The 143,331-nt window shown below is 42.6% G+C and overlaps 7 protein-coding genes across 25 annotated transcripts in view; 5 read left to right on the forward strand and 2 right to left on the reverse strand.

Annotated features, from left to right (window-relative positions):
• Positions 1-2,622: 2,622 nt before the first annotated feature.
• On the forward strand, positions 2,623-23,400 carry LOC135235521 (carotenoid-cleaving dioxygenase, mitochondrial-like). Of its 2 annotated transcripts, XM_064301058.1 has the most exons (13): positions 2,623-3,199; positions 4,013-4,178; positions 15,933-16,107; positions 16,578-16,789; positions 17,417-17,529; positions 18,830-18,932; positions 19,397-19,525; positions 19,932-20,092; positions 20,565-20,732; positions 20,941-21,078; positions 21,184-21,366; positions 21,556-21,666; positions 22,370-23,400. In XM_064301058.1, exons 1-13 carry the CDS (start codon positions 3,197-3,199, stop codon positions 22,484-22,486), a joined length of 1,779 nt encoding a protein of 592 aa, XP_064157128.1. In that variant the 5' UTR covers positions 2,623-3,196; the 3' UTR covers positions 22,487-23,400. The 2 variants fall into 2 exon arrangements, with proteins under 2 accessions (XP_064157128.1, XP_064157129.1); XM_064301059.1 differs by lacking the exons at positions 2,623-3,199; positions 4,013-4,178 and adding an exon at positions 13,975-14,165.
• Positions 23,401-23,443: 43 nt separating this feature from the next.
• Positions 23,444-27,388, reverse strand: LOC135235524 (testis-expressed protein 12-like). Of its 2 annotated transcripts, none has more exons than XM_064301067.1 (5): positions 27,295-27,388; positions 26,482-26,595; positions 26,122-26,233; positions 25,864-25,915; positions 23,444-24,540 (listed from the first exon to the last, which is right to left on the reverse strand). In XM_064301067.1, the coding sequence occupies exons 2-5, from the start codon at positions 26,557-26,559 to the stop codon at positions 24,399-24,401; spliced, it is 384 nt and encodes a 127-aa protein (XP_064157137.1). In that variant the 5' UTR covers positions 26,560-26,595; positions 27,295-27,388; the 3' UTR covers positions 23,444-24,398. The 2 variants fall into 2 exon arrangements, with proteins under 2 accessions (XP_064157137.1, XP_064157136.1); XM_064301066.1 differs by lacking the exon at positions 27,295-27,388 and adding an exon at positions 27,120-27,215.
• A 35-nt stretch (positions 27,389-27,423) lies between these two features.
• LOC135236772 (phospholipid transfer protein C2CD2L-like) lies at positions 27,424-37,406 on the reverse strand. Its single transcript, XM_064303304.1, has 14 exons — positions 36,188-37,406; positions 33,417-33,512; positions 33,162-33,281; positions 32,822-32,932; positions 32,569-32,679; positions 32,247-32,439; positions 32,030-32,165; positions 31,809-31,873; positions 31,452-31,573; positions 31,027-31,198; positions 30,658-30,753; positions 30,327-30,442; positions 29,499-29,733; positions 27,424-28,779 (listed from the first exon to the last, which is right to left on the reverse strand). The coding sequence occupies exons 1-14, from the start codon at positions 36,542-36,544 to the stop codon at positions 28,547-28,549; spliced, it is 2,163 nt and encodes a 720-aa protein (XP_064159374.1). The 5' UTR covers positions 36,545-37,406; the 3' UTR covers positions 27,424-28,546.
• A 3,043-nt stretch (positions 37,407-40,449) lies between these two features.
• On the forward strand, positions 40,450-51,752 carry LOC135236700 (POU domain, class 2, transcription factor 3-like). The gene is made up of 13 exons (XM_064303192.1): positions 40,450-40,629; positions 41,258-41,314; positions 43,545-43,576; positions 44,681-44,773; positions 45,055-45,160; positions 46,233-46,306; positions 46,641-46,850; positions 48,176-48,317; positions 49,082-49,215; positions 49,591-49,746; positions 49,957-49,999; positions 50,709-50,823; positions 51,098-51,752. The coding sequence occupies exons 1-13, from the start codon at positions 40,596-40,598 to the stop codon at positions 51,138-51,140; spliced, it is 1,239 nt and encodes a 412-aa protein (XP_064159262.1). The 5' UTR covers positions 40,450-40,595; the 3' UTR covers positions 51,141-51,752.
• A 540-nt stretch (positions 51,753-52,292) lies between these two features.
• Positions 52,293-58,803, forward strand: tlcd5a (TLC domain containing 5a). 2 transcript variants are annotated; one of them, XM_064302541.1, is made up of 3 exons: positions 52,293-52,697; positions 55,446-55,648; positions 56,053-58,802. In XM_064302541.1, exons 2-3 carry the CDS (start codon positions 55,453-55,455, stop codon positions 56,577-56,579), a joined length of 723 nt encoding a protein of 240 aa, XP_064158611.1. In that variant the 5' UTR covers positions 52,293-52,697; positions 55,446-55,452; the 3' UTR covers positions 56,580-58,802. The 2 variants fall into 2 exon arrangements, with proteins under 2 accessions (XP_064158611.1, XP_064158613.1); XM_064302543.1 differs by lacking the exon at positions 52,293-52,697 and adding an exon at positions 52,748-54,067 and having other exon boundaries at positions 56,053-58,803.
• A 2,569-nt stretch (positions 58,804-61,372) lies between these two features.
• Positions 61,373-106,396, forward strand: arhgef12a (Rho guanine nucleotide exchange factor (GEF) 12a). Of its 5 annotated transcripts, none has more exons than XM_064303655.1 (39): positions 61,373-62,910; positions 83,055-83,122; positions 86,500-86,598; positions 87,166-87,215; positions 87,492-87,549; positions 88,250-88,407; positions 88,514-88,591; positions 89,271-89,390; positions 90,514-90,630; positions 91,101-91,217; positions 91,298-91,402; positions 91,491-91,601; positions 91,774-91,872; positions 93,726-93,768; positions 93,922-94,027; positions 94,159-94,296; positions 94,398-94,430; positions 94,691-94,805; positions 94,902-95,019; positions 95,415-95,624; positions 96,234-96,384; positions 96,656-96,691; positions 97,085-97,236; positions 97,973-98,119; positions 98,483-98,565; positions 99,226-99,351; positions 99,714-99,828; positions 100,600-100,700; positions 101,116-101,193; positions 101,462-101,537; positions 101,701-101,868; positions 102,163-102,250; positions 102,664-102,741; positions 102,843-102,937; positions 103,118-103,345; positions 103,815-104,039; positions 104,190-104,389; positions 104,573-104,645; positions 104,744-106,396. In XM_064303655.1, exons 1-39 carry the CDS (start codon positions 62,879-62,881, stop codon positions 104,752-104,754), a joined length of 4,206 nt encoding a protein of 1,401 aa, XP_064159725.1. In that variant the 5' UTR covers positions 61,373-62,878; the 3' UTR covers positions 104,755-106,396. The 5 variants fall into 5 exon arrangements, with proteins under 5 accessions (XP_064159725.1, XP_064159726.1, XP_064159724.1 ...); XM_064303656.1 differs by having other exon boundaries at positions 83,061-83,122; positions 104,187-104,389; XM_064303654.1 differs by having other exon boundaries at positions 61,374-62,910; positions 104,187-104,389.
• Positions 106,397-121,578: 15,182 nt separating this feature from the next.
• Positions 121,579-143,331, forward strand: part of grik4 (glutamate receptor, ionotropic, kainate 4) — a 201,893-nt gene continuing 180,140 nt past the window's right edge. For 3 of the 12 annotated variants that reach the window (XM_064301387.1, XM_064301388.1, XM_064301389.1), the window contains exon 1: positions 121,580-122,475. The gene's annotated coding sequence lies outside the window, so the exon portion shown is untranslated. Of the gene's footprint in view, positions 122,476-126,987; positions 127,109-139,299; positions 139,408-143,331 lie in introns of all 12 variants that reach the window. The other 9 variants (XM_064301383.1, XM_064301384.1, XM_064301393.1 and 6 more) reach the window with 6 other exon arrangements.

Below are 143,331 nucleotides of genomic sequence, written 5' to 3' on the forward strand. Positions count from 1 at the left end.
TGGTTATTTTCCTGTGTGGAGAATGAGTCACCTAAGTAGTTTATTATCAATATCTTAGTACCTGTTTCTGATGACAAGATGCTGCTGCGATGGCCCACCCTTATGGGGTATGTTACAAATCCATGATCATGTTTAATTTACATTTTATTTTATAGACGGTTTTATCCAAAGTGACATACAGTAAGTGCATACCATAGGCCTTTGGAACAACTACAGAACACAAGTCTGATATGGTAGAGTTCTGGTTAAGTATCAGTTGTCCATAGCCATGGACATCAAGTCTAGTTCACACAGTAAGCATAGGCAGTAAAGTTATGGCAAGTCAAACTAGAAGTGAAGCATGCTTATAAAAGATATGATGAAGAGCTACAACATCAAGAGTTTGGTACAAGTGCATGTCTTCTCTTACTCTTTACAGGTTTGCAATGGTAACTCTGGAGGCTTCACCTCTACCTCCTGTGAGTGTCTCCATGGGAAATACAAGAGCATCCATTCAGCTGCTTTAACTATCTGGGCCATCTATAATATCAGCTCCACAGATGTTGAGTGCCCGTGAAAGAAGCCCAAACCTGTGCCATTGCAGAAGGCCAGTTCGGTTCAGCAACTATTTCCTCCAGTCAGAGATTACAAACCTCTGGCTAGAAAAGTAACCCCAGATGACGGTAAGTGGCTTAAGAGTCAGTTTCAGGGTAGATTCACTGGAATTTCTTGGCTTCTGTCTCCTGAACCTGAAACTCAGCCTGAACCTCTGTTGCAGCTGTCTATTGAATGTCTCATAACCAACCATAAGCACCTAGGCAAAGATGGCATCCTTGTGGCTATGAAGATGTCAGTGGAGCAGAGAACTGCCATACAGTTTGCTACGGTGGGGCAGAGGGATAATCCACTCTGGCATGCACTGAGGAAAGGTCAGTTGACTGCAAGCAATTTTGGGTATGTGCTAATGGCGAAGTGTGTCAACTCCTCTCTCATATTCAAGGTCTGTGGATATCAGGACATCAACAGAGTAATGGCTGTACAGTGGGGCATAGCCAATAAGCAGGAAGGGATCAGTACCTTTGAGGAAGCCACAGACATGGAGGTCAGAAGGTCTGGTTTGTGGCTGGCTGACTCCAGGATCCTGGGCACCTCCACTGATGGTTTGGTAGGGGAGAATGACATCACTGAGGTGAAGTCCCCATACCAGTGGGGTGACCTCACCGTTCAGGAAGCATTCCTTCCTATTGTCATCAGGAAGATGGCGCCTACTGCCTCAAAGATGACCACCACTACTGGCACTAGGTACTGGGGCAGCTTCACATCTCAGGAAAGCACATCTGCTACTTCACCATCTGGACATCCAGGCAGTGTGTCATCATGCCCATCCTCTGTGATGACTGTTGGCAGCCTAACTTGGGCATCCTGTAGTTGTTCTACAACGAGCACATGCTTCCACAGCTTTTGTAGGACTCATTGGCCTAAAACACTATCATTTTTCAAATAACAAATAATTTGTATATTTTGCCCTGAGGCTTGTCAGTATATGGTTACAGGGAAGCTAATGATCCAAAACAATCAACAAAGGAAATCAAAGCACAATGGTTGCTTTATTGAAATACTAAAAAGTAATGGAATGTGTTAAAGAGCAAGTAAACTATGTCTTAGGAAGGGATGAATTAATTTTTCTAACAACTTTACAAGCCACATGTAAGATAAAAAAGTTTTTTTTTTTTTTAATGTAGCTTTTATTGAACCAAGTGGTGCACATGAAGATTAGAAATGTATTTTATCTTTTTAAATGAGAAGTGGCCTAGAGGCAACAAATAATGGGTCACAGATACTCAAACAATGATTTAAATATCTAGGAGCACATGCTTCCACAGCTTTTGTAGGACTCATTGGCCTAAAACATTATCATTTTTCAAATAACAAATAATTTGTATATTTTGCCCTGAGGCTTGTCAGTATATGGTTACTGGGAAGCTAATGATCCAAAACAATCAACAAAGGAAATCAAAGCACAATGGTTGCTTTATTGAAATACTAAAAAGTAATGGAATGTGTTAAAGAGCAAGTAAACTATGTCTTAGGAAGGGATGAATTAATTTTTCTAACAACTTTACAAGCCACATGTAAGATAAAAAAGATTTTATTTTTTTTAAATGTAGCCTTTATTGAACCAAGTGGTGCACATGAAGATTAGAAATGTATTTTATCTTTTTAAATGAGAAGTGGCCTAGAGGCAACAAATAATGGGTCACAGATACTCAAACAATGATTTCAATATCTAGGATATACAGTTCGTGACGATTCACTTTGACAATTTGATAAGTTAAAACAAGTACAAGTTTCTAGCTGTTGTAGCATAACTGAATGCTGGTTTGTTTAACTCTGTGTAGTTTTGTGCCAGTTTGAAAAGTAAGGTAGGTGCTGAAGTATGAGGGTAATAATAAAGAAAGAACCTTTATAAAAAAAACTATATCTGGGGCTCAGGTTTTGTACAACTTTTGTAAAGTCAGTTCTTTTTTTCAGAACTTCACCTTGTGGAACAGGTGCAGTTCATCATTTCTACATCTCTTGACATCTCATGATATCAAGAATACCAATTTTTAAGTAGTTCAAATGTAATTCTTGATATCAAAAATTCTTATTTTAAGTAGTTCAAATTGAATTTTTGATATCAAAAATAAGTTGAATAAAAGCTTAAATGGCTGCACATGAAAGCAGAGTGAGATTCAAAGGAGTCTGTTCTGTAAAATGCCATGTGACTGAAGGTCATAATCAGTGATGATCAGTCTACCTTAAGACAGGTGGGGGGTTGGCTTAAGGTTGTTGAATGACACCTGCCTAATCCAAACTCTACTCACCGTTTTCCATATACTAAGCCTGATCTCTGTTTTCGTCCGAGGTCCATCATGTCCAACAACAGGGCTTCTCATTCCACCTCTGTGCACCAGTACAATTATTTGAATGTTTTCCCATCCGGTGGGCGTGGTTTTCAGAGTATCTATAGCAGTGGAATGTGCCATTGTGGTACAACTGGAGGAGCTGCAGCTAAAGGTGGATCTGACTGTACAGTCATTAGTGGTGCTACGGGGGAGGGACATAATGCCACCTTAACTAAACCTGGACTCAACTGAACCACATACCTGTGCACACGACAGAGAAGTTGGATGCTTCGAATGTGAAGCTGACAGAGCCAAACTTCAAAAGACAGATGGTAGGTTACTACTGTTGCTATATTCTGTGATCTTTTATTACACTTATTGTGTTTTAATTGTGTTTGTAATCTCGGCTACATTGAAAATGAGGGCCTGGCCCTCAATTGTACCTCCGAGAATTTAAATAAAGGTTCTGACTGAGGTTCAACCTGATAGACACACTGTCTATTGATATGATATGAACAGGATGATGAACAAAGGGCTAGGTATTGCACAGTTAAATTTGAAGATATGGACGCTGTGAATTTCCGGGGGCCTTGGTCATTTCAACTGCGTAATGCCTGGGAGTTCATTATCTTGTTTCTGCAACAGCTTTCCAATGAAAGAGATAACTGATAAATTAAAGTATAATACCTCTATTGCACATATTTGCTTCGAAAAGCTTAGGCTGCAATTTGTTACAAGAATTATAACATTTCCCTGGCAACACAAATTGTTTATTTGTAGCTTCACATGTATTTACTATCTGGAAAACAATCAGTCATACGGATTAGATGCAATGGTACTGGTACTTATACTCCAGCAATTTGGTCAGTCTAGCAAGTGGTAACTTTTAAAATCCCTTCAGACAAATAACACTACACTAGCCCTTTTAACTCTATAGCTATTTAAAGCTATTTAGTTATTTAAAGTTAAAAAAAAAAAACTCACATAGGGCATGACATACATAAGGTAGCCAATTCTATTCCAAATTGGTTTCACCCATCAATTTTGAAAGAACAATTGATCACTAAGCTGATGTCCGGGTTATACACACACTCACACACACAGAAAATACATACTGGAGCTGTCTGTTTCACTCAATATTTCAGATTGCGCAGCTCGGCTTGACAGGTGAATTAACAATGAGAAAAAACGTCTGGCGAGTTTGTGGCCGAGTTTTCACAAAAGACTTGGCAAGCCACCTCAACTGGTGCGGCAGAAGTGACTTAAACAAGATGGTCATCAAGAACACAAATGCGAGGGCACTGACTACTGGTAAGTTTAGGAGTAGCATCCACACCCACTAGTGCTTAATGATATTTACTGATTCAACCTCAGGCCTGTGAACATAGATCTGAGAGATTCTTCATTGAATCCTGGGGAAACAGGTGGGTGCCACGCTTGAGAACTTTGTGCTGACAGAACAATTTACAATCTCTTTAATCTTTGTATCGCTCATAAACTTTGCTCTCTCGCCTTGTTACCAATGTTCTGTCAAAGCCAGATTTGGTCAACTGCCAGCTGGATCAGAGGTTAAAGTTAGGTTAGGGCTAAGCATGTTGTGGTTCTGATTAAGGTTAGGATAAGGGGTTAGAGAATGAAAGTCAATGGCATGTTCCTACAAGGTAGGAAAATATGGCATGACCTATCCACAGGTACTCTCAGCAAATCTCATGTCATTCTCAACAATATACAAGTAGACATAATGTCACCATTAACTGGTTGTTGAGCACTAACATTAATTGAATCTCGGTTGAGATCTACATGTTATGCTGCTGCAAAACATTTTAAAGTCTAGATAAGTACCTGTTAATAATGTTACTTGAGGTTGATAATTGGTAAGTGATAATCCGTACAGCCGTGTTGAGTTTCTGTTATTCATTTCTTGATAATTATCAGTACAGCCATGTTGGGTTTCAGATTCAACTGATGTGCAGTTGACTTTAGTGAAAAATGGATGCAGCTGAGAGCCACTTGATATTTGACAGCTATTGACAGTAGTTGATAATACTTGCTGGCCAGTTGCTACATTGCAACATTGAGCGTCAGCGTTGGACAGTCCTAAAAAGTGTCAGTAAAGTGGGATCGTGTTTAATTTTGTAACTTCCTGCTTCCCACCCTAAAAGTGGTGTCTCCGAAGGGGAATCTGAAGCTGCTACAGAGACTGAAATAGCACCACTCTCAATTTGTTTCTGCCGCACATGTACAGTCATTTTGATAAATATCACACCTTTTAGAGGATCAATCCTGCGCCATTTAATATTTCTCTGTCATCATTGTGAGTTGGCTTCTGTCTGTCAAGTTGGTACACTCGTGGTGGAATTTCCCTTTAATCACCCACACTAGATACTAGAGAGATGCATAATACCTGCGTACTAGCAACCTGTCACAGATTGCAGGGACTTGCTTTGCACATAGTTCTGCTTTGAAATGGCACTGACCAATATGTCAGAGAAAGTGATGGCAGTTGCACTATATTTCTGTCACTTATCGTTTGAAAATCAAACTAGCATTTGGAATCTAGCGAAATGAGTGTTCAAACTGCCATGATGTGTTCCAATTCAAAATTGAAGTGCAGTTTTCTGTCTCTCAAGGGTGATATATTGAAGGCCAAGTCACCCAATAGGAAATGGGCGTATGGAACATTCTCAAATAGTGCTCATGGATTGACAAATTTTAACTGTGCATGTGTTGTGCCCCAATTTCTTAGCAGGATATGACAACAGTGACATCTCCATTTAGCTTCCTTGCTCTCTCTTGCTTGCAGACTATCCAAACCAAATCGATTACATTAAAATTGTGCTAAGAGGGATCAGCAAGAGCACATTTATAATAGAGGATTCTGACCGCATAAACGTTCTTATTATTTACTTATACCACTTACATTTACACCACCCTTGTTAGCATTCTTCTTCTTCTTCTTCTTCTTCTTCTTCTTCTTCTTCTTCTTCTTCTTCTTCTTCTTCTTCTTCTTCTTCTTCTTCTTCTTCTTCTTCTTCTTCTTCTTCTTCTTCTTCTTCTTCTTCTTCTTCTTCTTCTTCTTCTTCTTCTTCTTGCCTTATTATTGTGGTTGGCATCCAGCTTAAGTTTGCATTGCCGCCACCTGCTGCTCCGGAGTGTGGATCAAAGCCTCTATAACAGTGGTGTCAAACTCGTTGCCATGGAGGGCCGTGTGTATGCAGGTTTTCATTCCAGCCTCAGATCTTGATTATATAATTAGTTAAATTATTTGCTGAATTAGGGATGCAGGTTTGTGCACAATGGTGACCCGACGTCTATGGTGACCCGCATTGTCTTTTAAATAAATTTTCTTATATTCTGTGCTTCAATGCAGTTAAACGCATATGGCTGAATGAGTAATTGGACTCAATTAAGGCAGCATTAATTGGTTGGAAAGAAAACCTGCATACACACGGCCCTCCATGGCAACAAGTTTGACACCACTGCTCTATAACCTTTCCCCTAATCCTGTGACTTATTATCATTACGTGACAGCTATTTTGACTGATATTTTCCACAATTTTCACAAAGCTAATCCCTCATTTGCGCTTCCCGTACCTTAGCTAACATTACCTCCTTTACCTGTGAAACCATCCCTCAGTGCATCATGACATATTCTGCAGTTTCTTCAACCTGACATAAATCACATAGCCCTATTGCATGCATTACAATCATCTTTAATGTTTCATTTAACAGACTGTGCCCTAGCCTTAACCATGTAATAATGATTTACTTTCACCTGTTTGACCCAACCTGTCTAGTTATATTGACTCTTTTCTGAATCTGATATGTGTCTATCTTTTACATTATTATCCCAGTGAGTTTGCCATATTTCTATTTCCCTAGTTTGAGTTATGCATTTTGCCTCTGCCTTACTGATTTTAATTGGGGCTTCTCTTTACTCTTTCCCCAAAGTACTCTTGGTGAGAACATCAACAGACTTGTTTCCCCTTGCCCCAAAATGAGGTGGAACCCATATAAAATTTACTGTAATGCCCTTCTGGACTATTTTATTATGTATTTGTAGATTGTCAAATAATATGTTCTCCCTACTAGAATTAAATGACTTTGATATCGCTGAAACCAAACTTGAATCTGTGCATATGAGGACTTTCTTAGGTTTAGCTTTGATAACCCATTGTAGTGCATCTCCACTGAACAGACACTAAGAAATTTTGTGGTGTGTTTAAGTACTTCCACTTTCTAAGCTGGACAGAGCCCTGGTCTCACTGCAGTTAGAATAGATAATGTGTTACCAGTTATTGTAATCACCTACAGTTGCGGTTGCATGCCAGCTAAACCACTCTGTCTCCGCCTGCAGATGGCGCCCTAATCCCACCACCATTCCACACAACAACTGACTGACGAGTTTCTAAAGAAAGCTGTTTCTTTTTGACCATTTTTTAAACCAAAACTGATACTAGATGATGTAGCAACTGAAAGAAAGATATTTTTAGCTTAATTAAACAGCACAATTGCTTTCAGCTGCATTTGATATAATGGGCTCTAGTACCAAATAAGTACATTAGCATGGATACTTAAAGATGAGGTAACACTGTGTACTGTCAGTACACTGGAGTAATGGCTTCTGAAAATGTGGCTTTGCAACGATATGCAAAGATTTAATTTAAAACAACAACAACAAAAAAAAAAAAAAACAGTTATTTCGAACAGTAATAGTAATTTGTAACATTATCTGTCATGGTTCTGTTTCTGTCTCTGTTTTTTCCTGTTGGGCCGCCAGATGGCGGCACTTCTGTTTTGTGTCCTGCACGTTCCCCTGTTGGTTAATTGTATTATTGCTTTCAATTATTTTATTGTCTCGTTATTTAATCATCGTCCCCACCTGCCTCTCGTTTCCCCTTCCCTCTGGTTTGATTGTTCTTTGAGTTCACCTGTGTCTTGTTACCCCTGTCTATTTAACTTTGTCCCCTTGATTCGGGAGCTGGTTCCTTGTGTTTGTTCCCGACTTGTGTTTGTTCTGACCGTATGTTCCTGCCTGTGGTTTTAACCTGCTTGTGCTTCTGCCGTTTGATTTCTGTTCTTGTGAAGTTCAGTTTTTTTATATTCTTTCCGTTTTTGTTATATGCCCCTCGTAGCTCTTTGTTTGTTCTGTTTTTTGTTAGTACAGTCTTATTTGTATCTACATTTTTGAGTTTCGTGTTTGTTCCCACTCTGCGCTTGGGTCCTAGCCCCCGTATCGTGACAATTATCAATGTCTTGGCTGTATTTTAAAAATAATCTAATGCTACCTTGGTGAATGAAAGTATCAGTTTCTTTCAAAAACATAATTTCTCAGTGATTCCAAACATTTGAATAGTAGTGTGTGTATATATATATATATATATATATATATATATACAACCAATTAAAAATTAAAGGAAAAACCTGAATAAATGAGTGAAGAAACATATTGAAGGCAGAAGACTGCTCAACTGGGTTGTGTTTCAATAGGAAAAGTGACTAAAGTGGCAGCTGCATTTAGATCTATGGGAAAGATATCAGTAAATAGGCTGGTACTTAAGATGTGAAGTGACAAAATAAATGGTTTTTTTAACGTATTTTTTCAAATATGTATGTTAGACCCAGCCTCATTCCTGCAATGGTCCGATCATGACAGTGTTTTTGTCCTACAGCACAGTGGGGAACATTGTGCTGATACAATATGGGCACTTATCTCAAAAGATATGAGACCTGGATAGATATTTGCCACTTCAGATTCTGAATACCCTCTGAATGACCTGAGTCATGGAACAAATCCCTGCAGTTAAATCCCTTTTTATTTATCTGTGAATTATCTATTTCTAAATTTTTTATTTATTTATTTATTTATTATTTATTTATTTATTTATTTATTTATTTATTAATTTACTGTTAATAAAGTGTAGATATATATAATATTAATAATATATTTAATATTATGTTACGCAAAACACAAATCAAGATGTGCTAATTGGTCTGTTATCATCTCCAATTATTTTAATATTCTAATGCCATAAATATTGATATTTTCTTATCTCCAGTGCTTATAGTTATCTTCTTATATTTATTTATATGAACTTACATTTCTGTATTCATATTTGAATACATTATGAGATTAGGTATTGTACCCACCAGTAGACAAAGCTTTTAGCATTATATCAAATCAAACTTATTTGATGATGTCATTATTTTTGACTGTGATGAACCAGGAGAATGACTGTTCCTTGGATGCCTGCAGCCTGAAGCAGGGCTATCCTGACTGGTAGCTCAGTCAGCCTATGATCCACCATGTCGTTCATCTCTGAAATTGATTACTGAGACTCCTAAGGCTAATTAGGAAAATCCCTGACTTCAAAGTTGTTTTTGCCAATTTATTTTCATACATGCAAAGACTGCAATAGTGTTTTGAGAGGCTATGGGAATTTCCCCATCCCCTCCCAAATCGAGCAAGCAGATCATAAAAAAATAGTTCATTGTTTCTTCTAGAAAAACTGCAGATTGAAGTAAATAGTCTGCTGAAATAGTGAACTAACTGTCTGGACAATTCATTGATTGTTGTATGAGTATAAAACAGTCCAAAATTATCATTTGCAGACGTGTAAGTCATCCTATTGGTTCATGGCATTTGAAAAGGGAGCTTTAAAGAAACCACCCAGTTGAACTTTACCACTTAAGTGCCTTATATTACATTACATTTCATCATATTGCACTCTATTTAGCAGATGATCTTAGGACATATGAGAAGCATGAAGTTGATTTCACATGATTAAAATGAGCAATAGTGTTAACAACATTCCAAGACCAGTAATGATGCAATATCACTAAAATGCTAGTGCAAGTTGCATCTTGACAGAGAACCCATATAAAAATTGTCAATATATGCATAAGAGAAACATGAAACCATAAAAATACCATAACCTGAATTTGTACAAAAGGAGGGAGGGAGTGCTATGGGATGTGGATGGGAGAGCAACCAAGATAAAGTCTGAAGAACTGGATCTTCAGTCTGCATCAGAAAATGGCCAATGATTCCGCTATCTTGACCACTTTGGAAGTTTATTTGACCGCTGTTTTAGGTGCAGCACAAGCAGGCATTTTGACTGGGTGAAGTGGCCGTGCAGAGAGGGGAGAGCCACTTACCTCAAGGTTGTGCAAAAGAAAGATCCTGGCTGAGTTATAGGGTTTGAAGATTTATTGAAAGCACAGTGGAGTGGTTGCATTTACTGCCCTGTATGCTAGTACCAATGTTTTAAAGTTGATATGAGCTGCAAGAGTTTGGCAGTGAGGTGAGATGACAAGTGTTACATTTACTAAAGGCTAAATGTGAAATTCAAGGACAGTTGTGAATCCTATATTTTTTTTACCAATCAGCAGAAAAAAACTTCAGAAAAAGCCAACATCATCTGCTCTTTCCTTCCTGCTACAGTAATTTCATCCTGCCTTAATCACTGGCCTTGTTTATGGCCTGCTTTATGGCCTGTGATTGCTGTCATTCACCGGTCACCAAAAGCGTTTTCTTAGAAAATTCCTCCTCCAGCCTTTTATGATTACAGCCTGAGGTTAAGACCGCGTTTACAAAAGACAGACAGAAGAAGACCAACCCATTTACAACAGTATTGAAACCTTGGCATTCTGTTGCCTCAAAATGGCAACAGAATGTACGGCTGTGTAATAGGTAAGGAATCTGAATCTGTAACCTGAAGGTCGCAGGTTCGATTCCCAGGTTGGACACTGTTGTTGTACCTTTGAGGTACTTAACCTGCATATATCTAGCTGTATAAATGGATGCAATGTGAGTTGTTCTGGAGTGTTGGCTAAATGCCTGTAATGTAATGTAATGCCTCAGTAGTTTAACATGCGCTATGAATCCTTACATTATAAATTGCCAGGCCGTCCTGCTCCCACTGACTGTGCTCCTGTTCAGTAGGTTTAGATAGAGCAGATGAAGATTTAGTGGCCAGTGTCAATTTTTTTATTTAAACATAGGCCTAGTATGGAATCGTAATTTCCCTCATCTGTGTTCATAGTCAGCCTGTGTGTGGAACAAGGATAAGTGACGGCATCTTTTTTGTTCTACAGAATGCAGCATTATTGTTTTAGATCTGCCTGATCTAATGAGAGACACCTAGAAGTGAAGGGAAGCTGTGAAATTGTGAGCTGTAAATATGGGACATTGAATCAAAGTAGTTTCTCTGATGTATTCATTCTTGGTGTTTGCAACAAGGGGTTTTGGACAACATAAGCTAAGTGCACAGCATTTTAACAACAGATTCGGATTGCTGATGAAAATCGGTGCGATTTTGTGAGGTTTTCCACAAGCTATTATTCAAGCTACAAACTTTTATTCAAGACAAAATGTTTAGCTTTATGATAAGTATTTTTGCGATAAAATATAAACATGATAAAGCATATCAATAAAGAAATCGCTACTTATTTCAGAATTTATATACACAAATGGTGTCTTACTCATGACTGAACCAAAATACAAACGTTTAACAAATGTGGCCTTTGGGAAAAGCCAATGGAGAAGAGCAAGCAAGATGAAGCAAACAGAGCCGGTGTAGACGCCACAAGTAACATGCTGTGCTGCGTTCTGCATACCTGTGGCTACTGTGCGTGTAGTAGAGATCAGCCCTAATCTGTGAAGATAGCAACTACAATGTGAATGCTAGTTATACCGCATACAGATAACAATGTGTGTCCGGGTATCACAGCAGTCATAAAGCAGTTCACAGGCAGGTGAAACAGAAAACACCTGTTATCTAGCTGAAACAAGCCTATTTTCAGACACTGCATAGCCTACTGCAGACCAAATAACAAATATGCCAAGAGCATTAATACAGTAAATAAAATGATTTGTGTGAGTTATTTGGAACTGTGAGTTTGTAGACTCTCCTAAGTAACTTCACTGGGTTTACTTTGCCTGAAACCATTTCTCTGGCGATAGGATTTATTGTGCGCATACATCATATACATATAATTGTAGAAAGTTATACAGTGTCATGAAAAAATAGTTGCACCCTTCGTTATTTCCTCTATTATTGCATATTTTATCACTTTGAATGGTTTCAGATCTTTTGACGAAATGTAATATTAGGCAAAGGGAACTTGAGTAAACACAGAACACATTTAAATTGTAATTTCATTAATTAATGAAAAGTTATTAAACACCCACATGACCAAGTAATTTCCCCATTAAACTTAATGAATGGTTGCACCACCTTTAGCAGCAATAAAACAACAAGTGTGCTTGTAGAAACATTGTGGTGACTACTTCACTAAGGTTCAATATCAGTGAGGTTTAGATTTAACACGGCTGGCTGTAATCATGTAATCATCAGTCAGAATTTAATTTTGGTTTAATTGAGTAACTGAGGGGGCAATTATAATTTCACATGAGTGATAGGGGTGCTTGATAACTTTTTTCATAAATGTACATGTATCATTAACACAGATGACTAACGCAGACAGATATATAATAAGCACCAGTAGTTTTCCTGGTTTCTCCCTGTGACTCATCTTGGAGACCCAGTTTTACTGCACGTCAGTACTGATAGACTGATTGACTGTAACCGGATAACTGCCAGTTCAAGGGCAGGTGAGTGTTGGAAAACATGGGAGCCACAGTTTACCCCCCCCCCCCCCCCCCACCCACCCCGAGGTGTCTCATCTTGTAGTGGGCCAGTTACAGACAATCTTGCTTGTCTACCACCAAATACAGTTAAATTCACTTTGTGTGGTATCTTCTACCCTCTACTTCAGTCCAATTTCCCCACACCTTGTTTCTTCCCCCCAATGTCTGCTTACATCTCCCTGTGATGTGTATTCATTTAAGGTAATGACCATTTGGCCCTTTGTTTCCTTTATGGAACAGGGTATAATAATTCACTGTCATTCTCCGTCATTTGTTGGTTGTTTGTTTATCTGTACTTGGGTAACAGACCCACTAGTTCCTTAAACTACCTATTTGAAAACAAAGAAATGCCTGAATTTATCTTTCTACTTACAAAAGTACGGCAGAATAAACTGAACTCTTAAAAATTCCACAGTGAGGGGTTAGCAAAAGGGTAACAGGTACTGTTAAAGGGTATGTACTGCTTTGGGGACACATGTACAGGAAGACTCACCAACAGACACTCAAGTGCACTGGCGAGCCGGAGACACAGCCACGCACACACTCTCTCTCACACAAACACACACAGACAGATATGCTTACATGCACACACACAGGACACAAACACACTCTGCGCAGGCCCCATGGCATTTATGAGTTGTGTGCTTCACACTGTTTAGCAGGTGATAAGAAGAATCACTCCCCACTGAATGCATTTATCTCAGTATACATTTATTTATTTAGTGACTTATATCACCACCTGGGGGAGTTACTACATGCTTTAATGTAAAATAAATAAGAAATTGTATTGATTATGATATTATATATGATTCAGTTAATTGGAAGCTTTGAAATATTGTGAATGGGTAGAGGGCCAATATTGCAGTTTTGGGGGATTTCCAACTGCTTTTCTTTTGCAGGAACTGGTGATTGATTAGTGATAGACACGGAGCAGATTTTCCATTCACCCATGACCTGATGACCACATAGGAAAGTACTCAAAAATATTATTTTGGACGAGGCACATTTATACATTTTTTATGGTTTGCTCTCAAAACTGTCCCAGATTCATGTTGAAGGGGACAAGGAAAGATCTGTATAATTTAGTAGTCATTGCCATACCATATAAAAAAACCAGAGTATTGTTTTGATTGCATGAACTGCGCATGACGTCTACCCCTTAAATACAATTACAGCACATTTCAACTAATGGTGGCTGGCAGCATGTGGTTTAAAAGAAAGTATCTATGTGTCTGTGCCCTTCTGAATTGAGCGAGGACACTGCAGGCATGAGACCGACTGAATACAATAGAGTATTAAGCCATATAAAGTAGCATAACAGACTGGGAAACATTGGTGCTTCAATTTGGTAAAAACGTTGTGTACAAGGTCTAGAAATGTGATGACTCTGTGCAAGTGGCACAATAAAAAGAGATCTGGATGTTCTCGGTATACACTGACCAAGTACCCACAGTACTCAAAAGAGAATCGGAGGAGCTCAAAGAAGCATCTTATTGTATAAAAGGATTGCATAAGAGCAGCATATGACCCTGGTGGGGAGGGAGACGCCCGGGCTCTATATAAACTGTGTTTCCAGCTCACAGGTTCACAACCGTCTTCAGATCTGTCATTCTTGATCTCAGCTATGGCTTCTGTCAATGCGAAAGGTAAGCCATGATTTCCAGGGTTATGGATGGGCTTTGCTACTGGCTTCTAATTTTAGTCCTTTCTTATTTCAATAAGACTGTGGATGTGTGTAATTGGCACAAATTTGTGCAGAAAAATTCAGCCCAAACAGTCCTGTGATTCAGTCCACTTGTTAATATTTTGTTTTCATGCTAGAGCTAAATAGGACTGAGCCACCCTGCTTCATGGCAATAATGCCATACTTGAAATATGTGTACATAAAATATCCATAAAAATGTTTTTTTTTTTGTTTTTTTTACAACTACAAAAAATTTTTGCAGAAGAATTTCATTAACGATTAATTAGGTGTACTTTTTCAAATGTTCCAAAATGGTGTGTTCTATCTAGAGTGTAACAGACCAAAATTTTGCCAGTATAGATAGAACACAGGCCTTGCACGTTGACTGCATAGTCACTACGTTATTTCCTAGAGAGAATGAAAAGACATTTGAAAGATGGCAGAGACGGAGTGACAGCAAACAAGCGAGTCATCGCCTGCTTTTCAACCAGTGTCAATCACAAATTAAGCGCGTTTACCTTCGGTACTTCAGTTTTGTTTAGAATAATTTTGTGGTTGAATTGCATGATGGCACCACAAAACCGGTGGGTTTTTTAAAGAGAGCCAGCCTTAGCTCAGAGCTTGTGGACATGCTAACATTTCTGCATTGCAATGCTGTGGAACCACTCTACCTTCATGGTTGGACTCCTGTTGAAACCAATTGATGTGTTGAACCCATTCGATATACAGTAACAAAGTAGCAAACACTTTGTGTTTTATGTTTTAATAATAGCTGTGTGTAATATCACACATGCTGTTTGCGGATTTGTCGTCGCTTTTGGTACAATCCGGCTTGTTGACAATTCATTTATCCAGTAGGTGATAATATAAGCTTTCTAGCAATGTATAACATGTCTAATTTTACTTTTGGAATAGCTTTCATTTTTATAAACATTTTAGTTTTAAAGTCCAGAATAACTAATAGTTTTGTCTCATCATCACCACCTTACACATTCACTTTGTGATAGCAGTAAAAGACACTGCACCTGCGAAACGTTATCACTGAGTTCTGTCATTTTATAATTACATATTACTATTCTTGAGAACATCTGAGTATAGCTAACCCATATGTTTGCTGATAGACCTAGCTGATGTTGTTTTCTGGATTAAGTTCATTAATATTTTTTTTTTTTTAAAGAGGAATTATATGGTTCTTTTCTTAGATATAACTGTAGAGTAATAGGCTCTTGATTCTAATTTTACAGGAAATTGTATAAATGTGAGGTCACATGCACAGCTGTATGAAGGCAGTATGAAGTATTCACTCTCATGGTGCCCTCCCACTACCATGTGTATTTCATTGCCTCTGTGTGCACGGAAGCAGTCTTTCCTCGTGAGGTTACGATCCATATGTTGACAAGATAGTGGAATGTGTTTGTCAATAGTTAATTATGTGAACAATATAGTTGATTCTAGCACTCGTCGTTTGCAGTTACGGGCTGAAAAGAATATTTGCTATTCTTCTGTAGGTGCGGCTGTTCTTATAAAACTATCAACGGCATTACGAATTCTTTTTGCATGTTGTCCTCTAAATGCATTTGTAATGTTACTATAGGAGGTACCAGGTTGAGAGGTAACTGTTCTTGTGCGGAGCGCAAAGCCATGGGGAAACAAAGAGTTCTTGCGTGGGGTGCAGAGTTATAGGGTAAGAGTGTTCCTACATTAGGTACAGACTGTGTCCTTCTTGCAGGTGCGAAGGGTTACTTCACAAATGAGCACGGCCTGCCCTGCATAGAGAAGCTGGTGCGCTCGGCGGATGAGGTCCCAGACCCCATTGGCACCACTGTCGGTGGCCACATCCCAGCCTGGATCAGTGGCAGCTTCCTACGCAATGGACCTGGCAAGTTTGAGTTTGGCAACAAGAGGTGAGCGGGGGCATAAGTCCGAAAAGGGAAAACGTAAGACCCATAAAGAGGTGGGGTTAATGAAAGTGGGATGGCAGACAATATTTATATCAAGTCGGTCATCCTCAGGTGTACAACTGTAAGCCCAGAGTAGTGACCACAGGTGTTATGAAGGCAGACATCAGTATACCAGGTATATTTGTACAGCACAGGTTAATAGAGGGTTAACATGGCTAACACGGTAGGCTGCTTTTGTAGACCTGCATTCAAATGCAAAACTTAGAAAGCTGATGATAAGAACAGTCTAGTCCGCCCATTTGTGGTCGGCTCAACATTTACCATTTAATACATTTTACTTTTGGTTAAATTGAGCATGGAATATGAGCCTCACGATGTGCCATTGTGATATCCTGTACCCCCCATGGGGGAGCTGTAATGCCATATATAATATTCATGGCTGCAGCAAGCTCTAAGCACCTTTCTCTCGGCAGCTTTAACCACTGGTTTGACGGGATGGCGCTCATGCACCAGTTCAGGATCGAGGGTGGTCAGGTGACCTACAGGAGTCGCTTTCTGCGCAGCCACTCGTACCGGGCCAACAGTGAGCATGACCGCATTGTGGTGTCCGAGTTCGGCACCACCTCTGTGCCGGACCCCTGCAAGAACTTTTTCCAGCGCTTCCTGTCGCGTTTTGAAATGCTGCGTGAGTCACAGCCCGTCCTGAATTACAGTGCCAGTTGCCTGAACTTGGATCTCATGAATCTTTCAGTGAGGAGGAAGTTCTGAGGTTTGGTGATGTTCCAGCACTCTACCCACTAAACACGATGACAGAAATGTCTCTCATACTGAAGAAAATAAATTAATTTCAATCACTTTTTTTTTTTACAAGAACCAATAATGTACGGTCATTCTGTACACAATGACGGCAAATTTTTCATTCACATGAACCCATGACAGTAATTTATAGGACAGGTTGTCTTTGGAAATACTCTGCTATACTTTGTCTCAACCAGGGACTAAACTGCAAAAGAGTGTCATTACATACTATAACCAATGAGAAGTAGGACATTTATTTCACCAGTGTCATGACATTTTATGTGAACATGTGGGTGCTCCTGAACAAAGTACACAAACGGCACATTAGATTCTGCAAAGTCAGACTGAACCCAGAGCCTTTTCAGTGACTGCTTTCAATACATTTTCAAACTTTGTTCATTCCATTTTGCACTGACATATTCATTGTAGAGACCCATGATGTGTTCAGTGTAAAGGTTCATTGTAAATGAGCATTACCTCCCAGTGAACTCTCTGTGAACTGTTTCCCTTGCAGAAACAGATAATGCTAATGTCAGCTTCACCAAATACAAGGGAGACTTCTATGTCAGCACAGAGACCAACTTCATGCACAAGATAAACCCTGAGACCCTGGAAACAAATGAAAAGGTACGCCCCGCCCAGTGACACCTGTGCAGAAGAGATCTCCTCACTTTATCTGATCTCATCAACTGCTGTAGTTAAGTATTAGTTAGACTCACTTACAGAGCTGTCAATTTAACACTGGTCTTGGATATATTTACATTTCATTCAACTAAAACTCTTTTTGGAAATAAATTTGAACTATTTGGGCTAATGCAGAAATGTGTTTATTTTGTAAATTTTGTTAATACTTTATCCACGCTTTAAAGGAAATTCAGACACAGCTGTTTTAAATGATTCAATGATTAAAGGTCCAGGCAACTGGATTCAAATTGTGGTTATACTCCCCAGAAGTGACAATTGATTGTCTTCTTAATATTTCTTTCGGGTTTTTAACCCAATTATAGCCATTAAATTGTCATAAACACTATTAGATTATTGTGACCTTTTCAGCAGATAAGGACAGGGTGCCTGTGTATCCTGCTTTCATTAACATTCATATCTGTAAGACACGTCATATGCAAACCATTCCTCATCGCTAGCTAGGTTAGAGTCGGTTAGAGCAGTAACCTTACACTACCATATAAAAAGGAAAGAACATAAACAAGGCTTTACCATCGTATAGTTAAACCTGAAGATCATTCAATGTGTAATAATGTTGGAACGCTGAACTACTGTACACTAACATTAGACTGTATAGCAATCTCAAACTCCGGACATTACACCCAAATAAAGAACGTCTTTGATTCAGCATGACTAAGCTTGAAAGCTATTTAATTGTCGTTACTTAATGGTAGGCCTACTTCTGATCCACCGTGTTCTGTGTCTATTTCCAGGCAAGAATGGGCACTGCAAATACTGTATGCGTTATTGAAATATAGTGCCCATGGTCTCCAGAAATAAAACTCATTTCCTGTAGGTCTCTTTATTTTTGTGAAAAGAAAAAAAGCATATTGCTTTCTCTGAATCCAGAAAAGGGGCAATGCTTTGGCAGTTTCGAGTGAGCTTGCCTTACCCGCACAAAAGTGGCAAGCGAGTCATTTACATATCACATGCAGAAACGATTTCACTGGACTTAAGGTTTTTGTTCCGTAGCCAACACCCAGTTAACCCAGCCCACTTAAAACCAACAATTAAATGATTTGCAAAAATCATTTAAAAATATTTCTCGGCCATTTAGCATTAGAACAACACATCAACAAAGAATTTCCAGATTTCAGTTTCGTGGACCTTTAAGTGAATGTGGAAGTATTTGGGCCACATGCAATTCCAGAGGTATGTTCTTTTAAAATGGTAGATACTGGTATTGAGGTCTTGTGCTCAACAGGTAGACTGGAGCAAGTTCATTGCGGTAAATGGGGCAACAGCTCACCCACACAATGACCCTGATGGCACCACGTATAACATGGGCAACTCCTACACCAAAAAAGGTCAGTGGCATCCTGGCTTTATACCAGCCACTGACCACACAAGTCAGGGGATTACTGCGTGGTGGCCATTAAACTGAAATTGGTTATGTTATATTTAATACTGTGTCAGTTACATTGAAACCGGTTATGAATGTGTCTGCTGTACTGTGTGCTTTACCATGAAACAGGTTTGAATGTATGTACGGTGCAATGTGAATTAGAGTGAAACTGGTTATACATGCAGTTGGGATACTGTGTGGAATACTGAAATGGATTACTGTAAAAATAGTACAAAAAAACCCCTCAATTTCCAAAGTTCACATCCAACCCTGTCTTATTTGAATTACATTAGTTTAGATGGGTCCAATTGGAACATGTACACTGAAAATTAATTTAACAGCTAATTGTGTAGCTATCACACCAAACTGTGTCTCTGCTTTCACACCAAACCAGAGGAAACCGTCCTAAATCACGTTTTCTCTCAGGTGCATTTTACAACATCATCCGTGTACCCCCGGAGAAGGCCAGTCCAGAAGACACCCTAGAGGGAGCCAAGGTGATCTGTAACATCCGATCAGTGGAGAAGGGGAAACCTTCCTACTACCACAGCTTTGGTGAGCCCCAGAGTCACTCATAAGCACATCACATATTATTTACCAATTTCTGAAGTATAGAAACGTTTGGGTATTTACTTGCATGCATGTTTCAGAATGTAGTGTAAAAATATATACATTCGCACATTCTCTTATTGTGCATTTCATATTTAATGTTACTTTTACATGAAATCTCTCTTTGCACAAATCCTCCTCATTGACATGTCATTGCTTGATTAGTCATAAGGAGGACTCAATTTCACAGCAAAGTGCTTCAAAACTCCTCCTAAACCAGGAGACAATAGCAAACATTACAATAAAATGTGGTCAGACGTGAATGCTTGTTTTGTGTTGAGGGAACGGTCAGGTCTGGACAGAACACCTATTGAAGAGCATAACTGTTCATCTCTTGGTTGTGTCATTTCAGCAATGTCAGAGAACTATATAGTGTTCATCGAACAGCCAATAAAAATGGACCTGAAGAAAATCATAATGGGAAAACTGTGGGGAAGAGAGATAAGCAAAGCAGTGTACTGGGACCCCAAGCAGGACACCGTGTTCCATGTAATCAACAAGCACACCGGCAAGGTGTGTCCTGGCATTGCAGTCACTGCCCCGTGGCTATGCTAATGCTGTCTTCACTGTCCCACATATCTTAATATAGTTACTATAGAAACAGATGTTCAGTGTGTATTTAATGCATGCACAGGTCATCAGTATGCACAGTTAGGAAATGTTGTATTGACAATTTTAGAGCTGGAATAAGCGATGGGGCTTAGCAGAAGTGTGGACTTGGAAGGCTCCAAGACTTCACTTTGAAGTCCAGGATAATGAAACAACGGTACTACTAGAGAACTGTGTACCCACTGGCTGCAGAATGCTGGTAAACCAAGATTAGGGATGATGGTAGAGACCTACTTCACTGGTATTATCCCCCATCAGTGGTCTACAGTGCAGACTATAGTGCTAGCCCGGTGTATTCTTTGTATTCTTTGATGATGCAGGGCTGACAGATCAATTAAATTGCGGTGAATGACTGCTTGCTCCTGTTCTGTTGCAGGTGAGCGCAGTCACGTACTACACCAACCCCCTGTCCACCTTCCACCAAATTAATGCGTTTGAGGAGGACGGTTTCCTGGTGATGGACATGTGCGCCACTGATGATGGAAAAGCCATCAACAATTACAACATCCAGAACCTGCGTCAGTCAGGCGACGCTCTGGACGAGGTGTGTCACATAAACCCACGCTGTCACACTGAATACTGAACACATATAAAGATACACATAGATACTCTCGCATACGCTTGTTTCATGCATTCAGGTATAAATTCACCTACACACACAAACTGGCCAGAGAGCATGATTCTGATCGTGCTTGTGGTCTCGCCCTATGTGACTGGCTGGTTGAGGTTGAAGCTTGGCATTTCTGTTGAAGGTGTACAACACCCTATGCAAAGTCTTCCCCCGTCGATTCGTCCTGCCTCTCAATGTAAATGCTGACACCCCACTGGGCGAGAATCTCAACACCCGCAGCAACAGCTCTGCCACCGCAATTTGCATAGCCAAGAATAAGGTGAGCTGGGATCAAGTGCGCGTTTGTGTTTCAGTTTGAAGTGGGAACGATGTGACATTAACAAGGAGCAGTGCTGTTCAGCAGTGTAACGAGTCTTATCTGCAGGTGTGCTGTGTCCATGAAGATCTCCATGGTGATGACCTCAAAGACCTCGGCGGGTTGGAGTTTCCGCAGATCAATTACACCAAGTACAACACCCGGCCGTACCGCTACTTTTACGGCTGCGGCTTCAATCACCTGGTGGGCGACTCCCTAATCAAGATGGACCTGCAGGACAAAACGCTGAAGGTCAGGTTCCCTCTGACAGTCCTCAATAGCCTTCCACTAAGGCAAATACACAACTTTTCACACCCCATGCTATCCTTCCACTCTCACACTCTCCGCCTTTTTTCATATTCTGTCTGGATGTGATGATGGGATGTAAGAGAATAAATGCAATGCCACCAGCTCATGTTCTCTCTTTCTTTCTGGTATCAGTTGTGGAAGCATGCAGGGCTGTACCCATCAGAACCAGTCTTTGTCCCATCACCTGACGCCGTGGAGGAAGATGATGGCGTCATTATGTCTGTAGTCATCACTCCCACAGTGGTAAGAGCAAAACTGTCCTGGAGGCACATGCCTGCAAGTCACCAAACCACAGACAGACTTGTCTGGCACATATTCACCGCTGAACTCCAGACTAGCCTAACACATGTACACATACCTTTGCACCACTGAACAGAAAATGGGTCTCTTTACCATGACATAGCCGAAATCTCAGATGCATGAGACAGTCAGTCACAGTCACCACACATCAGAGTATGGTTATGATGACATGCCACTGCATTTTTACATTTGTCGAAACCCAAAACTTTAGAACCCACTGAATAGTTTAATAGGGTGTATGCCTATGGAATTCAAACACAGCGGACTGTTTATGAGCAGTTCAAATAGAGGGTTTTATTCCATGTCACAATATCAAGCTGCCCCCTCCAATCTTGCTGTAAATTCTGCAGATAAAGACCTTTCACTCTTTTTTTTGTTTTGACTACTTAATGTATTTTACCTGTTATTTAAGTGCTTTCAGATAAATTGGTGTTTGTAATGACTTAAAACAATGTTTTTTTGAAGATGTGAATAATTACTTTTAAATGGTGCAATTATTTATTTATTAAAATCTAATGTTAAGTACAGTTTCACAGTGACAAAATAAAAGACAATAATAGGTTTCATAATCTGGCCTGTGAGTAATGGTTCTAAAAGGGAGTCTGATGGTGACCCAGGCTGATTAACAAGTTATAATTTTTCCTAGGAAAAGAGCACCTTCCTTCTAGTTCTGGATGCCAGGACATTTGAGGAGTTGGGCAGAGCTGAGGTGCCAATCAACATCCCTTACGGCTTCCATGGCACGTTCAACTCCACAGCATAGGCCAGCCTCCGACCCAGGGCTGAAGAACTGTATTCACCGGCAGCAATGTACAGAGAACAGCAGGGCACGCTGTGCCTACAGAGTGGTGCACAGCACAGCTGGCACAAAGCCACTGCACTATCCTGCAGCACAGCTACTCAGCGATATAAACCTAATGCCTAACAGAGCTGCAACACCACACTCCACACCAGACCTGGGTCAAATGCCTATTTGTTTTGGATTCAAATACTTTTCTGTGCTCTATTGATCTTGCCTGGTGTAACTGAGCCTGCCAATATGACCAGAATGCGAGGTTTGCAATTTCGAGAGTATTTAATTAGTTCCAATACACTAGACAAGACTATGAATCCAAAACAAATATGTATTTTACCCAGGTCTGCTCCACACACATTAATGACACAGACTCGTGTTTTACCATGGGTCCATTGGATTTGGCGTTTCAAACCAAACCGTTGCCATTCAACATTCATGGGTTGCACTAATTTATGTCTATATAAATCCATCTTGTGCCTTTCAACAACAAGCAAATTATGTGGAAATGATGGTTAGGATATGTGAATAATTGTGAAGCATTAGGCCCAGTATGTGCATGACTTTACAGCCTAGTCTTTTTCTTTTGAAATATGGCAGAACTACTACTTGTACAAACTGAACTTTTCTGTTTTCTTTTGATCCTTGTACTGTTCAATTTGTATATCATTTCACTTATGATTTGTTTTGAATTATGACTATTGTTGTCTTATTTTATCCACAAGATCAAGTAACATGATGATCACATTTTTGAGAAAATGAATGAACTGAATGAACTGAAATGAAATGAAATATACATTTGCTCATGCTCATTCATACATTTGAGCACATAATCATGTGCAACCATGAAACATCTCTAATATTAAAAAACAAAAATTGTAAAATTATGGTGTGCTCATTTGTTTTTATCAGTTGGTCACAAATAAAACATACGTCATTTTTACTGAAATCTCAAATCTTTTTGAGGGATCCTCCAATCTGGACACTCAAATCCATATCTGGCCCTGACTGTTCTACTCGGGAGCCTTGTCTTTCCAGTACTTAACTCTGTATCAAAAACACTGGTAAAATATACTATATTCAATCCTTTTTTGATGAGAAGAGTGAACACTAAAATGCTGGATGCACATATCAAATTCGTGTCAAAGTGCAATTTACTTAAGAATAAGTATACCACACCTCAGTTACAGAAAGGAATTCATGCATTCAAAATTCAAGTTCAACAATAAATAAAAACATTCCATCTACATAGTACATTTAGTCAGACTGGGCAGACAGAGAAAATGAGTTTACACTTTGAACTTCTTTAGAACAGCAGAAACCAACTTGTTAACATTTTAAAGTTACAAACATGCCTTAAAGATCCCACATGCTGACTTCTTGCTTGCGCGTAGGATAGTGAGAAGACAGTGATGTTTATCCCTGGCTGTGCGTATGTAAGGTAATGACAGGACAGTGGTGTCTATCTCTGGCTGTGTGTGTGTAGGGTAGTGACAGGACAGTGGTGTCTATCTCTGGCTGTGTGTGTGTAGGGTAGTGACAGGACAGTGGTGTCTATCACTGGCTCTGTGTGTGTAGGGTAGTGACAGGACAGTGGTGTCTATCTCTGGCTGTGTGTGTGTAGGGTAGTGACAGGACAGTGGTGTCTATCTCTGGCTGTGTGTGTGTAGGGTAGTGACAGGACAGTGGTGTCTATCCCTGGCTCTGTGTGTGTAGGGTAGTGACAGGACAGTGGTGTCTATCACTGGCTCTGTGTGTGTGTGTAGGGTAGTGACAGGACAGTGGTGTCTATCCCTGGCTGTGTGTGTGTGTAGGGTAGTGACAGGACAGTGGAGTCTCTCTCTGGCTGTGTGGTGGGGCAGTGTGAGAATGGGAGGATCTATCACAGCAGTTTGTCAGAAATGACAGCCAGTGAACGCCTCAGCTGCTCCTTCCTCTCCATAAGATGGGACTCCAGTCCCTTCACCTCTTTCACTATGTCCTCCAGTTCTCTGACTTGCGAACCATCTACGGCTGCCCTCTCACTGCAAGAAGGATAATAATGGGATCAGTAAGAGCAATACTGGACTGAACTGACAGTATACAGTGCCTTCCATGGATCTCTTAAGTGCTTTACAGATATTGGGGAATGGATGGCACCATTGCTAACGTATGGTCCCCACCTGAGTAAAAAAATGGAAGCCATTTTGTGCCAGAATGCTCACCATCACCACGTCAACATAAGATGAGGTGCAAATGAATGGCTCAGTAGCGAATAATACTGAGATATTATTAGAGAGCCAGGTCTAAAGAGCTAGATTAGGAATATGGACGTGACACTGGGGAAACCCCTTCTCTGAGCAATTTGTGCTATTGGTATCACTAATGACCACAGTATGTCATGATCTTCATGTGATAATGGTGCCATCAGTCAACAACCTTGAAAGCATGTAAATATGAGGTTTTGGAGATTACAATTTGATAACACATTGGTGAAAACAATTTCATACATGTCTAAAAACATCAAGTTCTGGTATATTTAAGCTGTCTTTAATGTGATGAACTTTATGCATTAAACATTAAAGATAAAACTGTATATGAATAAGGAGTGTCAAGCCAAAGAATTTGTAATGAGAATATCAATCACTTCTGTTTTATATATTTTGTACCGTAAGAGGGCAGACAGGAACAAGTACAGAATAAGTGGCACTATGAAGCTCTACCCTAAAAAACTTGCATATAAATTTATAACAAGAAAATATTAAGACTCATTTTCAAAGTCTTTAGAGATATTTGAGAAATATAGGTATTTTATTTTTTAATGTATTTACAAAGTGTGGTTTTGTCAAATAAAGCTTTAAGTTTATATATTTTATATCTGATTAATTTATGCTTGACATAGATTGGGCATTTGCTTAACTACAATGTTCCGCTGAAATTTGCTACTTATTACTCATTTGCATGCTCAGTCAATCAGGATTAGGTAATTGCAGTGCTTGTGTCTTGGCCTTAAAAATCCTGTAGAGAGGGGAAACTAAGACCTGTCAGCATATATGCTAATATTTATTTATTCATTCATTGGACAATGAAATTCAGTTCATTACAAAGTCTTTACAGAGTAATGGCTTTTAAGGTGGGTTTTATTCTGATTTCATACACCTAGCCCCATTGGGTCCCATTTAATTGTGGACCTCACACACTAGTTCATCTGCTGCCCTCTAGCCATAGCTATAATATACGGCAAGTAACAGAATGAGGCCGTGAGTCAGCCTACAGTCTAATTTTAAACAACATTGAATGACCCTGTAACTGGCATTATATGCTGAGAAAGACAAAAATATATATATTTTAAAATAGACAACACCTACCTCATAACTTCTGCAAACATTGAAAATAAGACATTGACGTCTCTATTAGCATCTGTAAAAAGGAGAGGGGAAAAACTGAAATGTTTCTATAAAACTCCATGCAACAAAATACGCATTCTTCTGCTGCAATCTTAAAACTATGTGGAATTTGTTTCACAAAAGCCTGGAAAGTATCAATGGAACATTGGGTGAGTATAAGGTTTATTGTTCTGAGATTATATTTTAGTTCCATAAAATGAAATGAATACAGGAACTCACCTGTCGCTGCAGCCTGAAAAACATTCAAGCTGTTTAAAGCAGGAGATTTGTCACACAGAGGTCGTTTCTTTTTCATGGGAGAACTTTCACAATACATGGGTGCTTCCTCAACCTGTCAAACATATACCACTGAATTTATTTGTTTATTAAATTCATATTGTGCAAAACAAATATTATTCCACCCGCCAGCCATCACACCAACAAAACCAGGGGTAGGGGTTGGCTGTCCACAGGATCATACATTTATCTTTCTTGTAACTTTTTTGGTGACTATTACCATTACTGTTACTTACTATTACTACTGGTGACTATAACTATTTAGTGCACTAATAAGAACATAATCCAAACATATTTTCTGACCTCTTTTGTCATTTTAGACTTTGGTCCCATTTTAGCGTCCACTCCTCTTCCGGTCACTGTCTTGCCTCTTCCTGTCATTTCAACCTAATGTATCAATTTACTTTTGTTGTTAACCTGCGGGTTTTGGAACAGAAATGTTACGTTTGTCTGTCTACAAATAGCAATTTTAGATAGCTACTTTGGTAACGTTATAGATGGATGATTTGTACTCCCCATATATCACTGCGCTAACGTTTAAGTCACAGAGGTTGGTGGGTTAGCTACAACAGCAACTCAGTTTTAAATTAATATTGTCTACGAAGAGTAAGATACAGAATATAAGCACCACGCTGTGAAAAAATGTATAACGTGATAGTTGTAAGAAAGAAAAAAAATGACTCAGTTAACATGTAGCTAGTCTAGCTAGCAAAGTATCATCGCGACGCTGTAGTCTACTTAGCTAGGCTACACTCCAAAGTTTGCTTGCTAGCAAACGTTACGAGGAAGCTCGGTTAAAATATTTAAATAGCCACAAGACTTCTACAAGTAATAATTTGTTAAATGTAATTACGATAAGATAACTTTCTTCTATAACCAGCTGAGTATATTTATTTCTTATTTCATACTGACGTGCGGACAAAAGAGTAGGTGTAGACTACCTAGCTAGTTTCAAGCTCGCGCATCTTCCTGGCGCTCGAGGGGAAAAAACGAATCTTTCGCGTGTCATACAGTGAACTAGTGATGTTGACAACGATAAACCTAGAAATGTCGTCTTGTGTCGGTTATATACTGTATGTTTGCATGTAGTTTGGAGAATGTTCGGGATTGTCCGACCTGAGTCAATGGAATAGCGTGTGAAGTAGCGCTTTTTTGCTGTGGTGTTGGTGACATACAAGCTATAATCTTTGCACCTTTCCTTGAGGGGAAAAAAGATGTCAATTCATACACACTACACATCTAATATACTTTGATGTTTGTTTTTATTTTTCAATAATAAAGAAAACTAGAGGAAACAACCACTGGGATTTAACAACAAAGACTTGGGGGCTTTAGCCACACTAGTTTAAAAGAAAAGCTTAAAGTGTGTGCCGGAATTACCATGTGAATTTTATAAATTGCTTTGGCTAAACATGTCTGCTTAACAACTAAATTGTAACTTTTGATTAACTCAAGGAGCTACATGACATTTCAAGAAAAAATTCTTGTTATTATGAAGTGCTGTACCAAAGAGAAAAGACTTTTTCACAAAAAGCCACACCATTTGACTATAAATGAATAGATAAATAAATAAATACATAAATAAATAAATATCAGGCAATCAAGTTTTAAAAAGATGAGATTATTACTCCTGTACAAGGGGTGTAGTCCTCTCTAGTCTACAGGAATATTCTAGCATGTCACACTACCCCATCCCCTCAGGAGACAGCCATCCGACTCTGGGGCTCAGTGGCCTGCTGTGGGTCAGGCCCTCTCTATGAGGACGGCGGGTCAGAGTTAGAGTAGTGTAATGGGTCTAGGAGGACAGTGAGAAACAACACTGATCTGTGTCAAAGGCAGGCATGCCTAAGCCCTTATTGGCTGTAGTAGGGGGAATGAGAAGGAAATGAAAAAGAAAGAAAACTATTTTTATGACTTACATACATTTGCAATATACACCCGTCAATATGGATATAGGAGCTTTAAAACTACATTACACATATTACAGCACAAATGCAGGCTCCTGCACTGGACATTAAAACATTTGTTCTTCTGTTTGTGCTTTCCCTGCTGCCCTCTCCCTTTCCTGCCCCCTTCCCTTATTGGCATCTGTGCAAGTAACTGCATGTCCTTCCCTTGAATCGGAGGGAAAGTGCCTTGTCTGGTGCTTGCTGTAAATGAAAGCAGGTGCTCTCAACATGGGTGAGAGGCACGATGCTTGATCAGATCCGGTTTCATAGTAACAGTCAGTCTTTGGAAACCTGCTCCAGCAGTTATTTTCACTCTAAAACTGACTTCATTTCATCCTTCAGTTCACAAAGCTACTGGCCTGAGGCTCAGGATCTTTGCATTGGAGGGCGCAGGAGGACACCGCCCCCCCACCCACTTCTTAGTCATCAGTGGTGGCTGTTGCTCCATTAACGTTAGCGCTGGCCTTGTTCTTTGATCTGGAGTGGAAGGAAAAGCGTTTGATGAGGCGTCGGGAGAAGCTTCCAGACTTCTTGCGCGTGACGGAGTTCTGGCCCAGGTTGGAGACGTCCTCGTGGGACCGGCTGAGGCTCGGGTCCTTCTGTTGTGCTCTTCTCCGAAACAGGAACTTTGTGCCACTGCGCAGGAAACCCACTGCAACACCACAGGAAGTTTGAGCTCACTATACAGGAAGTAAATTGTTACAACAGAGGAAGTCATAGAACATTCAAAGGATGATAATATCAAAGATTTCTGAAATGCATTCTGTTGTGCTCTCCTCCGAAACAGGGACTTTGTGCCACTGCGCAGGAAACCCACTGCAACACCACAGGAGGTTTGAGCTCACTATACAGGAAGTAAACTGTCACAACAGAGGAAGTCATAGAACACTTCAAATGGTGATAATATCAAAGATTTCTGAAATGCATTAGTAGTTTACAAACACAAATACTAATCACCAGTTGTACAGATTGTTTCATCAGAGCTTGTACAAGAGCCATATGGTTTACATATGACGTGTCTTATGGATATGAATGTTAATGAGTGCAGGATACACGTCCAACCTGTCCTTATCTGCTGAACAAGTCACAATAGTTTAATATTGTTTTTTTATTTATTTAATGGTTATAATTGGGTTACAAATTTAAATAAATATTCATGGTCACTTCTGGGGAATATAACCACAATTTGAATCCAGTTTCCTGGACCTTGAAGTAGAATATTAATGCATATTTGAAATGTATTGTTTTATTATATTGTTTAATTGTAAATCACCTTGATCAGCTGTCCTGAAAAGCTCCAGATGTAAAGTTTATTATTAGATAACAATGGCACACTAATGTGTATTATATATTAATATGGAGGTGTGTCACCTTTGTGGTCCTTGAGACTGCGTGTCTCCAGGGCCCCGTTGGAGCCCGTCTCAGACTCCAGGTCATCAGCGGAGTGACGCTCAGAGTTACTGGAGCGAGCCGCCTCATCACAGCTCTGCCACACGACCCTCTGAGAGCTGGACCTGTCGCTGTTATTTCCCAGCAGGGAGTGCTCCCCCTGCAGGCCAGTGTCTGCTATTGAAGTGCAGCCAGATCCTCCTGCTGCCATGGGGTCCTGAAGCACCAAAACACTCTTTACCCACAGCACCAGAGCCATGTAAAGAGTTACAGTTGACCTCCTCGACTTGACACAGTATACGTGGGTACACCTTACCAAACTGCTTATTATCATTGATACACAAGGTGAGTATACAGCCTGATTTATACTTCTGCGTTGAATCTACGTAGAGCCTACGCCGTAGCCTACGCAAGTGGCCTACGCCGTTGTGAGCATTTTTAATTGTGCGTGGTCTGTCTGTGTCGCTCTGCAATACACCGCCAAAACGCTAGTTGGAAATGCGTAGGAGGAAATGCGATGCTACCAAGCGGACCAATCACAGTTGTTGTGGTCTACGTCGCCGCGACGTGTAGTTACATTTCTGGGGAGGTGCACGTCAGGCCACGGCGTAGGGAACGCGGCTACGCCGTACCTATGGCGTAGATTAAACGCAGAAGTATAAATCAGGCTTAACACATAAAGTCACAGTAATGAAGAGCTAGAACAGCATTGAACAATTAGCAAATTCTATATTGCTTTCATAACCTCATGTATATTAGGTTGAGTATAAATGCTGAGCTCATGAATATTGACAGGGTACTGAATCTGACCTTTGACCCCGCAGTGATGATAGTGGCACCCCTTTTTGATGATGCCTGCTTCATAATTAGGTGTCTAATGGCAGTGTCATCTACGGGGTCTAGGCCATTAGAGAGGAGAGCCTTCACTGTGGACAAACACAGCAAAAAACGCAAGCATCACAGCAAGTGCAAGCAATATATTGGCTACATTTACACATTTTTACTCTTCGAGCAGGCGTACAATATCCCTCCCCAAAAAATGTAAGCCATTTAAACTCTCCTGAGGTCTGTCCCTAACTGGACCAATCACCGCACATCTGTTATAACAGCTGAACCAATCAGAGCATGCATCTGAACTCACAGCTGCTGGTGGGACTGGAGTTTCCACAGGGCTCTCTGAGTACTGCTATTTCTGCCTGCTTCACTCTGTGAGGAGAACAGGAAGGAGAACCAGTACCTGCAGAGAAAGAAAGAGGAAGAGAGAGAGAGTCTTTCCAATGATCTACCCAACATCACAATATCGGCCTGTTCACACCAAATAATATCAGTAGTCATACAACTCCCTGACTTCCTGTACAAATACTGTGGGAAAATTCCAATTCATTTCTAGCATGTCAAATAAATTGTAGTTCTAGACAGATTCTTAATCATTGTGTACATTATGAGTAACATTCTGGAAGATCTTCCAACTCTCCCGCCAGCAGGAACAGGGATACAGAATGATTCTGACCTGGTTTGCAGGCCAGAAACTGTTGTGTCTGAACAGTAGGAGCCATGCTGACCATCTTGCAGTCGGGAATTGGGCTGTTGTCTGTTTCCACCTCCTGCGTAGGGTTTGGCAGTACACAGAGCTGAGTGTCACGGTGACAGTTCTGGGCATCGCCTGCCTCCAGGAACACCAGCTGCAGGGGGAAGTGGACTTTTAACACAGTTGGAGCAGTTTTATTTTTATTTATTTACTTTTGATAGAACACCACTAGGTGTCCAAGAGAGGAAAAAGACTGAACCTACTATACTATACCATCCTATGACAGCAGTCATAACTAATGGGAAAATTAAGGGGGGAAATGATGGACTTCTGATTAATATATTTGTGAGATCTTTTATTTGGCTACTTGAGCACAGACATGAGACATTCAAAAGTCAATCACTTGCCTTCAGGATGACAGTGGCTGTGGGCGGGAGCCCGGGGCCTGTGCTGACTGACAGAACCTGTCGTCCAGTGGGAGTTCTCCGTGAGAAATTCAGGGGTATGGACGCTTGGCCTGGCAGGAACTCTGTCAAAAAAAAACAAAAAACACCAAGCTTTGCTTATGCAAGTCCTGAGATCAGCAGAACTTACAACAGCTTCCATACAAGATGTGTGGATTGCAAAAAAGCCTTGTGTGCAGATTCTGTTCACATGAAAATATTTTTACCACCTACATAAGCATCCTGCAGTGCGCACCTGTATAATGATAAGCTCTCATCATCTTTTCTCATCAGTGACTTTTATACTGAAAGGAATCTTACTTTCCCCCATGCTGTTCCTCTCCACCAGCCGTATCCTCAGCCCCTTGGTGTCTGCATCCAGGTCGCTGTGAAACCAGTAGTAATTCAGAGCTGAGCCCACAGACAAATTCACCGAGTAGTGTTTTAGTGTGCAATTCAGAATCACTAAAGTAGTGTTTTAGAGACATTCTAGCAGCTTCTAGCATTGCTAAATTAGGGACAGCCACAGGCCAGGTTCTTACAAAGCCACATCCTCGTTCCACTCCAGCTCCGCCCCTGGTCTGACAGGGGCAGGCAGGAAGTCACTCCTCGCCTCCTGGGTTGGTGGGTCCAAATCAAATGCACAGCAGAGCTCCCGCAGCTGGAATAACTGGCCCCCTGAGGACACAAACTACCACCGTCACTGTCGTTGCTCCGTGTGAACTAAAACCTTTCCCCCTCCCCCTGTTAAAGCCTTACCCCTTCCTCCTGTTGAAGCCTTGGCTCCATCTCCTATGGCTTCTCCTCCAGCTAAAACGTGACCTCCCTCCCCTCCTACAGCCTTACCCCCTCCTGTGAGGCCAGTCACTCTGAGGTGATGGACTGCAACCCGTTGCACAGGGGTGCCTGGTGAAGGAGAGCTCCGCCCCAGAGTCTGCCTCTTCGCTGGAGACTGATGAAAGAAAAATACAGGTGAGGTCACCCTTCCGTGCTCAGTCCACAGTGAAAACCAGCAGATGGCAGGGAGGAGAGATGTTTACGTGTGTGAAGGAGTGCAGAGAGGAAGGGGTAGGTGACTCACTGCTGGGCCTTCACAGGCTTTCAGGTTAACCATCATGGCAGGGTGAGTGCTGACAATGGCATTCTCCACCAGATCCTCGATCATGTTGACATCCACCATTTCCTCACATCCCTGAACAAAGCACAGCACCCAGATGTCGCTTAGACAGCAGATCACATTCCTCATTAACTGACCCAGTTCAGTCTATCTGACCTCGCTGAGTTTTATACCGCGTGTGGATGGAGTAGACTGGCCCAAGATCAGTCTGTATCACCTCTTGATGCGCTCGGCAGGGGGACACGGCCAGAGACAGCAGAGGCTGCTGGGAAAAAGACCAGGACACCAGAAGACCCTCTTCATCCACTTCCTCCAGAGACACCACCAGCTGGAGAGGGAGAGTAGAAAGATGGTTCTAGTGTTTATGTGTTTTGAGAGCAAGAAAGGTATAGTGATATCTCAGTCAGAATGCTTCAATACAAGACAATGAACAGATAAAGGGGCAGAATGGTATTTCAGTTCTGAAATATGTTTCTATTTATTTGTCTTTATTTTGAAAGTTAGTAATAGATGCTATCTCACCATTCACCAATACAAATTGCACAAACTGGTATTACCTGAAACTGTGCTGGTGCTATAGTGACTTGGTATGTATCCACGGACACCGCTGCTGGTGATTGCTGAGTGACAGTCACTGGGAACGTTAATGTGCCAACTTTACAATCGCACTGCAACACCTGGAGCAGACAGACAAAGAGAAAGAGAGGGGGAAGCAGTTATGGATAACAGACAACAGACCATAAAATAATGGTAACTAAATGAACCTGCATTTAGAGAAGTATTTATTTACAGTTTAAATGATCCAAACTCACCATAGTGGATGCTGATTGGTCCATGCAGGTCACCTGACCGATGGAGGCAGATGGGGGGAGCTGCAGATTGTCCTCAAAAGTGATCTGTATTGAGCACTGCAGAGGGAGAGGAGCACCATGGCCTGGTTAGAGTATTCTCAAAAGGTTCTTCCAGCCTATGAACCTTCTTAAACAGCAGATAAAAGGCAGATGACAACTTGGATACGCTTCTGTTCACAGCTTCACCAACATGCTGGAATATCGTGAGGAGAGATGATATTGGTGGCTTCCATCATAAATCCCTTTTTAATAATAATCTTATTAAACTAATTTCTAAAATATGACAACAGCCTTCACCAATCTGAAATCATTTCTAAATTACATAAAGAGCCTTCAACTCCCTCCCATAATCCAGCAGTAACCCTCACTCACTGTATGCACCCCAACGGACCACTGACCTCACCACAAATAGCCTCTCTGCTCTAGATCATTCCTGACCCAGAGCCTTTCTCTCTGGTCCCCAGAGCCTCTCTCACTACTCCCCAGAGCCTCTCTCTCTGCTCCCCAGAGCCTTTCTCTCTGCTCCCTAGTCTCCCTCACTGCTCGCCACAGCCTCCCTCTCTGCTCCCACAGCCTTCCTCTCTGCACCCCACAGCCTCTCTCACTACTCCCCACAGCCTCTCTCTCTGCTCCCCAGTCTCCCTCACTGCTCCCCACAGCCTCTCTCTCTGCTCCCCACAGCCTCCTCTCTGCCCCCACAGCTCTCCCTACTCCCACAGCCTCTCTGCTCCCCAGTCTCCTCCTGCTCCCCACAGCCTCTCCTGCTCCCCAGCCTCCTCTCTCCCCACAGCTTCTCCTCTCCTGCTCCCACAGCCTCCTCCTGCTCCCACAGCCTCCCTCTCTGCTCCCCACAGCCTCTCTCTCTGCTCCCCACAGCCTCTCTCTCTGCTCCCCACAGCCTCTCTCTCTGCTCCCCACAGCCTCTCTCTCTGCTCCCCGCAGTCTCCCTCTCTGCCCCCCACAGCCTCCCTCTCTGCTTCCCACAGCTTTTCCCTGCTCAGAGGATCCAGGTAAGCCATCTGCTAAGGCTGCTGTTTCTCACAAAAGGCCACATTTTTACCTAAATCTGGTTGGCAAACCCAGGACACTCACAGATGCCAGGGTAAGTGTCATCTGACCAAGCCACAGCCTGTGACAACCGCATTACAGTTGCAACAACAGAGCCTTCAACAAACTGCAACATACTGTGCTCTTTACATGTCTACATACCGATATGCATGTTTCACTGAGCACATGCTCCATCCTGTGACCTTCATATACATGAATGTACACTTTATGGCATTGTGACAGTGGCATAACCACATATTGCATGAATACATACACCATGTTAACTGTGCACTTAGCCAGATCATTGCTCTCCAAAACAGAAGGGGGTGGTATTCTGAGTGCACCCGTAAAACACAAACTTTCAAACAGATACAATCAGTGTCAACAAGTCTGCCACTGCAGCAGTGTCACAGAAGTGGCACAAATTGTTTCACAATTTGAGAGGAACATAGTAAACTGCACTCTTTCCCTTATCACAGATTATCATTAGTGACTTTCATTCATGTTTGTTCAGCTATCAACAATGCAGAAAAATGCATTATATCACACTAAATCATTAGTTCCATTGACAACTGTATTATCATATCACAAGGCCTTCTTTTCTCTCCATATCCCCAGCAAATTACTAACACATACAGCAGTTAATCACCCTGCCTTCCCATGTCAGAATCTATAAAAAGCAATAAACCAGATAGAGACAGTGCCACCTCTGACTAGCTTCAAGAAAGAATTCACCCAGCACTGGTCTCACAATGTGAAAGCACCTGAAGCAGGCAGTTACATAAGGAACCCTTCCAGCTCTTGATAATAATGCACTTCAACTCCCACACCTCCCCTTTCCAGAGCCTCGGTCCAGATCCTTCAATCCCCTAGCATTGTGTGCCCTAGAACTCCCTCTCATCTCACTTCACATGTTCTCTCTCACAATCTTTTATTCCATCAATGTCTCACTCTTCTCTCTCAGCCTGCTTTACTGCCATGACAATAACCATAACTTCACATGAAAATCACAAAAATGTACAATGCACTGCACAGATGACAAATCTCCACGTTAAACAAGCATACAGACACGGAATGTGAAAGTGCTTACTTGTACACATTGTAAATCGAGATGCAAGAGTGTAATTAGTGTTAGTCCTATATGAACCAACGGCTCTCTGGACCATTTAAAATCCAAAGGCACCCAATCAGGACACTGCTGTAGGTGATACCTTCTTTCAGCTGGGATATTTAACCTACGTCCTGATTCAACACACTCATTAAAGGTCTCACTGTCCTATCAAAGAAGAACATGTCCACATTTCCAATCCATGTTATTAGCCTGAAACATGAATTACAGGTGGTAAAATTTAGTTGTTGAACTATATCAAATTGTGTTACTTCCTATGTGTTCACTGAAATCCTTTTTTATTTTTATTTTTTTTTTTAAGTGAATACTTCATTTCCCCCGTATACTAACATGACGAAATACAGTAGTCTCTGCACACAGTAAAATGTTCAATGTTAAATCAACTTTTACAGAGTACACACGGTCCCAGTTGGACTCATAAACTCTGCTAGAGTTTAATTAACAGTGGACATTTTACTGTGCCTGTACAGCGCAAAAAGTTCTATTTCTACATTAGGACTCAGCAAAATTACAAGACTCGATACTACTGAGTCTGACTCGGCCCAGTCCGACTCACCCCGTGTCGACACGCTTGCTCGTTGAGCGCTGTAATCCAGGCCCGCTGACAATTTTCTCTGAAAGACCTGAAGGAGAAAAAAGAGGACAGCAAGCTCTTGGCTCCAGCTGCGCACACCCCCTCGTCTCCGGCTCCCGCATCCCTTCTGATCCACAGTTTACGTAAGGAGCTCCACACGCAACGCGCCAGGACCTGGGGTTTCAGGTTCCCTGGCAGAGCCCACGAGGCAGCATCAGCAGTCCGCCCCCCAACATTGTGCTGTACCAGCCACAAGAGCACTGTCAAGACGGAGACAAGGAAAACAGCGACCAACAGCATCCAGCCGACGTCCTCAAACATCGTCACAGCCGTATTCATTAGACGGTATCACAACGCCCTAGAACGCTCAGTGATGGCATGTTGATGCTAAGGGAAAGTTTCGGCAGACCAGATTGTGGAGGGTTAATTATCAGCTAGGCAGCCCAATGCTGCTACATCGTAGCCATATTTCATGCGCACATTTCTTTCCTATCAATTCCAGCCAAAATACTAGATTTGCATTGCACAGTTGCTTTAATTGCTCCCGTCGAATCCTTACTTATTGGCTAGTAGGCTAATTATCAAGAAATATATTTGCCATAATTACATAGCAATCCATTAATGTTCTCTGTTAATCAAATCGAATGTCTAGGTCCTGGCCGGATAATTACAAAACCAACTACGCTTTCTCTCATTGCTCTTCCTTAATTTATGTGGAAAATGCTTTATTTGAATAATTTTTAAAACAATTACGATTGGGTATATGGAAAATAACGACACGAATCCGCTGTCAAACGTGAAAATGTTGCTGCTAACATCGTTTTAAATTAAGATATAAATACCGCCAAGGAGCCCTTGAGGTCAAAGTCGCCTATGTCAAACTAGCCTTGCAATGATCCGAGATGTCCAGCTCACGCTCTTCTACCCCATGTCCTCATTGATTTGTGACGCTCACGCAGTTACTCAAGCATGCTAACGGGTGATCACGTATGTCTTAGCTAACGTGTTAGAAATTTAGCAAGCTAGCTAACGTCAGTCATAAAAATGCTCTAGTTTAATATCTTCGTTTAACTGTAGAAGTGCATTGTTGTTGTTTCAGATAATTCACCGAAGTCAACGGTAGTCCGAGAATAGCTACTGATGTCCTCCCTTTTGAAGCATCACAGGAGCTGCATGCGCAAGAGCAGGAATGTCAAATCCATAGTTACACAGCGCCAGCGCTACACATATTTAAAGGGCGCGCACGTGTGTATCCACCAAAGGGGTTTTACGGTAAGATGCATGCAGGGGGCGCTAATACTTTGTAAACTGAACTCAAAGTATTACATCTAACTGTAAATGCGCATGATTGTGAGCCTGACTCTTAACTCTCTTTATTGCATGGAGGACTTCAGCCTCCCGCTCGCCTCCTTTCCAACTAAAACATTAGTTGCAAATAACGATGAGAATATCTGAGTAAACTCGGGCCTACATTTTCACTGATATTTTTTCCAGCATGCATACAAAGTTTTATTTATTTAGAATATTGAGCACGCTCCATTACAATGTGCTCAAGACAGATCTCTGGAGTTGTTCACCCCGTAGTGATATCAGTACGAGAGAAAAATAGTTCTGCTTGCTTTCATACTTCTCTGTAGACATGGAGTGACTGGACTTGAATTTCTGGTCAAACACTGCATTAATTAATCAATTACTGAGGTAGAAAAGAAAACCATTGTACTACTGGCCTTCAGATTATGACTACCTAGGGCTTAGACATTGTTCTTTATAATTCAAGGGAGTATGTAGACAAAATTGCAGCTACTATTATATAGATTGTTGCTGTTTTTTGGGCAGAATATTAAATGCATGTATTTGAAATACAACAGAGCTGGAGTGATAACAACCCTTTAGTAAATGAAGTTAAAATGCACCTGTTTTAATTAGGATTGTTTATTGTAATTGTTTTTGCATTCGGGTACTGTTGATTTATTTTTAAGCAGGCTCCCATTTTGTTGGGGCAATCCAATTTCGTGTTAATGTAAACCAGCATTATCCACACTGCAACTGGCACAAAGGGTTGAAGGCCAGCTCTACTCAGATTAATCTTTGGTGGTCTGCATAGAATACTCTCAGACAAAAGCCTACATTAAGGGCACACAGACTCTGTGAATGCAGCCTTGTTGCTTAAAGAGGTCACAAGAGGAAAAAAAGTGAAACAGAGCAGGCAGTGTGTGATCTCAGAAACCTACAGTAGTGACAGACACTTTCTCCCACTTGTCTCAAATGCTTTTTAATCAGAGACACGGGCATGTCAGTCTCTAAATCCGCTCAATTCAGAATAAAATAGATTCTTGATTCAAACTAAGTTTGCGTTATTCATTTATGTATCTTTTATTTAGCCCTTTACGTACGTTAGCAACAGCCTCTCAATGCTTGAATTTGAGAGAGAGAGAATTTGAATTTGAGAGATTTACAACAGGAAAAATACACACACACACAGACACAGACACACACACACACACTTGTGATCTGGGGTCTGTACAGGCCACCGGTGTAGACTGAAGTCACTGTCATGTTTGTGGTGCCAGCTTGAGATGATGTGTTTTGTGACAGGGCGCATTATCCTGCTGTGGCAATAAAGAGATGCACATGGTCAGCAACAATGCTTAGGTATGCTGTGGCATTCAAATGATGCTCAGTTGGTATTAATGGCCTAATGTGTGCCAAAAAAACATTCCCCACACGACCACCAGCCTGCACCATGGGCACAAGGCAGGATGGATCCATGGATTTAATGCTGTTTACACCAAATTCTGGCCATACCATTTTACCAGATTTAACAGCCCAGGACACATTCAAGTTTTGGTGATCACAGGAGTAGAACCTGATGTGGTCTTCTGCTGCTGTAGCCCACCTGCTTCAAGCTCCAATTTGTTGTGTATTCAAAGATGGCCTTCTACACACCATTGTTGTAAACATTTGCTATTTGAGCATTTGTTCCCTTTCTGTTTGCTTGAACAAGTCTGCCCATTATCCATTGATCTCTCTCATATCAAGATATTTCCAGCCACAGAACTGCCAGACACTGGATTTTATTATTATTTGTTTGTTAATTTCACCATTCCCTGTAAACTAGAGACTTTAGTGCATGAAAATCCCAGGAGGGCAACTGTTTCTGAGATGCTGGAACCACCATGTCCTGGTTCCACCTGTTTGAAGGAGCAGGCTATTTGCATTAACGAGCCAAATGCTGGGAGAAACAAAGTTCAACAATGTATGCAGATTCTGGAATGCCCTGGGATCATGATTCTCGTTCTTGTCAGTTGATGTAGACATGTTTTACAGCCCCTGCTAACAGTATTGCCCAGCATTCCTTACTCCATTACGGTAACATCAGTGACCACAGGCGCTCATCAAAGACAGGTGCTCATCAACCCACCAACTGCCTGTTGATTTTTTTGAAACTTAATGCACTTGTTACAGTTTCTACAGATTGATATAATAAATTAATGTTTAAAGTAAAGATTTCTTCCACTGTTCTCGGTTTTCTGTGATTTTCAACAACTTTTCCATGACTGCTCCACAGCTTCAGTCAATATTTTCTTTGACAAACACAAAAGCCTTAGTGATTAATAATATGTAGTATTTTCCCATAAGTTTCCCATGTCCCAGAAATTATAATTTCACTGGTCTCCTGAAAAAATGTGTGCATGTCCCCAGACCCCCCTACAGGGTTGCAGTTTCTCAGGGTTTATGCATTTTTATCCCCAGCATTCAAACTAAAGTTACACCCTTGGGCAGGGCATTTCTCCTCAAGCTTTCTTAACCAACAACTTCACCGAATATCACTGCTTCTGGAATGTGTCATACACTTTTAAAACAGACTCTCAAAACACAACACATACCGTGCACACCTTCAAGTCTAGTTAAGGACACACATATTTTGTGTTAGTTTCAACGCAGTCTGTGTTAAAAGTCTCCCTCTGCAACACATCAATTGTATATTTGTAGCACAAAGTAGTAACTTTGACACCAAATGTGTTGAAATTGACAGAAGCAGAAAAAACATATTAGATATTAACACATTTTTTGAGAGTGGCGTCACTGAAGTTTCCAATTTTTGAACCTAACAAATTAATTTCATTGCTATTTGCCCATCTTAGCTCATCTTTAGCCGTTGCTCACTATGCAAATTAAGTGATTCACATGCATAATAGCTGACGCTAGCTAACGCCTGTGAAGCACACATTGGCTTACACAAGACATTTGGAGTCAACCTGCACTCTTCACGGACGGAGATTTTTACATTTCTGTTCAGAGCTTTAGAGAAGAAGACAAACAAAAAAAAAATACACACAGACTCAAGATTACTTATATTAGGCCTGTGTTTGCTAACTAAAGAGGTGCGATGGTGAGGGTAGATTCTCCACACATCTGTGCAGGTAAAGCAGCAATTTAAACTTTTTTATTTGCATACGAAGTTGTGGTCTACATACATGTGTAAAGATAGACATGATATTTGTGTTGTTATGTAACAAAAATTAATATAGAAATACTTAATTCCAAAATCTTAAGGGTTCCCAAGCAAATTCTCTCATTATCTTTCACTGAGGCCAATAAAACAATGCTGCCTTTTAAAATAGCCTCATTAATATTGCTTTGTTAATGCCATTCAGTACATTTGAATATGTCTCCATCTCTGTCGTAACTGACGGGAACAGATTTTTAAAAATAAGCAACTTAGATCTACCAGCAAATATTGTATAAAAATACTGTTTTTAAATATGATATTTTCTTTTAGGTCAAATTTCAAAAGTAATAACATATAGGAAATATGAATATGCATTCACTTTTTATATTACCTATTAGATTGCCTTAGATTTTCAATATGATTGTTTCTCTAAAGTAATCTAAAACGAGAGAGTTCTTACCAGTGACTTGGAATGTGAATATTAAAACGGTTAGTCTACTGCATAGGTGAGAAACATTTCAATGATTTAGAGGTCATTTTACTGTTTGTCATGGGCATTGGATCGTGATCAGATAAAGTTGTGTCCCTCCTGATTATAGATATTAACATGAGTGGAGAGCCTGTAGAACCCACAGATGCCCCCAATGAACAGGCGGGTAAGGATGTCCTTAGGCAATCCCTGCATTAGACAGAAGAAATTCTATCTCATTACTAAATAGCTACAGTATACTACACCTCAATTTGTGAAGAAGTTTATGTTCATGTGAAAAATTATATTTCTTTTGTGCTCTTTGCAATTATAATTAGTAATAATTATAAATACCAACATGACATTTTCTGAAAGATTTACTTTTGCCTCAAAAATGATTTTACCACTTTGAATATTAATTGTATTTATGCTATATTTATCATGCTGATGATTGTATATGCTTTTGTCACTGCATGTTAACATGTTCATAGAAAGATTAACTTTTGCCTAAAATGTTTTAAACTTTTACCCAGGGTAGTTTTCTTTGTTTCATGTTTCAAATGAACATACAGCATTACTTCTGTTGCAAAATATATTTATATAGCCTATGGTAGTCTCTTAATGATGGAAACAATTATAAATAAGTTATAACTTATAATTTATACAGTACATTACAGCTCTATATTCATTCAAAACCACATGGCAAAATCACAGAACAGAAATGTATGTACAATAATGGTTAATGTCGTCAAACACAAAAAAAAAAAAAATTCTGCAAATCCACCCTATAGCTAATGGTCCAGCTGCAGCTACAGTGATACAAAGGACCCTATGTGAAGTGTGCAAGGTGTACAAAGCTGTCAAAAAATTTACCGGAACATATCACAGCTGAGCAACATATAACAAACATATCACAAAAAGAAGCATATTGCAGCTTTCACTGTGCATAGATAGCAGAGCTATGCAGAAAATGTACAAGAGGGCCACTAAAAGGTGATATCTCCCCTGAGAGCAATAACAAGAGTGCGATTTGTTCCCTGGGTTTGATATGTGGGTCTTATCCAATCAAACCAATTATATGGCAATGCCCATGGTTTGGGACCCCAGACAGATTGGCTCCCGTTAGAAAGCTTTCTTTCTCACATATATTGAGATTTGTTATGGAACATTACATTGTAGATGTTAAGTCCTATCTTGGTGTAAAAGCTTTTGTGAATTGATTTCTGAGAGAGTAGTATCTTATGATCAGCCTCTCACTGATGAAGAGAAAAAGATGCATTCAATCTATACTTTCATAACTGAGGAGAGAACCAGGTCAAGTGGAAGTGGATGTAGCTGAGCATGAGGCCAGATGTAGATTCATATATAGATAGATATATATAGTTGCTCAGTGTCAGTGTCACTCCCACGTTCGTCTTATCTCTGGTCCTGTCAGTGAACGGGGCACCTGGGGGCCTGTAAACATTCTCCCACAATGGCCTGCACGGGTTACTATGGATACAAAGCTCTGCCATTTGCATGGGTGGCTAATTTGCATATTGGAACTTGGGATCCAGAGCAGGATGATTTCCATATGATAGGACAGCAGCACTGTGTACCTATCTTAAATTCAAATGAGGGTGATTGCTAAAGCACGAGAGGCTAACCTACATACCTGACAACACTGTAGGGGTTGTAGAGGTGAAGAGAAAGAGAGAAAGGGAGAGAGAGAGATTACATAAATATAAATATTCAACATCAGCACAAGTGGATGCAATGAGAAAAATTATCACAAATACCAAAGCAAGCTGAAAACTTTATTATTTATGAAAAAAGTTAGTACAACACCTGTGCTACATAGAACCGGAACTTGTTCGGATATGAAAAGTGCACTAATATACAAACATTCCTTATGTTCATGTAAAACCAGAATGTTTGCCAGTATAAATAAAATGTGTGATCACCTCATCGTTGAATTGAAGAGCTGACACCATAACTGGCATGAGGAGTGTGCTCTCTGCTTGTTAAAATCTGTATTCCATCAACATGAGCGTGTAAGTCCAACAGCTCCGTCCGTGAAGTGATTTATTCCATAAACTTTATTTCATGAATTTTCAGTGAACACATCGGTATGTCAGTTTCTTACTGCAACTGAAAGATTGGTTTGGTTTCAGCTGCAGTAAGAACACTTGCACTTGGTTGTTGCTGCATGCTACTGTAATGGTGTGCTTCATATGCTTAAAATCACTTCTGTTTTCTCTATGTGTTTTCATACAGAAAGTGAATAATATTGTAGTTGCTGCTCACTGAACATTTTAGGTATGGTGTAAATATTTGTATGTGATGTTTTCACAGTATCAGTACAGTACTGAGTCTGTTGAACAGTGAACTGTGTGCTGTAGTTTTCTGCACTCAGTGATATGTTTGTTTTGTTTCAGATGAGCGAAATGGGCTTGATTTTGCCAGACAGGTAAGCACAGAGAGCTAATGTGGTCCCGGCTGTATTAGACTCAAAATATGACCTCAGTTGTGTTAGACTGGAAATGTGACCACAGTGTATAAACGATAATGTACTTTGGGATTTTACATGATACTCAGAAAAGAAAAGATCCACGGCTGCTAATCACCCAAAACAAATGGGTGATTGGGTGATCTAAATGATATTTAGAAAAATCCATGGGCACTAGTCACACAACACAACAGGTTCAATTCAGGGTAGATTAAAAAGCATATTATTTAGTATTCAGGCATGCTAGTTTTGCCTTTTAAAGAATATATGAATCATGAGCATGAATAACAGGAGTACATCTAATGTCTATTTCATTTTTATACACATCTTCAATCTTCATCCATTTATGTTTTATAATATGTGTGTACCTGTATATGCATATAATGGCACATAAATTTACATAAATGCATATGCATGAATCCATGCACACATGCATGCACAGATGCTTGGAGACACACTGTTGATTGTGTTGCGTTTGTCAGTTGGTCATGTTCTGTTCAGATAATATCAGGGAGTTACATCACACACTGGTTCTGAGAGGTTTAATCTCACAGATACTAATGCTCTCTGCCTCCGGTAATGAACAGCTCAGCAAGCGCTATTCAGAGCTTTGAGGGAATTTACATGCAATTGCCCAAGGGAGAGGAGGTGTGTGTTTTTTTGAGTGTGTGTATGGGTGAGGTGGGGTTAGGGGGGTGCCAGTGTTCCAGTTCTGCATAAACATCATAGGAGCCAAGCTCAGGGGCACATCACAGGACAGTCAGACCAGAACCAGAGAACAAAAGAAATATACACTTACCATAATTATTGTTATTTGAGCTTACATTGTCTGGTGTTTGTACAACACATTTCTTAGCACTCATAAATATTTAACATGAGTTTTAATATTTTTCAGTTTCACAAGATATCTTCTCTCCACAAAAGTTATACTTTTTTAAATTTATGTTTGTAAACATAAAGATATAAAGTAACTGGGTGCTTAGAAGAGAGGCAGGAGCATTGGGTGAAAGAGCATGGTGCTTATAAAGAAGTCGAGTGAAATAAATGTTCTTGTTTGTTTTTTAGATAAAGACAGAGGATCTCAACACCTCCTCACCAGCACACAAGACATGTTTCCTTACTCAAGAATCTCCCAAGCCCAACGAGCACCTGACAGTGGTATGATCCTCTTGCTAACGCTAACTCTCCCAGTCACTGAAAAACTCCCTGTAACGTTTCCTGAATGTCCATGGCTCCATTTTCCATGGTACAGTATGACATCAGCAGACAACATTCTCCTTGCTGGGTGGTCCTAGTGTTACTCTGTCAGGAGACGCAGGGAATTTGAAAACGTATTGATTACAATTTATTTTTAGTCAAAGTATGAGATGCATGTATGAGGGCAGTTATATTGACATGTATGGGGCAGTTTTCCCCTAATATAGTGCCCTGTTCCACAGGACTTACCCCCACTGCACCCCCTTCAGCAGCTGGTGCTGGTGCCAGGGTCTCACCTCCCCTCTTCCTCACCCTTCCTCCTCTCTCAGACCCAGAATGGGCACCAAGGTAAACAGCCACCAACCGATTATACAGATCTGATTCAAATTTGAATATAAGAAATATAAACAGTTACAATTACCTTATAAAATCACAGAATAACTGCAAACACATACAGTATAGAGGAAATAACTTCTCTATACTGTTATTATAAATGATATATAAATTATTATTTATATATTCATATAAATAATAATTTGTTTATATTAATACATCAGTCCAGACAGGTGCAGGCTCTACAGAAGGAGAAGCTGTTTAATTAGTAACTTCTCACCCTCTTTCTCTTGTATTTAATGATAACTGTCATGAATTTGGTGATAAGCAGCTTGTATTTGGTGATAATATGGCTGTGTTTGGTGACAACCGGCCTGTACTTGGTGATAATACGGCTGTGTTTGGTGATAAGTGGTCTGTATTTGGTGGTAATATGATTGTGTTTTGTGATAAGTGGCCTGTATTTGGTGATAATATGACTGTATTTGGTAATAATAAGGCTGTATTTGGTAATAATATGATTGTGTTTGGTAATAATAATATGATTGTGTTTGGTGATAAGTGGCCTGTGTGTGGTAATAATATGACTGTGTTTGGTAATAATAAGGCTGTATTTGGTAATAATATGATTGTGTTTGGTAATAATAATATGATTGTGTTTGGTGATAGGTGGCCTGTATTTGGTAATAATATGATAGTGTTTGGTGATAAGTGGCCTGTGTTTGGTAATAATAAAGCTGTTTGGTGATAAGTAGCCTGTATTGGGTAATAGTACAGCTGTGTTTGGTGATAAGTGGCCTGTGTTTGATAATAATAAGGCTGTATTTGGTAACAATATGACTGTGTTTGATAATAATAAGGCTGTATTTGGTAGTAATATGATTATATTTGGTGATAAGTGGCCTGTATTTGGTAATAATATGATTATATTTGGTGATAAGTAGCCTGTATTTGGTAATAATAAGGCTGTTTGGTGATAAGTAGCCTGTATTGGGTAATAATATGATTGTGTTTGGTGATAAGTGGCCTGTGTTTGGTAATAATACGGCTGTGTTTGGTGATAACGCTCTGCTCTCTTCCCACACAGCTCTGCTATCCCTGCCCTCACAGTCCCAGTCAGGCCTGCTTCAGCACCAACCTGGCTTGGCCCTCACCCCCCAGGTACAAACCCCAGGCATCCATAACTGGAGCATAACGTCATGGTACAGCAATTAAATAAACTATAATTTTCTACAATTTCACATTCAAAAGATAGTTTCTGAAGTTTTGCAAACAGTGGTGTACTCAAACTCAGAGGTGTAGCCATCAGCTTTACATATCACCTAAGAGCTAATATGTTTTGAGGTTCACTGTCAGTAAGGGTCCTTGGAATAGTCTGAACGCTGAACCCGCTGATCCCCCAATCCCCATATGGCACCAATGCCTGAGATCACCATGTTTTGGGAGGAGACTGCCTTTTATTCACTGATATGTACGTTTCTGTCACTGAATGCAGTCAGCGAGTCGCACGGGTTCGGCAGCGGCTCCCCTGGAAGGCCACCTGGGCATGGCCCACCTGCAGGCCCCCAAACACCTGGGCATGGCCCACCTGCAGGCCCCCAAACACCTGGGCACTGCCCAGCAGGACGAAGCCACCGACCTGGAGGAGCTGGAGCACTTTGCCAAGGCTTTCAAACAAAGACGCATCAAACTGGGCTTCACTCAGGTATCGCCTCTGCCCTGGCACTTGCCCAGTGAGGTAGATGCAGGTGACCCCCCCTTTCAGGTGCACTCAGATACCACCCCTGTTTATGACCCACTCCCCTATACATGATAAGTATCAACACTGAGCCACAAAGTAAATGCATTTTTAAGTTGTTTAAACTTAGTGCAAAGTCATATAATGTGACTGAGCGATTTCAGGGGCAGAGAATAGATTTGTTTGCTTTGAATGCTGGACATTACAATTCTTCTCTCTCAGTAACTTTATGTTTCACACACCACAGCATGTACTGTATTTTCACAACAAGTTTATTTATCATCTCAGTACAAATGTCAAACCATGTATAGGTGGCTGTTATGGGCTAGTAAAATCGTCCTTTTTAGGGGTATTAGTATTCCATTCCATTTCTATTGTTTAAAATTGAAAATTGCTGTTCAAACAGACAGCAATTTATTTAAAGTCACTGTCTCCATGCAATGTGAGATTCTCCAAACTAGAAAGAGGGGAGGTAAAATACTTTCTGGGTTCTGTGAAAAATATTCAATGGAAACCATTTCAATGAAATATATAATGGTGTTTGTGAGACATTTTTATTGCTGTCAAGTTGGTTAGGTTATGACAAAATATTTTAAATTTTTTTTTAACTTTTTGTAAAAGGTATTTTGTTCTATTTGTACAAGCAAAGGAGAGCAATTTGATAAATCACCATTTCCTTGAATTACTAATTGGTGCCCCTGTTTGTTTCCTCAAAATTAGTAATTCATACCCTGACATTATACTGAATCAGTTCCCTCAGATTATACAGTAAATAATTCTTCCAAATTACACATTTCTATGCTTGTCATCATCCATTTAATGTTATCAGCACTTCACAAGAAAACACTAAATGCCTTTTACCGGCTCTGCATGCATGGAATTCTGCACAATACAGATGAGTTGCCACCATAGCCAGAAAGACAGAAATGGAAATCATTTTAAGAGAACATCAAAGTTTAAATGAAGGAATTCATTATTCATTTGAGGCCACAAATGAATCATTTGATTATTGATTTGAGGGCATTGATTATAAACTTCTGGGAACAAATTAATTTCCGGGCATGAATGACTAATTTGATAAAATACTAATTAGTTAGGAGGATACAGATTACTGATTCAAGCTTTTATCAAGCTTTTCTCCCCTGACCCCTGGGGGCTCCATGTATTTGAAATTATTTTAGTTAATCTCTACATGTGTTCATAGATGAAAAACTGAAATATATTGTGACAAATTTAAGTGATGACTCGGGGGCTGGTCCAGTTTCGTGAGCTTTTCTGGGGTCCCCTGGCAGGGAGACGTGGGCCTGGCCATAGGGAAGCTGTATGGGAACGACTTCAGCCAAACCACCATCTCCCGCTTCGAAGCCCTCAACCTCAGCTTCAAAAACATGTGCAAACTCAAGCCACTGCTGGAAAAATGGCTCAGTGATGCAGGTAAATAAATGCACGCACAGCGTGTTTCAGATTACAGTCTTTTCTCAGGCTTTTTCAAAGGTCACACGGCTGGACTTGAACTGCTGACGGCTCACAATGAACATGTGGATAGTGCCCTACGTACAGGCTAGGCTGGGAGACACCCCCATAATAAGTTCTAGATGATTAGACAATGGTTATAGCAAGATACAAATAAAGGTGCAAAAAACTTGTGCAAAATATTAGTGGCATTTTGGGAACCACACACTCAAAATAAAGATAAGAAAAGAAAAAAACCATATGACATTTAAAGCTAAGTTATATTGACAATACAAACAATGCTTTTTGCTGTTGCTTGATCAGGTATAGTCCAAATGAATATGTATGTTTCTAGTGTGGTGGATGAATACTATTGCTTCAGAACCAGGGCATGGTGCCGGTTTGGTCATATAGAAAGTATACATTCAGATTCAGGTCAGGTGTCAGTATGCTTTTGCATTTTAATCTATTTAAAATAAAAACGTAATAAAAAAATAACAGGACTCAATGCAATATATCTACATGCAAATGCCATGTATAACAGTGAATGAAGCAGATGCCCCTTTTTTGCTCATCCAGGAAAAAAGATTCTCTGAAATCAATAAACATACAAAAATATACATTCTCATTAGCTTGATGTGTTTGGGCCTCTACTTGAACTGCTTGATTATTTTTAGAAACATTCTATAACGAAATTAGGATGTTTAATTGAAAGTTCCCCTCTACACCCCCACTGCCGTCACCAGAAAACTCCCCCTCAGACAGCAAGTCCAGTAATGAAACCATGCCCCTGCTCATCGAATGCTTCGGGAGAAAGAGGAAGAAAAGAACGAGCATTGAAACCAACATTAAACTAACATTGGAGAAACACTTTGTGAATGTAAGTGAAAGGCAAACTCTCACTGCTATAATTTTAGGGTAAAATGCATTTTTTTTGGGTTTGTTTTTCATAGAATTGTTTGTCAATATTGTGACAGTAAAATACACTGAATCAAAGCCACACTTTAGTTCTTGAAGGTTGAGGTTGTTCTAGTCACTATAACCATCTGAATAAGCTGAATAAGCTAATTTTAATTCAGTTGAGTCTTGTGCTGCCATTTACTTGTATGATCCAATCAGAAAAGGTTATTCTGCATAGCAAAGCACTGTGGTTTGTTCAGATCCCCCAGGGTGCTCCAGCAGTGTTCCGCAGGTCTTTGTGTTGTGTGTGTTGATTGGAACCCAGACCCGAGTTTGTGCTGTCTGTGTTGCCCAGAACCCAAAGCCCTGCTCAGAGGAGATTGTCATAATCTCAGATCAACTGGCCATGAAGAAGGAGGTGGTCAGGGTCTGGTTCTGTAACCGGCGACAGAAACAAAAGCGGATCTGCAGCCTGTCGCCTATGAAATCCCCCAACTACAGCTCTCAGCTGGTGAGGCCTCTCACATTCCCCAACACTGGCACTGTCCCCACGTCTTACCCCATCGCACAATCTTTCCCTCTGTCTCCACCTTTTTCCCTCTCTCTGCATTTTATCCATCTCTTTCAAGTGTCTGTTGTATAATGTAATTCAAATCCGTGCAGTATTTGGACCATCGATTTGGACAGGTTCAGAGTGATGTTTTTCTACTTCCTGTGACAGGCTCCTACTTCCAGGTCATTCTGTCCTCTCAATGAAAGTGGAGGTGAGTCCAGTGAAATTATGCTAACAATAACATTGTAACTGAAAACATATGAAAAGTCCTGTCTTGGTATTTTAAATGAAAGTGTGTGCTGGTTAATTTAAAGTTACAATATTTAATTTAACTCATAAATATGCTATTTATAATAGATTTCCCTGCACTCTGATAGGACAGAATTTCATTGGTATTTCAAAACAGAACTGAGATTTTTTAATCAAATGAAAAAATCTTTTGAAACACTCTGAAGCTGATGTACCCAAGCCCTTAAATTGGTGGCTTGCTTCGTTATGCTGTATTAAAATGCAATTCACTATAAGGCTTCTCCAAATCAATCCAGCTCTATATGGACTCTATTACCACTGCAATAAAAATAAATAACATATGCGTTTAATAAAATATGGCGAGTTTTTTCCTGTAAATGCTGATTGACATGGAGGTGATTTTGTAAAAAGAGAAGACTGAAGCCACGGTGATTTTCTTTAAGACTGATACTGAGATGATTGTGTATAACTGAAGAATGACACTGAGGTGATTCTACTTATGTAAATCCTGACACTCGGTGGATTTTGTTTAATTGAACTTTTGTTGGAATGGGCACTGATGCTGGGGTGGTTTCTTTTTAAGCGACGATTTACACGGTGATTTCACTTAACTGAAGACTGATGCTAAGATGTTTCACTAATGCTGACAATAGGATGACTTTGTTCTCCAGTATCGTCTGGCTCCTCCTCCAGTAGTCCCAGCCGTGGGCCGTCCCCCGGCGCTGTCCCCTCTGGCATTAACACTCTGACTGCGCAGGGCAGCAGCCAGTCCCTTAACACTACAGGGTGAGTGAAACACAGCTACATCCAAAAACACTGACACCCGTTCAGTAACTACAACCTAAGATTTGGGCAGAGAGTTGTATCACAGAAACAGACAGGAAACAAACCATTACAAAAAGCAATTTCTCTTGGGATTTAAAAAAAAGTTATTTTTATTTAATTGAACTTACACCACAATGATAAAAGGTCAGTTTAAACTAAAAAACAATGAATGTAGCTATTCATTGACGTTATTACCACCGGTTGAGGACTAACAGAAATTTTACGCCATTTTCAGATCCTGGTATCGAGCATGGAACCACTTGTCCTATCTCCATTGAGAGCGCCATGTACAGAAACACATGCGGAAAACCTGCCAAACGTGCTAAAACTAGCCAAACAAACACTGAAACCGACCACACACAACCATGCTAAACCAGAGGAAAGACTCTCAAGACCAGTAGCCCTGGGAAACAGCCATTTTGTGAAACCTTACTCTGGTATAATTACAATAATTCAGAGAAAGTTGGAATTGATGTAAATATATGAACGGTTTTTATTTTTTTAGACAAATGAAATAACTTCAAACCATCCTTTCCACTTGTTCTTGTGTAAATTTGACTGCAGCAAGTAACAGAGGATTGAAATCAAGAAGCATTTTGTGTGCTGGAGATTGTGATTCGTCTATCCTTATGAGGCTATGTGGGTACACTGGGAAAGACTCGCACTTAATTCAGGCTGTTTACAGCATCAATCATTTTAAAAACCGAAACCATGATTGCATCGTGAATCTTGACTCATGGTGTAAAATGCTAAACCTATGAAGGTGTACATAATCACTGTTTAGAATTTTACTGCAAATTATACCACATTCCACAGTTAGGCCTAATAATGGAGTCACTTTCTTTATATTTGTATTTTTCTACCATTTTTTATGTATCTCTAAGAATAAAGTGACAAATAAAATGTGATAAAAAAAAACTATTAGAAAAAGTATCGAGTATGTTTTGTTTCCATGCATATCTGAGATTTATATCAGAATTATCTGACAAAAATACCAAAGGCTGCAGGTAATATATTATGGCATGCATTATTGATGTAACACGTTAACTCCACAGTCTGCGAAAGTATTCCATAAAGCAATCAAGGCAAGTGTTAATTTGAGGGAATAATGTGTAATGTGTGAATCATGTGTTTATATTGTGCCAAAACCGTTTTTCTTTTTTTGAACATAGACTGAGTGTCGCAGCTAGCCTACATTATTTGCACCAGAGCATTTTGTATTAAAATCACATACGAAGTTGGTTCACTTAATTGACCCCCAATAGTGGTTTAGGCTACTGATCGCCAGTTTGTCCATGAACTCCAAATTGTTACAAATGAGGTTAAAATAATACAACCGCTCTATTGAGTTTGGAAATATCGATTTCCGAGATGACTGCATTGTGGTACATTGCTCCATCCAGTAGATGTCGCCCGCACCCAAACCGGTGAAAACCTCCAAAGAGCCGTCTTTCCTGACGTTGTTGTTGACAACCGGTCCAGTGCCAGCTACGAACAGCTTCAACGTTATTTCGCTCCTTTGCCTGCACCACAGCGTTGTCTCTAGATCAGTATTTATTTATTTACTTATTTTTGTATTAAGTAAGGCGCTCGGTTCGTTGAGTGCCGTTATTCTGACTTGCTGTGTGATCAGACTGCCGAGGGCGCGGGTCTGCTGCAGGTAGAGGTGGTGAGGGGAGGCCGGGTCGTGCCTTTTTACCTGAGGGGTCCTTGCGCACTAGAGCTACAGAAGATGCGGGGGCGAACCCTTGGATTTCCAGCCTGAACTATGGTCGCAAAAATACAGCAGACAGAACTACCGGCTCACAGATGGAACCATAACAAGTGCAATACAGGTAGCTAGCTGTTTGTCGTCTATTTTATGCGTGATAGATTGTTATTTCAGCCCTGGTGCACAGGTGCAGAACGCAAACTAAATGCTAGCTTATCTAAATTAATCGAATGGTTGCTTGCTGTGAATGTGCAATAAATGTGCTCGTAGAGGATTTCAAATATAAGCTAAATAATATACGCTGTAATAATAGATCGGAAGAAGGCTCTGTCTAGACAGATAACAAGGATTAATTTCTGGGGTCAGCAGAATGTAACATGGAGTCCGGAGATGTTGGTGATATAGTACGAATGTGAGTAATAACGGTATGCAACGACGCCCCATAGTAGACACAATAATGATGCTGGTTTATTTTGAAATTTTGACAATTTATTCGTGATAACTGGATAATATATCCTAGGCGTATAGTGAAACAACCGCCCACCACTTCACTACAGCCTATCCTTAGGCAACTAAGGCCACATTACCAAGTGTCGTGCAAGTGCACAATTGTCACCTCCTTACAAAGGGCATTGTTTTTGTTTAGATGGGAGAAAGCAGTGAGGGTTACGGCTAGAGATGGGTTCACAGGCTGGGCGTCGAGCCCCCGACTTCTGGGTGAATTGGGAGTCGGTGGTATGACTGTATGAGGAGCAGTCATTTTACTCGCACGTGTCCGTATTTGCACTTACATTCGTACACAGAACGCTGTAGCATTCTTGTGAAAGTCTGTTGAAACTCATATTATGCCCTCCTGAATATCGGACACTCCCAAACAGAGCAGCACGTGACGCCAGTAATGTTAAGTTTCGAAATTCAATCAGTTTATCAGCTTACTTACCCATGCCACTGGGTCAAACCCAGTGCGGTGTTGCGCCTTTGTCAATCGCTTTGGCGAAATGTTTTGGTTAAACAGATCATGTTAGTACCCCTTACAGTTTTGAATATCGGTGCCAGTCATGTAAGACTACAGGAAAACACTTTGCCTGAGTTTTATTTTTTCCTCAGACTAAATGAGAACATAAAAAAAACATTTAAGAGGGTTGCTGTTGAGCATTGTTATGAAGGTAACAGCTGCAAGGACTTTTGAACCAGTTTTGAAACAACCTGCTGTGTGCCAGCATTTATGTTGAACAGAGAGGGTTGTTTGCTGCTTCTCCAGACAGGATCATTTCTCAATCCCAGAATGTCAGACCCCCCCACCCTACCCCCCTCTCCTGACCCCTGTGGATGCTGGTCAGCACAATATTTGTGTGGAGAAAGGTGGTGAAGCACACATTGGTCAGCACAGTGTCAGGAAAGAACAGGTTGGTTTGTGTGGTGTAAATTCATCTGGAAAACCATGGCTTGGTAGTGCTGACTTGGAATTTCTCCAGAGTGAATTTGGAATAAAGCGTAAGTAATCTCTTTAAGAAACCAATGCTGTTAGAGAGATGGGGGACCAGGACACTTGGGGGTAATTGACTGGGTGGAGGCACTCTCTCACACACCATATTAGAGGAAATATTTTTGCAACAAGTATTTGATTCCTAAAGTGAATGAAGACCAATGGTGGATAGCTGTCAATGTTTATATATGAAAGGTGTTGTTAGGAATGTGAGAAGAGGTAAATGTAAAATGTCTAGCTGCGTGTTTATAGTTGAAAAAATAGTTATCTTCTAAACTGACAGTTTCTAACTCGCCTGACATCAGACGTAGATGACACGAAGAATACAAAGCAGGACTGTAACTGCACAGAGCTCTCTGCTGAAGACAATATTCTTTTAGGGTTCTTATGAACATATTCCTTATTTTAGGGTAATGTACTGTAAGAAGGATGCATAAAATCAGTTTCCTCTTAGCTGTATTACAATATTTTTGATCACTCGGTCATTTAAAAAACAGGAGAAATGTGTTACATGCTCTGTAAGTGTCTTATTTCTTCAAAATAAAGTTGTCCATTAATTCATATTTTATACTGAATCAAAATACGTTTTCAGTGACAGGATAGTCAAGATAGTTCTTGATTGTTTTTTTTTTGTTTGTTTTTGACCCATTCTTTCAGTGCTGCCTAGTCAATGGAAGTGTAATTTAATTCTGTATAAATTCATTTTACCAAGGTAAAGTTGGTAGTGCTGACTTGTTCTACTTTGATTTATTTTCTGTTATCTGTTAGGATTGTACAGTTCTTCACTGAGATCTGACAAGGATTAATATTTATTTCTGCTGTCAAATTTTGCAATGACTCTTCTTATACATTTTTTGTAATATTTTAATTTTCATATCAGATCCAAAAAAAATAATTTTACATTGACAATATCTGTTATATTGATAAGGTATTCTATACATTACATTACATTTCTTTGGCAAATGCTTTTATCCAAAGCGACATACAAAAGTGCATACCAAAGGTCTTTGAAACAACTACAAAACACAACTGTAGATACTATACATACTGCAGAATGTAAATACATGCATGTAGGCATGTATGTAAAAGTTCATATATGTTTAAGAGATTGGGTTATGCATACCTAACATATGCATTCTGTTTATTATTATTTATTTATTTTTTACAAAAGATGGAGCTTTATTGCTGCCTCAAGCTGCAATAGCAGCAGTTTCCATATTAAGTTCTTACTCAGACAGCTGCCAAGACATGCAGGTTTCTAGGGAAAATGGCGATGAGGAAACTCTCGGGCCAAAATCCACATTTGACTGTAGTCATAGAAAATTATGGAAACCCCGCTGCAGATCATATTAAATTGTGCTTGTTTTTAATTTGTTGTTTACCCAGCCAAGAGATGACATCATTATTTCTGGAGGTGTGTGCCAGCCTGATTGGCTGGATCGCTCCCTATGCTGTGCTCTGTCACCTGAATGGTCACCGTGGCTACGAGTGGAACTGCCGCCTGGTCACGCTGTTCCACGGCATCCTGGTAGTGTGTGTGACTGCGTACATAGGCTATGTGGATGGACCCTGGCCTTTCACACACCCAGGTAAGAGACCCACATCCATTCCACTTGTTTTTATGCTTTAATTCTGCTCTTTAGTGCACTACTGACCTGCATGAAGATAATGCCCGACTAGAATATTTTCTCATTTCAAGATGAGTTTTTCTTATAAAGAAATAATACAGTAGACATTCTTATATGTCTTTTCAACAGATAATTTATGTTTGAACATGCTTTCTTCCGGTGTTATTTCTAAACTAAAGAAAAATAAAATGTCTGAATTTATTCTTTAACTAACTTTAGTACTTTATCCAGCTTTAGGTGTGTTAAATGATTGGCTGATGTGTTTGTACTTGTGACTGTTATGTGCATTATTTGTGTGTGTGCATGTGGGCATGCGTGTGTGTGTGCGTGTGCATGCGTGCGTGCATGCCTGTGTGCATGTGCAGGTACGAAGAACACGCCTCTCCAAGTCACCGCACTGGTCCTCAGCCTGGGCTACTTCATCTTCGACATGTGCTGGTGCGTGTACATGGGCACGGAGGGGCCGGTGATGCTGGCGCACCACACGCTGAGCATGCTGGGAATGGTGCTGATACTGTGGCTGGGCGAGTCGGGCATCGAGTCGTGCGCCGTGCTGTTCGGCAGCGAGATCACCAACCCCCTGCTGCAGCTGCGCTGGTTCCTGCGGCGGCTGGGCCGCTACGAGGGGCTGCTGGGCGACGCCGTGGACCTGCTGTTCGTGGCGCTGTTCGTGGCCATGCGCATCCTGCTGGGCGGCTACATGCTGTACTGCGAGCTCTCCTCTGCCCGGCCCCGCCCCGTGGTCAAGGCCGGGGGCGTGGCCATGTATGCCCTGTCCTGGGTCTTCATGGTGGACATCGCCCGCTTCGCCCACCGCAAAGCCAGCACCAGGTACCGCCGCTGGCAGGAGCGCCTTAAACTGTCCAATGGACACGATGGAAAGGTGGACTGAAAAACTCCATAATTCTGATTGGAGGAAGCACCTAACCCTGCCCCTGATTATCTTAATATTAATTTCAAATTCCCTTAACCTCACTGCTCAGATTCAAGCAAGTTCTATGAAGGTTAGACCGAACAGTGCTTCTAAGTTTCTCCATTCTTCAAAGGTAATAGTCCAACTTGAAGAGATTCATGGCGAGCATTTTGTTGTCAGATGTTCGTCTGAAATATTAATGTAATATTTCAAAACATGAACATGAGAGAGAAATTTTCAGCAGTGTGCAGCAGTTCTAATTTAAACATAAGGACATGAGTCAAAAAGAATGCCTTTGTTTATATCCCCATGAAACATAATCAAGTCTGCAACACATCGGATGATTTGAGGTATTTTACAAACTTATTGTTGAGATTTGTCTCTTAGCAATGGTACCATCCCCATCACTCTTTGACCAGTGTGCTGTGGTCCATTTTTGGGTAGGGTGCAAGCCTACTTAACGTTTAGAGAAAGTAAAGGCATCCATCCCATCTGAGTTAACTTGGGAGGATTGGGGAAAAAGTCTGCTGTACTGCGAACAGTTGATTATAATTTTCTCAGATTGTATTTTCTGCTAGCGGGATACCTTTTGCTCATGTTGACATTTCTTGCAGACCTTTTTATTACAATTTTTTCTATTGGTGAAACAATATTTTTACATTCTTGGTGCAATAGTCTCAACTCTTATTAAAAAACACAGACGTGTGTTTTTAAACTGAAATATTTCCAAAACTCCACAACTCCTCTGTACATTTGTACAACTCTATAAGTAAACTTCTCAAACTTATGTATCTTGCTTGAAAATATTCACATAAATACTTCAGAATGATTTTTTCTCCATTAAGAATGTCAGCAACCTTCTAGGAAAAGCTGAGAAATGTACAACACCACTGTGAAATGGATAAGAGAAGAAGAAAGCTGACACCAGCAGAGAGCAGGTCCGGAAGCATATTCTGGACCAGGCTGTGACGTTAGTTGTGACTGTTGTGACTTAAGTTGTGGTTGCACACTACGGCCTGCTGTGGTACAATATATGGCAATATTAGACTTTTAATTGAAATTATCTGTTGTTGTCTTCATTAAGTGTACTCAAAATGTTGAGAGTAGGCCTTGTGTTGGCTTAAAGTAAGTATCAATTGACTATAATTTTAACCAACTGACCAAATGTTTTGAGTAGGATTTTATGACTCAGTGATAGACAGCATGTGGCACTGAGCAGTGTAATAACTGTTCATGTAGACAACATTGCTCTGATGGCACTAGCTTTTCAGAAGGGCTTCTTTGCAAACAGCAGGCTTCCTTCAGTCTGGTGTACACTATGCAGTGGAGAATGGTGGCATAACATTGCAGTAGAGTACATCCCTGTATGGATATCACATTTTTGCCCCATGTTGCAGTGGAAATTGAAACAGCTGCTTGGGTATTTCACATGTTTAAAACTGTTTAATGTGAATATGATTTTTATTATTATTTTCAAATGTGTTTGTTTATTTGTTTGCTTTTCTTTTGTTTGCACTTTAACAATTGTGAAAAGGCTCCACTAAGAAAGCCACTTGAAATGCTTGTGCAATCCATAGAGGTTCCAGCATTTCTTGTAAAACTGCCATCATTTGTGAAATAGCGGTATATGGTGATGACTTCAAAATCTGTCAGCCCAATTCTTGGAGCACTGTATAATAGAAGAATAAACTGCTATGGTCTCGTTATTAACAAGCAACGTAGTGCATCTCCAACAAGACTGAAGATCATATTTTTAGATGGAAGAAATGTGTTTGTCTGTATGTATTTTCTATATTTTTCAAGTCTCGTCTGCTCACAATTTTGTATGTTTGAACAAAGCTGTGTTGTCATTATTAAAACTGTCCACTAGATGCCACTGAAGGCACATTTGTAAAATTTGATCAAAACATTCTAATCAGTCCTTGTTCCTTGTTAACACTGACATGAGGTACATCTAACTAAGCCATTCAGTAGAGCTGTTGGTTTTATTTAGTGTGCATATGCTTATTAAAGTGCTAATGTCACCTTATTAACAGTTGTTAAATGATTGACAGTTATGTGCACTTGAAACATTTTTAATGAATCCTGACTGAAAACATACGCACTGGTATGATAACTTTTACACAGCAAAAAATAAATGTTTATGTATATAAAAGTAAAATATATTGGTATTCGTGATTTTTTTTATTTTGTGAAAATGGGAGGGGTTGTCTATTCTAATTATATCTTCAGCATTTCATTACATATACAGTATGTACAACCCCAACTTGTGAAATAAGACGTTGTGACTAGAAGTGTACAGTATATACAGTCATTTGTGATGACAACCTGTATTGAATATAGCAGTTATATGCCACTTTGGTCTCGGGTGGATATGAGTTAATTTAACCAGATAATATTGATGAATAATTACAAAAACCTGATCCATATTGCAAAATAGTTGGATTGCCTCTAAATGGTTTGTTCAGTGTATTGCAGTATATTTTGTTTAATGTACTGCAGTTTATTTTCAAACATATGGCAATTCCCTTATAGTGTAAGTCCTGCAGATATTGCTTGACAATACGAGCTAATGTGGCTGGTTGCAGGGCCATGCAGTCACAGTATTGATGTAAATCTATTCTGAAATGATTCTTTGAGATATAATTTGAAGGCCGCCTTTGGGTTTTTGCTTTTAGAGAATGGAACACTATTCAGCCGAGTGAGCAGCACTATGATTAATGGTCCTGGCGTTTTTGTCTGTTAGGAGAAGCTAGGTGATGTTAGGACCCTATCTTTTGGCACAGCACAAAGGAAGAGCATTGGGCTACATAACTGTAATCAGCACTGGGGAGTGGTATCTAGAGGTGAAACTTTCGTGTGAAGCCTTTACCCCGACTGAATGGAATTGATTAGGGTTTTGTTTTAAAAAATTAATATTGATGTTCATTTATGGTTAAAAACCGTCAACCAAATATTGGGGTTAAAAGCAGTGCTCCCTGCATGAATTCTGACTGTTCTGATATGCTTTGGTTGTTAAAGGAATGGCAGTAAATATCATTCCCACGCAATGTTTTCCGGATATTTTTCAGTTTTCTGCAGCACTGTAAGTATGCTGTTGTGCTGGTAACAGTAAGACAAGTACAAGGCTGAAAAGGAGTCTTATTTCTTGTAAAAGAGTCGCTCTGCTCTGTTCTACTCCACTAGTCAAGTTGCTTGACTCCTGCACATTACAGGTGCACATTACAATCTATTCATTGTACACTTGAAACTTGATTATTTGCTAAACTGATGCCCTTATTCAGACTCCTGAACCTGCAACTTCTACTTGCAGTTCCATCAATGCAAAATCCATCCATTCAAAACCATCCATAAAACAATCCTCCAAACAAAGGCAGCCAAAATCAAACTGGTTATATTGATGTATTCTCAGACATATTGGACCAATTAAAATGGTCTTAGTAATGCCTTAAACCTCAGATTTAGACCATTGATCTAGACCACTGTACTAACAGGAATTGTTGTTCATAATGGACTGAAATCAATGTTTAATGGTATACAGTGGCCATACAGTTGGCCAAGTTTAATGCAATTTCTTGGCTCATGTACAAGAAAGCTAACAAAAGATCTAGTTATTCTGGGTGTGGCTTTTGCATTTGAAGTCTGTTACTGTTGTCTCAAATTGAGGAAAAAGTGTCAATGCCAATAAATCAGGCCATCATGAACATTTTGAAAAAAGTAATCAGAGATATAGCCAAAACCAACTGTGTCAAAATCAACTGTTTGATATTGTTAGGAAGCATGAATTCTGAATGCAAAAAGCCCCAGAATCAAACAGGAACTGAAGATGGCTGCAAGCAGCAATACAGGCCTGGCAAAGCACCACCAGGGAACATACCCAGTGTCTGGTAGGTCACAGACTAAGGTAGTCATTGAATGCAAAGGATTTGCAACCAAGTAATAAACATGACTACTTTATTTAATATTATGTAAAGGAATATAAGACTAAAGGGAAAGAGTAGAAAGTGTACTCAGCTTTTAAAAATCTCATTTCACAAAATACCGAAGGGGAGTAGACCTATACTCTTATCTGTTCTTGGGCAGACCTTATTTTCTCCTTGAAAATAATAATAAATAAAAAACTGTGTTTTGATGCGTTGCACATCACCATATCCACAATATTGGAATGAAATTAAAAGAGAATCGCATTATATACTATGTAAACTTTTAAAAATGAAAATACCGAGTAAGGTGTGCATCGAGGAAGATTTTTCAAACCACCAGACTCATAGATGTCCTAAAAATCCCCATCCTCTGCCGCATATTGCATGGCAGTTAAATATGGCAGATGAAATTGAGTGTTTTTGAAAGTCTGAGTTATTTGCAGTCGCAGACAACGTTAAAATGAAGGAAGAAAGTTTATCACCGATGTTGTGAGTTAGCCTAAACGGGCTCGGTTCAGATGGATGAATCTGAATGTCAGAGGCAAATTGGAACATCATAAATAAAATACACGGAAAATGTTTATTCCCTGTAAATAATTATAGGCCTATATTGAATAATGCCGTATATAATATTCTTTTTTAAAATATAGTTGTAGCTGTTTTCATCGTCACACGAAAAACAGTTATTTTTGTAAGGTTATATGTATTGAAACGTTTAGCCTAATTATTACACCTGTTGTTGTAAAATATATTTTTGACAACGATAATGTTGCTCAGTAGACGCTTTCACCAAGATGTCTTCTAGCTACAAGCCTTTTTCCTGTGGCGGAAGTCTACACACAGAAACGAGGGCGCAATTGGCCGGGCGGAGTGATTGGGAGACACTCTAAATTTATTGAAAGTAGTAAAATGTTTTGAGGGAAAAGACAACCGTGTAATATCATTGCGCTATCCAAGTAGGCTATTTAAATATTATCTGCATTTCGCGTCAGTTGTTCACAGACAATTTAGTTTTGTGTTTTGTTTGTACTTGCTTGTTCGCGGCACAAAAATATTAACTTGGCAGAACGGGAATTCCGCTAAGAGCACAGAAAAATGACTGGATTCTAAAAACATGGAGACAAGAGGAGTCGCGATCTGAAAGCAAGTTCTGTAAATTTTGTGCCTCGAGTGATAACATCGGCAGAACGCTGGAGATCGACTGGATTTTAACATGCATTGGACAACTAAATCTCCTCGCGTTGTATTTTTTTGTTGCGAAGAATTTATTCGAGACTTGACAAATGAACAAAAATAGAATTTGGAGTAAAGCAAAGCAAAGTTTTAGGCAACGTCTGTTTTTTGTGAATATTTTGGAATTTTGTCAAAGGAAAAATATATTGCATAAGAGGCTATCTTTTAATCCACGGACATGAGACCGGTAAAGTTTGGTTAATGGCAATAAACGGAAAATATTGGAGAACATACTGGTTTTTAGGTAAAAGCCCTTGCTACCCATAGTAACAAGGCTGGCAAACTGAGAGAGGCCTGCTCGAGACGGCTCTTTTTAAATTAATGGTAGCCCACAGACAAACGTTCACAGCTACTGGTATAACATTAATCTTTTGCTGGAATACTTTTTGACGGATTCATTTCTTCTTCTGCATAAGCTTATGGAATCTGAAAGACAGGAAAGCGACTGGTCCCGGAATATTTTGTTGGCTAAAAGGGAATGCTAACAACCTCTGACGGGAAACCGAAAATATGATCTAAAAACCACACCAAGTTAGCTTGGTATTTTATACCAAAATTAAAACGAGGTCGAACAGGAATGTGGAGACATTCGTGTTGAACGACAGAGGGTTGTTTGAGTGTCGAAGAGGTAAAGTCTTCAGTGCAGTTATTTTGTGAGGAATTGCATTAACAATGGGAATCGCACTTCTCTGGCGGAATTGACAAAGACGACCGCCAGACAGCGAGAAGGAAGCGTGCCGTGGAATAGCTAACAGTAGCCTGTTACACAGGACACAGTCGTGAAATGATCATCGCCCACAAGATAGACATATTTTAATAAATTGTTCACTCCTCGATACAGGTATATGCGTTTGATGACGATTTTCTGTAAGCCTGTAGTTTTTTTTTTTAATCAGCGAGGGAGAAAAATAGCCTACAAAGGCTAGTCTACACTGGACTTGGCAACGGCGATCAATCGTTGATGTGGCGTAATGGCAGTTAAGATGAATAACTGATCGCTGAGAAAAACGCACGTCTTTACGGATGTTAAGGAGAGACCTGATGCTTCCCAGAAAGACGGAGGGTTTTTTGTCTGCAAAATGCTAATTGGATAAAAGTCGGAGAAAACTAAAACGAAGCCCAATGAGCGGCATACAGGCTACAGTGAGTGACAGGTAAGGAGCGTTATGTAATCCACGTCGCACTTACGCCCTTGTTAATTAGCACAACCAGCCTGTATGATGTTGGGTGTAATTAATCTCTTGTTATTGGAGTAGCTGCCAAGCGGCTGCATTGAAAACCATGCAGTCATAAGGGTGTCTGAAGTAGCCTGTAGCCTTGGTCTGCCCTATGAAATGGCTATCAAGCAAAGGCGCTATTAAATAGCCTTGATTGCAAAGTATGATGCTTGCTTGTCAAACATCCTCTTTCTTGAATAACAATACGTGTATTCTGACGTTTTTCCTTGACGTTACTAGTACAGGAACATTGTGTTGCGATTGATTCAGGTTGCAGCCTGCTGCAGTTATGACTACTAGTGTGATGTTCAGACTGACAACCTGTGCATAGGCTATGTAACACAGTCTGTAAAATGAATTGCGTTTTAAGCAGAGATACAAAACAAGAATACGAGGTTAATTATTATTTACTTGCCCTCCTACTTGGGTAAATGTGAGGTGCGCAGTTTTGTTTCTTGTACTGGTAAACCGAACTGGTCAACTTTCACCACAACTTCAGGTCATATAGACTAACACTAAAGGGATGTCTGGGGACGTAATATGAGGTTAAATAGTCTTTAATTGTAACATTGTATCCGGGCATTGCCTTGGTGTTTATTGGTTGATTTCCGGCTCTACTGGACAGCAGTGACTGGGGAAACATTTGTCTCCTCGACGTCGGCACTAAACGGCAATGGACACTGATATGTGTTCACCTTGTACAAAGTTTGCCACAGTAGATTTTTAGTGTCCCGAAGGTGTTTAAAGAAATAGTGTTTACTCACCGTTAAGGTTCACCCTGTGCCGTGAGAACTGTGTCAACACCTTGTTGCACAGTACGACGCCGTGCCGTTACTGTGTTGCTTGCGTAGCTTTGATTTATAGGAGCTATGAGGTGCGCTGGGGTTGAATGATTTCATTTGAACTGATCCCTGTACTCGGAAGTAGATGTTTTTGTGAGAGTGCATTCGTTTTTAATCCGACCATATTGATCAGCCTTAATTGCATTGTCCTCAGGAAAGTACTGAATGAAGCATATGAAGCATTGTTTTTCTTTCATTTCGTAATAAACTGAACGTGATGACTGCGTTTCAAATCTGAGACTCATCATGGCTAAAGGTCAGCTGGACTCTCAGGACTAGTTTGAACCTGTGTGTTGAATAAGGTTAACATAGCTTAATTTATTTTCTTTTATTTAAACTAAGTCCTAGAATAAAACTCGTAATTGACTACCTGAATGTATCTGGCATTAGTGCCAGTACTATGGGCTGTGTGTGTAGTTCCATGGGCCATGGCTTGTGCAAACAGTGCAGTCAAGCAGCTGATATGATATGATCGGTCTTGACAGTCGAACTGAGAAGCTCTTCAATTTGGGGATTCTACTAATTGTTCATCCCATCTCCCTGCATGAACGTGAACACACATCATCTAGCACCGTCTCGTCTGGCGCCCACAAGGTCTGGTGGAGGTGCATGTTTTTGTTTTAGCGCAGCTGTACGATGCCTGATTCAGCTAGTTAACTAATCATGATCTTCTGTCAAGACCTTGATAAGTAAAATCAGGCGTCTCAGTGCTGGACTAAACAAAAACCTGCATCCACTTTGGGCCTTTTCCAAAAGGCTGGACATCCCTGATCCAGCTGGTCAGCAGTTCCACCTGTCGTCTTTGGCCAAGGCCAAGCATTACGTGTTCTTTCCCACCCATGCTATTATAGAGACTAGGCAGCGGGACATCAGAGATGAATTGACTGGTTGGAGTCTGTCACTATTGGGTGTATAAAGATGCTCGTGCCGCCATTATGTAGGATGATTGACACCTGTATCGCTCGTCCCTCTTATGGACGCAGCTTCACACAGTGTTCTGGCCCAGAACGTCGGAGGCAGCCAGAGGAGCTCACAAAGCTTCACTATGAGGCTTCGCCACACAGTGCGGATGGAGAAGAATCTGTTTACTGTCATGATGGAGTCTAACAGAGGGAGGCTTTGTGTGGAAACGGGGGAGTGGTGTACGGGTATGGGGTTTTACAGTGCGTCTCAAATGGAAAGGACCGGTGGCCAAAATGGAGGAAATTGCTTTGGGCAAGAAAAGCAGGCATTAGTGTGCGTAACAAGCCTCCATCAGCCTGAGAGTCGAGAACTGTGGTCAGAGAAATGAATCGAAAGAGCTGACTGCCAAGGGGGGCATTGTGATTTACGGTATGGCTCGTTTGGTTTCAGGCCCTTTCACTTAAAGGGGATGGATACCATTTTTATTTGACTGTATTAGCATCCTTATTGTAGTACGATTGCTCGTCAGATACATGCCTACTCAGTCTTTTGTATTCTCTCACAAAGGGTATGCTGTACAACTGTGTTGGCTCCATTTATTCATTTAGCATATGTGAAGGAGAAGAAACGCAATGGAATAAAGCAAATACATGTTTGGATTAAAGCGATGCTTTTTGTTGTTAAGCCGTTGTATAAGCCTGATAATGACCAAGGGACTGCGGTTTCAATACAGGCATGATACGGCTTATTGCCTGTGTGCTGCACCCCAGGCACGAGCACCTGCGTTCTGTGCAGCCTGGAATGGGCCTTTGGCAGTCTGACGTGCACAGGGTGGCCAAACTGAGCCGCGCGGGTCCATGAGGGAGTTGGTAGTGACATTCACATGGCTGCTAGCACTGAAGCGCTCAACACCTTGTTTGGGGAGGACTACTACACTGATAACGCTACCAACTACGTGGACTTCAGTGAGCCCTGCATCCCACCAAAACAAAATCCCTTGCAGTGGTGGAGAACCAGTGAGCAGCGGTTCAAGAAGCTTAGTGTCCCAGCAAAAGAGTACTTGAATACCTGCTACCTCCGTGCCTGCGTAGAGGGTGTACTCAACAGCAGGACTACTTGTCTTCCTGAACAAGAATGACTAGATAGATGGCATAGCAAACTGCAATCGATAGCCCCCTTAATTTGGTGGGGGTTTTCTTACATTTAAAAAAAAAAAAAAAAAAAAAAGTTTTGCTTATAAAATTCTTTCTCATGTCTGACACTGGCTGTGTTTACGGACACAATAGGCAAAGCATTTTGACTTTATTGTGGAAAAACTTGGGTATTGATTTGCATCATTATGCGCTCATGCATTTTCTATACAACCAGTGGTGCTGCTCGGCCAAGATGTGTTGTAAAAATGGATCCTTCCATATGATCAAAAATCAATTTGGAATAAAACGCATTAGGCCTATATGGTCATTCAATCTGTGAAATAAGTGAAAATCACCATCCCTAGTACAAATTAAATTGTTCATACTTTTTGCAGTTATAAAAATTATTCCAGATAAAATGAACTGGATTTTTTTATGTGCAACTTCCTGTTCAGGTAACTGGAAATAAAATCTCCAACATGCATTTTTTCTCTCTCTTGTACTGTAAGGCATAGTCATGGCTTGGTGTGGATCGGGTAGGCCCCGCCCTACGATACAGTATGGCAAATATTTACTGTCATAGAAGTTTCAAACTTGACAAGGGTGATTGTTCTGGTTTGGCAGTTGAAAAGTAGTCTACCACAGTTTACGAGCACAGATAATGTTACCTAGTACAATATATGGTAATGTGTCAGTTTTTAGGGATGCTAGCTATCTAAAGCCTTTGAAACTGCAATTACAACAGTTGACTTTTTCCCACTGCATCTTAGCTTGGCTGCAAACCAACAGTCCTGGTGTCCTTAGCCAGCCAGTATTTCAAAATGTATTATTAATACTTGTAATACTTGCCTGGCAGGGAAAACTCTGAGACATTATTGGGTTGATCAGGAAAAATAGGTTGTTTGTCATTGTTTGCTCATCCAATACTTTACTGCAGAATAGGCCGTCTTCCTCCATTGATGTCACTGGACATTTTTTGCGAAGATGGTTGTGATTGATTAGTACTTGCTGCCTGCTTGCAGGGTAAACCAGTTCTCTTTCCTGTTTCCCTGCTGCTGCTCATCTTAATATTCAGGCTTAATATAGACTTCCTGAAATTTGCAGTGGCAGATCTCTTTTGGCAGATTTGCTTGGCTGGGGCATTTCACACACACACAAGCCTTGCCCACCGCTGCCTGCGCTTGTGCTTCGTCTTGTTTGTTGGTATTGGATTTCCCATGTAGCATAACTAGCATTGGCGGATAATAGGTTGCTTGGACTAAATTTGTTAGAATTCTGTAAAATGGCGTAACCACTCCTGGTTAGCACAACATTATGGTAGCTGCTGTTAGCATTCACATTATTTTTGACAGAAGTGACTATAAGTTGAACTGTGGGTGTCCAATACAATAATTCCAGCCTAAATTCCACAGAATTTGAGTGTTGTTATTTCTATGTTTAATACTCAGTTTGTCTGGAACAACTGGAAGCACATGCCAGGAGACTATTATTGCAATTTGTCTCCAATTTGGAAGTGGAGAATGTAAACGAACACCCATTCATATCATTTTTGAATGGCAGTGACATGTTTCTTCCACTAGCTGGGAAATTTCTGATATGACCTCTAGAAGTTGTACGGTTTATATTGTGATGTTTTCCATAGGTAGATTATGGGATGGTGAACAAAATGTACAATACAGATTCTTGGGTTCCTCTTGGATTAGGTTTATCGCCTTGTTGGCTAAAACATTCTGTTTTTAACTCTTGACATCTGCTTAAGGTAATGTGCTCTGCAAAGAGATCTGGTGTTGAATTAGCTTTTTTTGTGAACGAAAGTGGTTTAAGTAGAATTTATTTTGTACCATTTATTTAACCTGCATCATGAACAGCTTTGTGTGGGTGTATCCCAATGTTCATTCATTAATTAGCCTACTTGTGAATTGGGCCTAGTTGTAATAAGATAAATGCGTGGATCAGTATTGTTTTCTCATGAACATAAAATAGGCTAAATAAAAGGCGGAATTGTGTTCTGTTTCATTAATCTTTATAAAGGAGACCCTCAGAGCTCTGTGTAGAATAACATAGGCTACTTCATTGATGTTATTCATTTTCCGTTTAAAAGCGTGAATGGATTCCACTCTTTGGGCTGTGAGTCTTTGTTTTCACTGAGTGCTGGAGGCTTACGCCCAATGAGGAAACGCGGGGTCTGATAGTTCATCTTTGAAGCTATAGAATATTTTAATATTAAAGTCCTTGAAAGACATGCCCCTGTTGATTGGGGGCCAACACAAGATTCAGATTCCATTAACGGCTCAGTATAGCCCAGGCTTTAAAAACGTGTAACCATGGAAATCTGGCATTCCTCTGTTTACACTGGACCTAAAGTGAAACCTTCATGAATAGGTTGGGAATAGGTGGCTAACTATCAGTCCTCTATTACCCAGCTCTCTGTGGACATGTGACTGGTTGTGTATTTCACATGCAGGTCAGTTTGCTTTGACTTTCACAGAACTGCTTTTTATAGCTGGATCTTTATGACGTGGATACCATTTGAAAATGGACCGTGTAAATGATAATAAGCATCATTTTGTTTGTGAATCTTGGTGAAAGCAGGGCCTCTCAGTTTGGTTTTTATACCAATTTTGGTGGATATTTAGGTAGACTGACGTAGACTGATTACTCAAATTTAAGAATAATTTTTTATTGCAAATTTTTTACTAAGACTACTTTTTGTACTTGAGTTGCATGCAGTTGCATCAAACCCTAGTGCATGTAATGGCCTGTTATTGTCATTCTTTTAAAGAAGTAGTAACATTATTAGCGAGTGCCTCCCAACATCAACACCAACAAGCGCTCCATTGAATTGGTAATTGGATAGGCCTATTTGGTTTACTGAACAGTAATTGTAGACACTTTCTTACTGACTGCTTTAACATTTGCTAAGTGTAGTCTCTTTGCTATTTAATAAGTTTTGATGAACTGATTTGTTGAATTTGAGCTGCTGATTTGTTCTAACTGCTTTAGAAAGGAAGTCCTGTAAGTTCATGTGTTGATATCGAAGTACGTTGATATCTTAGTTTTTACCTATAATAACATGGGAAATACCATTATGTTACGAACTCAACTCGCACCATTCTCAAGACTTGTAACTGTGCAGTGTTTAAGTACATGAAAAACATGCAGTGCTGTGGGCTGTATTTCAGCAGTTTGAATGTGAAAGGCCACTGGGAATATCTTCTCTGATGCTATGATTATAGGGCTGCTCTAAAGTGTTTTTTATTTCCTGTAGAATTTCTGAGTCAGGAGAGCAGATTATGTAAAGCTACCAGCTGCAGTGAAAGCTGTGAGTGTGCCTTCAGAAAGCGGTCAGTCCACTGCCAGAGCTGAGCGACTGGGCAACCAGGCCACCCGAGCAAAATCCTAATGAATCCTAATGAGTGGCTGAAGAGTGAGGAATGAGGGATCAAGGGACTGATATTGAGGGAGAGGAGGAGAGGTAGTGAGGATGCTAGGCTGTGAAGGAGAGCCTGAGAGCAGTAATGAGGGCACTAGATTACCAAGGGGAGAGGGTGTGAGGTAATTGGGGATACAAGGCCCTAGATTACCAAGGGCAGAGGATGTCTTTGCACATCATTCCTGTCTGTCTGCCTTAAATTAGCAGTGGGATACAACTGTCTTCAGCCCTTCCTGGACTTCCTGGGTGTTTCCAGAGCAGCCGGGGGTGTGTAGAACGTGCTTTGGGGTTTGTGGAGAGCTGCGGGGAGTGCTTTGTCGCAGGGTTTTGCTGATCTGTACAGTTTTCGGAGGCCCTCCTGGGAAGCAGTGACATCACTGATAAACAATGTCTGTCGGCTGGGCAACCAACACTTTCTGACTGAGCGGCTGCCAGGGCAGTTCTGAGATGTGAAACAAATCTGGATTTAGTTGCAAGTACCACCACTCATGGGTATATAATTTTGCTTGGAAGCTACTTACAACCAATGGTAACCAATCTCCAAGTGAAACTACTCAAATAAGGAATTAATATTTGTAAAAAGACCTGTGTCAGCCTCTGTTGTTTTTGTGCATGTCAGGTGGTGCACTTTGTATTAGATTTTTTTTAGGGGAACTCCACGTTTCACTCACATTTTACTCAAAATCAGGAACCCTCTAGACTCTTCGTCAGGGCCTCAGACTTGGTTCAGAATACTGTTTACAGTGGAAAACAATGGGGGTTGTCACATTGCTGTGATATAGTAGGGCTGGGCGATGTGGTCAAAAGTTGATAACGATAAAAGCTAATATTTGATAAAAATATATTTCCTTTTTTCCCTCATTGAGTTTTGGCAGTGCATTATGCAGAGATATTGGGTCGATGACCTGTATAATGCTCTCAAGTCCTTCCTGTTCCTTAGTGCTGATGGCAATGCAGGGCTAGAAAAGGCAGTGACAGTTGTTTGTTGCTTGGGTCACACTCACAGCAGTTGTACCAGTATCTTGGCTGGTACAGGCAACTGGTACTTTGATGGTGCCTAAAACTCACTGTTTATGCTCTAACTAGGGGTGTAACAGTACATCGAACCGGGTCGATGTATCTGTTCAAACTAGGGCAATGATTTAATTAGCCTACAAAGTCTAATTATCTGTACAAAGTGTAAAATTTGATCCATACCGTTATGAATCATAGCAAAATACTTATTGAATCCCCATAATCTTACGGCAGTTTGCTCTCTTATGACACTGCCAACATGCTGTTTACATTTCCAGCTCACCACATAATCACTCGTGCTATTGCCGTTTTTCATTCTATTAGACATGATGTCAATGAGGTTTTGCGCTCACAACCAAAATGAGGTTGAATGTGTACGTCATAACAGGATTGTGTTAGCTGGATCAGAGTCTTTTCCCGTCCTGTTGAAGCCTGGGGTTTACACCCCCAGCTCTTGCGAATGGTACGGTTTCCGATGGAGGAAGAGACTTGTTGTGTTGCCTGTCTTTTTCGCCGCTGGTCTGCGGCATGATGTTCAACTAACGCTACTGTTTACCTTGTCCGACTTTAAGAAACCAAATGACTTCTGAGTGTCTGTGTGGCCTTTCTTGCCCGCAGTTTCTTCATCCTCACGGTGGTGGACTCATTTGCGGTCACTTGAGCTTTTACTCATTATTATCGACTCGCCAAGTGAGCTTACTCCTCATTAGCTACAGAAATAGTGTGTATCTCTACTTGCTTACTGTTCCATACGTTTATTTGTGGGACGCGATTGGTTATTTGTGTAGCATTTTCCTGCAGGCTATTGGTGTGATCAGAGCTGGCCAGGAGCGCTGCCTGGGATTTTGGACCCTGTGAAAAGATTTTGTATTGGGCCCCACCCCCTCAGGCCCCGCCCCATCACTGCACAGTTGCAGCGCCAGGGCCCTTGGAATCGTGCTAGCATCGCCTTTGGAGCCGGTACTGTGTGTGATGTCAATTTGGTCAGAAGAAAACGGACACAGTTATTTTTATCGAAAATTACGCTCAAGATTTTATCATAGGTATTTTGGCTGTCTTTATTGCGGTACGTAGTGATATTGATTTAGCTCTCTGCCCTATGACATAAGAAGCATAAATATGCCAATGTTTAATAGCTAGGTCAGAGATTGAGAAAATTGTTTAATTGCATAAAGCATCTTATGCTTAGTGTAATTGGTGAAAACACACACAGGCTTTTAGCAGTGGTCTGGTCACTTCATCGTATTGCATGTCTGCCCATCAGCAAGCTCGCCTAATCAGAGTCATAATGGACCGAGTCGTCCGTGTTCTTTAATAAGATGATGGCCATTTGACTGATGCTGGAGTCATAGAATGCTTACTCCAGCATTTCTCCGGTGTTTCTCTCAGGCCGTGAAGTCAACACACTGTATAAACTGATTAAGAGGATCGATATTGATCTTTTCTTCTGTCCTTGTAGTAGCATGCATGAAGCTCTATGGGGCAGACCAAGAGGTGGAGTATGTGTGTTATAACTCTGCAGAGATAGGAGGTGGACTGATCACCTGTCAGGTGATTTTTGTTATGATAGTGCTGTTAGAAATGTGTGTGTGCACAGGTGCGTGTGCCTCGGTGATGCTTGTTTGGTCAGTGTGTGGGTTGTGTTCATGGCTGGGGGGGTGGCAGGGTGGGGGGGGTTTGTATACATCACTCAGTCTCTCTTTCAGCTGGCATCGGAAGGGGGAGGGAAGAAACACAGTGAGGGGCATCCTGAGGCTGTGACCTTCCGGCTGCTGCTGGATTTACATTTTTTACGACAGAATTTTACAACCGAATAACAATTTAAACTACTATCCGCCAGGAGAATATCCTGTATAATGTGAAGCTTTGTCAAACAGTGTGAAATAACTGTGAGACCTGCAGAGCTGTCTGTGTAGTTATGCTTATGCTCTGCTCCCACCACAGTCCTATTGGATCACCTCCTGTGGCTGAAGCTTGAGGGATTAAAACTGCAGCAAGACTACTGCAGTACAGCAGTTACCCTGGAATACATCCCACACCAGAAAGCAGGCTTTACCTTACCCTGCCGGGAAAATACTCATTTTTCCCTGGCTGAATTTATAGTTGGACAAGGTCTGTCCCAGAATCCAAGTCTGTAAACCTATGGTATTTATGAAATCCACTAATTCTGATGGCAATTCGTCTGGACAGCACAACCGCTCGCTGCTGGTGTGTCTTTCAAAATTCCAATCAAATCCAGTATTGCTGATTCATAGCTTTAAGCCTTAGTATTGGTGGGGTTTTCCCCTCATAACTGAAATGTTTCCATTTGGCTAAAGAGAGGGTGGTGATCGGATGTCAACATTCTCACCAGGGCTGAAGAGTGAATTTGCTGACAGGCAGTGTTTCCACTAATGCCAAAATGTCTAAAATTTCACACACTTCAGTGAGAGAAACTCCTGCCTCATGAATAAAATATTTGAGACATTTGTGGTAACATCTAATCGTAGCCCTCAGATTTGTGGTATAAGGCCAGTGAAGAAATAATCACAATAGATTGTGTTTATGTAGTGGCATTACCAATTACAAAGCACTTCACAGTGCAGAGAAGACCTTAACCTTAACCGCTACTAATTGCTGCTGAGTTGGAGGAGGAGGGAAAATAATTGAAGACAATTAAGCTTGGTCCCAATGGCTTCCAGGATGCAGAGAAAGCAAATGAGATGGTGCATTTCAGCTCTTGGGCTCACAGTCAGGTAATTAGTGCCTATTCTGGCAAATCTCGATAATACACGTGTATTGACATGTGTAGCCTTATATTGAAGGGATGCATTGCTTGAAACTGCTTGTCATGTTCTGAAACACAAACACATAATGACCCAACCCATAGTTGTGCTGCAAGTGCCCTCAGCAGGTGAAAAATCTGACATCTGCCAGGTCTTAGCTGAGTCAAGATATAGCAGTATGTTGAGGCTCTGTAACCACTGCAGAGCCCTTAGAAAAACTTCATGGTGTCAAAGCCAAAGCCAGCAAGCCAATTGGGTTTCCTGTCATTTGGTTCTTATTTTTTGGATTGTGGTTCTGCTGACCATATAGGCTATGTCTTAAACCCAATTCACAGGGGACTAGTATTAGCTACCTGGGGACCTCTAGTAACTTGTAATAATTGCGGAGGTCGTCTGTGATCTTAATCCCGTGCAAATCTGCCATGTCCCTAATTTGTAAAGTAAAAATTCCACCGCAAATTTACCTGCCGTACTTCGCCAAACACAGAGGTCATGTGATAATATTAGTCCCGTGCAAATCTGCGTCTCGGTGATTTGGGGTCGTATTTTACTGTTACGCAGAGCAGAGCCTTGACATTTTCAATCATATCCGGGGGGATAATGTCAGTAAATTCGAGTAAAATACAGACTTCACTTATCCCGTGCGAATGCGCTGCACGAAACACAGATGTGGTGAGGTAATTTCTAAATCACATGAGGTCCCCAGGTAATACTAGTCACGTGCGAATAGGGCTTTAAATGATATTCAGAAAATCTGAAATCAGGAAAAATAAAACCTAGAGATCTGAAAGCAAGACAATAAAACTGGCTTTAGGAAAAAAGTTAACTGCTTTTATAGGGCCCTATTAAAGTACTGAGATTGAGAGCCAGGTGGGAAGAAAAGAACCCTCAATAAAGACAAGGTTTAACTGAGTCAATTCATAGTAGCCTAATCATAGCTACAACTGTATAGTTGTACGTATAGCCAGGGAGATTCTTATGGCAGTTCTGTCCAATTGAGATTGATTATTTTCACGAATGCTGATGAAATGGGGCCTCTCATCTATCACTCCGCCACAATGGAGTTGTGCTCCCTCTGTTTAATCAAAATGGTCACGGTGGCCTTTGGGTTTTACTGCTGTAATGAGCATTTACTGGAGCTCCTGAAAACGTGACAACTTTCATGTGGAAGAATGATGGTGGCAAATTACAGCCCGGCTAATTGAAATTGGTGTTCTGTAATTGAAGGACCTTTATTTAACAGTGGGGTCATGTCGCGCAATGTTAACTAAGGAAGATGGCCCTACCTACCCTGGAGGAGTCCTGATTAATCACATCCTCACTGGACAGTCTGCTCCCGTATGAAGGGGTGGTCATGGAGCAGTAATAGTTTTACTGGCTAAAGTAAAAGAAGAAGAGTGGTATTCATCCATTCCAGACCAGGGGCCAGGTTTAACTGACAGTTTCTAATGGTACAATGATAGTGTGGCTGCGTAGTGGCAAAAGCACATTTCCGCAGGTTCACCCCAAACCTGTTGTTTACAGTGGTCCCTTAGCTCTGTGAGCAGACAGTCCAGCGTGTGTTTGCACTCAAACACTTTAATTCTTCAGCTTCTGTTGACCAAACACAGATTTTCGATTCGTTCTGTGCTTTTAGGTTTTCTTTTGTATCCACAAGGGTTTTTTCCCGCCGTGTACATCTTGTATATCAGACCACTGAGCATGCGTAACCTCAACTGTGAAATGCCGTTTGCCCTCGTGTTTCCCGGATACGAAGCGATATTTTAATGTTAATCATTCAAGCTGTAGTCAACCAAATAGAAACCAAAATAATGTCAAATGTAAGTTTAAAAAAAAAAAAAAAATTCAAACATTATTAGTCATGTTATTAGGATTATTTTGTTTTTATAACAATCTGCAAATTTTGTAAATGTTGGAACTTTGCTGCTGGGTAGACTTTCATGATCAGAAGTTTTAATTGACTGAAAATTTGGCCCCCAGATCCCCGCCGTATGAGCCATTGCTCCAGAAGGGAACCTAGAGGAAGCACTGGTTTGTATTGGCTGTTTTATTGTCACTTAATGGAAGACCATTTGACCCTGGGACAGTGTGAATGCAGGAACTAATTGAAAAAACAAAGACCAGCTCAGTCTCACCCACCCAGTCTCAGTGTCACCTACTGGCTTGGAGTTTGCCGACCGTTCCACCTGAATATTTTAAATAGGTGTGTTTTAAGAAGTTTCCACACCTCTGGCCATGCAGCCTTAACACCACTGTGGACCTGTCCACAGGTGGGTCCACCTTCCTGATTAGGAATGTATCTGCCAAATCTGGGAGTCCTGTGAAGCAGACTTATCTGCCATTGAGTCCTATAGGGGCTGTGTGGAGAGTCCCGGCAGTTGCCATGCGTGTTGGTCACTTGATGGCCCTGTCATTTTCCTGTGCTGTTTCCATGGAAATACAATAACTCACAGTGGTTACCCCAGTCAAACGCATGGAATTCATTAGTCTGCCCGTATGGTTGGCAGGACCTACAGCAGTTGCGTATCCAACTGTGTAATGCCCTGTGATGTGTTTCTGTTGGCTTGTACCGGTTCTTCTGATTGTGGTTATGTGGTAACGGCATCAGCTATTTTTGCTACAGTGTTGGTGTGTAATGTGTACAGAGTATGACTGTAGCTGTCTGGTCTGGGTAATGCTGCCTGGTACCTTAAGAGTGCCAGTGATTCTATGTCAACATATAGCCTGTCAATATCATTGTGTGTAAAATGGCAGGGGTGTTTTATATTGTACAGTAGCGAGGCAGCATGTAAACAGTGGCATATTTTAGCCAGTTTGCCTTATTTACCATCATTGTTAAACAAAAGCAAACTTTGGTATCATTTTGCTGTTATGATAAATGCAAATATGAAATAAAAGTAATGTTGGTGATACTAGAATCTTTAAACACTCAAATCATTGTGGGCTGATGGCTTGGTTGTGTCCCTGTTTGCAGACTACACAGCTGAGAGCGGAGCTGCGGTTTAGCGAGCTGTGTATTGTGCGGTCTGTAGTGCAGTCTGTACTGCTGATGGCAGTGCCCAGGGTAAACTCAGAGGCCTGCTCTATAGCGCTCCTCAGCCTGGCTGCGCTCAGCCTGGTCTCAGCTGCTCACGGCTGGTAGCTGATAACCCAGTGGGCGTGGCCGCAGCTCGTGCCAGTGCTGATATTGTGAGCCCCTTTTCCCCTGGGGAACTAAACGAGGGCGGGGACCACACTGTTCTTGGAGCACGTCTGTGTTTGCTTCCCACCGCACCTCGAGAACCGGGAAGATTAGGCAAAGTAGGAGGAAGTGGGGGGGAGGGGGGTTGCTAGACGTACATTTAACCATTCACTGGTCCATCTATGAGCTACTCTCTGGTTATTGTGGTCTTTAATTTCTTTTGTAATTTCTTTTCCTGGCACTATTTAACTGAGTGGTGTATGCCTGTTTCAGCTGAACGTGTAGAACTCTTTTGATACGTCTTTTTGTTACAGGTAGCCAACTCAAATTCTCTCTGTAAACCAGTAAACTGATCAAATCTTGCACCTTGTTAGTCCATGGTTTTCGCTGGTTTTGTCATACCTTTGAAGATTCGCTTTCTTTTCGCTCTTTTGTTTTTGCTGTTGCTGGTATTTTGAAATGGTGCTTGGTCTGCACTGCGATTTTCACAAATATTGTGTTTGACCTATCTGAGATGTTCAGTACTGCACTCTCCACCCAAAGAGTTTGCTGACCATAGAAAAGTACTCCCTTGTGAGCGGGGACTAAAAAAGGGGATAGGAACCATGCCCCAGGCATCAAAATCGGTCTGGGTGGAGAACCAGAAAGTTCCGGAAAAGGTTCCTCCTGTGGAAAAGGAGCTGTAGAGGACTAGCTTCTTGCTGGAGCAGCCCAGCTCCAAACCGCCAGGCGCTGTGGCCAGACGGGCGTGTGCGTCTCCTCCCTCCTGCCGCTTCCCTTCAGCATTGTGCAGACAGGAAACCGTTCTGCACCCAGCAGACCGTTACTAGCAGCGCTTTAAAAATGCTGCACTGGAACTGCAGCTGAACTCCTGAACACCATGCTGGAGTGGAGTGGAGAGGTAAATGCACCATGCAGGAATAGTTTGGCTATAATAAGCACGCCGTAGTGCATTAATGTGGATATCGGAAGCACGCCGTAGTGCATTAATTCGGTTAGTGGAAGCACGCTATAGTGCATTAATGTGGTTATCGGAAGCACGCCATAGTGCACTAATGTGGATATCGGAAGCACGCTGTAGTGCATTAATGTGGTTATCGGAAGCACGCTGTAGTGCATTAATTCGGTTAGTGGAAGCACGCTATAGTGCATTAATGTGGTTATCGGAAGCACGCCATAGTGCATTAATGTGGATATCGGAAGCACGCTATAGTGCATTAATGTGGATATCGGAAGCACGCTATAGTGCATTAATGTGGATATCGGAAGCACGCTATAGTGCATTAATGTGGATATCGGAAGCACGCTATAGTGCATTAATGTGGTTATCGAAGCACGCTATAGTGCATTAATGTGGTATCGGAAGCACGCTATAGTGCATTAATGTGGATATCGGAAGCACGCTATAGTGCATTAATGTGGTTATCGGAAGCACGCCATAGTGCATTAATTTGGATATCGGAAGCACGCCATAGTGCATTAATGTGGTTATCGGAAGCACGCCATAGTGCATTAATTCGATTAGTGGAAGCACGCTATAGTGCATCAATGTGGTTATCGGAAGCACGCCATAGTGCATTAATGTGGATATCGGAAGCATGCTATAGTGCATTAATGTGGTTATCGGAAGCATGCCATAGTGCATTAATGCGGTTATCGGAAGCACACCATAGTGCATTAATTTGGATATCGGAAGCACGCTATAGTGCATTAATGTGGTTATCTGAAGCACGCCATAGTGCATTAATGCGGTTATCGGAAGCACGCCATAGTGCATTAATGTGGATATCGGAAGCACGCTATAGTGCATTAATGTGGTTATCGGAAGCACGCCATAGTGCATTAATGTGGTTAGCGGAAGCACGCCATAGTGGATTAATGTGGGTATCGGAACAAAGTGGCCTGTAGACACTGAACAGAGCAGGTCTTTGGCTGGAAAGGCCTGCTGAACCATCACAGTGCATAGAAGCTGCAGTCTACTTGCAGTGGGTCTGCACTTTACTTTGGTGATATTTGTGTGTGATTTATTCTTGACTTATGAACCTGTTTGTTGCATGGCCTCCTTCTGACCTATATTTGGTATAGACCACTGCTAAATTTGTACCTACATTATCCATTTTGGTTTGTGGTGCCGCTGTCCGTGGGTGATGATTGGGTGTGCGGTACATTTGGTTTTTGATCAGGCTGTTCAGTGTATATGAGGTTGACAAAGGTAAATACAGGAGTATGTTACAGCAGTGATGAGATATATGTAAACTCTGAATCCACAATGGTGAGGAGGGGGCGGGGACGGGGGCAGATCAGCTTGTCTAGCTGCGCTGGGAAGAACTGCTTGGAATTTTTGGTATTTTTGGCATGGATGTAATCTTTGGATTTTTGTGCACAATCCTGTGTCTATAAATAGCCGACAGGTCCTATCAGCTGGCAGATTCTGAGTGTAGCCACAGCAACACCCAGCCTGTTCTGGAGAACTTCATCTGTCTGAGATCTCTTACCTTTTCCAGTTTTGCACATTGTTTGAACTTTTATTTACACATATCTCATGTGTAATTATGGGGGTTTTATAAACGTTAAATATGAGCAGCTTTCAGTTGTGAGTTCAGTTCTAGCCTGTACTGTTTCTAGCCAAATCACCTGCAGTGATGTGACTTGTTGAAGACTGGAGGGTGTGCCAGCAACCAAGAAAAAATTGTACTTTCTCTAATATAAGGTGCCCACAGGGATCTGCTGTTTCTAAACTGTTCCCTGTAGAACCACAGGTAGGCAGAGCTAAGAGGAAAGACGTGGGCAAAATATGTGATCATCAAACTAAAGTCAGGTGGTGACATTCGGACTGCCAGATTTCATCCCTGACATCTGATGGCTCAGGAGCCTCGCAGGTGTGTACTCGGCACATCTGGATCGGGTTTATTAGTGAAGTGTGCACCTGAAGCACGTACGTCCGAAAATATATAAAATATATTTCATATTTGATTGCATGAAGAAATGTTTCAGCATAGATTTTAAAGTGCTCATTTGTGTTTGTAGTTGATCAGCTAATCCATATTTGACCTGTCATAGTCCAGCAAATGTGGTGAATAAGAGAGAGATGTGGTTCATCATAGCTGTCATGGTTGAATTTGTTTCCACGCCAGAATCACATAACATCTGTGATCTGGGGGTCTATGAGTTTGTCCTTCTGGCTAACGGAACACACGCGTATTCTTATAGTTTCGAAATGTATGGGAAATCTGCTGCTGGTGTGGGAGGGGTATTTTCCCCGGTACAGAAGTGGGCGGGGCCACAGAGGGTCTCTCACAGAGGCGTTAATGAAGAGGGCAGGTGGGCCGGCCTCACGCTGCTCTGCGACTTCAGCAGGTACACACAACCTCTCCACAGAGAGCGCGGAGCTGCTAACGGCTCACCCCTGTGTGTGTGTGTGTGTGTGGGTCAGTCTGTGTGTGTGTGTGTGTGTGGGTGTGTGTGTGTGTGTGTGTGTGTGTGTGTGTGTGTGTGTGTGCAGTCTGTGTGTGTGTGTGTGTGGCTGTGGGTCAGTCTGTGTGTGTGGGTCAGTCTGTGTGTGTGTGTGTGTGTGTGTGTGTGGTGTCTGTGTGGCTGTCTGTGTGTGTGTGTGTGTGTGTGGGGTCAGTCTGTGTGTGTGTGTGTGTGTGTGTGGTCAGTCGTGTGTGTGTTGTGTGTGTGTGTGGGTCAGTCTGTTGTGTGTGTGTGTGTGTGTGTGTGTGTGTGGGTCAGTCTGTGTGTGTGTGTGTGTGTGTGTGGGTCAGTCTGTGTGTGTGTGTGTGTGTGTGTCAGTCTGTGTGTGTGTGTGTGTGTCAGTCTGTGTGTGTGTGTGTGTGTGTGTGTGTCAGTCTGTGTGTGTGTGTCAGTCTGTGTGTGTGTGTGTGTGTGTGTGTGTGTGTCAGTCTGTGTGTGTGTGTGTGTGTGTCAGTCTGTGTGTGTGTGTGTGTGTCAGTCTGTGTGTGTGTGTGTGTGTGGCTGTGGGTCAGTCTGTGTGTGTGTGTGTGTGTGTGTCAGTCTGTGTGTGTGGCTGTGGGTCAGTCTGTGTGTGTGTGTGGCTGTGGGTCTGTGTGTGTGTGTGGCTGTGGGTCAGTCTGTGTGTCTGTGTGTGTGTGGGTCAGTCTGTGTGTGTGGGTGTGTGTGTGTGTGTGTGTGTGTGTGTGGGTCAGTCTGTGTGTGTGTGTGTGTGGGTCAGTCTGTGTCTGTGTGTGTGTGTGTCAGTCTGTGTGTCTGTGTGTGTGTCAGTCTGTGTGTCTGTGTGTCAGTCTGTGTGTGTGTGTGTGTGTGTGTGTATGTGGGTCAGTCTGTGTGTGTGTGTGTGTGTGTGTGTGTGTGTGTGTGGGTCAGTCTGTGTCTGTGTGTGTCAGTCTGTGTGTGTGGCTGTGAGACAGACGCCTCGTCCAGCTTTGCTCCGCCCCTGCGCGTGAGTCACCTGTCTGTTCACAGCTGCTCAGTGCTGTGCTGCTTAGACTCCCCTAATGCTGAGTTGGGGCTCAGAGAATGTATCTTTTGCAATATAAAAAATGATGGCTTTGGAAGTGGTTACTGTCATATGACAAACCTGAAAATCAAATAGTGCTTTCAAACATTATTATTAATTTTCCTGGTTTGTTTTGAATAGGCTGTAATTAGGCGAAATGGTGGAAATGAAAATGGCACGATTAGCTTTCCTTATGGGTAACTCCTCAGCTCCCCCTTCACTCCCTAGCAAATAGTCTAGCTGTTTTGATAGGACCTACAAAGACTCATCAGATTCATCCAGTCTAGCATCATTCCAGGTTTAGGATTGATTCTCAGATGACAGGTATTGTCTCTCACGCATAGATTACAGAAAGAATGTGGATGACGTGACTGTGACGTCACCCAATGAGGGCTTATGAAAAGCATTTTAAAACCGCGGAAGTGCAGCTTTCATCTCGCTGTGCAGTGAGGCAAACTGTCTCTGATTCGTCTGATTCGTCCACAAAATATGGAAATATTCTCTGAATGTCACTATAACTTAACAAATCAGCGCATGGGGAGACACTAGATGAAGAGTAAACACCTACGTGTTCTTGTGGGGAAAAAATTATTGACTTTGCATTTTGACCGTATTGGTACCATTGACTTTCATTGAAATGGGTGGCTGAAAGACCGACGCTGGAACCAACTGCACTGTCACTAGTGAGCAACGTCTCCCAACAAGACCAGGAAGTGAGCTTCAAAAACAAAGCTGGTTTTTGGCCGCTTGATCTTACGTCACCTTTTTGCCCCTCAGTTGTGCACACTGCAAGCAAACTTAATTCCTGTGCAGCCAGAGCTTCAAGCCTGTCAGCTTGAGTAGCTGTGAGAGATTGGACCCGCTGCAGTACTCTGCTGTGTAATCTGCTCCCTGTGTTAGGAGAGGGAGTTGGGTTATTGTGCAGTGTGCTGCTACAGCTTCTGTAGAGCGTTTGTAATGTATGTGGATGGAAACAGGGGTGTGGCAGGGTGGTGGTAGTTGGATGTTAAAATGGTGGTGATCATCGGGGTTGGGCACTGCTGAGCACCACTAACAGCAAGGTTCCCTCCCCCCCCCCCACCCCCTTACACCCCATCCAGCCCGCAGACATGAGTCACTGTGGTCTGAACACGTCACACATGGGGAACACCAGCATCCCCGCTACACTCACCCAGCTGTGTTCCTGAACACACCCAACCTGCCCCACACCACTCTCTCCAACACACCCAACCTGCCCCACACCACTCTCTCTAACACACCCAACCTGCCCCACACCACTCTCTCTAACACACCCAACCTGCCCCACACCACTCTCTCTAACACACCCAACCTGCCCCACACCACTCTCTCTAACACACCCAACCTGCCCCACACCACTCTCTCTAACACACCCAACCTGCCCCACACCACTCTCTAACAAAACTTTTCCCTGAGGTTTTAATCTTATTATTAGGAATATCTATGTGGGTCAGGGCAAGCACATAGAAAGGTTAAAGGCATTTCAACATTTGACTAAAGCACTGCAGATATAGCACACTGCCTTCTAGTCATTATACAAAGCGTGGGTCTGAATGTTCATATATTATCCTTGGACCTCAGTCCTATCCCCCATCAACATATACACATGCATACACACACACATACACACTCACAGACATATGGACATGTGCACACACACAACACACACACGCACGCATATACAGACATGTAGACGTGCACACACCCACACACACACAGACATACAGACATGTGCACGCACACGCTGCGCACAAGCACACACACACCGCTGCCATCATAGTGATTGTGCTTCGAGTGACCGGGGATTGTCTGTTGCTTTCACTTATAAAGGCGGCTTAGCCCTGTTTGTTGACCAGCGAAGCAAGCTTAAAAAGAAGTTAATTGGGTATGGGGGAGAGATTAGCCAAATCCCGTCCCCTTTCCCCCCTCTTCCCCTCGCCCCCGTCCTTCCTCCTCTGACTCAGGAAATGGGAGTTCAGCCAGCAGCCCGCACTGTTTCCGGGAATCCGTCCCATGATGCCTCAGTGCAGTCAGCGGACACGATATGAGCACCATTGTTCGTGCAGCCACAGGAAAACTGTCCAAGCCTGTTTCCAAAAGTGAGCTTCAACTGCCCAATCGCAGGCTCAGTGTGGCCGACTCAGACTTCAGCCAGCCAATCACGAAGTTTGTTCCCAAGCTTGTGAGTGGAACAGCACATATTCCTGAGCACGGCTTGTGAGAGGCGGGCTACACTATCGCAGCTGGAGTGCCTGTGTGAGTGTGTCTGTGACTGTCAGATTGTCCCTTTCCTAACAGACTCTCTGTGTCCACAGGCCCAGCAGTCTTCTCACTACTGACCCTCCTGATAAGAAGCTTCTGTCGCACGAGTTTGACACAACAGGTAAATGCCCCCCTACACACACACACACACACACACACACACACACACGCACACACACATGCACAAAATGCAATCGTTGATGTACCAGCTGATATGATATTATTTCATGTTGATAGAACACCCACATTGTTGCTGTTCTCACAGCATACCGTGCCAGACTACTTTATCTTCAACATCTGGTCACACCCAGAATGAGCATGTAGCTAACCCAACAACAGTAGTGTATCTGCAAGATACCATTCACAGTTGTAGCCATACCTTTCAAATTACACTTGTGAAATAACAAATTACCATTTTATATCTCAACTAATCAAAGATGCACATGGAGCATAGAAAATGTAAAAAAAAAAAAAAAAAAAACTGATGTGGGAATTATTTACTGAACAAAACCCCTTTATAGGGAATTCCTTTGAAATCAGTGGCACCTCCCAATCCAGCCAAGAAGCTGCTGACAGCTTCTGTAACTTGATAGACAGTTTAGCCTGAGTGGTTCCATTAACTCTTCTAAACGGCCACTGGAGCTTCTTGGTTGTTGCAGCGTGCTTCATTAGATTCCCCTGGAGTGTTTTGTGTTTATTGTAATAGTGAGCAAATTATTAAATATGATAGCTTGTTTTTTTAGCAATTTTTGCTGTTCCCACATTTGACTGGGCCCTAAAGCTGTCTGCGCTCTTTAAAACCTGCTAAGCACATACAGAAATGACTGGTGCACACACATTTTGTTTTCTGCTTTGTCTACTGGTGAGCAGACAGGCAGGGAAACAAACCAGAGTGCAGGGCTGTAAATGAGTACATTTTACCGTTGCTAAATGGTGAAAAACAAAAATGGAAAATGGTAATTAGGCCTACATGTGCCTGTTGAGAAATGTGCATCTCTCTTGAAACTGGGATGAATGTGAGGCGATCACACTGACAGATCACAGGGAAGCCGGGCGGTGGAGCGTGCGTGTGCCCGATCTTCCTCATATCCCGGACCCTCCTTTCATCTCTCCCTTAAACAGTCATGGAAACCTTCACTGAGGGAATGTGGGAGTGGTCATGTGACCGGGAGGCTGGTCATGTGTGGTTTCAGTCATTACCCGCTCGGTTCACTTTTTCCGTTCGTGCCGCGCGTTCAGGCTGGGTCTGGATGACAGGGCAGGAAGGCTTTGGGCTGACTGACTGCCTCTGACCTGCTCAGTGTGCCACTGAGCTACCGTTATGTATGCCACTGAGCTACTGTTACACGTGCCACTGAGCTACTGTTACACATGCCACTGAGCTACTGTTATGTATGCCACTAAGCTACTGTTACACGTGCCACTGAGCTACTGTTACACATGCCACTGAGCTACTGTTATGTATGCCACTAAGCTACTGTTACAAACTGTTACACATGCCACTGAGCTACTGTTACACATGCCACTGAGCTACTGTTACACATGCCACTGAGCTACTGTTACACATGCCACTGAGCTACTGTTACACATGCCACTGAGCTACTGTTACATATGCCACTGAGCTACTGTTACACATGCCACTGAGCTACTGTTACACATGCCACTGAGCTACTGTTACACATGCCACTGAGCTACTGTTCCATATGCCACTGAGCTACTGTTACACATGCCACTGAGATACTGTTACATATGCCACTGAGCTACTGTTACATATGCCACTAAGCTACTGTTACATATGCCACTGAGCTACTGTTACATATGCCACTGAGCTACTGTTACATATGCCACTAAGCCACTGTTACAAACTGTTACACATGCCACTGAGCTACCGTTGTATTTTGCTAGTTTGCCTATTGCGTTTAATATAATGCGGCATTATTTATATTTTAGAAAACGCATAGTCTGACTGAACTTTACACAGCTCACAGGCAGTGTTTGGTGGCAGTGTGAGCTTGCATGGCGTGCATAAAGCCGAATTCTCAGTACATATACACACAAGACCCATTTCTCCTGAAGGGAAAATGTCCTCTGATGCCCCCTGGTGGACTGTGGGTTGGTTATTTTGATGTTTGTGTGTCTTGCGCATAATGTTTTTATTTGGTATGCGACGTGTGTAGGTTATTGCGGTGCGTGCGTGTGTGCGTGTGTGCGTGTGTGTGTGTGTGCGTGTGTGTGCGCGTGTGCGCGTGCATGCACCAGCCCCTCCCCTCATTACCAACCGTACCACTGTCAGGCTGACTCCCTGAGACCACTTACATGTTACAACGGAGTTACAATGCTGCAGGATCAGAATCAGGATCAGATTGCCAATGTTGTGCTTTTGAGTGCACATATGAGTCTTCAGACAATACGGAGAGGCGATTGGTTGACCTCTGCTTGTGTTTCAGTGGGTATATTCAACAGCAGCAAAACACAAGGTAAACATTCTTAAACCAAAATAAATATATCTGATTTGAACATGCAGTGCATAAAGTTGTATGTATGGCAGGTGTGCCAGTTATGGCCTTTACACTGTGGCCAGTTGCATACGCTAACTCATTGTGATATGTTATTCACCCTCTGACCTCACGGGCCTGGCATTCCCACCCCTACGACACGTCCACAGAACGAATGTCTCCCAAGAGTGTGGCAGAATGTAGCAAACAGTTTAAAGGAAATTCAGAATGTTACAGCATGCTGTGCTTTTTGAATTTGCCTAATTTCTCATAAGTAAATGGTTGAGTTCTGGCTATGTCACACTTTTCCTTTGCTGTTGCAGTTGTGTGTGTTCTTTCATGAATGGGGTTTCAGAAGCTGCTGTGAGGGGCGGTTAGAACAGTCATTTCCCCCACTGTGTGTGACTGTGACTCTGTAATGAAAAGAACCATAGAGCCTCTGTCCATCAGCCAGTACAGGAAACTTGTGCTCTCGGCCATCTGGCTCTGTGGCCAGGGCAGCCTGTGTGTGCCTGTGAGTGCGTGTGCGTATGTGTGCGTGTGCATGCGTGTGTGTGTGTGTTCCATGCTGTGTGCGGTGCCGTCATGCCAACGCTGGCTTTTTCTTAAAGCTCCAGCTCCCATAGGCCCAAAAAGACCCAATTTCATCATCTTTTACATGCCAGTTATCGACTAATATTGTGCTAGACAGTCTTTATGGAGGAATACTCCCCTATACCAGGGGTTCCCGCTCCAGTCCATTAAAGCATAAGTTGTTTGAAACCATTTGATGGCTTGATATACCTAAGGAGTACGCCTGTTGTTCGGCTGGGAAGTGGGATGGCGGTGAGGTGGGAGGGGTGCAGGAGGACCAGGGTTGGTAAAGGTACTGTCCCTAATAGCACAACAAGATGTGTGTATTTTAACAGAAGCATGAAGAAGCAAGTGCACCTACAGTGTGTGGTGCCTCCCTCTCTTTCACACCATATGACACTGTCTCTCTCTCTCTTTCTTTATCTCTCAGGGCTCGTGCAGAGATGTGTGATCATTCAGAAAGATGAGAATGGCTTTGGCCTGACCGTGAGCGGAGACAACCCTGTGTTTGTGCAGCTGGTCAAAGAAGGTAAGAGCTCTGCGCTGGTTACGCAGGTAAGAGTTCTGCGCTGGCTATGCTGGTAGTAGCTCTGTGCTGGTTACACAGGTAAGATCCCTGTACTGGTTGCACAGGTAAGATCCTTCCACTGGTTACACAACTAAGTAACTTGTTGTGCAAAGAAAAGCCTTGTGTTAATTACAGTAGCCTGTGTGTAATTAGTGTGCATATGAGTGCTGCTCTTAAAATACTTACATCAATCAGTTAATCACATAAGCAATCTTTAATGGTGTATAAAACCACATATACATATACTTTCGAGTATTGTACTTATGATGTGTTCTGTGAATTAAGCATGGCTGTTTAGCTGGGCAGGCTTTGAGAGTTTTCTCTGCAGGTCTTGTTAAGTGGCTCTTAAAATGTCTGAAATAGATGCACATAACACTGCATCCAGCATGTCACCGTGCCTGTTGGGTAATCAGTCGCTCTGCCTGTCGTTCATCATTATAGGACTCTGTGTTGTTCTCTTGCCTGCTGTGAACAGCTGTCTCAGCCCTGCGGCAGCCTGTAACTCGCTGTCCCCTCTGTCTCCTGCAGATGGCGCTGCGATGCGGGCGGGAGTGCAGACAGGTGACAGGATCATTAAGGTGGGTTAGTGAGAGCTCTCAAGCAGGAGCATCAGGCTCTACAGACAGCATCACACTGACCCCTGCAGGACCGGCCTGGTAGCACAATAAACATGTGTGACTCGCACCCCTGTAAAGATGTCTGTGCTTTACATTCATGTGATGGTCCCTTTCTTTTAACTAATGATGTTCCTTCAGTCAAGTGTCAGTTTTAAAAATATTTTTGATATGAGATCTTTTACAGTGAGTGAATGTGGCATTTTTGCTTTAATGTATTTATTTCTTTTTTTATTTTAGGTGAACGGGACCTTAGTAACACATTCAAACCATGTAGAAGTTGTGAAGTTGATCAAATGTAAGTACAGTATAAATAGTTTGTGGCTTTGCGTAATATTTTTGCTACGATTGGTCAATGGAATGTTATTTGATCTGTCAAACGGGGTGCCACAAAATCATAGCTGAAAGGGAACGGGAGCGTGGGTAAAATTGCTTTACACTCAGTTGTACGGTTTGAGGTAATGAACAGAACACAGAATAATGAAATCTACATACCAGTCATTTCTTGTCTGGTATTCAGATGCTCTCACCATGATAATGGTAAATTAAAGGAAGATACTCAGAAGTCTGTATTTAACAGTGGAGATATGGAGAGTGAGGGGAAATGAGGAAACCAGAGAACTGGCCTGTCTGCAGTTGAATTGATGGGCTAACGGGAATCATATCGGCTGCATGTTAAAATTGCAGTCTCTTCAGTGCTATGAGTACGAGAACAGTGATATGAGAACACAGAAGTGGAATAGTGGAATATTGCCATTGGAAGCATCGCTGGGTTATTAATCTGAAGGTAACAAGCAGATTTCAGCAGGAAGTGCCTGCCTGTTGAAAAATAGAACATGGCTCAGTTTCAGGCAAATCTAGTTATACTCCCTGTGTTATAACAAGCTTTGGGTAGCAGCATCTGAAAAAGTAAATGTAGTAAATGTAAGTTCAAGTTTCCTTCTCTGCATCCAATGAGGACATTTTTCACCCTAATTGACCTCTCCTCTCTGTTCCAGCCGGCTCCTATGTGGCCCTCACAGTTCTGGGACGGCCCCCGGGGCTCTCCCACATCCCCCTAGCCGAAGGGGATGGGGAGAGGGGATCCATTCTCACCTCCCCAAACTCTCCAGGACAGGCAGGAGAGGACTGTTTCCCCTCCCCCCGGCCCGCTTGGGTAGGCACTGCGCTGCTCCTCTCTCCCCTCTCATTCTTCCGCTTGTCCTTGAACAGCCCTCCCTTACAGCCCGTCTCTCTGCTTATTCCCTGTGTTTCTCCTGCAGGAGGAGAACAGTAATGTGCTCAGCCAGAAGGTGGACATCTTGCAGAAGATGCTGTCTAAGGCACAGAGAGATCTGCAGGTGAGCTTTACCTGTGTGTGACTGTAGCTCTGCAGGTGAGCTTTACCTGTGTGTGACTGTAGCTCTATCTGCAGGTGAGCTTTACCTGTGTGTGACTGTAGCTCTGCAGGTGAGCTTTACCTGTGTGTGACTGTAGCTCTGCAGGTGAGCTTTACCTGTGTGTAACTGTAGCTCTGCAGGTGAGCTTTACCTGTGTGTGACTGTAGCTCTGCAGGTGAGCTTTACCTGTGTGTGACTGTAGCTCTGCAGGTGAGCTTTACCTGTGTGTGACTGTAGCTCTGCAGGTGAGCTTTACCTGTGTGTAACTTTAGCTCTGCAGGTGAGCTTTACCTGTGTGTAACTTTAGCTCTGCAGGTGAGCTTTACCTGTGTGTAACTGTAGCTCTGCAGGTGAGCTTTACCTGTGTGTGACTGTAGCTCTGCAGGTGAGCTTTACCTGTTTGCGACTGTAACTCTGCAGGTGAGCTTTACCTGTGTGTGATTGTGCTCTGCAGGTAGTTACCTGTGTGACTACTCTCAGGTAGCTTTACTGTGTGGATGTAGCTCTGCAGGTGAGCTTTACCTGTGTGCGACTGTAACTCTGCAGGTGAGCTTTACGTGTATTTATTTGTGGTTTGTGGGTGCTGTTCCCTCTCTGTGTGGGATTAGGGTTTGAAATGTCCCATTCTCTCCTCTTCCAGGTGCTGAAGGAGGAGCACGGCAGGAACCCCAGTCCGAAGCTCCTGAAGGAGATCCACGAGGCAAATAAACACATTCCACAGCTCCAGCGCCAGCTCAGCAAGGCCATGGGAGGAGGACAGGTATCACATGCTACATGCGCTACATGCTACATATACAGCATGCGCTTTACATGCTACATATACAGCACACACAGCACATGCTATACCTACAGTACGTGCTTTACACACTACATGCCCTATGTACATGATACATTGCACAATTCATACTCATACTGTGCTATGTGGGGCAGGGACGGATGTGGGGTTTGTGCAGCTGACCAATGGGTATTATTCTAATAAATTATCTTCTATTATCAGAACATTTGTTCCCTCTGGGAAGTGGGGTACTACTTTTTGGATTGTTGGACCATTAATAGATGCCCTCATGCAAAATGGAAAGTGTCTTTAGGCGACAATAGCAAATAAAACTTTGTAAATTATATTGGTAAATGTTTGTCATTTATGCTGTGCTAGTCTGAGAGTTTGGGCTGTGCTGGTCAGTGAGTTTGGGCTGTGCTGGTCAGTGAATGTGGGCTGTGCTGGTCAGTGAGTTTTGGCTGCGCTGGTCAGTGAGTTTGGGCTGTGCTGGTCAGTGTGTTTGGGCTGTGCTGGTCAGTGAGTTTGGGCTGTACTGGTCAGTGGGTTTTGGCTGCGCTGGTCAGTGAGTTTGGGCTGTGCTGGTCAGTATGTTTGGGCTGTGCTGGTCAGTGGGTTTTGGCTGTGCTGGTCAGTGTGTTTGGGCTGTACTGGTCAGTGGTTTGGCTGTGCTGGTTTGGTTGAGCTGTCTGGTCAGTGATGTTTGGGCTGTACTGGTCAGTGGTTTGGGCTGCTGGTCAGTGGTTTGGCTCAGTGGTCAGTGAGTTTGGGCTGTGCTGGTCAGTATGTTTGGGCTGTGCTGGTCAGTGAGTGTGGGCTGTGCTGGTCAGTATGTTTGGGCTGTACTGGTCAGTGAGTTTGGGCTGTGCTGGTTTGTGTGTTTGAGCTGTTCTGGTCAGTGAGTTTGGGCTGTGCTGGTCAGTGAGTTTGCGGTGCACAAATTAGTGAGTTCTGGGTGTGGTGGTTTGGCTGGTGAGTTAGTTTGGGGTGTGCTAGTTATGGTGGTAAGTTGGTTTGAGGTGTGGTGGTTATAGTGGTGAGTTGGTGTGGGGTGCTACACTGTTGAGTGACTTTTGGGGGTGCTGCTCTGACGCTGTTGGGGTTTCAGGATGGGGCGCCCCTCGGTGAGGTGGAGGAGGGCAGCGTGGGCCAGACGGACCAGCAGCTCCCTCTGCGGGCTTTCGGCAGCACTGACGGGCCCTGGACCGGCAGCACAGCGCCCCCTGTCAGTACTGCCACGCAACACCCTGTCTGTCTGGGTTTGCCTTTGCAGGCCTGCTGTCTGAGCTCTGTTGCGAGAGGATCGCTTTCTGTCGTCAGTCGGTGATTTGCGGTTTTGTGTTTGTGCCAGTTCTGTTGTGCCCTTGTGTTTGCATGAGTGCAGTTGAGTGATATCTTCTGGTAGTAAATTTGTCTGTCAGGACTAATGCACTCGTGTGTTTGTCAGTCCTGTGGCGTTATATTTTTGTCTGCACTGTTTTGTTTTGCACATGGTTGTCTGGTGTTGTTTTGTGCACACAGTTTTGTGGTATTATTTTGCATGCGTGTCGGTGCCATCGTGCGGCCTTGCGTGTTTGCACAGAGTTGTGATGCGCGGTGTTTGGGACAGACGCGGTGCGGTGCTGCATGTTTCAGGAGGCGGCCATGTCGGGCCAGAAGGGCTGTGTAACGCGTGCGCTTGCTTTCTGGCTGCAGGTCACGCACGGTCTCTCGGACAGCGCGTACCAAAGAGACTCCGGCCAGAGCCCGAAGACCACGCCCAGGGACGGCCTGAACTGCCCCTCCTCCGACGCGGAGGACACGCCCGACCAGGTGAGAGAGGGCCCGGGAACGAGCGCTAACGCGACCCCTCTCACCGCCGCGCTTCACTGACCCTTTCCCTCCTGCGGCAGGACGGCTCGGCCACGCCCCATTTGGGAAGCCCCGCCCCCCGACTCTTCCCAGACATCATCGTTCCTGAGGAGGAGTACTTCGACGCGGAGCAGGAGCAGGAGCAGGTGCGGTCTCCTTCAGCCCGTTAGCCTCGTGCTGGTGTGACCGCTTCTTCCGCCCCTCTGACCAGCGTTGTGTCTCCACGCCTCTCAGGTCAACGGCCAGTGCAGCTGCTTTCAGAACATCGAGCTCCTGAAGGCCCGCCCCGCCCACCTGGCTGCCTTTCTGCATCATGTGGTCTCGCAGTTTGACCCCGCCCCTCTGGTAAGAGCTCCGCCTCCCCAGTGTAATTTCTTTCTAAGAGCAAAAAATCTTCTGTGTGCCCTTGTGGGAAGGCTCTGTTTTACTGCTACACCTGGAGGTCTGGATCCCTTCAGTGGGTAAAAAAGGAGGCTGTAGTGTCACGTTTAATAATGCGACTGCGCTGTGTCCTCAGCTGTGCTACCTGTATGCTGAGCTGTACAAACAGACCAGCTCTAAAGATACACGCCGCATATTCATGGAGCTGAACACCTTCTTTATGGACCGAGCAGCAGTGAGTACTAATCAACCGCACATCCTACAAGATACCACAACACAACCTCAACCAACCACGTGACACCACTGCAGTGACCTCCTGTCCTGCTTGGGGACCCATAGTTAAGGCTGGGTGTTTGTCAGGAAAAATATTGGCGAAAGTCGCAAAGCAATCACGGAAAATTTGTTGAAAATAACAGAAAACTGAAAAAAGCAGCAGAAATCACGGGGTGTTTTAAAAAAAACATACGTTTATTTCATTAATTAATATATCACATGTGCAGCAGTGTGGAACCGTTGCCATGATATTTGAAATAACATTCAAGTTTGAAAGATAATCAGTGGTTAGTCACCACTAGGAACAAATCCAAGTAAAATTCATTGATTGGCTGGTTCTTTTAATCACTTCAGTTCATCATGGAAAGGGCACGCTTTCTTGCCTTTAATTTAACTGAACGTTAGAAACATAGTTACATTATTCAAGTCACGTTGTTAAAATTATGAAAATGGGTTACCATGTGTCCTTTAATTATTTCTTTGAATTGAATTTTGGTACAGCATGTTGTACACTGTGAGCTTTGAGTCTTAGATGGAGTGCCTGTTGTGACTGAACTAGGGGAAGGACCCTGTGGCATCGGCACTGTTGACTGGTTTAGATGCCCTTAGATGTCTAATTGCAAGAACTGACAAGGATAAGAATCTTGATCCCTGCGCGTTCCAGAATATGTATATACTGTTTCTCACTGCACTTCGTTTCTCACAGCATTTGCCAATATGGTTAAAAGACTTAGGCTTGTACAAATCACAATGTGGGCTACATTTAGGTTGACAGTTACCATCCAAAACTGCCGAAAAATCATATAAACGGCAATCACAAAAACAGGGAATGTCATCGTGTTGAAATAATACATTTTTGGTGCAATTCTTAAAATGAATGTGAGTGAATTGTTAGCCTAATAATAAACAGGAGGAACAGTGATGCCAGCGGTCAACAAGAGCATCTGATGTTGCTAGTATTCACGGTATGCAAATAGAATGGGGTAGGCTCCACAAAATTACTTGCAGTATAAAAGGGTGAAATATTCCTTTACGGTTGACAGTTTCCATCAAAAACCGGCGCAGAAATAAAGAACTGGGAGTCACAAAACTGCCAAAACAATGGCAGAAATTTCAGAAACCGTGACAACTGCAACTTCCATGACGAACACCCAACCTTACCCATAGTTAATATGTAACATAATTACATAATGAATACTATTCATTTCTCATTCTTCTTAATGTTCACAGATGCAGTTCACAGTGCAGCTATACATTACTAACAAAAATAGTTTAAAGCAATTCTGGGCTTTGCTTTTGATTTTGCTTGTAATGTAGTGCCATATTATCAACCTTCAGTTTAGCCTGGATGGTCTGCCTCAACAGTGATGAGCAGGGGAGACTAGGCAGGTAGTCCTCAACAGTGATGAGCAGGGGAGACTAGGCAGGTAGTCCTCAACAGTGATGAGCAGGGGAGACTAGGCAGGTAGTCCTCAACAGTGATGAGCAGGGGAGACTAGGCAGGTAGTCCTCAACAGTGATGAGCAGGGGAGACTAGGCAGGTAGTCCTCAACAGTGATGAGCAGGGGAGACTAGGAGGAGAGGGAGAGCCAGGCATTGTGCAGCCTGTCGTCTGTTTGGGAATTTGGCCAGAAGACGCGGTTAACATCCCTGCTCTTCCAGGGGATCGTTAATGACATCCTGAGAACGCGCTCTACCGAGAGCTCGCTTCCAAAGAGCTTCCAAAAAACGGGGCAGAGCTCCGCTGGATGTGCTGTGTTTCTAACATGGCCTGCTGTTTGTGCTTCTAACATGGCCTGCTGTTTGTGTGTGCAGAACCTGAAGGTGCCAGTGCCCGAGACCATCTCCTCCGACCTCGGTAAGCACACAACCAGGATGTGCACCTATAAACCCTGTGCGCTGATCCCTTTATGCTGTGTCTAAAGGCTGCTTTAACCTGGGGCACAGGCCATGCAGTAGTACACCCCTGAGTGTGTAATGTTCTGCTGTGTGTGTGTGTGTGTGTGTGCAGAGCGGAGGAGGCCGGACCTCATCCCAGAGGACTTGCACAGGCAGTATGTGCAGCTGCTGCAGGACGTCCTGCTCACGGACATCCAGAAGAACCTGGAGGACTTCAGGTGAGACGGCTGCCCGCTCCCGAGAAAGATGAGATGTGCAGTGTGTGTGTGTGTGTGCACGCGTGTGTGTGCGTGCGTGTGTGATTTATCTGTGTGTGTAATGTGTGTATATATGACGTGTGTTCACACAGGCAGAAGCGCAGTATGGGGCTGACTCTGGCGGACGGTGAGCTGAACAGGCTGGATGCAGAGCAGGTCAGAGACCGGGCAGCGCTGGAGAGAGAGCGCTCCTGTGCGGAACAGATCGTCTCCAAGATTGAGGATGTGCTGTAAGTAACCTTGCTCTCTCTCTGTCTCTCTGTCTGTTTGTCTGTCTGTCTCTTTCTCACTGAATATGGGTGAACTGAAAATATCTTGTGTTGTGTTTTAGGTTGACTTCATCTCCGTCAGAAGAGGATAAGTGGTAACTGTGCAGTGTCCTGCGTATTGCTGTATAAATGTGTGTGTGATGGGGGTGCGGTGTCTTGTGTGAATCTGTGTGTGATGGGGGTGCGGTGTCCTGTATGAATCTGTGTGTGATGGGGGTGCGGTGTCCTGTATGAATCTGTGTGTGATGGGGGTGCGGTGTCCTGTATGAATCTGTGTGTGATGGGGGTGCGGTGTCCTGTATGAATCTGTGCGTTACGCCGGTGATGATGACGATGGTTAACTCGTCCGTCGCAGCGCCACCATGCAGTTTGTCATCCTGACCTACATGAAGCACCTGGGGGTGAAGGTGAAGGAGCCTCGCAGCCTGGAGCCCAAACGCGTCCGGATCAACTTCCTCCCCAAAATCAAGGTGCTGCCCCACCCCACGGTCAGGAGCACACGCACATATGCACACACACACACACACACACGCAGACCTCTCACACTCGTCTCTCCTCTCCTGAAGGGCATGCAGAAGGGCGTGAAAACGGAGAAGGAAGGGGAGGAGAAAGTGAAGAGGACTCGGTTTTCCAACATCCTCGGAGGCCCCCCCCGGCGGCTCAACCGCATGGACTCCGCGTCCAGTAAGTGCCGCCGGCGCGGTCCTGCCTCCTTCAGTGCCTCCTCAGCCCCAGCCCTGGGGCCCCTGTGCCCACCGCGCGGCTGTAAACGCTGAGCTGATGCTAACGTTAGCGCAGGAAACCGCCATCTGCAGATCAGATCCGTATCGCCACATCACAGCGCCGCTCCGCCCGCCGGATTCCTGTGCGCAGCGCCACCCTTTCCTGCACGGATTCCTCAGCGCTCGCTGGGGGACAGCCTGCACAGGCTGGCTCTTTGTGCGTCTGATCGTCTGTGCAGTCAGCAGGACGGCGGAGAGAATCGAGACCGCCCGTGTGCTTGTGACCAGTGCGTGCGTCAGTCGGTCTTGTCAGCGGGACGGCCGTGTGACCCCCTCTCTGTGCGATCGTCTCCGCAGCCGCCGTGGAGATGAGCAAGCAGCGCCCTCAGAAGCAGCTGTCCCAGCCGGCCCTGTCCACCCCCGAGCACCCCGACGGGGCTCGCGCCCGCGGGAGCCAATCCAGCGAGGGCTCGGACCTGAGCTTCCCCCCCGCCCTGGTCACCTCCCCCACCCACAGCGCCGCTGCCGTCCTGAGCTCTGAGGGAGGGGGCAGAGACCCCGACACCGGTGAGTACCCCCGCCCCCCCGCACTGGGGTGTGCGCTCCTGCGCAGTCACACATGTAGACACGCACACACACACATAAACACACGCACACGAGCACACACACTTGGTTGTGCTTGCATTTGTGCTGTGATGTAAAATGGGACAGTAGTGGACAAATATGTTAATGAAATAATCCCAGACTTTCCATATAATACACTTTTTTATGGTTGCAAGCCCCTGAAGTGGCTGGAACCTATTGTTATTTATATTATTATTCAGAAAATGTACATCTTTCAAAACGTTGTTGCTTTTTATGAGGTTTGGCACGTAAGTTGAGGACCCAACGCTATACCCTCACAGCAATTTTGATGCAAATAAATCCTTAAGGGGGCACTAAACTAAATACACTTTTTTGTCAGAAAATTAATTCATGCCTTCATTCATGTTTATTATAATACGCTTGTGCCCTTAATTGTCGCTTGCTATGTTTTTGAACTATGTTTTTTAATCCAGTAACAATTTTGTGTGGTGTTTTTGCCTTTGCCAGTTGAAACAATTGAAAGCAATGTCTTGTATTATAATGGATTTGACATAAAGAGAGAGAGACATGTTTTCCCCACTTCTCCCCAAGGCTTCACACCCTCCTCTGCCTTCCCCAAACTGAGTGAGGGGCTGACTGGCGGGGACGCCCTGGACAGTGCAACACACGCCCCTAACACACTCTTCGACTTCAGCCTCTCCAGCCCGGACCAGCTACCGGAGGACGAGCGAGAGAGCGACAGGTGAGCAACAACTTCATGAATGCCCACCACACACGCATGCTGTGTGGGCTGTGCTGAGCTGTGCTGAGCTGTGCTGAGCTGAGCTGAGCTGTGCTGAGCTGAGCTGGGCTGGGCTGGGCTGTTCTGTTCCCCCTGAATACTTTCCCATTCAGTAAATGTATGGAGATGTAAAACACCAGATTCAGTGTGTGCTTTCTCCTGTTGGCCTCAGGCCAGCATGGCGGTTAGAAACAGGCTCAGTAAAGTGAGCTCTCCCTTGTGTCTTCCTCAGGGCCGTGGAGGGTGGGACGCCCAGGCCCATCAGAAGGTGAGTGGCGTGTGTTTACCTGCCCCTGGGCTCTTGGATGGGCATGTGGTCCTCCTCTCACTGGAGGCACAGCAATGGGATGGGCCTTCAGTCACACCTGGGCATGTCAAATTATATCTCTCTCTGCCTCGCCCTCTCTCCTCCTCTCCCTCTGTTTTCCTCTCGCTTCCTCTCCCTTTCTCTCCCTCTCCCCTTCTCTTACTCCCTCTTTCCCTCTCCCTTTCTCTTACTCCCCTCTTTCCCTCTCCTTTTCTCTCTCTCTCTCTCTCTCTCTCTCTCTCTCTCTCTCTCTCTCTCTCTCTCTCTCTCTCTCTCTCTCTCTCTCTCTCTCTCTCTCTCTCTCTCTCTCTCTCTCTCTCTCTCTCTCTCTCTCTCTCTCTCTCTCTCTCTCAGGACGGATACCCTGTGTGCAGCGGAGGTACAGAGCGAGGACGATCAGGAGCGGGACGCTGAGCAGGACCCCCCAAACTGGCAGCAGCTGGTGGGGAGGGAGGTCCTGGCCAGCCTGACACCCCACGAGATCAAGAGACAGGAAGTCATCAATGGTGAAGCCCCGCCCCTCCTCTAACACACAACTGTGTGATGACATCATCACTCACCAAAAGCAGGCCGCATATACTTGTACATATATCTTATGTACAAGTATCTTTGCGCAGAAGGAAATGCTGTGATGGCTGTGGGTGATCAGATTTGTAACAACGGCTGTATGCAGCTGGGTGGTTTATGAGTGCTGTAAGCAATCAGGTGTGTTGTGATTGCAGTGGACCTTATTATACCCATCAGAAAGGAATGTTGTGATCATTTGTTCTGTTTTGATCCGCACTGGAGCGAGAGAATATGTCATAATTCACTGTAATGTGGCCTCTGGACGGCTGTGCAGCACCACCTAGTGGATGTTGATGTATGAGCATGCTTCTGACGTCTGAACGTTCCTCTACCCCGTAATCGAAGCATGCACGGCTTGTTCTGTATGCACTGTGATATAACACGGATATATGTAACTGGCATAATGCAGTGTTTATGTGTAACGGTGGGGCAATGCAAGAGCACTGATGCATTAGGGGTCGGTCTGGCACCTACTGATAAGCCCAGGGGAGCGCTAGGAAGTGTGACTGAATTATGCGTTTATAGTGATGGCTTTTATCCAGCCAGAAAAGGACAGTATTTTACCCATAGCTGTACTGTGTGTGTGTGTGTGTGTGCATGTATTTATGCAAGATATTTATTGTGCTGAAAGTGCCTGTGTGTGTCTGTACTGATGGAGATCGTCTGTGCCTACAGAGCTGTTTTACACAGAGCGTGCTCACTTACGCATCCTTAAAGTGCTGGACAGCGTCTTCTATCAGAAACTGACCAGAGACACGATACTGCCCCCTGTGGACATCAAGCGCATCTTCACCAACCTCGAGGAGATTATCCAACTTCACGGTACAGCCTTCTAAGCCGTGCACCACACTTACCACATACCCACCTACTCATTATACGGGAATTCACACTGGCCCTCTCATTATGCATAACACATACTGACCTCCTCATTGCATATTGACCCAGTACACTGGTACATACACTGACGTACTCACCACACTGACTCAGTCTTACATACTGACTTACTATACATTAGCACATGCTGACTCATTATACACTGACATGCACTGCACTCATCATCACATGTTAACCTACTCACCAGCATACTCCACAGACTGACACATACGACCTAATCACTATACACTTCACATTACGTATGGACACACACTGACCTGCTCGGCCTCTTTCCTTTCCTTCCTTCCGCAGGCTCGATCGCAGAGCAGATGACCACCATACGGAAGAAGAGCGAGACCGTGATTGGCCACATAGGAGAGGACCTGCTGTCCTGGGTAGGAGTGACTGCTGCTCGGCTTGTGGAAGTGCAGAGTGCACCGGCACAGCTGTCCAGGCTGATGTTCTGCTTGTCTGTACTGTGGAAATTCCCAATTTTGTTTGCACCATGCACTGTGCGCTTTTTTCCATGAGTGTTATGAACATTGTGATTCAATGTGGAACTGAACCAAATTTAGCTGATTTGACATGGGACCTCACAAACTCAACTCTCACATGAGAAGCAAAATGCTTTGACCTAATAATTAGCCGCATTGATGAGCGAGCTAGCTAGCCAACCTATTGGTGATTCAGGTTAACTGTGGTACACTGTACTAGTTACTGGCTGAGACTCACATTGTCTGCACAGAAAAAAGCATGTCTTCACGTGGGGCTGAAACTAGATCCGTGTGTATTAGACATGGTTGTAATCACACGCGGTTCATGATCGCTGTGAGTCAGCTTCAGTTGTAAGCAGTGAAAATATTCCTGAGGAGCTGTGGTGAAGTCATTCAGATCTTGCGGTCGGTGCTGGTCTGCTGAGTGCCTGTGATGTAATGGCGGCTGTGAGTTTAGCGCGGAGTGCGGGGCTACAGAGCAGCGTGTGGCGCTCTGGGGTGTCCTGGGTGCTGCGTCGCTACGGTAACTGACCCCCATGCTCCCCGCCCGCTGTCTTCCAGTTCGGCGGCAGCGAGGAGGAGAAGATCAAGCGGGCCGTCGGCACCTTCTGCAGCAACCAGCCCTTCGCCCTGGAGCTGATCAAGAGCCGGCAGAAGAAGGACGCCCGCTTCTCCTCCTTCATGCAGGTGAGAGAGAGAGAGAGGTTCAGCTGGTCTCCATGGAGCAGTTCTAACTGGCACCACGGTGAAGTCGCTCAGACTGGGACCATTATTAAGGCTTTGGCTTGATAAATATGCATGTGAGACTCACACTGTGGCTTAGTCATATGGGGAGCAGATGATTGGTCATCTCTATTCAGTTTGAATCAATTTTGTGGTTACCTGAGGGATGGACTTGCTGTTGCGTGTTTATATCACTGTATTTTTTATTTATTTATTAGTTGACACTTTGCATGCACGTGTGAGTAGAGACAGATAGTGACCATGTATTTGTGTGTGTATTATGTAGGAGCCAGAGTGTAACTGTGTGTGTGTGTGTGTGTGTGTAGGAGGCGGAGAGTAATCCTGTGTGTCGCAGACTGCAGCTTAAGGACATGATCCCAGTGGAGATGCAGAGACTCACTAAGTACCCGCTTCTGCTGGAGAATATCGCCAAGTACACAGGTACCCAGCCCGCCCCGCCCACTCCACCCAGCATGCATTAGCCCCTCTGCCTTGTGAAATAAGTGGTCCCAGATAGTTAATGATTGCTTTGGTTCCAGTGTTTGGCTAATATCTAAAGTGATAAAGAATTAAATACCAATTCATCTGTTCAAATTTGGAATTAACCCCAACCATGAGCCGTAGCATATCCACAAGAGGAGTGCTAAGTGGATGCGTCTCATAAAGATGTGGCTAAGAGCCCGGGCCTCTGCAGCTGTGTGCTGAGCGCTGCAGTAATGGCTCTGTGCATTGTGGGAAAGGGCCACCCACAGCGGCGTGCCGCCGTCGCCGGGATGCTGTAATTGTTCAGCCGGCTGTAGAGCCTGGGCTCAGGAGACCCCCCCGCCTCAGACCTGTTGGGCTCCGGCTGCAGAGCCCTGCGAGTGTGACCCGGGGCCTGTGGAGGTGTTTCCTCACGGCGTCTCGGAGCCACCGCGCTCCCTGCTTAATAAGGTCGTTATCTCCGCTCTCCTGAGCGCGGGAGTCATTTAGCACGTCCGCTTAACCCTGCCTCTGTTTGCAGTTACATTAACAGTCTGAATGCGCCGCGTCATCGCTGTTTTCAGGTACAAGTGTGTAATGGATGGCCTACTTATTGGAATTGGTTTTAGTATTAAACTCTGTCCTGTGTGTGTGTGTGTGTCTGTGTGCGCGTACTCAAACTTGTGTGTCTGTGTGCATATGTTTGTGCTCCTGTGTCTGTGCATGCATGCGTATGTATGTGATTGACAGATGATGCGGAGGAGAAGGAGAAGGTGAAGAGGGCAGGTGAATGCTGTAGGAAGATCCTAAACTATGTGAACCAGGCTGTGAAGGAGGCAGAGAATAAGCAGGTGAGCCGGAGCTGTGTGCTCTCTCTCCCTCCTCACTCTGAGACGAGCTGCTCTGAAGGCATGACGAGTGGCAGGCTCCTCCCACACTGAGGAGTTCTGACACTGAGGCTCCTCCCACATGCCAGCCCCTCCCACACTGAGGAGTTCTCACACTGGGGAGATCCTCACACTGAGGCTCCTCCCACACTGAGGAGTTCTCACACTGGGGAGATCCTCACACTGAGGCTCCTCCCACACTGAGGCTCCTCCTATACTGAGGCTCCTCCCACACTGAGGAGTTCTGACACTGAGGCTCCTCCCACATGCCAGCCCCTCCCACACTGAGGAGTTCTCACACTGGGGAGATCCTCACACTGAGGCTCCTCCCACACTGAGGCGCTCTCACATGCCTGTCTTGCCTGTGTTTGCGTTGCAGAGGCTGGAGGATTACCAGAGACGGCTGGACCTGTCCTCCCTGAAGCAGAGTGAACACCCCATGATCGCTGAGTTTAAGGTGTGCTACTGAGCCAGATGTGACTACACCTGTGCAGGGTCTCAGACCAACTTTTTGTTGAACCAGCCAGTGTCTGATGAATGAAATATTTACCAGACCCTAGGACATTTTACTATACTCTATTTTTTTGGTGCAAATATGAAAATTAAAATTGCTGAACCACACAACCACGCTTTGTGAAACGTTTTCTAAATCTTTAAGACTAAATATTTTACAATGAATAAACAATAGTAATTAGCTCATCACCCTGCTCTCCTGTTTTCTGCAGAACCTGGATCTGACTAAGAGGAAGATGGTGCACGAGGGCCCCCTGTCCTGGAAGATCAACAAAGACAAGACCATTGGTGTGTCCCACAGTCTCGCTTAAACATGCTCACGCTTGCTCTCTCTCTCTCTCTCTCTCCCTTCCCCCCTCTTTCCCCCTCTCTCTCTCTGTTTCTCTGTTTGTATGTAGAGCGTTTGTGTATGTCAGTCTTGAACACGTTGTCCGCCCTCTCTTCCCCACAGAGTTGTACACCCTCCTGCTGGAGGACATCCTGGTCCTGCTGCAGAAGCAGGACGAGCGTCTCGTCCTCAGGTGCCACAGCAAGAACCTGGCGGGCACGGCCGACACCCGGCACATCTTCAGCCCCATCATCAAGCTCAACACTGTGCTGGTGCGCTCCGTCGCCACAGGTAATGACCACAGGTGTGCTAAGTTGCTACAGGTAATGACCACAGGTGTGCTAAGTTGCTACAGGTAATTACCATTGGTGTGCTAAGCTGCTGCAGGTAATTACCACATTTGTGGTAAGTTGCTACAGGTCATTCTCACAGGTGCACTCCATCACTACAAGTGAAGCACACAGGTGTGTCATGCAGGTGGGTTGTGTAACTACAGGGGTGGCCAGTTCAGAACCACGCAGGTTGTGTATCAGCCCTTTTTCGGTCCTGTTCACAGAACCCCAATCTCTCTCCTCTCCTCCTCAGATAACAAGTCGTTCTTTGTGCTCTCCATGTCGGACAACGGAGCGCAGATCTACGAGCTGATGGCGCAGACCGTGTCCGAGCAGAGAACGTGAGTCCCTCACTGGGTCCTGGTCTAGAGAAACCTGAGCCGCACGAGGGAATGTGCAGCTCTATAAATGGAAAGTGTATAAAAAGCAGTCTGTGTGGGCTGCTGGGTGACTCATTCAGGGGGGCACTGTTCCAGTGCGGATGGGCCCCAAGGCCTGGTACTGAGTGTGGACTCTGCCTGTGCCGATTTTGACTGGCAACACTAAAACGGAAAAACATCACCCTGGAAGGGAGGGAGGAATTAAGTTTGTCAATGTGGCATTGCTCGCCAGTGACCCCTGCTGGTCGAACAGCTTGCTGGAGCTGTGCATGTCTTGTCTGCAATGTCTTCCTCCGACTCATCTGTGAATTGAGGTGTCCGCTTGGCCAGTAATGCCATGGAAATGTGCCTGTGTCTCATCCTCGCACCACCAGGTGGCAGTGTCAGATCACGCAAAGAGCAGACTCCATCAAGTCCAAAGAACACAACGACATACTTTTACCTCAGCCAGAGTGAGTTGATTCCCCTTGTGAGTGGTGCTGTGTGTTGCGTAGCTGTTTCTGTTGGGTTTTGTTTGGTGGAATCACACTCTCTCCCCCCGGCTCTGTTTCAGTGGGGAGAGAGAGGCCTTAGACATGATGAACAGCGCCGTGCCCAGGCTCAGCAAAGACCCCGACCGCAACTCGACCGCAAGTGTTCAGTCCCCAGGTGACACGTGGCTGCATCCTCAAATCCCTGTCACAGGGCATACAACAACATTTTATCTTCCTTTTCCACACTTTTTTATTGCTTATAGTGCAATGCAGCGAAATGTAATTCCAGATATGCTGTGATGTATATGGAGTAAAATGATAATGGGGTGACTGGTTGATTTTCATGGCTGTGCAGAGAGAGACGGCAGCGCATCATCTCCCAGGCTGAAGCAGGCCCCTCCCCCTGGGCCCAACCCCTTTGAGGAAGAGCCAGAGGAGGAGGAGCCGGCGTTCCTGGACTCGGACCTGACGGACAGGCTGCCCTTCCTCAAACGGGGGTCACGTCAGGGCCTTGCCATCGGTGACGATGAATCCAACCTCTTCAGCATCCCGCCCTCCAGGGCTGAAGAAGCTTTAAAAACCTGTAAGTGTTGGAGACATCGCTGCATGACCATGACCACTAAACCGATGACTACGTAACAGCTAAGCTACACTGACTGCAGTATCCCTCAAGCTTGGCCACTTAACCAACTGCCACATAACTGATTCAGCCTCATGATTACTGGACTGTACTGACTGCTGATCGTGACATGGCACTGAGAACTGCATTACAGCCACATCACCATGACCATAGAATGGACTGAAACGCAGCTACCACAACAGCTAAACTACACAGACTGCAACTTCGCAATGATAATATATTAACTACTAAATTACTGCTGCATCATAATGACCATTCTACCTGATGTATTTTAAGTCTTGCTCTATGAGTCCTGTTGTGTGCGTCTGCACTCTGACCATGTCTCTCGGTTGAGCTCTGTGACTGTCTCTACGGTCACGCTCTGTGACCGCATCTTTATGACCGTGTCTCTGTGACCGTGTCTCTGTCCCAGTGGCGGCGCTGAAACAGGTGCTCTTAGCGCAGGAGGACTGGTGGAGGGGGGAGAGGCCCGCGGGGGCTCGTCTCCAGAGGACCACGTCTCTGCGGACCAGCGCCGTCCCCGTGTCCCACGCCGCCGCCGCCGCCGCGCTCAGCTCCCCAGAGAACGGCCGAGACGAGCGGCTCCAGGACCGCTCCGCTGGGGACACCGGCTACTTCGAGGCCTCCGATGACTACAGTAAGTAGCGGTTATATTACCTCATATTCTCTCACCGGAGTGGCTGACCTGAGGTCAGTGTGCTCCTGCTGCACCCGTCTCTGCAGATAGCGCTGTCGCTCTCTGTGCTGGCCTGAGGCCAGTCTGATTCAGGCCTGCCTTTCTCAGCAGGTTACGTGGTGCTGGAGGGCTTGGGGGAGAGCAGCACAGAGGAGGAGGTCAGCGGGAAGGAGCAGGGCGCAGCAGGGGATTCTGGGATCGACATGAAGAAGCTGCTGTCCTCGGCAGCGCAGCCAGGGGGCGCCCCCAGCTTCACCCGGCAGGTCCTGACGCACCTTCGCCTTCTGCAGGTTAACCTGCAGCACCTAAAGGTGAGGTCACGTGATCACCGTGTGCTCACAGGGTCCGTAACGCCCTCCTAAATGCACGGTAGCGTGTTGCGCTGCTCCACCAGGGTGCCCGTGCGGAACCAGGCGTTTAACAGAAAAGCAGGGGCTGATGGGTGATGTGCTGGGTGAGATGGGCGGCTCACCACTTGGCTTTTTGTCTTTCAGGAAGTGGAGACCAAGTATAATGAACTTTACCAAAGGCAGGCCAGGCAGACTGCTGAAACGGAGGATAACAGAGGTACAGTGCTTTGCTGTGGGTCCCGCGGGAGAGTAGCCTAGCGAGGGGCGTACTGCGCCGTAGTGACTCTGCTGTTTCATCTCATCTCTCCCCCCCAGGCAAGAGTTAGCAGGACGGAGCTGCCAGCCACTACGTCTGACCAAGAGGGAAGGTGGGGGATGGGGCCCTGGCCCCTCCCCTACTGCAACTCGGCGGCTGATTGGCGGAGCCGACTCGGTGCCCCTCCTCCCCGTCGGCTCGAGCCAATCGGGGAAGATCGGCTGCCCCAAACCCGGCCCCTCGGCTTCCTCTGCCCTTCCTCGCTGCCTGAGCGAGAAGCAGACTGTACCAAAATGTATAAAACTGTGTGTTTAGGATATATATGAAGCACAAAGCCAGAAGAAAAAGATATTTTAATGTATTTAGCTATGTTTTTTTTTTTACCCCAAGATGTATTTATTAGATTTTTTCCTGTGGTTCTTGTAAGTATTCCCCCACGTCACTTGCATGCTTCTACCTGTGGATCCCTCAGGCCACCTTCTACTGGGTGGATCACCCACAGCGCCCTCTGCAGCTTGGAGGAGTGTATGCAGAAACGTGGAGCACAGCTGCACTAGAGTGGTTACCCCTACATGCACACACACATTCTGAGTAACACATGAAGAAAGGACATCTTAAGCAGAACCTTTTGTCACTGAATTGCAATGAAGAAAACCAAGATCCATTGCCAAGCTGTTCAGGCTTTTATATTCAAGGTAAATTGGAAATTTAGTACCATAACCATCCTTCAGGTCTTGTGGTCTTGTAAATTGTGTATGCTAGGTCATATTTTTGGCCCTGAGCAGGCTTCTGTGGGCTTTGGCTTCTGAACACTTACTGCAGTTTAAAAGCACCGGACCTCCACTGCCTGTGTACAAGATGAGTCTGTTGCTCTCAATGTAATGGATACAGAAATATTCTTATCCTTTCCTTCACCGATCTTGGCCTCTGTTTGCTTTAACATATCAGACTGAAGTGGCAGACCAAGTCCCAGTAAAATGCATTAAAGTGTACTAGTCCAAAGAAATGAATGCATTACTGACAACCCATGTGTCTGTGCATTGTGGCTTCTGAACACCATTAGCAGGTTAACCTTGTTCTAGAGTTTCAGCGGTTCCACACATTCTGAATGGAAGCCCGTGGCTGGTGCCTGTTTGCGCTGGAGTCTCGTTGCACGGCGTTTTCATCATGTTTTGCTGGTGCCACGGGGCCATTTCTCCCGCTCCAGTGGGCTTTCATTATTCTATTAGCCCGACATTAGTGGTACTTCTGTGGGCGTGAAGTTTCGGATTGTGGCCCCGCGTTGGTGCTGTAACCAAGACTGAGCTGCCTGTTTACACCATTCATTTAAAATTAACCAGTATTTATGTAGACTCTCTTTATGAGTGCGTTTTGATTGGGGTGTGCTATTCCTGGTTACTGTGCAGTCCTCTAAGGATCTGTTCACACTCACTGCTGCAGGGTTGGGGGGTGGGACTCCATTAGGAAACGGAGTTCCAGTTTTGGAACAGGGAAAAGAAGCAAGGTAGATGTCAATTGAAATCTCCAGACTTGAAATCAAGCCCATTGGAAGACATTTTGTCGACACTGAATACTAAAAATGTTAAGTTAAAGACAGGATAAAATGCCGATGCTTTTGGGGGGGAAGGAATCTTAGGGGATTTATGCTTGCACAAATTGTACAATTATGGCCAACATTGCATCTCTTAAACGATAAAATACTTTTTTGGTTATTTTGTATTGTTTTTCTTTCATAACTATCAAACGATCATGATTTTAACAGAAATCACTGAGGAAAATGAATAAAAGTTGATGAAATATGTATATAATTCTGTTAATGTTAATGTATTCTAGGCATCTGACGTGTAAATTAATATAAATGCACATACAGTACATGTAAATGTCCTGTTTTCTATTTACTTTTGAAAACTTGAAAATGGAAATGTATAAAAAAATGAAGAGGGCAAAACATTAACATTTTTTTGGGAAAGTGTTCAAAGCCTGAATGAAAACAGAACAATAAAAATGTTCAAATGTTAAATAAGCTTAGTGGGAAAGCAGCTACAGCTGTATGTAAACCCTGAGCATGCAGATGACTAAAGTAGATTCTGCAAAATAATATCTGCAGGTTTTAGTCGTGTGTGTGTGTGCTTGTGTGTGTGCGAGACCGAGTGAGTCTACGTGTATCAGTGTTTGTGTGTGTGTGAGAGTGAGCAAGAGAGTGTTTGCATGTGAGAGTGAGAGTGAGAGTGTGTTTGTGTGTGAGAGCGAGAGTGTTTGTGTGTGTGTGAGAGCGAGAGTGTGTGAGAGTGTGTTTGTGTGTGTGTGAGAGTGAGAGTGTGTTTGTGTGTGTGTGAGAGCGAGTGTGCGTGCATTTTTTGGTTTAGAGATGAGCAGTAAATACGGCGGTATGGGAATCCAGATATGAGCGCTGTGCCTGTTCATAAGGGTGTCCACTGTAAATACTGAGATAATCTCATTAATGAACATGGCAGTAAGAGGTATGATGTGCCACATTCCCCTGCTCTCCGCAGTCCATCATTAATCACCGCCACTCGCCTGACAGAGGGCTTTATTGGACTGGCTCAGTTATAAATTGGCTATGGTGAATTGGACTCCGGGAGCCCTTGTGTTTAAGCTCCTGTGACAGTGCTTGTAGATCCATTTTCCCCCAATGCATTAACAGTTTTATGCGATGACATGTTCCACCTGTAGGGGACAGATGTAACTCATTTTTGTGGCGGTGGAAGGGAGGCTTGTGCGGGCGCCGGTGTCCTTGGGCTGTCTGACAGAGTGCGTTTCTCCTTCGCTGAATCTACTTCAATTGACTTAATTATTCTGAAAGGCTCTCGTGTCACCCGGGCACCTTTGGGTGAGAATTACGCGGCTGCGCGGCAGCTGTCGGCGTGCGCGTCCGCGGCTTCGATGTCCGGCGCGGACGTCATTAGCCCGGCACAGGGAGCCCTCTCCAGTGCCGCTTGATTTCTCATTATCCATCTGCTCGGCCGGGGCGTCGCGCGGACGCTCTCCGAAGACGGAGTGCGTTACAGCGCGAACACGCTGTTCCGTCCGCAGGGTGCTACAGCACGAGCAGCACCCTTAAAGGGAACACTCACCCAAAATGGCCGTTTTTTTTTTTTTTCCCTCCCCCTATGCGCAGACAATACAAACAGCCAGAGCGCGATGTATCCGATACCCTGCTTAACGAGCTTCTCCACTGATTACGGCCAATCGCACGATGCAGGCATGGATGAAAACCTGCTGCTGTGTTATTCCTTGAGTATGTGCACATCAGAGTTCATGTCAATATCTTTATCATTTCAAATGAGTCATCTGTACACAAGTGGGTAGTTGTCCTCTGTCAATCAAGCAATTGGCTGTGTTAATGTTCCTGTCTTTGAAGGTTTATGTTGAAGGAATGTGTCCATGGCTTCCGTGTTTCCTTTTCCCTTAGCTCCCGCACTTCATTGCAGTCAGTGGGCCTCATTCACAAAGCGTGTTCGATCACATTTGATTTTAAACCGTGTGTAAGAACGTTTCCAAGAACTTTGCAGCATTCATCTTTTTTTTTCTTCCTTGTTTGTTCATGGCTGTTTCCTTATGCTAATTACATGAACAGGATTGCTCATAAAATTTACACAGTTAACATTAATCATCTCATACAGCTGGGATATGCACAAAAATCTCTGCACGTCATGAATCCCAGTTTGGTTTTTCGTAGGAATATTTTTAAGAACAAAAGTAGGAATAATATCAGGGAAGTTTTGTGAATGAAGCCCAGTGTCTATTGTTGGGCTGCCCAACCTTGTTCCTGGTGATCTACTGTCTTGTAGGTTTTCACTCCTACCCTAATTTCGCACGCCTGATTCTACTAATTATCAGCTGAATGAGATCTCTAGCTGTTGAATGAGGTGTGCTTTGTTAATGTTGGAGTGGAAAGGAGGTACCGCAGGATGGTAGATTTCCAGGGACAGGGCTGGGTATCCCTGGTCTATGGTCTCTGTTAGATGTTGGTGCAGTACTTGAGAATTGCATTATGGGGCCAAATTGGGTGAGAGGTTTTCAAGCATGACCTAAGTAATAAAAGGTTTAATTTTAACATGAAAATTCTTACATTTTCTGTAGATTGCTACCACAATAAACATCCAGAGTGTCTTACAGTATAGACAAAACAAGTGAGTTCAGCTAATTAATATGAACGGTAGTGCCAAACCTGGGTAACGACATTCCCTGGCCAGTGAATAAAACTGCAACATGATTATCTATACTAACCAAGAACCAAAGCATAAATTCTAAATGTAGGCTGACTGCATGTTTAAATAAGAGGTAAAACCATGAGTGCAGACGCACTGCTATGCTGACTGGAGGAAGCAGCCGTGCAGGGGGACCGTGGGTGACGGTCACCTCAAGGTTTCGGAGCTGGATGATCGGGCCGGGGCGTGAGGTTTGAAGATTGATTGAAGGCATTCCGTTCGTTGCCCTGTAGGCCAGCACCAAGATTTTAGAGTTGATGCGAGCTGTATCAGGTAGCCGTGAAGTGAAATGAGAAGGGACGTGACACGGGCACGCTTGGGAAGATTGTAGCCGAGTCGTGCGGCTGTGGTCTGCGTTATCCGTCAGGGGTGTAGTGGTGCAAGCAGGGAGACTGGCAAGAGTGGAATTGCAATAGTCCAGGCAGGACAGTACCATAGCCTGGCCTAGGAGCTGTGGAGAGCAGGTTGTGACACCCTAGACTGTCAGCCTTTCAAAATACATCTTTCGTTTAGCCCGTTCTAATAAATGGTGTACCAAACAACTCTGTCTCCATTTCATTGACTTTCCCTGGCCAATGAGATCTCTCTGTGTCCTCCACTGTCATTGGCCAAAGTGTAGGGATCTCTCTGTGTCCTCCACTGTCATTGGCCAAAGAGTATGGACCTCTCTGTGTCCTCCGCTGTCACTGGAATAAAGAAGAATGAGACCTCTGCAGAATTTAATCTGTCTCTCTCTCTTAGAGTCCTTCCCCCTCCTCGACAAACAATTAAATCCAATCTAGAACAAAGAAAACAGATAATTGATTGTCACACTTTCCACATTCACCTGTCAATTATCTACTGAAGTGCCTGGGACGAAGAGGGGCTTCGTCTCTGAGGTGCGAACAATTGGTCCCCTGCGGTTCCCCGCGAATCAAAGGCAATTTATTTTCACTTAAATTGCACTGGTATCATACGAGTTAAGATCCCCGAAGAGGAGGAATTGCTATTTTCTTAAATGTCATAGTGAAATTATGCAAAACAGGAGTCGATGCTACCATCTGCGATCAATAAACACTCACGCAGCTACATGTCCCTGCAGGATATACTGCTCTCACGGGCCAATATATGGCATGACTGCTTTGAGAGAAGCTGACTGCCTGTGTTTCATATCACTATTTGGCAGAGAGACACTAACGAAAATGAAGTCCTGGTAAAACCTTATCAGTTATTGGATTAACTGATGGAAAATTTGATGTATGCAATATTATATGGAACTATAAATATGTAGTGTACTTCATACAGACTAGTAGTGGAACCCCTTGTGTGGGCTTTAAAATGGCGTAAATAGCTAGAGCTATGTGCTTTAGAATCATAACTAAGGATGCGTGGTTCTCTTCTTTCTTGCAGATGAGAGAAAGACAGGTGTTCATCATGGTCACCATGGAGCCATTCTAACTGGCATTGGAGTGAAGTTGCTCAAACTTGGACAACTATTAAAACTTGGGCTTTATAAATATGGATGTGAGCCATGTATTAGTCATATTGGGAGCAGAGGATTGGTCATTTCTATTCAATTAACAGGGAATAACTTTGACTCAAATTTACAATTACCTGAGGTATTGACAAATACGAGGGCATGTTCATATAAATACGTTTCTTCTGAGATTAACTTTACATGCGCATATGTGTAGTTGGCAGATGGTAACCATATGTGTTTGTGTGTATTATGTAGGAGCCAGAGTGTAACTGTATGTGTGTATGTGTGCATGAGGATGCACGTATTCACACCTACTGATTCCAGCTCAACACTGTGACTGTGCTACACCTGAAACAGCTGTTCATTCACTGCCACACAAATGCACAACGCATCACCCAGGGGAGCAGCTCAGCACAATCCCTTACTGTGAGAGAGTCCTCCATTACTGCAAATCACCTGGATCAATAATGACCCAATACAGAAAAACACTTTCATTCTTTTATGTACAAATTTAATATTCCGCCCTCACTGGCCAATCGATCAGTGGTCCAAACATGTAGGTCTTCATTTTCAGCTGCCTCTGTCGAGGTCAGAGCTCAGTTTGACACTTTTAATTATAGCATTGTAATAATGACACAAGGGAGGATGATTAATGCATGGAGAGTATGTGCTGTCTTTCTACATCTGTTTATCTTTATTGCTTATTACTTATTGATATATTCTACGCTTGCACAGAGGTTGGCTGATGTAATTTGCTGAAATATTTATAGAACTTCAAATTCACCACATGAACTGTACATATGTTCACAATAGTATCTCATACAGTCCATTGCTGGGATTGGATGTTTTTGGGGAAGGCTGTAGTTCTGTAGGGAATAGGTTCTCAGACTGCATTGTCCAGTAATGTAGCAGCATGCTAACAGTACAGCATTCTGACTTTTTATCAGAATGTCATCACTGTTTTTGGAGTACATACATATTGTGTTTGTAAAAATGGTGGTTAAAATTCAGCTATGATGAATACTGTGTCTGTGTGTGTGTGTGTGTGTGCATGCATGTATGATATGTAGATAAGCAACAGGGAGAGCCTTGCGCTCAGACTTTCAAAATTAGTGGAAATTGTGGACTGATTTGACGCCTGGAACAGAAATACCTGCTGTAACTGAACATTTATAATTGTCTTTTGCTGGTAAAGTCCACATACTTTTTTCTCAAGGCCTAAATTAGCTGCTGAGTAAAATTTACTCATCGTCAATTACTCATCATCATTTAGACTTTCCATCATTTTTATGAATAGTGTACTGTATTAAACAAGCAAGTTTAAAGTGGTAAAGTGACAATAGGGAAACTAGCAGTTGTTACTGTTTTCAGACATATATGCTCACTGAAGGAAGTTGAATTTCGATGAATGAGTCCTTTAAACATTGAATAATTTAACCATTTAAAGCTACGGTGGGTTAATTATGCACACTGAAGAAGATAATGAGAATATTCCACCAAGTTCCACCAAGAACATGTTGAGCAGCTGTGAAATTTTGCGGATGTACTGCAGGTATGACCTCTACAAGTGAACAAAAATTCTGAGCTTGATATTTCCCAATTTGTCTCCACAGTCCCCCTCTCTCCGTGTCCAATAGGTGTGAAGGCCTTGGAGAATGGCATCCACAATCTGCAGACAGATCATAGTCAACCAGAAACCTCAATGAATTGAGATCAAAGCATTTCAATATCAAGATTTAAATGAATGTTCCTGAAGAATGAGGCTATTAAATAAAACAATCCTCAGAGCAGCAAAACGGAAGAAATGTGCAAAAGAAAGTACCGTGTAGAATGAGGGTCATATGAAAAGTGTTTCACAAAATGCCCTTATTGTCACATTTGCATTTTCAACAGAATATTATTGACCGTAAAGGCATTTCTAATCAATTATTCAAAAAACATTATTTTGTGAGCAAAGTACCTCATCTGACAAATTCATTAAAAAAAAAAAAATCACACAATTCAAACCAGAAAACTAGCTCCTGTCAATAATGTTGTAGTTTACAAAAAATCAAGGAAGTCTTTCCTAGTGCTACATGTCCAATGATTAAACATTAAAACATCAGATTAAACAAAAAACTTTGGAAATGAAGCCAGAAATCAAACATGTTTTCCCTTCAATAAACATCTACATTTCCAGGTAAGATGACATTTAAATTCAGAATTGATATTAACAGTAGCATGGTAAAGAATATTGTATCAGTTTTTTATGTGATTCCAAATAATAATAAAAGCAATAACAGTAATAAAAAACAACAACAACAATAATAATGTCTTATTTATATACTGCTCTTTATATACTTCAGTAAAAATCTTTTGTATATGGTCAATATCTCCTAGCCTCACCAACTTGTTTTTTTTTTAAATGCTACACGCACACTCTCTGTGATTTTCATTTTATAAGAAAACTGGATCTGAAGGGGTGGAGCTGCCATTTTCTTGCTGACTTGCAGTTTTTCTGTTGTCGCCCCCCCGTCCCCCATCCCAGCGGCAGAAGGCTGCCTGGGAGAGGGCAACCTCCAGCAGAGGCTCTCATTAACACCGCTTTGATAGGAACGTGGACTCCCTGCCAATACAAACAGCGTTAAAATCAATGCTTCCTCTGGGCCCGCTGGTCACACTCTGCCTGTGATTACAGAGGAGATGCTAAGGGGGCGTGGGTATTGGGTTCATCCCCTGCCCCCCACCTTTCTTCTGGAGCCCAGAACATGGCTGTCCTCTCCGCGGTGTGCTCCACTCCCGTCAGCTGTAGCTATACTCACCGCCATGCGACAGGTGCGCCAGGTCCCCTTATTCTGAAAGCATCACACATGCGGTAATGGAACTGAACTATCCGTGTTTTCGCTTATGTGATCCTCAGCTTGAGACACCCCCACCTGTTAGTACAAACAATCAGCAACGTGGAAATAAGAATTGTGTTCTGTAAATTTAAGAGTGAGCAACTGGGTCAGTTATGTGGAGTGAAGAGTTGGGTCAGTAATGTGAAGAGGAGAGTTGGGTCAATAATGTGGAGAGGAGAGTTGGGTCAGTAATGTGGAGAGGAGAGTTGGGTCAGTAATGTGCAGAGTTGGGTTAGTAATGTGTAGAGGAGAGTTGGATTTGTAATGAGGAACAAAAGGGATTGACTTCATATTATGTGACGTATTTGTGCTGCAGGTGTATTGGTATGCATTATCAGAAACTAAGTTTATTTTTATTTCTATACAGACCACAAAAGAAGCACAAAGAATAAATCCACCATGAGGATGACATGTTGTGCATCAAATAGTCACATTGAGGTTATAATTCATGCAGAAAGGGTTGCATCATACCATCTGTTCTAAGAAATAAATCTTTTGCTCACACTGTCACGGTGCTGTTCGAAGGCTTGGTACTCTCGTAAAGGAGCAGCTTGTTTGTTCCAGTTAACCCTTAATAGAGTGGGCAAGGTATGATTGACATCCACAACACAAACACATCACCAGGCTATCGACACTTGGAGGAGAAATGGAAGTAGTTGTGACACTGAAGGTCATATCTGCGGACATTTATAACCTAATATTAACCAGAACTTTCTAGAAGCAATGGTAAAATACCCATAAATACTCAATCAGCTTATCCAACATTAGACTTCGCCTCACCTTTTTTGAGAACAAGAAACTGATTCAATCAGTGGGTGGAGGGCAGAATAAAAATGTTCTCTTTATTAGAACCTAAAAACTAAAAATTATATCTTTATTAGAACCTAAAAGTCCAAAACAGCATTTGATGGACAGCTTGAATTTTCCTCGGCCTCTGTGTCTTATCCACAATTCAACATGCACAGATGAGGTAGTTGGAGCTGTTTCCAAGTCGTTAACGAAGCCTGTACAGCTCAGCAGTTATTTATGTATTTATTTTGCTCAGTAAAATTAGAGGCAGCTGCATTAACCTGGGTGGAGGTGAGTACTCTCTCCCAGTGAGCTTGCTCCACTAAAATAGGTAATTGTTTTCAGACCATGTCACATACCATTTTTTAGCCTGACATCACGGCAGAGGAAGATACATGGGCGTCCAAACCCCCATTCCCACCCCCACCCCCACCCCCACCCGGGACACTGCTGGGACTATTAGCCAGCTGTCTGTCTGAGGGAGGACAGGAATCTATATTGTTAGCTGATGCAGACAAAATCTCCGAAACGGAGAATTTAACCCCAGAGAGTAGAACGGGGTGTAGGATCTCCCCCGTTCGGGATGAATATTTATCAGCCTGGTCCTGCCAGGAGCGGCCTGAGCTCCAGAGAGACTCCCGGGTTATCTGACCTGTTTCAGATAACGGCTGCAAATCACATTACCTAAACACGGCGACCCGAAGAGCCTGATCCATATTCATCCAGCAGGGGCCGAAAGTGCGACCTCTTCCAGCAGGGGGCGTGCCCTCGCTGAATGCACAGATTTATCCACATGTAAGTTAATAAATACAGACATAAGAAAAATGAAGGCAGGCATTGCATTAAAAATATTGCATTCTTCAAACAGTTCCCTCACACTGTGATGTAAATTTGAGAGGAACTCAATGGATATGGACTAATCCTACAGTCACGCTGTTCCGCAAACGTGTAGAAAAGCGCAGCTGACTCAGCTGTACCTGCAAAGCGTTTCTCCAATGCACATGCACTAAGCATTCCGGGTGGCGCTACTTAACAACCTGAACAATTACTTAAGCTGAATTGCTTTGGTAAATATCCAGCTGTATAAAGGGATTGTACTTAAAAAGAATGTAAGCTGTATAAGATGCCCCAGGTAACAGCATCTGCTAAATCCCACAAATGTAAATGTGATGTAAATTACTCTAACTGTTTATTTCACAATGCTGAATATCCCTTGAGTGTCTTATACCCATCAGATGATTGGCTCTTTCACAACGCTGTAGCCACACTGTCATGAAGTTGTCCAGTCCAGAAGCATGTGTACATTAAGCAGGCATATCTTTTACACAGAATGGTGCACCCACGACCTCTCTCCTCTCCCCTACCACTCCCCCAACAGCTTGAAATACGTCTGTGTTTAGAAAGAAAATATGCCCAACTTTCCACTGGGCGAGCCTGGGCACTCCCCGTTTCCTCCGCAATAAGAGTTAATGGGCTAGCCGCTAGCGGGAAGGAATACTGGCCGGCTTTCTGCAAATAATATTTCTTTCTGCACACAGCAATTTCACACAAACAGCAGACGGCCAACTCCGCTCTGTTCCATTTCCTTCATCCGATGATTTACACGGAGCGAGCGTGGCTCCGCTGGTGGAGAGCTCAGCAGCAGTAAAGCAATCATTAATATGACTTCAACCGAGCCTCCGGCCCGCCGTTCACACGCAAACAAGCATTCAGGAAATCAGGAGCAAGGGGAAGATAATTACATAAAAACCCATTTGGTTTAAAAGGCTGCTAATGAAATACGTTAAATAACATGAGCTTAATCATTGCTATTTAAACAGTACAATTTAATAAACATTGCTAATATGGAATTAAAGACATGCACATTCAAAATGTATTGCTGCAAACATTTACCTCAAAGTTAATGTTAAATATTAATTAGTTCAAATTCCCTGATAATGAGGTAGATTCGCACAAGAATATGAAATTGTAATAGATTAATGTTATGGTTAATTTTGTGCTGGACTGGACTATTATAGCATATATTCATAATTAAGTATTCGTGGTAGTGGTAGTATGAGCACTTATAGTACACAAGCACCAATTAATCACAACAGGCCCAGATACCTGTGCTATGCTTGTACATAATAATGAGCAACTGTTAGCACAAGCACTGGCAGATCTAATAAAGGCACATCCAAATTAGTTTTGGTTCATGGGATAATGGGATTAAACTAGATATGGTAAACGTTGTATTGCTCGTTGTCATTACGTGTAGCTGTGTACAGTGCAGAAGGAGGAAACAGTGGGTTTTCAATAAAGCAATATCCTCTTTCAATAACTACCCTTAGACTAAGTAATTTCCCAACTACCAAAATAACTTTCCATCAAAATTTTGCTTGCCAGCGCACAAGTGTAGGCTTACAATTTTAGTAGCTACAAATTTAGATTTTAAGGAAAACTGTATTTCATTTTTTGATACAATGTTTAAGTGAGCTAAGTGATATATAATAAAAAAACTGTCCGTCATTCCAGTGCACCAGACCATAGTTCTCCGTGAATTTTCTGTGAATGTTCTTCTTGAATTGTTTTGCGAGCCATACTGTTTCCTTTGGAAGAACAAATTATCTGCACAGTATTGTGCTTCTCCTCTCTGATTACGCAATGGGAAAGACATATTACTGGCAAAATATGGCAAAAAGATATTTTTCAAATTCTATTTTTAAATTTGCATTGCAGCAGCCTTTTGATTCACATAAAACATAATGCAGTTCCTATCACACTTACACAGTGAATTTCAGAAGTAATACATGCCAGTTTCTGAGCGAGGTGGAGCTTCTATGGGCTGAATTATGTTGAAACAAGATAGCTTTGCTCTCAGAGGTCATATGTGACATCTTTAATTAATTTAAAATACCAACCACGAGATACATATTTGCATAGCTGCGCGGCTCGGCAATATCAATCTGCCTTTGCAACAGCTGCGTTCGTGCTGGCAAGGAACTTTTTGTGTCTTCAAAATAGAACTCAAAGACCGTGTGAGTAAACAGTGATTGTGGGCAGGGTAGGCCTACTTATGTGTCTGATGTGCTGATTCATGATCCCCTGGATTTGGTGGGATTCCTGATTGCAGCTTGATAATTGAAACTGTGGAACTCCAGCAAGCCTGCAAGGGATACTAAAATTCAACTCCCCAGCAATAAAACCGGCTGTGCCTTTATTTGGGGAGTTTAAATCTGTGTGTTATGTTCTATTAATTATCCTCCTTAAAGGCCACCATGGGATGTTCTCCAGAAAATTATCTGCATTTTCAACGCACGCATCTAATTTAACAGGTTACTAACTGCAACATCAGAGGGATGCTTTTATTAGCATTTAATTTGACCCGTCTTTGTATCAGTGAGTGTAGCCTTTCTCAGTCCTGATAGCGGAGCTGAATAAATCAGGCTCTGTAGCAGTACGCTGATTTGCAGTGGGCAGAGGAATACTGACCAGATAAGAGTAGAGTCTTCCATGAGAAATTCAGAGTTTTGTTGCTTCGGCTGAATTTGTTTTTACCTCAGGCCACGTTGAAATTAACACTGATCTACTGTGCTTTTAATAGCCCCACAGGACACACACTTATTTATATCCCTCAAAGTTTAAGAGAGTACAGAGGCTGCACAAATTAAAGCCAGAGAGTGTGGAGACCATACAAGTGTAGTTTCCGACCAGACAATACAGCATACAATGTTTCACAGTAATTAAAGATGTTTCAAGCGCTACACAACAACCCAACAGAGCACATGAAGGGTTTACTGTACTATTTGCTTAAGAAAATCCTCAAGGCTTTCTTTTGAAAATCCAGCTAAATGAAGCAAATAAAACATTCTATTCTTCTGCTTTCATTTCTTCCGTGAAGTGAGAAGACTCAGCTAACACACCACTGCTACGCTACATTCCATTGACCTTGGTATATATAGTCTCTCAGCTTGGTAGCCAGTAACAGATAACCTAACCCTAACCTTAATCACAACGTTGTATTGCAAAAAAGGAAACGTACCCAGAGTCAGTGCTTGCAGGCCGAATGGATAAACACCAGCAGTGTGTATGTGCTGTTGCTCGGAAAGTGCATGAATCTGCTGAGGCAAAGCCCTCTGAGATAAGAGATGTTCGTGCTAAACACACTCATATTGTCGGCCATTTTCTGTCTTCATAACATTGGATTTCTGCAACTGCTGAGTCTGTGTTCAGGATGCCATTGGCCGGTGGAAGATAATGGCGCTGCACAGAACACTCATCACTCCGAGGCTCAGCGATGCACCTCACTGATGCACAGCCGGTGTGAGATGGTGCTGTGCACAAATACATTGTGGTTCCTTGGAGAAGGCACACACCCCTTGCAAAAAAACAAAAAGCATTATAGGCCTCTACAAGCAGAAAAGGTCAGACGGTCTGACATCTTACCCTCCCATTATCCTGGACTAAAAATTGGCTCTTTGGAAGCAAATGTCAGGAAAACATGGATTAGATCCGGAATGGCCACGGCTGTGAGGAGCCCTCACCCCATGACCTATTAGGGGCGTTTACAGAGGGCGCAGGACGTAATCTGGATTGAGCCCCCTCTTCAGCCGTAAGACTGAATGTGTGCTGGGACTCTCCTGGTGCAGTGGGGATGAAGGGTACAAAAACAACAGCACACAATCCCGCCTGAACCATTCTATCACACTGAGTACATTCTGCCCACTTTCAGGTTTATTGACTACACTGTAACTGTGCTGAGGCTTATTCTCATATAACCACACTGAATCTTTGCCAATCCATTGACCATAAAAAAGCCATACAATATTGCTTACATTTTCATCTGCAGTGCGTTCTTGGACATACGGTTCAAATAGAGTATTTTCTTTCTAGGCTATTTATAAATATACATTAACACTTCTAAAAGTCATATAAGAAATATTGTCTAAAAGAACAAATACTGTATACATTTTTCAACTCTTACATAGGTACATTTATAATTTAATTACTGTATATTATTCTCTAAACTGTTCATAATTAATTAAAATCAAATAGAAATATTACATTATGCTGTAAAACCAATTTATTCACCTTTTCTTCAGTTATACCACTCAGCAGCCGTATAATTTAAAACTGTTTAATCTAAGCAGGGTTGGGCTTGATTAGTACTTGGATGGGAGACCGGGGAAAAAAAGTTACTTCTGAAAGAGGTGTTTGTGGACCAATAGAATGTGCTCTTTCCTCAAGATCAAATTAAATACAATACCTCAGCAGTGATGGAGGCACTACACTGTAGAAGTTGCAGTCAAAGTCAGGACTCGCTGTGATCATTAAAAATTCCATGGCACTTATTGAATGAGTAAGGTTGTTAACCCTGTTGTCCTGGTGAAATTCCTACAAAACTTGTTCACTACATCTAGCCACCTAACCACCCCCTGTATCAAATTGATAAACAATTCCTTGCATTCCCTACCTTCGATTACCCTGTTTCTTGCTGCAAATGGAAATTTGAGTTACCTGTTGTTCTTTCTCTTTAAATAAAAGCGAAAAACTAATTAAAAAACAAATATGTCAAAACACTTACATTTACGATGTATGTCCCAATCACTTACTGAGAAAGAAACGCACAGTATGCAGTTCAAACAGAAATGTACAGCATGCAGTTCAAACAAAAACATACATACTATAAATTCCTACTGTGATAATGGTTAAAGTTATTCATCCAAAATATCTGGCGCCAAAGTACTCAATAAATAAAATATGACATCATTGCCATCAGAACATTCAGACTTGCTAAAGTATTACCTGTATATGAATTATATACATCTAATTTTCTTCAGATAATCATCATCTCATTACTGTGGGTTTCACCAGTTGGGCCCTGATTGGCCTTGCATAACTTGCTTTTGTGCTTTCTAAACTGTAATTTAAATACATGGGGAAATGGATGAAAATTATGGAAAATTACAGGGACTCGCCTTTTGATCATAGTTGCGCACTCACTCACAGCTACTTCAGTCTCCAGGTTACATAATCATTCACAGCACACACTTAAATGACTTATCAATTTAAACAGAGCCCTCTGAGTCATACAGTACATACAGTCTAGGCTAGCATGAATTCAATATAGGTTGATCAGGGAGTGGTAATGTGAGCACCCCCGGTGGCAGGAAAAGGAATCACAGCAGTGAAAGCTGTTGGTTGCACTGCTGTTCAGACATCCAGGCACATGGAACCAGACCTGGATCAAACACGTATTTGTTTTGAATTCAAATACTTTCCTACGCATTACTGATCTCATCTGGAGTACTGGAACGAATGAAATACTCTCAGAAAGTGCAAACCCCACCTTCTGGTCATATTGGCAGACTTAATTACACCAGGCAAGATCAATTGAGCACAGAAGAGTATTTGAATCCAAAACAAATATGTATTTGACCCAGGTCTGCATAGAACACAGGCACTGTGCTTGGGGTACACAAAGGATAAGTCAAGTGGTAAAGCAACAGGCGAGCTACCAGATCACTATTTCATGCCAGATTACTACAATCTGACCACACACGACATGTGACAGGAGAACGGTAGCCTTAAATTATGCCTCCACTGAAGCCAGGTTCTAAAAATGCTAAGGACTGCCATGGGCATTATCAAACAGCTGCTACAACTATCACTCTCTCTTCAGCTTTCTAAGATCGCTGTGGCAAACAACAACCAGGGCTCATCAAGAGAACAGCATCTGTGCCCTGATAGCCAGACTTAGCTTCTGGCAGAGGACGCCATGCTTTGGGGTGATTCTGTTGAGTGAGAAAAGGTAAACCGAAGTGCACAGAGATAAGAGCGCAGAACCAAACTGCATGGGCGAAAGTAACTAAATACCCCTCTAGGTGCAAAAAAGACAAGGATGTCTGATGGAGATATGGTGTGTTTTTACAGAGGAGAAGCATTGCGTGCAGGGACACTGGGCTATAGGGAAAATATCTGGTTGTATTCCTAAGAGCTTGGGAGGTTTGGTAGTGTCTGAAAGGGTGTTATTCCATATGCATATTTCTGCTGATAGGCCTATTGGCAATAGTGAAAAGCCCGTTTCTAGTATACAGTCATTACTGGGGTACAGTGGCTACTGGAGGCTAGTTTCCTAAAATGGTGGGCAAATGCTTATTTAATTATTCTGGTTGTACATTAAATATTTGTAGATGGAAATATATGTGGTTAAAAGATGGATGGAAGAAGATACGTTGTTTAATATATAGGGTGACCATGTATTGGATTTCACAAAAAGAGTTCAGCGGCAGGCGGGTATTATGAACATAAAATTAGGCTAATTGTTTATATACGGTCTTTAGAATTTAGAAATCCCGCCTGGACAGATATTTTTGGCCGCAAAAAGTAAAGAACGGGATCAAGAGAAAGTCTGGTCAGCCCAATCATGCATTTCAGTGGTGTAGCTAACTATTGTTTTGTTAAACTCGTGTTTTCATTTAGTAATATATTAGCAATTGATTTAATGCACCAGAAAAGAATTAGACAACAATTTAACTATTAACTAGTGCTGTCGTAACATAGGCTACATGCTTAATTTAGTACGGAATATATCTTTCACGCGATTTTCTTCTAAATCGATATTTGCAACAAAAAAAAAAACAGCAAAAAAACAAACAAACATGGAAATCCATCATGGTGAAGAAAATTGAACTTTAAATTCATTTCTTTTAAACGACTCGCATTACAAACACGCTCTGCACATGTAGGATTTGCACAGGAGCAAGTTTGGGATCTCGAGAAACGTGCACAGGGTGACAGCGCATTAGAGCAGAGAGCAGAGAACTGCGCAGTGAGCCTTTAGAGCATTGCCGGTTGTGTTTCATTGTCTGTTACCTTGCTTTCGCCTATTGCGTTTTATTCAAAAACTGCTTGCTTTTAGCATTTATATGGTAACGGGGAGAACCGCTTACACTGTTGGCTTCTGCTTGATCGTCGCTTGGAAGAAAATATCTCAATTTACGTACTGAATTGCTTCATGTTCTCTACCCTCCCGAAGCTGTGCAGAGCAGCTTCAACAAGCAGGATCGAGGGGACCTCTTTTCAGAGGAGGCACTCATATGTACCTGCTTTCCTGCCAGTTTTCGTTTGAAAGGAGAGGGAAGAGAAAACCTTGGACAGACGTGTGATGCGCAAACCTTAATCAGATCCAACACGAGGATACTTTGAATATCTCCAACTGTTTAATGCGGATGTAATACTCTATCTATTTTATCGACATGCATCAAACAGTATAAAGGACAGTAGGCTACCGGACGGAACGATGAATATTAAGGGCCGTTTTCTTTTTAGCTAGACAGCTATATAGAAATACTTTGTATGCGCTACTGAAAAGAAAAAACTTATTTTTGAAAAGAAAAATATAAGACAAGCAAAAGCACGGACAACACAAGGGGCACGCGCGGATGAGCTAGGTAAGGTGTTTGGTTTCAAGCTGAATGCGCTTCATAATTGCGTGTCGAAAAAATTACATAAATAAAACAGAATATTTATTTTAAAAATGTCATGTTGATCAAAATCCTGATATATGATAACTACCAGTTTCTGCTGTTTTAGTTCGTCTTTTGTTTGGTAACCTACTTATTTTTAAAAATAATTGAAACAGCTGCAAGTATGCTTCCTGATCCAGTACCTTGCACCTGTTCTCCTCTTTAACGTATTTTGCCTGTTTGGTTATATGTTTGCCAGCCAATATCAATTTAGGAGTTTTGTTTGTCTGGATGCTTGTAGTTGGATAAAAGTCGATGCGGTCCCACCGCTCCCTCGTTCCTAGTGCAATTTCTCAGTTCCTGGAAAATTTGCGTTAATATATTTAAAGATGTTTGCATCAGAATAGAGACGGCTGTAGCAATTACATTTCAATGTGTTGTGCACATACATTTAAAGCGCATTCCCTCATAGGCATTCGTTGTAGCTTATTTAAATTAAATGTTGTATTCGGTATAAATTAATGGAAGGTGGACAGGTTGTAGATTGATGGTCTACATTTGTGTATTTCACTGACGTGCGCCAGAGTGGTGTTCTAGAATTTAAGTGAAATCGTTTAAAATAGCCTACAATTTCAAAATACAACTGATTAATTAAGTGTTTTGATTTAAAGAATATCTGGTATCAGTCCGGGTTCCTAATTAGAATGATCACCTTTCATCATTTGTGAGTCTGAAAGATGCCAGTTTATCCGACATACATGGTTGGAGTACTTCACCTTCGAACGGAGAGGGTGATTGTGCCCCCCCCCCCCCCCCACACACACACACACACACTCACAAATATAATTATTTATTCACATTCACATTTTATTAGAGTGCTGCAGACCAGAACAGTGGAACACGTGCCAAGTTATGTGGGATTAATTTAATCAAATTGCCAATGGGACAGCAGACTTGGCAGCGCAACATGTGACATTTCAGGTGTCAGAAACACTTTGAAGGGTGAGCTTTCAAGGTCTGTTCACACCAATGCAGCACATCTCGCTAACACGAGTCACATAGCACTGCTAAGGCATCACATAGCCCAGGAGGCCTAGTTCAGCATCTTTACTTGGTTTCAAGTTGGCTTTAAGGCATATGTTTTATTGGATACTTATTTCTACGTCAAATTAAATAAATTCTAGTGTTGTGTTGTATCTAACTGGAAAGAATTGTCAGGTCTTTTAGGTTTGTGGCTGGCCAGTTTAAACTCTGTAAATATTCAGTTTTACAGTAGGTAAGAACATGACTTCAGAGAAAATGAACACAATTGTAGGGATGCAAATGGTTCTAAAAGCATATTCATATGTTAGGAAAGTAGATTCTTCCTGTACTTTTGAAAGTTCCCATGTTGTTTGTACACAGTTTTTGTTCATGTTGTAGCACATATGAGACAGTTCAAAAAGTGATATTGTGTACTATTTATGAATGAAGGATTTGCTTGTTGATGACTTGGAGCAAATGTTTAAAAAAAAAAAAAGTATTCTGAATGATTACACAAGCTCAAGATATATTTTACTGTTTATGTGTGTAGATCACTTTTATTATATTAATTTGTGTTTCAAGGTTCTCAAGAGGAGGTATAAATTGATTAATTAGTTCCAGTGGAAACTCTTACTTAAACCAGCCTGTCACTCTTTCACCATTCTCTGCTCTCCCTCCCTCCCTCCCTCCCTCCCTCCTCTCTCTCTCTCTCCTCCCTCCCCCTCCCTCTCTCTCTCTCTCTCTCTCTCTCCCTCCCCCTCCCTCTGAACTGGAACATCCATCCCCCCCACCCCTATCTCAAATAAAAAGATTTAATTTCAAGGTGGTATATGTACCTTGCTGGTTTTACACAAAACACGCACATTTTTTTAACAAAAACAACAACAACATATGAACAAGAGAAAGGACGAGACGGAAAGCGGGGATGAAATACAGATTGGGCTGATGAGGTGTTTAGGACTTTTTTTGATGTTAATGATCACCCATTGTGTCCCACGCTGTGAGTCATGGTCCGTGGTCCTTAACCAAATTGTAATTCCTCTGATTAAGCAGAGTGAGGGCAGGTTCTTGTTCACATCGAGAGTGGCTCTGTTCATTCTGTTTCTCTCACTCTCTGTCACCCTCCCCCTCCCCTTGTCATACCACCTTCTCCTGAAATACTGCATGAAGAATGGGGTCTTTTGGATTTTGATGTTCATTTTATTTAGTTTAGACTCCTCTCCAGTGTAAACTTTGGAGTCAAGCCTTTTCAGTGTTAAATTAAGCGAGTTCAGGATGTCTTTCACTGTGGTTGTACACGTTTGCCTGTTCTGCTAACATTCTCATTATTACATATAGCCATGCAGTCCAGTTCATTACACTGATTGCCTTTATTTACCTCTGCTAACAGCCAGTCGGACATTGTCTACATTATGCCTGTACTCAGTTGTGCCTTGATTCCATGCCACAATGAAATAAGAGATCAAATTTAAAAAAAACATAACATTCATCTTACAATTGTAGATTGATGCTCAGTGGAATAGTATGAAAAACAGCCTCTCCAGGATTAACATTATTTCTGGGCCAATCAGAAAACCTAAACCTAATGTGAAATGTTATTTCATCCTAGTTATAACAGAATGTACCTCACTGTATGCTTTTTAATAAGAAAAATGCTTTCATTAAAACAAGCTATACCTTAAATTAAGGCTTTGAATGTAAGAAAAGAAATCAAATGGAGATTGAGCTGAAGTACTAAGAATATCTTAAGAGGAGCTGAATGTCATTCATTTTAGTTTCAGTGTGACTGAAAATCTATAGAGTAAAATATACAGTAGCTTCTGTCATGCTTTAAAAACAACCAGTCAAAATGTTTGTGTTGTTCGAGGAGTGAGGATTAATTAAATATATGTTTGATTTCTGAACCCAGCAGTTTTACCAGCTGACGCCGAACACAAGTGCACAACAGTTAAAAACCATTCACTTATCCAACCTATAAAATACATTTAGTTGATGGAATTTGTTAATTTTCAAAGATATCAATAATTAATTCAGTTGCCAAATGATAGGTAGAGCAATCTGTTGGATCAACCTTTATCAAATGTGCAACTCACAACCAAGAAACCAAGATCACCGTCCAAATTCAGACAGCTGAATATTCCAAAAAGCAAGCGATGGAAATGTAAAAATGGCAGGTGAGCTGTAAGAGAATCATGTCAGATCCTGCACACACCAAACACCACACATCTCTAGGCCCAGATGCAAAGTTCAGATTCCTCAGATGGCAACCACGGATATCCACCCCAGAATGTCCACCGCACACAACAGCTGTTCCTGGCTGATGTTAAGCATCCCTGAACCACTTTTTTCCTCCTGACTCTGAAAACCTAGCTAAAGAATAGTCTGCATTCTTTTTTGGGGGGGTGGGGGGTGGGTAATGTTTGAGAGAAAGGGGGTGCACATGACTGCGCTGTTTGGATGAGGTGTGAAGTATGGGGGTGTGGGAGCAGACTGTCTTATCTGAAAACTAGCAAATTTATGTATTAAAGTGGCCTTATGTTTTGGACACAGGGCTAAGCACTATTATATTATTATCAAAAGATTTATTGTCCTACGGTCTATAAATTGACCAAACATGAATATGTTAGGAGGTAATCCAGCTCAGTTATCAAAGAAGGAAACATGGAAGTTCACTTCTGCCTCCAACAACATGTTTGTAGATAAATAATTGTTCAATCCCACCAGTTGAAATCTCCCCCTTCAGGCAAAATATTCTCGATGTAACAAAACCAAATCATACCACGTTGGTTTCCGCTTGAACCTGGAAGTGGTTCTAAAAATGGAGAATTCAACTATCAGGCCTCAACAACCATTATCCATATAGACATTATATTTTTCACTCAACAATTTCAATTACATATCATAGATTGCATTCAAACTTAAAATCAAAGGAATATGGTCCTTGTGCAGCATTCTTTAGCCAGATTGATCACTGGGTGTCCTGAATGCCTTCAAGTATTGAGGTAGTAACTTTCAGCGAAGCGTGAACTCTAGGACCCCCCTGGCCTGTATAGAGATAAGCCCTGCTACATGGCTTAATTGCCTCAAGGATGTTTACTTTAATGTTTGTGGGGGGGACGGAAATAGAGCAAAAACAGACAGCATACCTCTGCTCACCCTGGGCATGTTTGCCAGATCAAATTAAATTGTCTGTTTCTCAAAGGTGATAATCTAAAAATTAGATATCTGACTGTGTATTTTGGTGGATTTGTTTCCCCTTAGTTGAAGGGCTTTGCAGCTTTTCTAATTAGAAAAATTAAAGGAACTATACTACCGAAGGAAGATCAATTAAACATAGAAGTAGCTCTTTGTATTTTTATTTATTCTTTGTTCAACATAGAAAAACATTACGTTTATCTGATTATTCTAAGTATTTGAGCAGGAACCTGACCCCAGGTGAAAGGGGTAACCTCTGTAAACTCTTGGCCTTCTCAGGAGAGCCTGACTGAAGAAACACATGTATCTGTGTTGTAATTTGCCACCGTTGACAGAAGATTGGAGTAAGATGCATGAACTCATCGCCTGTCTGATCAATTGATGGATGAGGCCCGGAGAGGTAGGGATCCCCAATGCAGTGAAGGTTAACCAGCACCTTGCGCCCATCGCTCTGAGTTTAATGCACTGCGGCCTCTACAGAATTCAGGCGAGTGCAGTGATTTGCCACAGCTGACTCCCACCGCCATTGCTATCCTTTTCCGCCCTTTACAACACCTACTTTCTGAAAGCATTATACCAGAATTTTCCACATCTACTTTCAATGGCCACTTAGGATGTTTGTCAGCCCTAAAAAGATATATGGGACGAGCAGAGAGCTGAAAATCTATTATGCTGTTTTTGGGGAAGTCTTAGGCAATAGACAGATAATTTGGCTATTTTAATCAAATGAGCTTAAAGTTTCAAACTACCACTAGTTGGGGGGAAAAAGGAGTTGATTTATTGTATGTACAAAATCCACTTAATCACAAACATGGCTGTTTGTCACTTTATTTATTTTAGTATCTGTAAAAGCTTTTCAACAATTAAAGCTGCCATTCAATTTTATACTTTGTTTGAGATTAGTATAATTTTACAAATATGATATTTGAAAGAGCATTTTTTGAAGCATATGGGTTACATTGTGACTTTCAATCTATTTTAATCATCTTATTTCACAGATCGTCACAAATCATGATAATTTAGCTTGTAGTCATAAAAAAATTATCTTTCTAATACCTTTGCCTGTAATTGAATTTGGTTTTATTATATTTCTTGTTTGAAAACTACAAAATGGACCATTTTACTAGACTTTAACCTAATCTGTGAGTTTGCACAATTGAAATGGAAGAACAGATCAAGGAACTGACCTTGCAACTTCTGAGAAGTTGTTCGTACATAAAAATCTGGAGAATGTTATAATTCCTCAGAGTGCTGTACCATTGTAGCAAAATGGAGAAATATGGCACAAGCCACTGCTAAAATCAGGCCATTCTACCGAACCAAGCGACCAGATGGGAAGGGCAGTTGCCAGAGAAGTGACCAAGAGGAAAGCTACAACACTGACTCATCGCAGAGCTCATTGGCTGAAATAGGAGAAACTCTCATTGAGATCAACGATCTCTTCAACACTTCTCAGATTTGGCCTCTTTGGCCCCATGAAAACCCCTTCTGAGAACATTAAGACACGCTGTGTGGCAGGCCCTGAGACCTTCTGGAAGGTTTTGCGGTCTGATGAGACTGAAGTTGAGCAATCTGGCCTGAAAGCAAAGCACTGTTTTTGGCGCAAACCAAACATCATCCCTAGCGTGTCAGGCATATTGGTGGCAGCATCCTATGCTATGGGGTTGCTTTTCAGCAGAAGGGACTGTGAAGACTGTTTCCATCTAGGGCAAGATGGATGCAGCCAAATTCAGGCAAAACCTTGAGGAGTTTCAATCTGCAAGAGATTTGCATTTAGGGAGAAGATTCATGTTCCAAGAGGACTAGGGCCCAGAGCACACAGCAAAATCTGCAAAGGAATAGCTTATAAATAAGAAGTATTCAGCAATGGCCCAGCCAAATCCCAGTCTTATGTCCCAATGAGAATCTGTGGTATGACTTTGAAATTGCTTTCCATCGACACTCTCTATCTAAACTGGCAGAGTTGAAGTGCCTTAACTTGGAGGAGTGGGCAAAAATTCCAAAAATCTAAATATGCAAAGCTCATACAGACATGCCTGAGAAAACTCAGAGCTGTAATTGCTGCCAAAATTTTCCTGAGGTGATCAAAAAATATTTTAATGCATTCAAATGTTAAGGCACAACAAGACAAAATCTGAACAAGTTAAAGGGCAGTGATTACTTTCCGAAGGTTTTATACCATTAATGCAGAAGTATTGGAATGATGACACTTTCTGTTTTGGCTCTATACTCCAGCACTTTGGATTTGAAATAAAACAGTAAATATTAGGTTGAAGTGCAGACTGTCAGCTTTAGCGTTTAGGGGAGCTACAGCGATTGGACAAATTAACATAATCTGAAATTAAATGGTCATATTTAGTACTTGGTTACAGATCTCTTGCAGTCGATGAGTGCCTGAAATCTGGCCCATAGACATAATCAGATGCTGGATATCTTCCCTGGTAATGCTCTGCCAGGCCTGTACTGCAGCCATCTTCAGTTCCTGTTTGTTTCTGGGATGTTTTGCCTTCGGTCATGTCTTCGAGTGAAATGCTTCCTCAATGGGATTCAAGACGAGTAATATCTTTGGCTAGCCAAGAAAATGTCACTTTTTGGCCCTGAAAAATTCCTTAGTTGCTTTGGCAGTATGTTTGGGGTCAATGTCCTGATGCAAAGTGAAGCACCATCCAATGAGTTTCAAAACAGATGAGGTGTTTCTGTACTCTTCAGAATTCATCCTGCTGCTATCGCTGTCAGCATTCACATCATCAGTGAATACAAGTGAGCGAGTTCCAGTGGCAGCTATACATGCCAAAGCCATGAAACTACTGTCTCCACAATGTTTCACAGATGAGGGTGGGTGCTTTTGGGTCATAAGCAGTTCCTTTCTCCATACTTTCCTCTTTCCTTCTCATTGGTACAGGTTAATACTCTGTTAGACTTTTTAAATGTACTCTTTCAGCAAACTCTAACCTGACCTTTCTGTTTTTGAGGCTTACCAATGGTTTGCATCTTGTGGTGAACCCTCTGAGGTTATGCTGGTGTAGTCTCCTCTCTATGGTCGTCTTTGACAAATCAATGCCTGCATTCTCAGTGTAGTTGATCTGTTTGACAGTTGAATCAAGGTTTTTCTTCACATTTGAATGTATTCTTTGGTCATCCACCAGTGGTCTGGTGTGGTTTACCAGCTCATTTGGTATTGCTGAGCTCACCAGTACCTTGTTGTTTTCTAACAATGCATTGAATAGTTGATTTTGACATTCCCAATGTTTTGGCTGTGTCTCTGATCAATTTATTCTGATTTAACAGCCTGCTTTACTGGCATTTACACTTATTTTGTTCTCATGTTGAGTGACAACAGGTAAAATAAAAAAATTCCATGCCTAGAATTGACTGTAGACCTTTTGTTAACTTTCTTGTGTATGAACTAATGATGCAAAGACACAGCTGGCCAAGAAACAGCTGAGTAGCCTATTGTCCAGTTACTTCTGCTCCCCTAAAATGGAGGACTATGTATAAAAATGGCTGCAATTCCTACACGAATCACCCAATATGTATTTAAAATTCAATGTGCTGGAGTAGAGCTAAAACAATTGTGTTATTGTTCCAATACTTTTGCATTAAACCGTATATACATATAAATGAGTGTGTCTGTGTGTGCATGTGTGGTGTGTGTATGTTATTTCCTTTTCCCCACTGCCAAGTTTTTCTAGACTGGTTTTATATGGTTGTGGGCATGAGAAATGCATTTTGGGAGATTATAGTGTCAGTACATTGAACAGGAAGTTACAGAGGAACATGTATTTTGGTTCATATGGTTCATATAGCATGAGTAATTTTTATATCTGCAAAGATCTATCTCCCTGTCTGTCTTCTATATGTGTCTGTACAAATGTCTCTTTGAGGATAATGGTGCTTTGATGAGCACTAAGATCGACACTGTTGCAAAGAGCACAGCTGTGTTTCTGTTTTTCTGCTGCTGTGTGCTAGCAGTGTGGGATGGAGAGGGGTTTGATGACACTTTGTCATCTTTTCTGTTTCTGTTAAGTCATTTAAACAATATTCTTCATGTTTAATCATGAGATCAACTCAATCCGAAGAACTGAGTCATTGTTTCTTACCTTACCTTACTCTCACCTGTTTGTGAAAGCTCTGTCCTATAGTGTCGCTGACACTGCGTGGACATCGGAGAGCCATGTCCAGCTCTAGCTTATCTAGCTTTGGTCAGTAAGGCTGCTTTCCTCACAGTATAAACGCACAATAAATATTTGTGCCTCACTGCAGAGCACACGATTCCCAACATGATAGTTGTTTCCATGACAGCAGTTGCATATTTGCTACTCTTGTCACTGGACAGAAACAGGTGGAGGGGTACCTGTGGTGTGTTTCCCTGTTAGGGAAGGCTTTGGGAAAGAGCTGCTGTCCTGCCTGTGCAAAGTGGGCTTTCTTGTGCTCTTTGCCCCTGTTTCGCTCCCTGTGGGGGCACCAGGGTGTTTTCCAGAAACAGAGTGTTACCACAGTCATGCTAGCACACTGACTGCTCACGACTAGAGCTTCTCTAGGCATTCTTTACATAGCTTAGCCGTGACAAAAGGTCAGAATTATTTAACGCATAACAATACCACGTGTAAAAAGAAATCTGTCACCACAGTGGGTGTACACTAGCTTGCCAAGAATGTGAATATTTGTTGTGGGATGGTTGTACTCACACCAAACATATTTTTGTTTGAAATAGGTTATCTTAAAAATACTCTTTTTCCTAACAAAATAATATACTTTTAATTATTATTCATTTTAGGTTTAGCATCAAGAATTGGTCCTGGGCCACAATATTCAGTGACCTGGTGCCCTAAGTCCAGTAACCTGGGGGAAAAATGCTTTATCTTCAAATATAACCTTTCAAACAGTACAGAGCATGGTGCTTCATAAAATACACAAAAAAGGAAAACAAAAGCATGGCAGTTGAAGCCAAACAAGAGAGAAGGACGGACATGGTCAATAGGAAGCAAGAAAGATAAAAATGATAAACTCAATACAATGATAAAAAAGTTGTACAGTACACAACAGGGGTTAAAAGGAAGTTAGTAAGTAGTAAGTTTTTAAAAGAGATTTAAAAAGGACACAAGTAGCTGTTTTGATGTCTATTGGAAATCTGGAAAATGTATATCCCTGCTGAAGATTATGAGAGGTGGAAGTAACCAAAATTTCCAAAAAAATTGGTCTTCCAGACCTCATAGAAGATGGTCACTAGGTCCTGTTAAGATAAGTTCCCATTCAGAACACATTTATTCTTATTTTGTTTACAACCTGTAGACCAGTAATAATGTGATAGAAATACTCAATGCGTAAGGATGTATCATCTCAGTTTCTCTTGAGTGCTTTCATATGACTGGGTGTGTGAATGTTGGATTGGACATCTTTTCTTTCATTTAAAACTTAATTTAGCTACTTAAATACATATGAAATTTACAATGCAACATTAACATGCAGAATTAAAAACAAAAAAACTAAATGTGTAGAAGCAAAACAAAAAATCAAAATGACAAAGTTTGAACTAAAAACATTCTGATGAATGGCATTGGCAGTGGAAGAGAAATCATGGTTTATTATGGGAACATCTGATCAAAGAAGATGTACAGCATTAAATGGAGTGTGAATAGAATAGAAATTAAAGACCTCAGTTTGATTAGCATTTTAATTTACACTGCTAACACTGATAAAAAAAACCCTTCTCTGTGATCATCAGCCCTGCTGTCTTTCCTGTATGGCCGTTTGGTCCCGGGTAGGGAGTGAGGGGGCTGTTGGGATGATGTGTCTTAGATTAGTTAAATTGGAGCATAATCGCAGCAGATTTTGTCAGCGTTTCTGCTAGTTGGCAGCGCAGCTGAAGTGCCGCGATGTAACTGAAGAAATGGTTTTTTATCGTCCTTTCCACCTTTCACTCAGGTTTCCAGCCAACTGCCGTAAATGAATATTGTGGGGATTGATTTTCTCAGCTCCCTAACTACCTACACATTTCCTCGGTCTGAACATGCCCAAAGCGGCCTCATAAATCTCTTTGATATGTGAATCTGCATTCTGTTGTACATCATTGTACCCTCAGACTCACCTCCAAAAAACGCTCCGATGGGACTGGTGTGCTTTCGGGTCCTCCCATTCACTTTAACGGCCCTCTGTTGCGTTTCATTTAGCGAAGCGGAAGCGTTTCTCCCCTCTGTGCCTGCGACGGGCTCTGTCCCAATCAGTCTGCGTGCAGGCGGGTTCTCTCATTCATCCTAACAGGCGTGAGCGAGAGGGGGCTGTCGCCCCTCCTTTGCACACGCTTTACACACAAAGTGAAAAGAGGCACCATGCGGGGAACCTGTGTGATGCAGTCGGCGGGGTGGCTGAGTCTCATCCCACATACTAACCCCCCATGCAGCCAGAGGTTCTATTCTCCTGTCCTGGTGCTCCTGTGATCCAAACTCTATCTCTAACCCTCTTTTCTTTCCCACTGTCTGAATGAAGTGGGGGGGGAGGGGGTGGGGGGGACTTATGGAAGGCAGACTGTCCAGTCATGAAAAAAAAAGGAAAAGCATAGTTTTACTCTAGCTATATTTCAGCAGCTGTGTTTTGATAAATGGGAGATAAAGAAAAGGGGCTGATGCTGATCTCTCTCTGATGTGACTCCACTGCTTTGCTTCCTCTAATTTCCGGAGCCCGCCTGTTATCCCTCTGCCCCTCTCCAAACCGGCAGAACTCTGTCCCTCTCTGCATGCTTTACTAAACAGCAGGTCCCCAGAGGTACTCCTTGTGTGGCACAGAAATTATGGTCCCGGCAGTCTAACGGAACAAACAGTTATGATACAACTCAACCTGACTGACTGACGCCATCTCTAGCAAGATGATTGTGGACTGTATCTTTGGTGTGTGTGTGAGTGAAGGCCCTCAGTATTGTTGAAAAGATATGTTACTGTGTTTGAGGAAGGGGAGGGGCTTCTTTGCTCAGTTGCCATGGGATCATTTCTCATGCATGAGGACAGGCCTGCATCAGTATTCAGATATAAGGAGCAGAAGGTTACAGGGGAATGGTTTACGCGCTACAGGTGTCTCGTTCCACAGCGCACAGTAATATTTTATGTGCGACACATGGCCCGTTTCATGACGCTATCGTGTCATGGATGGCGGGTGACCAGGCAAGGTCCCTTCCCTGTGTGAGTCGGGCCCGGAAGGGGAACGGAATCACAGTGAGGGAGTGTGCATTCAGAGAACGCTGTGTTATGGAAGGGTGAGCGTGTTTGAGGTTTTTGGACTGTGAGGTTACCAGGGCTGTAGGAAGAGGGGGAGGGCAGGGGGACATGCCCCCCCCCCACAATAATTGTACCGAAAGAAAATCATTCGCCATGTACTTTTATTTTGAAAAGCATGCTGCGGGAGCACAGTCAGCAAGTCCACCCAATACAGCAAATATCGTTCCTTTTAGTGAACGATTACGATTAGTCACCCCATTAAAATCATGCAGTAGGTACCTACTAACCAGTTGGCTCAGTAGGTTGCTATCAGACGACTGAATGGCTACAGTATCTTTTTAAAAAAGTGTGGTTAAAAATCACCCCATTCAAATCTTGCACCGCAAGATTTTGCGAGGAAGTCGTATGGGGGAAGGGATGGGGTAGAGGTCAGGGCTCTGTGCAGGCCAGTCAAGTTCATCCCCTCCAAACACAAGCAAACCATTTCATTATGGGCCTTGCTTTGTGCATGGGGGCATTGTCATGCTGAAACAGGAAATGGCCTTCCCCAAACTGTTACCCAAAAGTTGGAAGCACACAATTCTCTAGAATATCATTGTATGCTGTAGCATTAAGATTTCCCTTCACTGGAACTAAGGGGCCTAGCCCAAACAATGGCGGGGGGGGCAGACCCCTGTGAGTAGAAGGTGTGGGATGGTGAGAGGATGCTGCGAACAGCCAAGTAACAACTTCTGTTTCAAAAAAATTTCCAACATCAAAAAGTTTTCAGAGCTGGATAAAAAATACTCAGGTCTAAAGCTCCAAAAAGCCTGGGGCTAACGAAGCCCACGGTGTGAAGAACAAAAGTGCGTTCTCCTGAGCGCCCTAAAGATGCTGTGAGGGTGCGCGGCGCCTGGAGTGTTCTGCTGCGGAGCTCTGAGTTTAACCTGATTCTGCTGCTTAATTATGAGGGTGTGTTCCTCCCGGGAGTGACTGAGGAAAGGGTTTTATGCCATCTCTGTATGCCAGCACAACTCTCCCTACTGAGTGTGCAAGGATACTAACACAGGGACAGATAGAGGAGCCGGTAGTAATCACCAGTGCACTTCCTCCGATATTCTTCTGACTTCCTGTGTGTTACATATCAATTTATAGTCTCTGTGTCTCCATATAGCCTCATTGTGTCTTTAAAAAGTCTATCTGTATATGGTCTTTATGCACTTTCCTTGTGTCTTCCTATGGTCTCTTTCTCTTGATATAGTCTCTCTCTTCCTATGGTCTCTTTCTGTTGATATAGTCTCTCTCTTCATATGGTCTCTTTCTCTTGGTATGGTCTCTCTCTTCATATGGTCTCTCTCTTCGTATGGTCTCTTTCCCTTGATATGGTCTCTCTCTTCATATGGTCTCTTTCCCTTGATATGGTCTCTCTCTTCATATGGTCTCTTTCCCTTGATATGGTCTCTCTCTTCATATGGTCTCTTTCCCTTGATGTGGTCTCTCTACTCACTGTCTCTTTCCTGCTCTTTTCCTTTAATGGCCCTTATTGGCTTTGTAAAAGCACAACAGAGCCTTGTACATGTATCCTGTTAGCTGTTTTTTGTTTCCTAAATGTGTGCATCATATGGCATACTTTAGTAACCGAATAAGCTTTTCTTGGCTGTAGACTTATAATTGGCATTACTTTGGCGGAATTGTGCCGACTTCCGTAGAAGCCACACGGATTCAGAGTTATTGTTGATGAGACCGATAACTCGGGCTAACATGAATCCGAAGTGTTGTACCTTTGAACGAGCATGTACAATCTCATCAAAGGGAGGTAACTGAAAGAACTATCCCACCTGTGAAGTATCCATGTGTGAATGAAGCCCTCGTTCTCACAAGCCATTCTGGTGCTTTTCATGTTTGCAGGCATGACCCTTCTTTGAAGCTGAGGCTGACAAACAAGCCGACTATAGGGCCAGCAGAGAGAAAGGAACTTTAGCAGCCAGACTCTTCTGCGTATGACAGAGCTGATCCTTAGCTTCACGCCGTCTCCGGCATTGTAAAGGCCTCGCCAGTGTCACCATGCTCAGGAATAACCAGCACACTTCATTCTCTTATTTTAAAGGATCTTACTGTTTTTTGTTAAATACTCAAAGGAAAATTGTGGTGAAGGATGATGCACAAAATCCAGATTGGTCATACCAGAGCTGTGCCGAAATTCCCAAAGTTGGTCGTTGTTCTCCTTCTGATGTCAAATGATCAATCCGAATATTTAAGGCCAGTTTACAGTTAGGTGACGTATGATCGGCCGATAGATATCGCTGCATTGTCACCAACATTCCATCCACTTGCTCATAAAATATATAAACACTTAACCGATGAGAGTGCATCTTTGGCCCTGTTCATACCTGGCATTAAAATGCGTCTTGGGTGAACTGATCACAAGTGGACAACTCTAACTACAGGTGTGAACGCACCCAGGACGCAGGACCCAGGAAAAAGTTTTTTTTTAAATGATACCATGTCATTCTACAGTCAATATCTGGAACTAAGTATTGAATAAATATACAACCTTACCATTGGTTTTACGCATAGAGATGTCCCTTTTGAGACTGAGCAGTCATATATTGTCTTGGACAATCCATTTGTGAAATATACAGGCATTTGTGATGCCTGGGTACCTTCCAAAATAGCTGCGCGTAATACCACACGTGTTGTTTACAGCGTTGTCGCCCTTTTTAGTGCAGTCTGGCTTGATTGACAATTCATTTATTTAGTAGGTGAGAGTATAAGCCTTCTAATAATGTATAACATGTCTAATTTCTCTTTTGGAATAGCATTGTATAGGTCAGCGTAATTGAAAATATTCTTATAATCGCATTCACTTACGCATTCACTCTGTGGTAGCAGTAAAAGACGCTGCACCTAAAGAAACGTTGTCACCAATTTTTCGTAATTTCTTGGAAAATACTATTATTATTGAGGACTTCTGTGCATAGCTAGGCCAAATATTTGCTGATAGACCTATCTGACTTCGTTTTCTGGAGCAAAACAGAAGCGGATAGAACTGTATCATTTTGGTTGGTTCTCAAATCGCATAAGCTGGCTTTGTCCACAACGTTTGAAAATTTTGAAAAGCACATAGAGACATATTACGAGTGCGTCAAACATCTTGAGCGATTTGGTTTACCTGGAACACACCAAGGAATAGACCCAGTCTGTTTTTGTTTTGATTTTGCCCGAGCGCCGAGGTCTTTGCAAACTTCTTCTTCTTTAATTTTCAGCAGACTAGGCACAGGTAGTGCATTGCTGCCATAGACTGTATGAAAATATATTGGTTAAAAACATATATATACCTCCCGCCGGTTAAAAACAACAACGCATTTGGTCTTTGCAAATGGAAATGATGTACGTGTTTATTTGCATATTGAGCGGGGAAGTGAGATCTGATCACAAGTGGTCACTCGAGACGCATGTGGAGATGCATTTTGATGCCAGGTGTGAACTGACAACCATCTCGACTGAATCTAGACACAATCTGGATATATCTGGATACAAAGTACAGGTCTGAACAGGGCCATTATGGCATCTTCGTGATCTGCCTGGTTGGCACCATACAGTCATTGAAACGCTTTCATCGAACTTTAACAAATGTGTGATCTGTCATTCTATTTATTTTAAGGTTAGTCTAGTTGACTTCACACTTTGCTGAAGGTAATTGCGGGAGATGAGAACATTCTATAATAATATTGTCATGACAGCTGAGCCAGTGATGGGGTCAAAAATCAATACACAAGTCTCGGTGATGGGAGCAACATTGATAGCGACAACGACAAATTGTAGTATACACTAAAAGTTGTTGTGACCAACCATCAAATGAGATTATCACTAGTGCCAATGATCGCCTAACTGGGTAACACTTTTAACATGAATTAATGATGTACAAATACGTTAACAAAGCTGTACAGATGAACTTTTTAGTAGTTAGTAGTTAAGAACTACATTAGTTAATGCCAAGTCATGTGACCTTATTGTAACTGTAAACTGGCCTTTAGTGATTTCGGAGAACCAGGAGGCTGCTTAAGAGTTGGTCCCGAGTGTCCGTTGGGAGTCTGGAGCACTGTCAAAGACCAGATTTTAACACTTGATCTCAGTGCTAATAAGGGTATTAGGTCTTAGTTATAATTGTATGTAGAGTTCGGTCTACATCCTGTTTAGAGCACCGTCCTAGTGCTGATTACAGCACTCGGTTTTAGTGCTCATTAGAGCACTCAGTCTCAGTACTGATTTAATTACTCCAATTCACTGCTGGTGAGAGCTGTTGGTCTCAGTGCTGATTAGAGTGCTCAGTCTCAGTGCTGATTGGGTTTCAGTCATGATTATAGGTGCTGGGGGAGCTAAAGAGGTACATAGCAGGCAATTGGCACATGCACAGATGGGCAGAGCAGTGATGTATAGAGAACGCTTCAGCATTGAAGAACATGTTGGTGTCAGGTTGGGAACCCTTCTGCCATTCATTAGGATTTTAATTAGTCTAAAAAGAAGAATGAATAGGACGGTGAAAGCGGCTGGGGTCAGCGGTAAACAGTCACACCCCGGCCTCTGGATGGCTCAGTCTGTGCAGGGGTGAGATCGCTATCTGCCCACGAGCTGCTTTATCTCATATTGATCACAGAGCACAGTGTGTGATTAACCAGGTCTAGTGTCTCCTTTTCCCCAACACCACCCCTCTCTAGTAGAGTGTCCCCCTCTCTGCCCTGATCTTAGGATGCAATCGGCTTCCTTCTCCTGCAGATATGGCTCACTTTGTTACGCTCTGTATTCAAGGCCAGAATCTCATCAAAACATCCACCACAATGTCTTCCTGTAGCTAATAAATAACTTCCCAGCATGCTTCTTACTGATTGAGAGAAGAGATCTTTGCCAGGAACACAGATTGGAAAATTTTTTATTTATTTTTTTGATTGGTTATATTTTGTCAGCAAGGAAAAATGTGTTTTGCTCCTTTAAAGGAATAGTTCACTTCTGAGGTTTAAAAAAAATATAATTTAAATTTTTTGTGTAGGTTTCTTGAGTGGCCCAGACTGTTTTTCTCTGCAGTAAAGTGTATTTAGGATATTTACTGAGGTTTCTAATTACGTGCCAGCTGTATAATGGCTGGTACAAGTTTGTGAGAGAGAAGAGAGGAAATGCACTTAAGGTAACTCCAAAGACATTTGTACAGCAACGTGTGTATGTTGGAACTATTTGCTGTGGCACAAGCTGAGATCACTGTGCTCAAGGGAAAAAGTACTGGCAAAATAAATAAAAAAAACATATTTCTTATATATGATATTATCTAATGTATAATTGTGCTTAAGTACTATAAAATGAACGTATGTACAGACTCTGAAATATAGTAGTTGCATTTTTTGTTTTTCAGAAGCGCTCCTGTGAGATGCAGTCGCTTGGCTGAAAGGAATGTGAAGCAGAGGGAATTTAAACACTGAGCTGAAGCTTCACAGAGCACACATTAAAGCAACAAGAGCAGGTAATCAAGGAAGAGAAAGAGCAGCAGAACAGGAAGGAGAGAGAGGGAATGGGAAGGCTCTAGAGCAGAGAGAAAAGAGCTCCTCAGTGAAGTATGTGCCTGGCAGACCATGATACCGCCATCTTCAGCACCTGGGACGTTACTGTTGTCTGGCAGTTGCTGTTACGAAAGCTTTTACTTATATTGAGCCTTACACAAAGCCTCCTGTGATCCTCTTTAATGTGTTATTCTACTTCAGATGTGAGTGTTTTTTATGTGACATAATGCATTTCTAACAGCTCTGATGGAATCGTTTGTGGACACATGAACCCTCTATTGTGGGAGAATGTCAATGGAATGTTAAACCAATGAGGAGAAAAGGATTCTCGTCTTTTCAGCTTTAATCCAAGGAGCTTTACCCCACCCACCCAGATGAGCTTTATCTCAACCACTTAGGGATGCTTTACATCACCTACCCAGGGGTGCTTTACATCACCCACCTACAGGAGCTTTACATCACCCATCCAGGGGATCTTTACATCACCCATCCAGGGGATCTTTACATCACCCATCCAGGGGAGCTTTACATCACCCACCCAGAGGAGCTTTACATCACCCACCAGAGGAGCCTTACATCACCCACCCAGAGGAGCCTTATATCACCCACCCAGTGAACACTGCAGCTGAGCATGATGCAGTGAATATTTTACAGCTCACTTGCCACACAGCACAACATAACTGCAGTGACTGCAGATCTTACCACAACTGATAATTTGTTAGTGCTTGGTGAAAAAGCTAGGGGGCACATTGGCACTGATAACTCAAGGAACCCTGGTCAATGTAAATATGCCCTTTCTCCGGTGGCACCAAGCTTGATGAGTGCTGCCACTACGCTGGGTTAATCATCAAGGTTTGAATTTGCAAGTCAAAGACTAAAGGGCACTGCCTGTTTTTCTACTGAGAAGCAGCTTGGACATCCCTCTCTGTGTTAGAGCTTGTGCTGTCAGCACTGCCCAAGGGTCCTGTGTTTGGATGTAAGGACTGGCTTAAATCCTGAGGTAGATCAATACTTATGAATATGCACACACATAAATGTGTGTGCTTTTTTAAGCCTTCCCGTGTAAAATCAATGTTTCCTTCCCACAACTGTGCTCCATGGTTACTGCACTTCGAGGTTGAATGTTCTCCTGATCTGTGAAGTATAAGGCAGCCAGAGCAGAGGATGGAAAGGTGAGTTCTGGGTGCTTTAGTGTGGAGTAGCTAATTAGCGAACTAGCGATTTGTCACTGCAGTTACTCTTTCTCAGCAGGATAATGCAGATAATTTAAACTATTGAGCAAAATTATGTGTTTGAATGTAATGCCTCTGGAGTGCGGTTCTATTCAGATGTAATTTACTGTGATCAATTTGTCAGTTCCCCAATTAATTATGCAAATTTTGTCTTATCTTCTTTTGGAAGACTATGAGCCTGTTTTCTGGTTTTTGAATGATGATGAAAGACTGTCAGAGTGGTAATTAGCCAGGTAAGGGGGGAGTCTGTGGTGTGCAATTAGTAATAAGTGGGCAGAGAGAGTCAGATTTGCAAGTGAAGAGTCTGCATTTGACTTTATCTGAGGTTAGATTTTTTTAAAAAACTTTTAATATCAATTTTTTAAAAGAATTTGAAAAAAAGTTATTAAAGTGAAGTATCAGTAGATTTTAATTGAGGGTAGAAAATATGAGTAACATTTGGAGGAATCATATCTGAGCAGGGAATTGTGGGAAGAGACCCCCAGGGATTAGTAGGAGCAGTAAAAAAAAATGCTGAATGTTGGGATATACAGTCGTGCTAAAAGTACTGAGCATAAATCCTGTACATTTTTATAATAGCAAAGGTTCTTAATTAGTCCATGGAGCCCCAGTCTGGGATTTATGTCCTAGCTCATCTGGCGATGGTGTCAGTGAAGGAGATCAGCAGAAGGGGGCTCGGGTCCTGTGGTCACCCTGCGTTCATAAGGACCAGGATACTTAATGCTTCTGGCCAGGAAAGCTTAACCCATGCTCAGCACTGTGTAAGGTGTGAGTCTGGTCCCAAAGTTTGTAACACCAGGGGACTCCATCAGGAATTAAAAATTCCATGAGCAACTGAGTCACAGTATAACAGGGTCCATTAGGTATTACAAAGGGCAACAAAACTAAAATGTCCACTAAAAAGAACACCAAAAAAAACCTCTTAATATTTTATAATTTTAGGCTCAATTTATAGTTGATTGATTTTTTTTTTTATTATAATAGAACTCAAGGGCATAATGTTAGCTTCAATATGGGGTGGGGGGCGGAGGTTGAAATGAATAGATTGAGAACTGCAGGGAGGGAGAAGAACAACTGCAGTTACTGATCAACAAAGCTGAGTAAAAATCACTGAAATTCATTTCATTAAATAATAGATCTCATTCACAGCAGTAAGAAATGAGTGAAATAACGTGCACAGCTGCGGCAACAGTAGCAAGTGCTTGAAGTGTAAAAAAATCAGTGGGTAGTTCTCGGCTGCTAGGAACAGCCTACGAGTGAAATCCAGTGATAGGCTGCTGCATTTACTCGCTTACTTTGGTCCATCACGGAAAGAGCACACTTTCATGCCTTTAATTTAACTGAATGTTGTTAAAAATAGAGCATGCTGAAATTACATTACCAAGATAAAATACGGTTACAGTGTGTCCTGTTTTTGTTTCTTTAAAGGTCTTTTTGGTGAAACATGTTGTACTTTGTGAATGTTGAGTCTTTGAGTGCCTGTTGTCACTGTTGTGACCATAACAGGGGAAGGAGCACTGGGCATCAACACTGTTGATGGGGGCCATCAAACATCTGATTGCAACAACTGACAAGGACGAGAATGCAATACTTTGTTTCTCCCAGCATTAGCAATAGGCTATTGGTAAAATGCATAGGGCCACACATGTAACACTGTAGGCTACATTAAGGTTGACAGTTAACATCCAAAACTGCCGAAAAGTCATGAGCTATGTCTCGGGGCGACATAGCTCAGGAGGTAAGACCGATTGTCTGGCAGTCGGAGGGTTGCTGGTTCAAACCCCGCCCTGGGTGTGTCGAAATGTCCTTGAGCAAGACACCTAACCCCTAACTGCTCTGGAAAATGAGAGGCATCAATTGTAAAGCACTTTGGATAAAAGCGCTATATAAATGCAGTCCATTTACCATTTAAAAACAGAGGAAATCGCAGAAATGGGGGAAGTCACGTAATCTGCGGCATCTGTGTATGATTTCCATGACAGACACTGATCAGTATATCCTAATGACCACACAAAATCCCCATCTTTATTATATGAAATTATGTTTCTCATCATCATGCTATATTAGTGGGGGGGGGGGGTTATATGGCCTGTTTTATAATATTGGGGGGTTGTATCTCCCTCGTAATCTACGCCCTTGATGGAGTAATGAAGTAGATAGTTATTTCAGAGTTGTTCATTCATCAGATCACTTTGCTTGGTATTTAGTACAAGTATAGTCCCTTTTGGTTCCAGATGGGGAGTTGGATAAGGGTTGTTGGGGAGCAAAATTTGGGTGTCAAAGGTTTGTAGATGGTAATGATCCAAGGACCAGCTAGGGACCGCAGGCTTGTCTCTGATAAATCCATCACACTCCAGAGTTTGCTGCTTCTACTATATGGCCTGGCTATGACCCAGCTATACCATATAAAAACTGTATTAAGGCGGCATGGGGGGGGGGCGGGATTGGTGACATGGTGATCTTTTGCACTCAGGTTGGCCACCAGTGCAGCCCTTACTCTGCAGTTGTGACTGGAAATGCATTCTGACAATCTGCATGAATCTCAACGAAAGGGAGAAATGAAAGAGGGTTAATGAATATCTCATTACAGCACATCTGATGGTGTTTCAGTGCTGAAATTACTGGCACGTCAGCCCCAGATGAGAGCCATCCATC

The sequence above is a fragment of the Anguilla rostrata genome, chromosome 12 (assembly GCF_018555375.3).
Source record: "Anguilla rostrata isolate EN2019 chromosome 12, ASM1855537v3, whole genome shotgun sequence".
Taxonomy (NCBI): Eukaryota; Metazoa; Chordata; class Actinopteri; order Anguilliformes; family Anguillidae; genus Anguilla; species Anguilla rostrata.

Coding starts and splice junctions, on each gene's coding strand:
- tlcd5a (XM_064302541.1), top strand. CDS start 55,453: ATGACATCATTATTTCTGGAGGTGTGTGCCAGCCTGATTGGCTGGATC. Junction 55,649..56,052: donor CTGGCCTTTCACACACCCAG/GTAAGAGACCCA, acceptor GTGCATGTGCAG/GTACGAAGAACACGCCTCTC.
- LOC135236700 (XM_064303192.1), top strand. CDS start 40,596: ATGGTGAGGGTAGATTCTCCACACATCTGTGCAG. Junction 45,161..46,232: donor GACCCAGAATGGGCACCAAG/GTAAACAGCCAC, acceptor CTTCCCACACAG/CTCTGCTATCCCTGCCCTCA. Junction 46,851..48,175: donor TCAAACTGGGCTTCACTCAG/GTATCGCCTCTG, acceptor GTCCCCTGGCAG/GGAGACGTGGGCCTGGCCAT.
- arhgef12a (XM_064303654.1), top strand. CDS start 62,879: ATGAGCGGCATACAGGCTACAGTGAGTGACAG. Junction 97,237..97,972: donor GAGACAGGAAGTCATCAATG/GTGAAGCCCCGC, acceptor CTGTGCCTACAG/AGCTGTTTTACACAGAGCGT. Junction 98,566..99,225: donor GAGAGGACCTGCTGTCCTGG/GTAGGAGTGACT, acceptor GCTGTCTTCCAG/TTCGGCGGCAGCGAGGAGGA.
- LOC135235521 (XM_064301058.1), top strand. Junction 17,530..18,829: donor CCCTGGAAACAAATGAAAAG/GTACGCCCCGCC, acceptor TGTGCTCAACAG/GTAGACTGGAGCAAGTTCAT. Junction 19,526..19,931: donor TTCCTACTACCACAGCTTTG/GTGAGCCCCAGA, acceptor GTGTCATTTCAG/CAATGTCAGAGAACTATATA.
- LOC135236772 (XM_064303304.1), bottom strand. CDS start 36,544: ATGAATACGGCTGTGACGATGTTTGAGGACGTCGGCTGGATGCTGTTG. Junction 33,282..33,416: donor ACCAATCAGCATCCACTATG/GTGAGTTTGGAT, acceptor TGTCTGCTCCAG/GTGTTGCAGTGCGATTGTAA. Junction 32,933..33,161: donor TAGCACCAGCACAGTTTCAG/GTAATACCAGTT, acceptor CTCCCTCTCCAG/CTGGTGGTGTCTCTGGAGGA.
- LOC135235524 (XM_064301067.1), bottom strand. CDS start 26,559: ATGACAGGAAGAGGCAAGACAGTGACCGGAAGAGGAGTGGACGCTAAA. Junction 26,234..26,481: donor AGTCTAAAATGACAAAAGAG/GTCAGAAAATAT, acceptor TATGTTTGACAG/GTTGAGGAAGCACCCATGTA. Junction 24,541..25,863: donor ATGTTTGCAGAAGTTATGAG/GTAGGTGTTGTC, acceptor TCCTTCTTGCAG/TGAGAGGGCAGCCGTAGATG.